Source organism: Sminthopsis crassicaudata, chromosome X (assembly GCF_048593235.1).
Source record: "Sminthopsis crassicaudata isolate SCR6 chromosome X, ASM4859323v1, whole genome shotgun sequence".
In the NCBI taxonomy this organism is placed as follows: Eukaryota; Metazoa; Chordata; class Mammalia; order Dasyuromorphia; family Dasyuridae; genus Sminthopsis; species Sminthopsis crassicaudata.
Genome location: NC_133623.1, coordinates 81136964 through 81278014, shown reverse-complemented (window position 1 = coordinate 81278014; position 141051 = coordinate 81136964). Strand labels below are relative to the sequence as shown.

Below are 141051 nucleotides of genomic sequence, written 5' to 3'. Positions count from 1 at the left end.
CGGGGGGGAGCCGCAGGCCGGGGCGGAGCCGCAGGCCGAGGAGGGGCCGCAGGCCGGGGCGGAGCCGCAGGCCGAGGGGGAGCCGCAGGCCGAGGGGGGGCCGCAGGCCGGGGCGGAGCCGCAGGCCGAGGCGGCGCCCAAGCCCCAGCCGCTGCTCCAGACCCCGCCCCCGCCCCAGCCTTGGCCGGCCTACGCCGCCCCGCACAGCACCGGCCTGGCCGCGGGACCCAGGTTCGAGCAGCCCTGGCCCTGGGCGCCTGAGCCCCCCGGCCAGAGGCCTCGGATCTGCGGCCCTCCGCCGGGCCCCTGGAAGAGGTCTGCGGGCTGGAGGAGGGGGTGCCAGGCTTGCGGCGCCTGGGGGCGGGCGGAGAGGAGAGGCGGGGCTTGGGATTGCCTCCAGTGCCGGGGCGCGCCCGCTCCCGAGCGGCTCATCCTTGCCCGGCGCGGAGGCTACTGCTCGGGCCGAGGCCGCCACGCCGCCGCGGCCTTCCCGATGAGAGCCCCGAGGGTGCTGGAGCCCGAGGGGATGTGGAGAGGCCTTCGGAGGCGTGGGCCCTACCGAGGCCAGCCCTGGAAGCGAAGCCACGGCTCCGGGCCCGCTCCCGGCTCCTGGCAGTGCCCCCAGTGCGGAGTCATCAACTACGCCCACAGGCTCGACTGCTACAGGTGCCACACCCCGAAGGGGGAGAGCGAGCCGGCCACCCGGCGGTAGGAGCCCAAAGGAGCCGCCAGAAAAAACGTGCCCATTCCCCCGCCCCTCCCCCGACACAGGCGTCCGCAGATTGCGCAGGGCTTTCTTTAGGTGCTTTAGTCTTTTAATCATTCCAATTTTCAAACTGTGTTGGGAAGGGTAGTGACGGGTTTTAGTTCTGTTTTGAAGTGTTTTTTTCTGGAGACCCCACTTGCAATACACAGTCCAGGAGAAAAGGGGATGCCGGGAATAGAATACGAGTGTGCTTCGGCAGGCAGCAACCCTCCAAATGAATCCTGGCCACTGCTGGGCATCTTTAACGACCAGGAGGCTATTCGGCCCCCCGGAATAACGGATTGGGCTGTGAACTGAAATTCTCCTTTTTTTTCCTCAGCAGATTGGATTCTGAGTTGCTGCTGCTGAAATCTTTTGGGAGAATTATCTCCCGACTTATGACTCACTTGTGGTTAAAGCCCACTTCTGAATAGAACACTTAATCCAGTTCTAGACTGATGCGTCCTAGGATGCTATTGTCTTCCGCGGACTTTCTCCCCATTTGAGGCTGATTTTTTTACTGGGGCCCCAAATCGTAGAAATCCGAAAGTATTGATGCTTGATTCCGACTAATTTACACGGTTTGCATCTTCTGAACAACTGAAAGTGGCAGCCCCAGTTTAATAGCACCTGTCAGCTTACACTGGAGCAAGACAGTTGCAAACGAATTGCAGTCCTGTGCCTCCTCTGTGTCGGGGCACCTGTTCTTGCCCCAAGGTGCACAGATCAGCCTCATTCCTGGGGGACTCTGGGCCTGTAGAGAGCGATCTAGCTCTTTTTCCTTTTGCACTTGGGATCTTTATTCCTGCCCAACTCCCAGCCTGAAGTGCTTAGGTGAAAAATGACCCAAAGCTTAGGGTTTGCCCGTGTCTGAATTCTTCCCAAAAGGGGAGACATTCCATAAATTTCCTTCTTTCCCACAAAATATATGCTGGCTACAAGATATTATACAAGATATACAAGACTGCGTATTATCAAAGGCTTAAGAAGCAGGAATAACATATAGCAATTCTTAGCCTCTCCTGAGAGGATAGTAAAATATTAACACATTGAGGGTTCTGTGGAACGAGTGAACTGACATTTCATCTTTAGCTCAGCTCTGTACTGTTCAACCAACTCCCTATATAGATAGGTCTCCTCAGGTGTTGTGGCAGCCCAGGCCAGAAAGCTGGGCCAATCCTCATGCCAGTGATCATCTTCTCTAAGAAGCATCCGTGTCATTGCCAGGGGACTCACAAGGTGGCCTCTAAGGCTGGAAATAAACTTCTCAGGATTTCCTCTTAACCATCGTAGCAGACAGGGTAGTGGGGCTTTGAGATCTAGTCTCAAACTTGCTTAAACTAACACATGAGCGTGCCTGAGAAACATTCTGGAAAGGAGGCCTCTCCCTATCCCTCATTGTCTTGAAGCAAGTGAGGAAGGAAGAAAGGATCACTGAGGGTTGTGTCGTCAGTCACAAGCACTGGAGAAACACAAGTGCCCTTAGGAGTGGCTACGGATGCTGCCACAGGACTACCCACCTGAATGCCCCGTGGGGTGCAACCCTTCTACATAAATGTAATGAGAATAAGTTTTAATACCTTAACAAGATAGTTTATCAACTTGGTTTATTACATTTTGCTTTAAACTTCCATTTTTGCGATTGAGCTGTTTTGAGCAAATAAATTTTTTTAGTAAGACAATCATTTATATAGATGTAGATATGACGTAGACAAATCTTGGATAATTTTTGAACAACTGATCAACATGTTGACCCTCCGATGAGTCAGAGCACCGATGAAAAAATCATAAACTTTTATCAGTTATTTTGAAATCAAATACCAAATCAAGTGGCAACTCAGGAACACCTAAAGTTGAAAGAATCTAAAAAATGTACCTGAGGCCCAGTCATCAGCCTGTTGCTAGGGTGTTCCTAGGGATGGTCTCCAGCTTGGACAGAGTCTGGCACGAAAGAATCAGAATCTCTAAGATGGGAGGCTGGTGTGCTTGGATGAATAAAGTTTGATTGCATGCACTGAAAACTGTAAGTCTTAGAGAGGACACCCCTGATGCAAGGATTTGTGGAGATGGGAGGGCCACCTAGGATGTATGTTTTCAGATTTTTTTCAATGTATTGATCAGCTGTGATTTTTTTCCCACTGGAAAAAATACCATGTGGTATATATTATTAGTATAACCTGGGAGGGGAAGGGATTAAGGGTATAGTAATGTAAGTGATTTAAGGACACATTAATAAAAATTGATTTAAAAAATACTCTGATGCAACAGTGACTCCCTTGATCTCCACTGCCTGAAAGTGAGGCCTATTACCTGTCATCTCCTGCTCAGAATTCTCATTAAGAGGGCTGAGGAGTATCTGATCTCTGCCATTTGGTTCAAGTCTTCACCAAATGTGTTCCCTCAATTTTTAAGTTTTCCCCAGTTGCATGTAAAACTTTTCTGGGGGTTATACACGCACATTCGTTCTTTACATATTTACATATGAATCATGTTGGGAGAGAAAAATCAGAACAAAAGGGGAAAACTACAAGAAAACAACCCAGAAGAAGTCGTGTTCCCCCAATTTTTAGGCTCTCATGCAGTCCTGTTCCATGTAATCATTTACCACCGAGATTAGATTTTGCAAAGGCATATTATCTACTTCAACACTCACTCTCACCACTTTTAAGATACAATCCCCTTCTCCCCCTTACACCATTAATCCCTGGGCAGAGCAGAGGGATCAGGCTCCCAGTTTCACTCAGTTCCTCCTTTGGATTTGGATACCTGCTGCCTCGTGGGTTAACAGCAACATCTGGCCAGGAATTCTACCTTCAAGAGCATCATGGCTCTGGCGTCCAGGTCCAGGGATTCCAATGCCTGCACCCAGAACTAAAATGGACACAGACCCAAACCCCAATCCAATTCTCAGGGGCATAGGGGCTAAAAGGGGAAAAGGTGAAGACAGCCCTTCTCTCACAGCCAGCTCAGTGAATGATGCTTCCGATTTAAGTGAACCCTTTATCCTCAGCACCCTCCCAGAAAAGAAGAGATTATTCCAACCTCATAGTTTTAAAGATGCAGCCTGTTTTAGCTATGCTGTCATTGGAGAAGCTGCTCCCACCTACATGGGAGAGGAATACAGAATGTTGTTTTCTTGTTTGTTTGTTTTCAGAAATAGGTTATCTGCTATATCCCCCAAAGCTACCTCTATCTTAGGTGATCTGGGCATGTGCAAAGTCCAGTTGCACCGATTATTGTATTTTGATGTTTTCCTTTATAGCCCTAAGAAAGGGTCCATAAGTTTTGTCAGACTGTCAGAGGGGTCCATGACACCAAAAAGACTAAGAACACATTTTCTAAAACCCCTAGCGGTCTAATTGCCAGATTGGATCATCTGATCACCTGGCAGCTAGGTGGGCCTGGAATCAGGAACACCTGAGTTCAAATCCAGCCTCAGTCAGCTATTAGCTGCGTAACCCTGGGCAAGCCACTTTTACCCCATCTACTGCAATTTCTTAATGTAAAATGGGGCTAATATAAACTCTCTCCAATGGCATTTGACACTTGCCTAATCTTTTCACTTGAATATTCTCTCTCAAATTTTCATACTTGTGCAAATTAAAGCTAATGACTAAAGAACCCTGAAGAGAGTGAATCTTTCCTCTCTCTCACACTTATTAACTCTCACTAGGTAGGCTCTCTCCTTGTGGGAAGAGTTCCTTCAATCTTTATTATTTGATACATAGAAAGACAGATATCCTGGTGTATTTATAGTTAATATAGTCTCATATACATATAGTCTGATATATATAGGCTATATATAAATCTGATATGTGTGTAGTCTGTGTACATATATAGTGTGTGGTATGTGTAAATATATGTAGTTATACACACAGAGGCTGATATGTAGTCTTATATGTATTGTTTGATATGTGTTTATGTGTGTGTATGTATATATATGGAGAGAGAGAATTATCTATGGTTAGGGTTATATATATATGTATATGTGTATGTGTGTGTGTCTACAGTCTCATATGTATATATAATCTGCTCTATGTTTTAGCCTGATATATATGGGCTGAGATCTATAGTCTAATACATAGTATAATGGGTGTATATATAGTCAGATAGATACTCTGATATATATGTAGTCTAATATATACTCTGATATGTACATATAATCTGATACATATATATAGTCTGATATATGTGAGCTGATATGTGTAGTCTAATGTAGTCTGATATACATATATAGTATGAATATATGTAGTCTGATATATATATGCCTATAGATACTTATAATCAAATATATATATAAACACATCTGCTATATATGTCGGCTGATATATATATATGCCTATAGATACTTATAATCAAATATATATATATACATATATATATAAACACATCTGCTATATATGTGGGCTGATAAATGTAGTCTAATATATATATACACACATATAAATATATATACCTATATATACTTATATCAGAGACTAAATATATTAACTATACACACACATACATATCAGACTATATTAGATACACATATTATCCTATATATGTAACCTAGTATATATCGTTTGAGATGTAATCTTATGTTTACATATATTATGTGTATATATGAGTATATATGATGTCATATATACACACATATGTGTGCACACATATATGTGTGTAGTCTGATATACATGGACTGATAAATGTAGTCTAATATGGATATGCAAACATGTATACATAAAGAGAGCATCTGATATGTATAGGCTGATATATATATATATGTATTCTAATTATAGTCTAAGATGCATTTTATACAGTATATATGACACATATGTATATTTTATATGTGTGTGGTTTAACATATAATCTGATATTTGGGTATATATGTATATATAGTCGAATATATATGTGTATATATAAGCTGACATGTATAGTCTGTTATATATGGGATGATAGGTGGTATAAACTATGTGTGTATATATAGTCTGATGTGTACAAATAGTCTGATGTATATAGTGTATGATATGTATAAATATTTATAGTCATATACATAAACACCTATACACACACACACACACATATATATATATATATATAATTTAATATATAAAGTTTGACACATGAAAGTCATCTATAGTTAGAAGTATATACACAGTTGTGTGTGTATACAGTCATATATACATATATATGTTGTGTGTATATATATATAATAGTCATATATAGGGACTAATATGCTAAATTGTAGTCTAATATAGAGTATGATATGTGTACGTATAATCAGATAGATATAGTCTGACATATATGTATTCTAATATATAATCTTATATGGATGTATATCAATAGCTATAGTCTGCTATGTATACATATATGTAGTCATAAATATACAAAGCTCATATATGTAATCTAATATGTTTGTGTATGTGTGTATATATATAAAGTCTCCTAGGGTTAGTCATATATATGTGTATAATCTCATATATAGTCTGATGTATGTATGTATGTAGTGATACATATGGGCTGATATATACAGTCGAATACATAGTCTGTGTGTATATATAATATATATGCAGTCAAATATATAATCTGATATGTGTATATCTATAGTCTGATATATATGTGTGTGTATACACACACACACACACACACATATATGTATAGCTTGGCATTTGTAGTGTAATACAGGCAGCCTGGTATGTGTGACATATACATACATATATAGACTGATATGTGTGTATGTATGTATAGAGAGAGAGATAAATATGGGCTGGTATATGTAGTCACACACACATATATATCTCTATATCCTGATATATGTAGTCTAACATATATGTACAGGGCGCTATATGATTATATAATCAGATGTTTTTGTGTGTATAGTCTAATATGTATGTATGTATGTGTCTATAATCTGATATCTATGGGCAGATATACATAGTCTAATAAAGACAGAATGATATGTAAATATACATAGGATGATAGAGATTGACATGTATATGCATACATGTATACATAGAGAATTTGCTATGTATGGGCTGATATATGTATTGTAATTATGTAGTACAACATGATTTTATATGTGATACATATAAGTATATATGTATTATATAGGTGGTTTACTATGTAATTTGATATTTGCATATATAGTCTAATATATACCTACATACATATATGTGTACACACACACAAACACATTAAAGAGAGAGAGACAGGCAGTGTGAGAGTATATATGGGCTGATACCCATATTGTAATATAGAGATGATATCTCTCTATATTGTCTGATGCGTTTGTGTGCATTGTGGCACACATTCGTCTGATTTCTTTTGCTATTGACTTGGCATATGGTGTCATATAAGTGCTTTAACTATTTGCTATGTATGTGCACTGTGTAACTGATATTTAGTGACTTTAAAACCTTGGCTATAAAACTTGTCTCCTCTTCACTTTCCCCGGAAGGAAACCACAATCAGAAGCTTAGCTTGGACTTTCAAATCCACCATCTCTCCCACAGGCCCAAGGCATGGATCTCCACCAGCCAGAAGTGAGTCCCGTGCCAATGGGCTTTGTTAAACCTCTCAAGGTCAGAGACAGAAGCTCCTGCCTATTATGCAGGTTCACAACTCTTTCATCCTGGATTACCTTGTTAACATTTGCCCTTCTAGGATACCTTCCCTCCTCTGACCTTCTGTCCTTCCCACCTCCACCCCAGTACTACTGGCTTTTGTCACCTCACACCCGGACCACTGCAATAGATGCCGATGAGCCAGTTGGCCCGCTTCAGGTCTCCCCCACCCCACTCTGGTTCCTCATTTACTTATTGCCAAAAGATCTTCCTAAAGCACTGACGTGACCACGTCTCTGTCTCCCACACCCCCTACATGATAAATTCCAATGCCTATGGACTTCAGGATCTAATATGCTGACATTCAAAGTCATTTGAAGCCACCACTTCTCCTACCTTCTTCAGTCGCTTCTATTTTCTACCCGTCATCCCAGTTCCATAGGCTGCTTAATGCTCTTCACACACAACCCTCTCTGACTGCAGACACTTTCAGGCCTGAAATTTTCTCATTTTTCATTTCTGCCCTTTGGCTGGATCATTTTCTACAGGAACCTTTTCCTGGGGTTCATTCTGGTCTCTTTCCTCGAGTTCTTACTGCCAGTTAATATGGTAGCTATTATTTGTACACAGTTGGTTGTGCATGTTGCCTCCTCCACTGGACCGTAAGGTCCTGGAGAGCAAGAAGGGTCATTTGCACTTCTGTGTATGCCCAGTGTCCAACACAGTGCCTGGGACATGGGCACTAATAGCACAGACTTAACAAATATTTGATTTGTGCCTTTTGTGTATCATTTTTCCACATTAAAAGTAAGCTCCTTCAGGAGAATATTTGCATCTTCAGTGCTCAGCAAAATGCACCCTTTGAAAATGTTCCTCCTACAGAGGATAGTCTACCTCTCAGACCTGTGGAGGAGGAAGGAATTTATGACCAGAGGAGAATTAGAGATCATTATTGATCACAAAATAGATTTTGATGACATCAAACTAAAATGTTTCTGTACAAACAATACTAATGCAAACAAGATTAGAAGGGAAGTAACAAATTGGGAAAATATTTTTAAAAGGAAAGGTTCTGACAAAGGTCTCATTTCCAAAATATATAGAGAACTGACCCTGATTTATAGGAAACCAAACCATTCTCCAATTGATAAATGGTCAAGGGATATGAACAGACAATTCTCAGATGATGAAATTGAAACTATTTCCACTCATATGAAAGAGTGTTCCAAATCACTACTGATTAGAGAAATGCAAATTAAGACAACTCTGAGATACCACTACACACCTGTCAGATTGGCTAAAATGACAGGAACAAATAATGATGAATGTTGGAGGGGCTGTGGGAAAACTGGGACACTGATACATTGTTGGTGGAGTTGTGAAAGAATCCAGCCATTCTGGAGAGCAATCTGGAATTATGCCCCAAAAGTTGTCAAACTGTGCATCCCCTTTGACCCAGCATTGCTGCTATTGGGCTTATATCCCAAAGAAATACTAAAGAGTGGAAAGGGACCTGTATGTGCCAAAATGTTTGTGGCAGCTCTTTTTGTTGTAGCTAGAAACTGGAAGATGAATGGATGTCCATCCATTGGAGAATGGTTGGGTAAATTGTGGTATATGAATGTTATGGAATATTATTGCTCTGTAAGAAATGACCAGCAGGAGGAATACAGAGAGGCCTGGAGAGACTTACATCAACTGATGCTGAGTGAAATGAGCAGAACCAGAAGATCACTGTACACTTCAATGCTGTATGAGGATGTATTCTGATGGAAGTGGAAATCTTCAACATAAAGAAGATCCAACTCACTTCCAGGATCAATGATGGACAGAAATAACTATACCCAGAGAAGGAACACTGGGAAGCGAATGTAAATTGTTAGCACTACTGTCTATCTACCCAGGTTACTTATACCTTTGGAAGCTAATAATTAATGTGCAACAAGAAAATGGTATTTACACACATATTGTATCTAGGTTATCCTGTAACACATGTAAAATGTATGGGGATTGCCTGCCATCGGGGGGAGGGAGTGGAGGGACGGAGGGGATAATTTGGAAAAATGAATAAAAAAAAAAGAAAATGTTCCTCTGCTCTGGGAAACAATAGCTACTAGAAAGTCCTCCCTTCTCTTCCCATTTCTTCTCAGCTGGTTCATCATCCAGATCGGTCCTCTAAAGTGTAGGTGTTCCCCAAGGCTGCATTCTGGGTCCTCTTCTCTCTCTCCAGACTTATTTGATGATGGCATCAGACCTCCATGGGCTGAATGAATGACCTCTATGCAGACCACTCCCAGATCTAGATCTGCCCCGACCTCTGCCCAGAGCATCAGTCTAATATTGCTAACTGCCCATTTAGTTATTTCCAATCGGATGTTCTAGAGGCATCTCACACTCAAGTCCCAAACAGAAGCCATTATCTTTCCCCACCAAAAAATAAAAAATAAAAACCCCAACCCCTCCACTGAACTTTCCTTTTCAAGTCTCCACTGTCTCTGGAAGGCTGTCCAAGCTCCTGGCTGTTGTTTTCCACCTAGTGTACTAACCAACCATCAGGAAAGGACCTCTACAAGCCTTTTCCAGGCTAAGAAGCATTAACAGCTGTGGTCTTCAGAGTCAGTAATGGGGTAACCTTTTAAAATAGATATAATATATAGTTAGTATATTGTTTGACTTTGCACTTTCTTGCATACACGAATGTCTAAATATTCCTTGGTGTTATCTGTGCCTACATATATGAATAAAATTGCTAAATTCGAAATAAAAAAAAAATAAAACAACCTGGGACCCGAAAGGGCTCATCTTATGACATCGTCTCTCTTATCCCCGCAACGCTGTGACAAGCGAGCATCATGACTTAGCCCTGCAAAACTGTGATGAGTGTAATCTCTTGTCCCTGCAATGTTGCCCTGAAGTGGTTGTGGCTCAATAATTGGAGTGGTTTCTCGTCCTCCTCTTCAATGGTCTTCTTCAAATGCTCTTCTTTAAATGATCCACTGCAGACCTTTTGTCTGCAGTCTTCACTATGACCTGTCTTGGTCACTGCAGTATTTAGTTTCAGTGAGCTATACCACCCTTTTCGCCACGTGATCTAGGAGCCACTCAGTTGCCAAATCTTGACATCGCTACCTCCAGGACATCTCTCAAGTTCAACTCCTTTCCTCTGCTCACATAGATACCTTCTTAGTTTGGGCCCGATCATTTCTATTAGATGTTTGCAATGGTGATCTTTGAACTCCTGGTTCTTTCTCACTACTCCTCATGTGCTCAGCAGTCAGGGATTCCCCTCAATGGGATCCAGTTGCTCCCTCTAGGATACCTGGTTTTTCAAGCCCCTCCCAATCTGATCCCAACCTAGTTTCCCCTCCCCATTACACACCACTTCCTTCCCAGCACTCTAATGCCCTTCCCTTCCATCCCTTCCAATTTCCATCCCACTGGTCTCTTCTGCCATTGCACTGGTGGGCCCCAGGCTAGAAGGCACTCCCTTCTTACCCAAATCTCCTTCAAGACACAGAACATACCTTCTCCTCCATAGGATGCCCTTCTTGAGCTACAGCTACTGTCTCTACTCGCCGACCTTATATTAAACAAACTTCATTTTTACTTCCTGCTGTCCTTTCCTTTGGTCAGGGAGCTCAGAAGGTGTCTCCTGCTGGGATTGTTGAGGGTCAAGGGCAGTTTAGTTACTTTTAGCCATACTGCTTCCCAGGATGTTTTGATCAAGGTACAGGTGCCCCAAATAATGCACTAGTGTGCCTGGCTTGCCCATGCCACCCTGGCGACATTGGCCTATCCTTTTCCATACCCTCTGCCCATTCACTTGGTATGGAAGGTGAAGCTTTGCCCAAGTTCCAAGGCTTCAAAGACAAAAGATGGAGAAAAGGGGAAGGAGGTGCTGGGTGGGCAGAAGTGCTGCTTGTGGGTGGAAGGTCAGTGAGGCCACCTGGAGACCAGAGGTGGGCTCACAGGGGCTGCCCGTGCCAGGTGGTGGTAAGGGATCAGAGGGGCCGCTGGACGGGGTCATACACATCAGCAGCATGGGGGGAGTAAGAGGAGTTGCTTTGGTGAGGAAAGCAGAAGCGTAGCTTGGCCAGATCAGACAGGCTGTCCAAGGTGGCGGGGGTAAGGGTCAGAAATGCAAATCCGAGGGACTTGGGTGAGATAACCAGCGTGGAGGCAGTGCGCTGTACAAATCGTGCCTGTGCACGTGAGGTAGGGCACCAGGGGGCCAGAGGAGGCAGTCCGCTGGGAGAAGGGCGGGGGTTAGGAATTAGAGGCGCCCCCTGGGGAGGTCAGAGGGACCTCCTGCTGTGAGATTGGGGTGAAGATAAGCCCACCCACTGGGAGGAGAGTGCAAGTTCTGCCTGTAGAAGGGAGATCCAGGAGGTCACCAATGGCCCAAAAGTGGGCCCACAGGGGACAGTCGATTTTGGAGGTGATGAGAAGTTACAGGGGCCGGCTTGGGGGGGTCAGAGAGACCTTGCACTGTGGGATTAGGGTGAAGATATGACCACCCACTGGGAGGAGAGTGCAAGTCGGGCCTGAGGGGACGATTGGGGAGAAGGCAGGGCTGGTGATTGGGGTTAGAGGGGCCCACTTGGGTAGGGTCAGAGTGACCTCCCACAGTGGGGTTGGGGTGAAGATAAGATCACCAACTGGGAGGGGAGTGCAAATCATGCTCATGGGTGGGAGAAAAGGGAGGACACCAATGACCCAAAAGTGGGAGCAGGGGCACAGTCCATTCCAGGGTTGGCAAGGGGTTACAGCGGCCCACTTGGGATGGGGGGGTCTAGAGACCTCCTGCTGGGGGGCCGCCTGAAGGGGTACAGAGACTCCTGTGGGGGGGCCGCCTGAAGGGGCACAGAGACCTCCTGCTGGGGGGGCCGCCTGAAGGGGTACAGAGACCTCCTGTGGGGGGGCCGCCTGAAGGGGTACAGAGACCTCCTGCGGGGGGGCTCCCTGAAGGGGTACAGAGACCTCCTGCTGGGGGTGCTGCCTGAAGGGGTACAGAGACCTCCTGCTGGGGGGGCCGCCTGAAGGGGTACAGAGACCTCCTGCGGGGGGGTCGCCTGAAGGGGTACAGAGACCTCCTGCTGGGGGGGCCGCCTGAAGGGGTACAGAGACCTCCTGCTGGGGGGGCCGCCTGAAGGGGTACAGAGACCTCCTGCGGGGGGGCCGCCTGAAGGGGTACAGAGACCTCCTGCGGGGAGGTTGGGGTGAGGCTAAGATCACCAACTGGGAGGGGAGTGCAAGTCATGCCTGTGAGTGGCAGATCAGGTAGGTCACCAGGCAGCCAGAGGGGGAGTCCACTGGGGTAACGGCAGGGGTTAGGGATTAGAGGACCCCCTGGGGGGTCAGAGGGACTTCCTGCCATGAAGTTAGGGTGAGGAAGACCACCAACTGGGAGGGGGGTGCAAGTCCTGTCTGTGGCTGGGAGGAAAGGGAGGTCACCGGTCCTCCAGGCACCAGGGGCCGCTCCATGGGAGAAGGGAGGAGTTAAGGAGTCCATCTGGGGAGGGCCAGAGACCGCCTGCTGCGACGTTGGGGCGAGTTTCCGACCCCCCTCACGGAAGTGCCCGTCTTATCTGTGGGTGACAGATTGGGGAGGTCACCAATGGCCCATAGGTGGGCTACAGGGGCTGGTCCAGAGGATTCAGAGACCTTGGGTGGTGGGGTTGGAGGAAGACAGTTAATGCTGGGGGTGGTGAGGGGGTAGAGGGGCCAGCCTGGGGTCAGCAGGACCTCCCACTGTGAAGCTCCCATGAGGATAAGAGCACTGACGGGGAGGGGACCTGCGGGGAGGGGGGGGGGGGAGATGAGGGAGGGCACCAGTGAGCCAGAGTCCACTGCGAGGAGGGCAGGGATGGTGGTCCAGGGTTAGAGGGGATGCCTTGTGGGGGTCAGAGTGACAGCCTGTGGGGTGGGGGTGAGGATAAGACAACCAATTGGGAGGAGACTGCAAGTCTTACCTGTGGGGGGGAGATCAAGGAGGTCACCAATGGCCCACAGGGGGGAGCAATAGGGACAGTTGATTCTGAGGGATTAGCATGGCTAGGGGGGTAGGGGAATCCATTGGGAGAAGTGGTGGTCAAGGGACAAGAGGGGCCTACCTGTGGGGTCAGTGACCTCCTGTTGAGGGGTTGAGGATAAGACCACCTGGGAGGGGAGTGAAGGTCCTGCCTGTGGGGGGGATCAGGGAGGTCACCATTGGGGGAAGGGGGTGGTAGTGAGGGGTTAGAGGGGGACAGCCTGGGGGGGTTCAGAGAACCCTCCTGCTGCGAAGTTGGGATAAGGATAAGAGCACTAACAGGGAGGGGAGGGCAAGTTCTGCCTGTGGGGGGGGGAATCAGGGGCGCCACCAGTGGGCCAGAGGGGGCAGTCCCTTGGGGGGAGGTCAGGGGTGATGATTAGGAGTTGGGGGGTCCACCTGTGGGGGTCAGAGAGATGTCCCATGGTAAGGCTGGGGTGAGGATAAGACCGCTACCTTGGCAGGGGAATGCAAGGCCTGCATGTGGGTGGGAGGTCACCGAGGCCCAATGGTGGGCTCAGAGGGGACAGTCCATGGGGGGGTGGCAGGGTTTAGAGGGGCCGGCCTGGGGGGGAGAGAGCCTTCCTGCTGTATTATTGGGCTGAGGATAAGACCAGCAACTGTGAGGGGAGCGCAAGTGGGAGATCAGGGAGGTTCCAATGGCCCAAAGCGGGGAGCTCAGACGCAGTGGATTCCCAGCACCCCCCAGAGTGCCCGAGAGATTGCCCATAGTGGGATGAGGGGCTCAGAAGAGATGCCTTGGGGGAGGGAAGCAGATTGCTTGCAGCTGCCAGAGACCCCATGGGGGGAGCAGAAGTAATTTGCTGTTGTGGGATGGGGGGGGCTAGAGAGTACCTGTGGGGGTGGGGAATGCAGACTGAGTGGGTGGGACACATAGTGTGCTGGGTACATGGGGGGTCAGACACAGTATGGTTGCCTGGGGGGTGGAGAGGTTCCTTCTCCCTGTGGAGTGGGGAACCTCTTTATGTTTGCCCGGTGCGAGAAAAGCGGCCCGAGACTGGGGGGGGGGTCACTGAGGTGGGGCCTGGGGGGGGTTATTGTGACCCGCAGCCCCCCTTTCCCCCCCAGCCTTTTGCGGCACAGAGGTCTCCTGGGCGACGGGCGGGGCCGCCCGCTCTGTGACGTCACCAGGCCCAGGCAGCTTCAGGGCTCCCGCCCCCCGTCTCGGTCTCTTTGCAGGCCGCACTGGGAATGGAACCATCTGTACCACGTGCAGGCAACCTCGCGTCGGCCTCTCGGCGCTCCACCTCCCATCGCTCCGAGCCCCAGCGCTCGTCCTCGCGAGATGAACTGGACGACATGGCCGCCTCGAACCAAGGTGGGCCCGGGGGGGGCACCGGCGGCCCCGAGCCGAATGGGGAGGCGGAGGGAGGCAGGGAGGGTGGGCGAGCCGCTGGCTCGCGCGGGAACCTTCGGGGGGGTGGACATCCGAGCTAGGGCGGAGTGGGGGGGGGAAGGGAAGGAGGAAGCGGAGCAGGGTGAGAGCCAGGCCGAGGCGGGGGAGGGAAGGGGAGGGGTGGGGAAAGGAGAGAAGGGGAGGGGTGGGGAAAGGAGAGAGGAGGAGCGGAATGAGACGCCGCTGTGAACACTGGGGCGGCAGTTCTCACGGCGCGTGCGCCAGCTCTCAGCACCTCCCCCCAGGTCGCTCACTTTTCTCCCTCACCTGTCCCCTCCTTCACTTTGCTTTTGGCTCCCGCTGCTTGGACGCCTGAAAAATTGTGGGGGGGGAAACCGAATCACGGCGGGAGGGAGGCGGGTATCTAAGCCGGCCTGTCCAGTAGGAGAGTTAGGAGGTCTTTTGGGCCTAGTTAGCCAAGGCCAGCCACCCTGGAGGGGAAGGCTTCCCGACCTGCCCTGCGCCCTCGAATTCCTTAGTACGGGCGGGGCGGGGCGTAGCAATCCCAAATTTGGGGGGGCGGTCACGTCTTTGATTTCTGACTCCAAGAGATGACCCCCCCCAAAACCCTTGCGTTTTCTAAAGCCTTGAATTGAATCCTGATTTGTCTCCTGAATACTGCACGTTGTCCCCTTTTCTGAGGCTTCCCAAAGCAGCAGACAGAATCCGGAGACTTGGATTCTAATCCTGCCGGTGGCCATTGGCACTGTGGGTCATGGGTAACTCCTTCGTCTCCAGAGTTAAAATGAGAATATCCTTGCCGCCTGCCTCACTGGCCCCCGGAACAAACCAGGGAACAGTAAAGCAGGCTATGGAAAGCAGTCCGCACAGATCATACCTGGGCTTAGACAAGAGTTGCCCGATGGTCCAAGAAAGCAAATCACTGACCCTGTGCCACATAGCCAGCGAAGGGCACAGCCAGAATTGGCTCTTCCTTAGGCCAGCATCCTGTTACCACCACATTACTACCATCTCATTCCAATTTAGACATAATACTCACTCTTTGGGGGTAAATCTATAACTCAGAAATTTATTCAAATCCTCTTAACTAGCGTTTCAGCTTGTGCCATATATTAGGATAAATTCCATAACTTTTAGGATACAGTGAATAATTGAATGGAATTACTTTATATTACCACTCAAAACTAACTCAGTTCAATTTTTTTTTTCCTTTTGGCAGAGCATGTTCCTGTCAGATGTGACATTGGTTATGACCCTGAGACAAATTCAACTTTTAGAAATAGTATTTTGGGGGCAGCTGGGTAGATATATAGTACCTGGCCAGGTGTCGGAAAAATGTGTTTAAATTTGGCTTCAGACACTTTACTTTGTTCTATAAAATAACCTGGAGAAGGTCCAGAAATAGTTTGTGATTTAATATTAATTTATTATGTACCCCCCAAATTTCACTTGTTCACTCTCCCTTTTTCTAGGCAAATTTGATGGGAATTTTGATTCCCTTGATCTTGCTGAATTTGCTAAGAAGCAACCATGGTGGCGGAAGCTGTTTGGGCAAGATTCAGGGCCCTCCGCTGAGAAGTACAGTGTGGCTACCCAGCTACTGATAGGTGGAGTCACTGGCTGGTGAGTGACATTGCCATCGACAAGGGCAATAGGAGTTGCACATGACCCTAGTGCTTCCATTTGGTTCAAGGCCTGGGCCACACACAGTGGGATGGCCTAGGGGAACCTGCCATTTTCTTCATAAAGCTTTCTTCCTCATCTCCCCACCTAGAAACAAGTCTCCTGGGCCTTTCAGGTCTAGTCTAATTTCTATCATGTGGATCAGGTGAAAGAGCTAGATATATTTAGGTTTAGAAGATTGAGTTTGTAATGTCTAGATCCGAGAAGGAACATCAAAGGCCATCTAATTGTGGAATTCCGTTGCTAGAATCTTAGCAATCAGCCAGGCCAAACAGCTTCCCACAGCAGGTTTTGTGAAGGAAGTTTCAGGGGGGGGGGGCCCTCACCCAATCTAGCCCTTTCCTCCCATCCTCTATAGCTCTCCTTTTGTGACTACATCTGAGTCAGTGCCTCTGCCTTCTAAACCCTCTGTAGTCACTGAAGCTGCCCCCTCCAAAGATCTCAGGGATCTCCTTTGTGGCCTAATCCCATGGCCATTTCTCAGTCGCCAGCTGCTTTAACCCCTATCAATCACCTTTGGGTCTGCCTCCCCAAGGAGTTTTCATTTTAATGGGGGAAGATAACACAAAAGAGAGCTGAAAAATTAGACCATGTTCTCTGTTCTCTGTTCTCTGATGTTCTATGGCCTGGATGTGAAATCAGTTAGAACAGTTAAAAGCACCATGAAAAGTAGTCACGTGTTTGAGTCATTGTTCTAGGCAACCCCCAACTTCAGCACAGGTTCATCTTTGTGTCACTTGTTGCGGAAAATATTTTCAGTACTGGGTTGTTAGGCTTCCAGGTCAGACCCACAGGCTTTCCTGTAAGTGAGCCCCCTTGGGTGTGGGGGAGGAGGGGTCAAAACTGACTTTTGTGTATGGACAGAAGGTCAGATGACAGATGTTTGACTCGGGCCTCCTTCTGTGCCAATATTCACTCATGGAAAGTTTCAAAACCCTGAACGTGAGTGATCCTGTGAAATATTCGGGGAACGCAGGAACTCTGCTCAAGAACCTTAAGCAAAGTAATTTTCAAAATCTGCAACAGTATAAAAGTAACATTAAAATACATTGACTTCTGGAAAAACCATATCTTTAGTTGAGGCCTGTTCAAAGCTGCAAACAGCCTCCAGGCCTTCTCTTCCACCCCAAGATCTCTCCCCACTGCTGCAGTCATGCTCCTTGTTTCCAGGAGTGCGTAGCTAGTTTTTCAGATGTTAGTTTGACCTCCATTTGATCAATTGTCATCCCTTTGTTTTATTTTGTAGGTGTACAGGATTCATCTTCCAAAAAGTCGGAAAACTAGCAGCAACAGCAGTCGGTGGTGGATTTTTCCTTCTCCAGGTCTGTATGGGGAACATGAAATGAATTGAGGTTTCATAGCTCCCAGGCTGGAAGGGAGTTCGGGGAGCCAAGCCTAAAGTGAGGAAATGGAGGCCTTGGCAGAGCAACTTACTTCAGGGTCACAAAAGTAGGGAGTGGTAGAGATGGGATGGAAATCTGGAAAGTGAGAGGGAGAGGCAGAATGATAACATTATGTGATAGGACTTCCAAGATCATGAACATTGTGGCCAATGGCAAAACCAAGGCTGTGATCTTCTCTGTGGGGGGCCAAGATGTGTTGTAGGAGCAGCCTAGTGAGTCAGTAGAGGAACTGGGAGGTCAAGAGTCTTTGAGAGTATCCCTATGTATGTGTGTTGAATCCTCGAGTATGAAATCGGGCCCACAGATCTTCTCATAGGTGAGCCCCCTTGGGGGTGCGGGAGCACTGAATTTATTGGGGAGAAGAAGGTCTATGTCCTGGAGATGTCAGAATCTTGATTGGGTGATGAATACGGATTGAATGAACCTCAAAGGAAAAGAGGTGACGAAATGGCAGGAGTGGGAGGAGAGCCCAGGGTAGGTAGCAGTGGGAAACAGGTGTAGTCCAGTTCCCTCACTATGACCACTGGATTAACAGGTGAGTGGGGCTGGGAAATGGAGTTTGAACAGTGGCAGGCAAGAGGTCAGAGTCCTTAGGATGGGTGGCTGTGATAGGATGGAAGTATGTCAGTCATTAGGGAATGGGTTCAGACAGGTGATCACTATCCACAGGGGTATGAGGCCCCTGCCTGCGGCAGTAAGGAGGAGGGCCCTCAGGATGGTACGGAGCAGGCTCCACAGAGCTTTAAGCGGTTAGCTGTACTCTCTGGGATTTGACATTGATCATTAATGACCACTGCTTGGGGCTAGCTCTTATAAAGCTGCTTTTTGGAACATTCAGAATCCAGCCCACATCTCTCTCTAGCTCATCAGCTGGGGGTGGCGGTGGCGTGAGAGACTTGGTTAGATGCTTTGTTGAATCAAGCTGTGTTATACAGTGATTCGAGACAAGCTGGCTGGCCTCTCTCATTTATAGAATCTGGTCTCTTACCTTTTTTCACAACTGAGACATTTGCCCTCGGCCTGGTCTTGTAGTAGTTCCTGCTCTCCACAGGTGGGCCACGGTCCCCTTCTTAAAATAACATTTTTAAAGACATGCAATAGGATACCTGGGGTCACAAAGGACCTGCTTATGATAATATTTATTTTACAAAACAAGTTTGGGGCCAGCTTAGGTGCTACAGTGGCTTGAACACTGGAGTCAGGAGGCCCTGAGTTCAAAGCCAACCTCAGACCCTTAACACTTCCCAGCTGTGTGATCCTGGGCAATCACTTAACCCTGATTGCCTCAAAAAATGAAAGTAAAAAATAGGTTAATGAATGCCAGGTTAAGAAGCCGTGCTGTAGAGGGCTGAATTTTACTTAGAATCCTAAAATGTTAGTGCTAGAAGGAAGTGGGGAGACTGTTCATTCCTTTCTCAAGTTTGGACAGGTGAGAATATTTCTTTACTGTCTCTCTTTTAATCATCCAAAATACAGATTGCAAACCACACTGGTTACATCAAGATAGACTGGCAGCGAGTTGAGAAAGATATGAAGAAAGCCAAAGAGCAACTGAAAATCCGGAGGAGCAACCAGCTCCCTACAGAGGTGAAGAGCAAAGCTGAAGAGGTAATAAGGGGGTTTTGTGAGGGTCCCCTTGGGCCCTTTCCCTGGGCTAAGCCCACCAAGAAGTCTCCTGGTAGTAGCCTGAGGCCAGAGTGCTGCAGAGCAGAGCTCCTAGTCAAGCTCACTTGGAGTTCACTTATCAAACTGTCTCTTCCCCATTTAATCAGTCTCAGCAGGGAGCTGGTTACATTTCTGAATCCTATCCATATATACCTTTTTCCTGGTCAAAACAATCTCCCAAAGTTATAGACATGCTGTGGCTCCGTGGCCGCCAAGCTTCTCTTGGCGTGGGTGTCACCTAATATTTGTCTTTTGCAAAACCATTACTGTGAAGTATCCAGAAGAAACAATTCCCTTTTGTGACCTTGTTTTGTTCATTTACGCTACAAAGATGAACTACCAAGTAATTTTGGACCAGAGTTGGGTTATGCCCTTCCCCAAAATATTGCTATGAGGTATCTGGAAGAGCAGTCATTTGTGAAGGTAATGGGCATGCTCTGTCCTTAGCAGGGGAATTAATGATTCTTTTTCTTTGTGACCAGGTTGTGTCATTTGTGAAGAAGAACGTTCTTGTGACCGGAGGCTTTTTTGGCGGCTTTCTTCTTGGCATGGCATCTTAAGGAAGAAGATGGTGATCATTGCACTTGGCATTTACTTGCCAATGCCCTCCCGCCAGCTTTACTGGGCCTTTCTTCTCATAATTAGAACCTGCAATGTGGGAGCAGCATAACCCATGTGGCCATAGTCCACACTCTAGGATGATGAAAGAAAATAGATGATCTCGCCTTGTTTGTCTCCTCCCTAGCCTCAGAGCTCTTTGAGGGCCTGCTTTAGAATGAATTAGTTCTTTTCTAGGCCATAAAATCAAGTTTTCTTTCCCTTCCTGTAAGCCAACTGATTGGGGAAAGATGCATTCTCGAACTCTCTAGTTGGCCTCAAAGCTGCCAGGGACTCTCCCTGCTGGTCGCTTTCTGCCATCAATGTGTTCTGCCTTGTGGAAATGAATACACCTATCCATGATAATAAAAAGCGCTGGCAGATTGGGTGTTCTGTTCTTTTCAGTTGGTCTCAGAATGTAGCAACTCAGTATAAACGTCACTGTTTGCTTCCAGGGTTCTACTTCCATTTGTAGGCATCACAGCTTAAGGCACTGGGTCATCCTTCATGTTTTGAAGGTAGATGACAGCCAACTGAATTTAAAACTTAAGACCCCTTACTTAGAAAATCTTAGATGATAAATAATTTGGGGGCATCTAACTGGATAGACTGCCAGGTCTGGAGTTGGGGAGACTCCTTCCTGAGGTCAAATGTAGCCTCGGACTCTTAATAGAGATGTGATCCTGGGCAAGTTTGTCTGCCTCAGTTTCCTCATTTATAAAATGAGTTGAAGGAAATGGCAAACCCTAATACCTTTGCCAAGAAAACCCACAATGGGGTCATTAGACAAGACTAGTCCACTGAAATAAGTAAACTTATTATTCAGTGGTCTCTTCATATCGTGCTAGACCAAACTCTAGACTTTTTCCTTTGCCATAACAAAACAAAAAAGCCACCTCAGTGAATAAATAGTTCAAAACCTGGTCTTTAAAAGACTCCCGTTGAACACGGGCTGGGCCCAGCAGATAAAGGAAGTTTAAAGTTTCTAAGAATGAATTGGGATGCCCAGTTTAGAACAAATGAAGTATTCCATCCACTTCTCCCCCTCCTCTTTTATGGGAGAGTTAGTGTTCCATAAGTTATCCAGAAGTCCTTTTTACTGGAGGTCAGTTTGACCGGGGCTGACCAGCCCCCTGGTGGCATTAGGAAACACTGCAAGGCCGCAGTGTTTACTTTTGAGAGATGGAGCCACTTTAGCATGGATTACACAAACATGTTCTGGACTCTATTGTAGGAATTACATCTATGGCGGGAACCCTGGAAGCACTTGACGAGCTACTGGTTTAAATATCAGATGTTCTGAAATCATATTGCTATGAACTACCACTCATTCTGCTAGACGGTTTTCTGCTTTTACAAAGGAATATTAATCACATTTAAATGATCACAAAAATTCCACACTAACACCAGTCAGTCTCATATAATTATGGAGGTGATAAAAGGGTGCCCTCAAGGACTGGGCTTTAAATCTTTAATTTTGTCCAAAGCTTTCAGGAAAGAGGACACTTAATCGTGACGATCCGTGATGTGTGGAAGCCAACTTGAATCAGCGTGCAAAAGATTGTTAAATCTGCCTTGTGGAGCCATCCCTCATACCAACGAGAAGAGTCCCAGACCCCAATTGAATAAAAGTGACCCCCCAATCCATGCTCCCAGCCCCTTCCCCGACCTTTGCAGAAAGGTGGTGCCAGAGTCAGTTTGAACCAGCTCCTGAGTCACTTGTTAAATTTTCAGTGTTAGCTTTTCTGTATGCTTCAGACATCTTCAAACTCTACAAATCAATCCTTAATTATTTCTTTGTTGACATCTAGACTTAAGATTCAGTGACAGAGAAAATGTTAACACAAATTAAGCTTGAAAGGATTGTGGTTAAGCATTTTCCAGCACACACCCCCATGACCCCTTATTTGAGCTCTCTATCCATAAACGGCGGCGATGAACATATGGAAGAACATGATAAGTCTCTTAACAGTAAAAGGTTATTAAAAGAGGGCACTGAGCTTTATAGTTGTGATACAATCAGCTTCAGAACTGGTTGGGTTGCTGGAGTTTGTGTCAGCACAGCAGGAGATTTCCAGTGGAGTGCCCCAGGAATCAAGGTGTAGTCCCTCTGTCCTCATGGTTATTTTCTCCAAATCCACCTGCCCTCCAAACCCCCCTATTTGTGTTCAATATACCACCATGCTTCTAATCAATTGAGTTCAAAACCTCATCATCCTTTCCCTTATTACCCAATTTGTTTTCTGCTTGAATAGATCCTCTTTACTTTCTCTTTCTCCTTACAAATTCACCCTTCTGTTTCAGGCCTTGTCTTTTCCAATCACCACCTAGAGGTCTCCCCCAACTCCAGCTACCTGGAGGCCCAGGCCTGAGTTTGCCAATCCTTCGCTCAGAAAGTTCCAATTATTTCTCATTGCTTTTAGGATCATATAAGGTCCTCTGGTAGACACTGGAACTCCCATATGATTTGACTCCTGACTTACCTTTCTAAACGTGTTCCATGTTATTCCCCATCACAGACTTTGCCTTCTTACCAAATGGGCCAACTTCCTGTCATGGCACAAGACCATACGTTTCCTGGATGCCTTTGCATCTAGGCTCCCCCTACTTCCATACTATGAATGTTCTCACTTCTTCCTCTGATCCATTCCCTCATTCCTTTCAAAGCTTAACTCAAGGGCCACCTCCTACATGAGACCTACCTTGATTCTCCCCAAGCTGATAGCACTTATCCCCCCAATCCCAAATGACTTGGTATGTATTTTTTTACCCCTATATGTACACGTTGCTGCTTCTAATAAAACATAAGCTCCTGGACGATAGGGATAGTCCCAGTGTGTAAATGATTGTTGACTTGGTCATTATCCTAGATCACACTAAGGGGTCAGAGCAAGGACCAGAGCTCAGATTTGATAAATCTATTGCTATTGTTACCTCCCATATCTGTTCCCTATGAGTCTGCTGTTCTTTGTCTTAGTGCTAACAGTGCTACCAATGGCAAAGACACAAAGGAAAACCAGAGGCAATAAGGATGGGCCTGAAGAGGCTGAACTAAATCTATTTGCCATTCATGTAACTTAGAACTGCAAGGGTTCAAGGGGGGAAAAAAGAGCTGGAATTCCAACAGACTTGTGATGGAAAGAGTCCATCCACATCCAGAGAGAGAACTATGGAGATTGAATGTGGATAGAAGCATCATCATTTCACGTTTTCTTGTTTGTTTGCTTGGGGGTTTTTTATGTTTTTCTCCATTTTGATTTGATTTTTCTTACACAGCATGACAAATAATGGAAATATGTTTAGAAATGAATGTTTTTTGAGTTTTACTAAAAAAAAATCCAGGAAAAAGAGGAATTTCACTCAAATTAACTAGAAAATCTGTAAGCCATCTCAGCACTAGCCTATAAAAACACATAAAGACTTGGATAAATATAATAAAACACACTTTAAAGAAATAAAGGAAACTGTAAAACAGTGAATCAACAAACATTTATTAAGCACTTACTATGGATGAGGCACTGTACTAAGCACTGGGGTTCCAAAGACAGACAAAAACAGGGCTCCTGCCCTCAAGAAGCTCACATTCTAATGGGGAAGACAACATACAAGATAGATACAAGGTAAATTGGAGGTCATCTCAGAGGGAAGGCACAAGCAGTGGGGGGTGAGGGGGGACAATTGTAGAGACATTCATTGTTCATGTTTGGAACTGTCCGATAGAATTCAAATGATATTACCTAAATCATTTCACAGATTTAGTGTTATATCAAACTACCAACAGGTATAAAGCGAGTTGTAGAACTGCAGTCCATCTCTAACATTCCTTTCTTTATCCTCGTCAAGACTTTCCAGTTACTTTTCCAATTTCTGCAAGAACTTTGATATTTGGCTTGTGGTCTTCCTCTCCAGTTAATTTGTGGCCAGCAACCTCAGGAACTTTGATATTTATGTTGATGGTCCCTGAAACAAAGCCTATTCTCCATTCTTTAATCTTTTTAACTCCAAAGAACTCCACAGTCAGGGATATGCTGGTAAATGTTTAACAATCAGCTCTCTGAAGAAGAAAAAGAAGAATGTACAACACATTATTATTAAATCTACATTATTAACACTTTTCTCCATTGCTCAATCAACAAGACAAGCGACCCAGCCCTGGTTTGTAGCATTACTCCAAAGAATTTCACAGTTAGGAATATGCTGGTAACTATTTAACAATCAGCTCTCTGAAGAAAAAAATAAGTATATACAACACATTATTATTAAATCTACATTATTAACACTTTTCTCCATTGCTTATTCAACAAAACAATCAATCCAGCCCTGATTTGTAGCATTTGCTGATTTCTAAGGTAGAAATGTTCACTCTAGTGAGTAGAACCAAGAGAACATTGGACACAGCAACAGCAAGATTATATGATGATCGACTCTGATGGAAGTGGCTCTTTTCAACAATGAGCTGATTTGGGGCAGCTAGGTGGTGCAGTGGATAGAGCACCAGCCCTGAAGTCAGGGGGACCCGAGTTCAAATCTGACCTCTGACACTTAACACTTCCTAGCTGTGTGACCCTGGGTAAGTCACTTAAGCCCAATTGCCTCAAGAAAAACAACAGCAACAATAAGGTGATTCAAGGCAATTCCAATAAACTTGGGATGGAAAGAACCATCCATATGCAGAGAGGCCTGTGAGGAGTGAATGTGGATGAAAGCCTAGTATTTTCACCTTTTTTTTTTTTTTTTTCCTCTTTTCCCTTTTTGATCTGATTTTTTTCTTGCACAGCAAGATGAATATGGAAATATGTTTAGAAGAATTGCACACGTTTAACCTATAACAGATTGCTTGCTGTAAAGGGTTGGGGTGGGGTGGAGGGAGGGAGGGAGATTTGGAAAACAAGGTTTTGCAAAGGTGAATGTTGAAAGCTATCTTTGCGTGTATTTAGAAAAATAAAAAGCTAGTACAGCTTTCAAGTTTATAAATGCAAAAAAGAGAAATAGAAAATATTTACACTGACAGGTGAGTAGTTTAGGCTGGCTCCAGCCCACCCTGGATCCATCCACGCTTAAGACCTCATCAGCTCTCAGAATTCCATTTATCTCTAGCATTTGGAGCTTTTTTCCTATTCTTTTCCTGGACTTACCTGGAAGGAGTTAGGAGCTATTGGAATCTTCTCAGAAGGACATGTACTGAGATGTAATGCTGGAGAATGATGAGAATTGTTTTTCTTGGAGCACTTCCAGTTTCCATTCCAAATGTGATCTGGAAAGGAGAGAAGCACCATGGATGGTGGGAGGAGAAATCCTGATAAACACTTTCCTCAATTTCCTTGGTCAGAAAACCATATGGGAAACTAAGGAGTCAACTCAAAAACAGGGTATTTCAGTAAGAAAACCATTCAAAGAGAGACTCGCTAAGAATGGCTCCTGGAATTTCACTTTGGGAAAAAAACGCAAGCTCATGATCACAGGCATGTTATTCTGTCCACACTCCCTCCTCCCCCAGCCACTTTAGTCTTTGATATTTCTTCCTTTGAGCTTCCTGGACACCTCTCCATTTATACTATGGGCGGTGTGCCCCTCCACTCCTTTCTGTATTGTTTTCCACCATTATGAGCTCGTTGGAGGCAGGAATTAGAATGTTTTCTTGGTACTCCCTGGCATGTAGTAGGCACTCATCAACGTTTTATAATTTATCTTTCTTTTTGACTACAGCCTTTAACCTTTCAATTGTTTTACTGTTTGTGCTCCTCCTATTTCTTATTCTTTATCATGGTCCCTATCCTTTGACAAGGTCACCCCTAGTGTGTGCAGAAGGGTGGGAGGTGGACAGATTTGGGGGGGAACCTCTGTTTACATAAACAATTTGATTTCAAATGCATTACAAAATCCATAAGCCCCTCTGAAAGGTACTAATTTAGTGATGGAGATTTGGAATAATTAGTTCACAACATTCACCTTTACATAAGAAATATTGCAATTTAAAACTCAGAACTATACAGTACCAAAATAACTGTCTACATATGACTCGGTTTTGTGCTCCATAAGACCATTCCCTTTTCTACGTAGCTGCTCAATTGATTCCTAAAATACAGGCTTGATCAGGTCATTCCTTTCCTCAAGAAACTTCCATGACTCTCTGCTGCTTTTAAGTCCTCTGTTTGGCATTCAAAGCCCTTCCCAACTGGGTTCCAGTCGAGCTTTCCAGGTTGATTACACTAAACACTCCAGCTAGATTAAGGTATCTAGGTGACACCACAGTGCAGAAAGCACCACACCTGGAGTCAGGAAGACTCATTTTATTGAGTTCAAATTTAGCCTCAGACACTTACTAGCTGTGTGACTCTGGATAAGTCACTCAACCCTGTTTGTCTCAGTTTTCCCATCTGTAAAATGGCAAACCGCTCTTGTATCATTGCCAAGAAAATCCCAAATGGGGTCACAAAGAGTTGGACGTAATTTAAAATGACTGAACCATAGCAAAACACTTCAGGCATGTTTGCTGTTTCCCATACATGACAGCCTATCTCCTTCCTTTGGGTCTGCTTTACTTGGCCTCATGGTTGAATTAAAGCAACAACCTGGGTTTGGGAACTTCTAGGAAATGGATACTCAAAAGCTGATACAAACAACAATTTTATTATTATTCTAAGCAGTCATCAGATCAAAAAAGGCACATGCATACACACACAGACAGACACTACGTGGCAATAGAAACAGACTCCCCCCACCGTGGATGCAAGAAACTCACCAATGTGAGAGGGTGGGAGACATATCAGGGGAGACAACACACTCAGAGTTGGCATTCAGTTGATGAAATGATATGCCCTTAAGAATTGATAACAGGGAATTGCTGTAGAAGGGGGTGTTCAGACAATTACGGGAGAGAAGTTTTTAGGATCCTTCATGGCTACTAGGCTTGGATGGGGCTTGGGGGAGAGGGGAGAATCTTTATTGGGACCATGAAGTTAGTTCACCCCCTTCTAGAGGCCTTTGCTGATTTCTCCAGTTGTTGGTCCTACTCCAGAACATTGTGTATTTATTTTGTACAACCAGTATTTCCTCATTTGAGAATAAGTAGCTTCCCTTTGGTAAAATGTAGGCCTCTTGAGGTCAATCAGGAACTGTAACATTTTTCTATTAGTATCCACAGCACCTAGCACAGTAACTGACATGGCAGGGTCTCCAAACCTGCTTGTTGATTGGAGACTGATGTGTACATCATAAATTGTAAGCTCCATGAGACTAGGGATTATATCAGTTTGTCAAATAGGAATACAGGTGAGGAAATTGACGCAAGCAGAGGTAAATGACCTGGCCGGGGTCACCCAGCTAGTGTCTGAGATTGAGTTTGGACTCGGGTCTTCCCGATTCCAGGCCAGGTGCTCTTTCTACTACAGTACCACCTAGCTGCCCCTGCAATGAGCTCAAGAAAAATTGAGGTAGGAGAGAACTTTCAATCGGGGAATCCTGAATGGGGCAGCACCAAAGCTGGTGGAATCCATCACACCAGGATTAGAAACTGAGGCAGCTGATGGCTGTGTCTGTGCCTATCACAAGGAGAGACTCTACTCCCAGATTCGTTAGGACAAGTGGTGGATGTTGTTGGGGTGGGGTTCTCCAAAGCAGAGAGAAGCCTCATGTGGTAGACTAAAGCGGGACTGGTTCTTGGGACCACCCCTCTAAGAAGAGGCTACCACCAGCTTCACTTGCATCAATAGCCAATCAACGGTCAGCTACATTGCAGTGTCACTATCCACTGCCCTAGAATCCCTTTCTTCCCTTCCTCTCTTTCCCTCCCACCTTGTTTCTCATCTGCAGATAACCTCACCATCTGATTTCTCGCCTCCTTATTCTTACTCCAAGGCTGTGGAGCATCTGGGGGAAAATTCCCAAACAAATATTGACTGGAGGTAGAAAACCAAGATGGCAGAGTGAGAGGAATCATTCAAATCTAGTTCTGCTCCCACATTTCCACAACAAATGGCTAGCTAATATGTTCACTTTTTTTCTTTTTCTTGTGTTTTTTTCCCCTTTGTTCTGATTTTTCTGTCCCAACATGATTCATAAGGAAATACATTAAAAAATGAATGTACGTGTATAACAACAACAACAACAACAAACAAACAAAAAAAAAAAACAAAAAACATTGTTTTTTACATATAACTGGGGAAAATAAAAATTAAAAAAACTATTATTAAAACTTTAAATTTTTTCTTTAAAAATGATTTCAAAAGCCAAGTGGGAGCAATAGAAGAAAGTATGGGAAAAGAGGCAAGAGGTAGGCAAGAAAGATAAGAAAAGAGAATTAGCAGTTTGGAAGAAAACAAATGAAAATTAGAAACTGGCCAAATGGAAGCTAATGCCTCTTGAGCCATTGATACAAAGTCAAAGACTGGAAAAATAGAAGGAAATACAAACTATGTCATTGGAAAAAATTCTGCCTTAGAAAAGAAACAGGAGAAGAATAATTTAAGAATCACTGGATTATCTCAAAGCCATGATCACAAATCAAGCCTGCACAACATATTTCAAAGAAATCTTTTTTAAAAATGCCCAGCTCTCAAAAAAACAGAGCAGAAAGTGGAAATGGCCTTATTTCATGTTACCTCCTTGCCCTTCCCCTCCTCCTCATGTAGCCAAAGTGAGCCCTGAATACACTTTGTATTCTTCACCATCATGCTTTTCTCATGCCACATGCCTGAACTGCCTTCATCTCTGCCTGTATTCTCTATGATCTTTGAAGTCAACTCCAATGCTTACCTCCTCCAGGAAGCCTTCCCTGATCCAGAACTTTCTGTTAGACCTCACAATGTATTTTATTTTATGCTTGGAGTCATCATGGTGGAGTGGAAAGTTACGTTTTCTGTGTAATGTGACACCAGACTCTGAAGTCATGTTTTTAAATACATAAAAGAAAACACAGGATTACAAAGAAAACCAACTATATTACAATTTGGGGGAAAAATACATTCACAGACTGCAGGCTAAGAACCCTTGTGTAGTGTACTTAGAGTCAAGAAGCCACAGGTTCAAATTCTGCCTTAGATACTTACTGTGTGATTTTGGACAACCCATGTAGCCTCTCTGTGGCTCAGTTTCCTCATCTGTAAAATGACTTCTGGCCTTGCAGGGTCTCTTCTCAGCCTAAAGCTGGGTCATGATCACTGCAATACACTTAGCATGGAATGCTATGGATTATAGTTATATGTTGGTATCTTAGCTTATTGCTCAATTACGAGCTCTAGGAGGGCAGAGGAGGTATATTGTCTATGATCATCCCTAGCTGGTGCTGAACAAAATGTCTTCAGCCTTAGGGATGAGTCCTTCAATTGTGTGCTTCTGTCCAAATGACTAACAATGGAACAGCCCTTCCTATATTTCCATTTTTTTTTTTTTTTTTGTTGCAAATGTCCAGCATTTGAGAAAGATTATCTGTTGTACAGGCTAGCTTGAGGACTGAGCATTCTCATGTAATCATGTTTCCATGGAAACACATCTTCCGCAAATCCAAACAGCCTCTCAGGCTGAGGAATCCTGTAAGACATGGCAGAGAACTGAAGCAATTCTTTTCACACACACACACACCACTCTCCAGGATGCTAGTTGGGAGAAAAATATCTAAAAGGAGGGATGGATCCCTCAATTTGGATCAAAATGAGCTAATTATTATAATAGCATTTTTACAAAAGCAAAGTTGAACTGTCAATGACTAGCATTGCTTTACCGAGACATAGGTATAGTCCCTATCACGGTTCTTTTTCCCTTTTGTGCCTTTTTGGGGATTTGGGAGTTCTAGCTTTAGTCTGGGGCTTGTTCAGGTATTCCCATACACCCAGTATAAAGCCCTAGCAGAGATGGAGAGAAGCTTCGAAGCTCATTGAGACTGCCACTGCCCCTACGCCCCCTTTAACAGATAAGGACACTCAGGCACAGGGGGGGGGGCAGCCAGGAAGCCAGGGAGAACTGAAGCCTAAGACTTCCTGCCTGCCTTACACTGGCAATGTGAAGGACAACTCAATGAGCACCCCTAAATATTGAATGCATTGTGGTCTTCCCAGTTTGCCTCCTTCCAGTTCTAAGTGCCCTATCACTCCCTTCTTGTGGTGTCATAGCTGTGAACAGCATTTCTGAGCAAGCGTGAGTTTACAGGCTTTTATTGGTGATCACCAAAACCCAACTGGCAATTGATCAGCTGGGTTTATAGAGAGATGGAATAGTCCCACGGCATGTGACATGTGACAACTTTGGCTGATAGCTATACAGGAGGTGAGGTTTAAGATTGCTCTGAAGGCTCTCCTTTTGATCTAGAATAGAGAATTCACGTATTGATGCCATACTTGTAGCTTCCTCATAATCATGCTGGGCTTTCTGACTTGGCTCCCTACTTCAGAAGGCATTACCTGCATAGTGTGTGTGTGTGTGTGTGTGTGTGTGTGTGAGAGAGAGAGAGAGAGAGAGAGAGAGAGAGAGAGAGAGAGAGAGAGAGAGAGAGAGAGAGAGAGAGAGAGAGAGAGAGAGGAGAGAGAGGGGGGAAGGAGGAAAGGGCAAGGAGAAACAGAGATAGAAGGGGAGAGAGAAAGTGGGGGGGTAAGAGATGGAAAAAGAGGGAGAGGGTGTGGGGAAGTGTACGGGGTGTTTGCAAGCACATGTGCTCCTCAAATTTGAAAGCAGAGTTATCTAAAATATACCACTTCTTATAAAATTTTAGAATCAAATAACATTTTCAATCTGGAAGGAATTTTAGATCTCTAAATCCAACTCCATCAGATGAGGAAAAGATCTCAGAAAACAAGAGAATGGCAAAGACTAAGACTTTGCTAAGAACACTTCTCCAGGACAGGATTTCAGGGTATAATTTCCCATCCTGCTCCACCTTCTCACCAGCCTTAGGAGGCCAAAACTACCACTGCTGTTGGTTGTCTCCAATCCTACTCATGTGCTGTTCAATCAAGCTAGGGAAAATCACGAAACTCTGTTGACTAGTTCACTTCTAATTTGTTTTCCATAATCCCAACTGGGCTCTCACTGCAGCCAAGCAATCCTTTTCCACCTCCCTGATTCACTATCCTAATCACTACAGAGCCTCTTCTATCCTTTTCATCTCTTCTCAAACCTATTGCAACTTCCCTCTACCTCATCACACCACTCAGACCTGCCCCCCGCCTCATATGAAGAGACAGTCCTTCTTGTACCTGCACAATCCCATCCCATCTCATCTCCTTTAGCAGACTGGTACCTCCACTACCCTCCCTCATCTTCAATCTTTCCCTATTGGTTCATTCCCTACTGCCTACAAAGATGGTTGTCTCTTACATTCTCAAAAACCTTCATTCAATCTATGCCCTCTATCCAATTTCCTCCTTTTCATGGCTTACCTCTACGAATGCTTCCATTTTCCCTCTTCTCTCTCACTCTCTTCTCTCAGTAGTGTGGCTTAAGACCTCATCATTTACCTGAAACTGCTCTCTTCCAAGTTTCTAGTAGTCTCTTCACTGCCAAATCAAATAATCTTTTCTTAATCAACCCTTGCTGATCTCTCTGAAGCTTTGAATACTACAGAGCACCCTCCGTTCCTTGCTGCTCCCTTCTCTCCAGATTTTCAGGACACTTTTCTCAGTTCTCCCCGATTGCTCCTTCTGTCTCCTTTGCTAGAGCTTCATCTGCTCACCACAGGGGGTCCCCCAAGCCTGTGTCCTGGGGCTTTCTTCTCTACTCTGTCATCAGCTCCTAGGGATTCCGTTACTATTTCTATGTTGATAATTTTCATATCCTGTTTATCCAGCCAAAGTCTTCCTCCTGATCTCTAGTCTCACATCTTCAACTACCTAGTGGACATCTTGAACTGGATGTCTCATAGACATGGTAAACACGGAACATGATCAAAACTGAACCCATCTTTCCCCCTAAACTTCCCTCTATCTCCAAGCTTCCTTATTACTGTCCAAGCCACCCCCACCCTCTCAGTCTAAGGGTCCTCCTCAATTCCTCACTCCCCCCCCCATATTCCATCTATTGCCAAGATCTGGGGATCCTAACTGCTACTCCACACTCTAGTACAGGCCCTCGTCACGTCACACTGGTCTCCCCACGTCAGTCCATCCTCTGCTAACTTAGTAAAGTGACTTTGCTAAAGGGCTGATCTAACCATGTCATTTCCTCACCCCCTTTCATAGCTAGCATTTTATATCAGTTTGCAAAGCATTTTCAAATCTCGCTTCATCCTCACAATCACCCTGGAAGGTGGGAGCTATTGTGATCCTAAAGATAAAGTGACTTCTCCAGAATCACACAGCTAGTGTCAGAGGCCACGCTTGAATTTGGACTTTCCTGACCGCAGAGTTAGCACTCACTCCACCATGATCTGACCCTGTCACCTCCCCACACAGTCAGCTGCAGTGGCCCCATACTGTTCACAGGATTGATTGGTTTTTAGTCTTTGTAACCCACTCTCTTCCTCCCTTTCCATATGCTCTCAGTGACACTGGTCTCATCGATGTCCCTGAGCCAGGACGCTCCCACTTTCACCAGCTGTACCTCATGCCTGCTTGGAGCTCTCTCCTCATCTCCATCTCCTGGCCTCTTTCAGGCATCAGCTAAAATCCCAGCCCCTACAGGCAGCTTTTTCCTGCCTCCCAGACTGCCAGTGCCTTCCCTAGGAAAGCACCACCAATGCACTCCGTAGATAGACTGTACATAGTGGCTGCCTGTAGTCTCCCTTCTTAGACTGGGAGTTGCTTGGGGACAGGCCCTGCATTTTTAGTTTTCTTTGTAATTGCAGTGATGGCCCACAGCACTCTCAATGCTAATCATTGGGAGACCTTTAGCAGATCCTCGAGTTCCCTCCGCCTCCCCATCTCATGTAAAGAGATGGTCCTTCTCCTTCTACCTGCGGCAGACTGGCCCCCTCCACCATTCTCATTCTTCAGTGTCTCCCTATTGGCTCATTTCCTACTGCCTGCAAAGATGCTCATGTCTCCTCCATACTCAAAAAAACCTTTGTTTGATTTTTCCATCCTTTCTCTCTCCCTCCTCAGAAGACAAAAGGTTGAAATCCAGCTTTTCATTTCCTAGCTGTGTGGCCATGGCCTTAGCCGCATCTCTGAATCCTTCACTTCACCTGAGCCTGAGATAATATTTATGAAGTCCTTTATTGCTATAGAAAGAAAAGTGAACTCTCACTATATCCTGAGTTCACCTTGGTGAATGGAGTCAAAGCTGTACCTTTTGAGAAGATAAAAAAGACTAAAAAAATGAAACCCAAATGGTTAAAGCATTGGTAAATCATCATTCAGTGCTGAAACCTGTTTTTAAAGCTCAGATCCTTTGACTCCCACTTATAGGCATACCCCTGATACCATGGTACCTCCTGGTAATTCAGCAGGGACAAAGATGGCAGAATTTTGGATAGGCTTGGAGAACACAGGAGTACTTAATTCTTTTGTTATTTGTTTCTTATTACTGCTGGAGGCAGTAAAGCAAGATTTTTGTCCCTTATTTTATACATTTAATTGATTATATACTTAATCATTAATAAACAACAAATTTTAAATTGTGCTTTAAAGTCGTAAGCACAGATAGTTCAAATTTATACCTTACAGTTCTACAACCAATAATGAATTTTTTAAAAATCCAACTTCAGGGGTGCAGCTACAGGAATATGTAAAGTATGCCATGCCACCAGTTCTACAACCATTCCATCTTTTGATTCTTTTGACTTTTACATCACTCATTCCCAAATATATACTCCCCTCAGGAATCAAGATTTCTCTTAACAAATACTAAAAAAATAAAAAGAATATTTAGAGTAAAACCATCACATAGACTAAATCTGATACGAAGTCCAATACTCCACCCCCATAGGTCCTCACCTCTGCAATGAAGGGAAGATGTATTCTCTCAAGTCTTCTCTGGGGCAAAGCTTCATCATAATGTTGTTTCTTTTTATTTATATTGTTGGAGTCACTGAGCATAGTTTTGCTTGTTACTCTGATTTCCCCAGTTTTTTCTCAATCCCTTCTATTCATATCTCATGATTCAATTATCCCATTTGTGCGATTTTTTTTTTTAGCCTTTCCCCAGTCACTAAGTGCCTACTTTATTTCTAATGTTGAGATATTATAAAAACTACTGCTCTGAACATTTTGGTAGACATGAGCCTTTTCCTTTGTGCCTTACCTCACTGGAAAGACATGCCTTGCATGAGCTCTCTGAGTCAAAGGATATGGACATTTTAATTAATTTTAGGGCGAAATTACAAAGTTTTTAGAATGGTCAGACAATCCTAGCACCATCAGTAATGTATTTGTGTGCTTGTTTGAAATCTTGGCTGTTTTGATTCACGTTCCTCTGAATAGAAGTGATTTGGTGAATTCTTTAATATGGTACACTATTAAATCTTGGATGTGTTGTAGTAGATATTCCTTTTTTTGGGTAGGGGAGAAGATTAGATTTCTCACAAGAAGCCTTCTGATGGCAATTCTGTGATCTTAGCACCTTAAAGTTGAAATAATTTCTTTTTTTAGAGATCTTTAGAGATTACTCACCTGGTTCCCTAGAATATATTCCATAGTTTCCTTTCAACCTTTGCTCACGTGGTTCCCTATGCCTGGAATACTCTTGACCTCCTGACCCTCCAAATGAGTATTCTGACCACTGAAATCCATGAAACTGATACATACCAAATGACTCTTGAGCCTCATACTTCCTTCTAGTCCATAGTGACAATGGCAGAAAAAGGGGCAGATGTTAAAAAGAGGTAACAAGTATTGTTGGTACTTGAAAGGTGAAATCTTTCATCCAGTGACCAACAAATACGCTAGAAAAACTGATCTATATCCGTAGACATAACTCCTCTATGTCATGCCAGAAAAACACATATAAGGTGCAACTAAGTGAAACAATGGTTTACACATTTTTAGCTCCTTTATTTGAAAGGAGTTCAAATTTGAGGGGGAGGAGGCACAAATAAAGAAGTTGGGAGAATTTGTTTCTTTGTGTGCCCAAAGGCAAAAAATTTTTCATGGGATTTACACTGTACCATATTGCCTCCCAAAAAGCTGGGACAGTACTAGAAGTAGAGAGGACTGATTTTTTTTTTTAATGAAATTGTTATTTTAGTAGGAAACGGCTTATTTATGGAGGAGTAATTTCAGAATATGCTGTCTGTCAGATTATAGACCAGTTAGAGCAAAAGTCAAAACCAATGCAAAATTAGGATACAGATAAGACACTGTGTGCAGTTACCTGAAAAACGGGAAACTGATAAATGTAAAGCCTTTGATACCAATCACAATTCCTTATAAGAATTTTAACCATTTTAACAGTTAACACAAACTTGATTTCCATAACAAGAAAATGAGAACCACGGCAGTAAAGGTCTACAAGAGTAGAGGTTCATTTGCAAAACATTCAAGGGGAAGATAGTTGAACATTACAGCTTATGTAATATAGTGAAGGAGAAAATAATTTTGCAGAAGTCTTGGTTTGAGAGTCAACTAAATCAAAGAATTTCACAATGAAAACTGAAAGAATGATAAATAGGTATGAAATGGTAGAGGTTTTCGATAGTTTCTGAGGGCAATATATTCTCATCATTGATGACCATGGACCATTTGAACTCTTCACTACAGTAACAATGTGTTGTGGAAGGAAGTGGAAATGGTACTTACAATTAAATTGAACATTCTAAAAGAATGTAAAAAAAGATCATGGACATAAGTACTACCAAAAATGGATCACTGAGAATAAGTTAACTCGTGTCTAATTTTTTTATTCTCTATAAAATAACCTGTGTATTGGGATGAAAACAGGAGAAACAGCTTTTGTAGTTTTCTATAGTAGACTTATAATCACAAGTGACTGTGATACATAAAGAATTTTTTAAAAACCTGGGTTTATTGTCTGATCAAGAAAAAAAATGCATTTGCTTTGGTTAAACAAAATATAGCCTTAAAATTTAGGTTTTCCTGCAACAAAGTGACTCTCGGGTACATGTTGATATTTTTATGAAATTCCAAAAAGAATTTAAATGCTCAGAGTATCATTATGAGGCAAGATATAAAAAAGGCGACATACTTGCCAAAGATTCATTTGACAGTGTCATGGAGGATGTCCTGCTTACAGTACAATTAAAAATGTGTAAGAAATAGCTAGATGATGAGGAAGCTCTGGTCAACTATAGAACTAGAAATAGGGGCTGTATATTGATTTAAATTTGAAGATGTTACATTATCTATGTTCCATTGTATTTTTATTTTGTTAACTTTCCCAATTACATTTTTAACTGGCTCAACTACATTTGAGGAGTGTTGTTCCCTGAGACACCTCTGCTGTGCTGTACCTGGTCCCAGAACATAACACGACTTCCTCCAATAATATCTACAGCTACACAAAGGGATGATGGACTAGGAAACCATAAAGAAAAAAAATTTTAAAGTGACTGAAAAATGTATAATGTTTAGGTTATGAAATGCATTTGGATGGAGTCCACTGAGTTACTATAAACAGGTGCTGCAGTTGACCAACAATCTTATTCCAGATGTGAATAGAATGAGCAAGTTTTCAGTTGGGAAAATGAGCAACATTTTTCAAAAATCCTAAACTGCAAAATTCCATAATAATAATAGGTAGCACTTATATAGCGCTTTAAGGTTTGCAAATCACTTTATGTTATCTCAATACTCACAATGATCCTTTGAGATAGGTGCTAGTATCCTGTTTGAAAAAGATGAAGAAACTGAGGCCGAGGTGTCAAGTGATTTTAAGTGAGTGAGGCAGGATTTAAATTCAAAGTCTCTTAAATTCAGCACTCCATATGTCACCTACCTGTCACCAACAATTTTCTCAGTGCTACAACATGACTACAAATCCCATAACACAACATCTCAAAATAATCAAAATCACAGATGCTTCAAAAAAGTAATGGAAAGATGTATGGCAGGTGGAAGGAGACTGGGTTTTTTCCAGATGACTGGTGCATAAATAAATGGCATCAAAGACATATATGATTGGAAGAGGTGGGCCAGTCATGTGATGAAAATGAATTAACTCAAGTGTTATACTGGTATCCATTATTAAAATAATTTCTAGCACATCGTGCAGATCATCCATAAAGGACTTCTTGGGGGAAAAAAAGGACGAAAATTAGAGATTGAAAAAGCATGGCTAGGTTGATGGAAGAGCCATATTGAAGAGATTAAAAAAATTCATCACAGCATTGTTGCATCTCACAAACATTCATAAAGATTAATGTTTGTGAGATACTGCTGAAAGAATCACAGATTTAGAGCCAGAAGGGACGGGAGAGATCAACTAGTCTAGCAGTTCTCAAACTTTTTATTCTCAGGATTCCTCTGTAATCTTACTGAGGACGACTAAAGGGCTTTGGATTATGTGGATTATATCTATCGGCATTATACTGTATTAGAAATTATTTCAGGATTCTGAAAATAGTCTTAACCTCTAGGACCCTCTAAAACGGTCTCAGGGTACCCCAGGGGTCCCTGGACCACATTTGAAAGAATCACTGATCTACTCCAATTCTCTCATTTCAGCCTCACTATCTGGGCCAAAGCCATACAGTGAGTAAAAAAGCTGGAATCTCTACCCAGATCCTGTGACTTCAAACCCAATGCTTTCCCCACTGTGACACTGCCTCCCTGGAAGGTACTCTCTTATTGCAGTATATTGCTGAAATCAAGGAAATCCTTATGAAGAGACCATTCAGTACCAGACCAAAATATCTGCATTGAAAACATGTTTATTTTAAACAGGCCATTTTTTTAAAGTTAACATTGAAACAAAGACATTTTTTCTCTTTTAATAAATTGTTTCAAGCTAGATTTTCTATTCTTTCTATTCTTTTGCCTATTCATAAGTAAACCTATAGGTAAATTTCCATTTGGCTTTTGTTGACTACCTGAGATATAACCTGTTTAGGAGACCAAATAAAATCTCCTGGATGAAAAACATGGAGCAGAAATTCACTGTGATGCAGATTTAAGCTTCTGCCTTTCTTCATCTTCCTTCTCAAATCCTGAACAGACAACAGATCTCCCTTTGGGGTACTGAGCACAGCACCTACGCAACTCTTGGATGACAGCCTCACACTTAGACTCCATGTAGTTGTTGGCTGAAAAACAAAGACTAATTCTATGAGAGAAAGTAAACTGATCAAGTTTTTTTTTTTCTTAAAGATTAGTGATTTGAAAACTTCCCCTTTTGTAAACTTAGAGAGCTAGCATAACCCATTAGAAATAGTAAAGGGAAAGGGAGGTTTTTTCCCCATGCCCACTGACTAAAATTAGTAGGGGAGAGTTTGGGCCCTTTAAAATATGAAGCAGGAGGAATGGAAGAGGAAATGAGGGAGGAATCTAATCTAGGGGAAGGTTCTAAGCTAGACTAGTTATTTCTATAGCCTATATCAGATTTAGCTCATAAATAATTGAAACTAAAATCTGTAAGAAAAAGAGGCAAAATTTTCACCGCCTACTAGTATTGAGCTACCTAGATAGTCATTTATTAACTCTTCAAGGTACCTTGGACAATATAAATTAATCCTCCTCCATTTACTGTTTTGTTATTTAATTTATCTATATATCTGGGGGAGGGGGTGGGGCAGTAAAATCTCAAGTTTTTTCTTTTTCAGGAAATACTGTATTTATTGACAGGCTTGAATTTCAGTTTTCTTGAACATGAGATTCTCACCTCTATTTACTAAAAACCCGCAACTTATTCAGAACTTCACAAAAATTAAATGTATTATTAAATGGGACTGCCTAACATTTATCCCTTCAGCATTTTTACAGTCCTTGGTAAGTGAATTAAAAAGGAGAAAATATGACTTACAAAATGACTGAAAGACAGTATTTTGGTATTAGTAAAATACCACTTAGTATTACTTCCTTTCAAGTCTTAGATCTAAGTCTTGAATTAAGTATACCTTTGTTCTAGAGAAGGGGTTCTTAATCTAGGGAACCCCTTGGAGTTATGTAGATTTCAAGGGGCCCATGAAATTCAATGAGAAAAAAAATTACATCTTTATCTTCACCAACCTCTAACTGAAAGTTAACTCCCCCCCCCCAATTATTATGGAAGTGACCAGAACATTCTTCTGCTCTAGAGAAAGGATTAGAAGCTGCTGCAGCTCTACTGGCTCTTTCTAGCTCCCTTATATATTAAAGGGCAGTAAAGGGTAGGTAGCTACAGGGATGATGACTAGCTCTCCATTTTTCTTCTCCCCCACTTCCCTGCCCTTCACCCCAGCCAGGAATAGGAGTCAATACTGCTTTAATTCTTGGTCTACCTGTCCTGGTCATGTGATTATTATTTCAAAGTGTGTATATTTATACATTAAACACACACACACTTTCATGTGTATGCACACATGGACATGCATATATCATATGTACATGTATACAGATACATTCATGTTAGAGAGTTTTAAAATGTGGGGAAAACCATTTTCTTACCTTCTCAAAATTGAGGGGCAAGGGGGTAAGTAAATAAATAAGGGCTTAAAATTTGTCCTAAAGGGTTAATAAAATGAATTCTTTTAAAAGTCTTACACACTTCATGTCAGATTTCAGAAAAATAGCTTAAGACTTAAATAATTTAACAAAAATAAAACTTCTATACCGATTCTCATCTGCTTTGTACTTGTGATGGGATTCCAATATCATAAGTAGTTTCCCACATAAGAAAAGGCAGTTTGAGTTCAGAGGGGATGAGAATCAGGCCCAAGAAGGCAAGCAAACTCTTTAAAGGGCCTTCTTTCAGTTCAGCTTCATGGCTAGAATTCCCTGCTATGAACATTCTTTAGCAGTTGGACAGTGATATTATTACCTTTCCGCAGCAGCTGAGGTAGGTATCTAGAACTCTAAGCTTTCTACAGGAACCCCTTCCACCTACATTCAAGTGATTTATCAAGCACAGTCTGTGACCCATTTAAAATCAACTCTCCCCCTTTAACACCAAAGGGTAAAAGCTAAACTGGATGGGACCTTAGGGCTCATCTAATAAAAGCCTTTGTTTTACTGTTGCCAGCGGTAGTTAGGCATCTTGTCTAATGCCTTTTAGTTAGGAAGCCGTAGGGCCAGAATTTGAACTCGGGCCCTCTGACTCTAAATCCAGTGCTTTTCCCACTAACATCATGCTTTATAAAATGTAGTTGAAAAAAAGTACAACTTGTCACTATTTTTTGAGCCATAAAGAGAATCATCCTTAGTTTACACTGGTAATAAAGCCAGCGAAAGAAAAAGTGCAGAGACTAGATATTACTATGAGACAAGTTAAATGTTAACTTGCAGATGGATGGTCTGACTCTTGAAGCTCATACACAAAATGGAAAAAAAAAATCACTAGAATAAAGCACCATATGTTAAGTACCTTGCAAGCATTTCTGTATTTCACAGGCTTGTTTCTGGCAGGGATCCTTCTGGGACATATCCATTAAAACTAAAACAAGAAAAAAAATATGATTATAGAGTGTTTATTTTGCTTTCTCATAAAAAAACTTTTTTTCTGGCTCATAGGCTCTACTTTTGCTCTAATTTCTACTCTTAACCATACTGAGACTTAGGGATTTTTATCTAAGGTTATTACTTGGTACCCCTTCATCACTGGAAAGTAGTCACACTAGAGTAATTACAAAACCCTCTGGCCATTTTACAAGATCAGCAGACTGTATTTATAGTACCAACCTCACTCAATTAGGGAAAACATTAGTTTATATTTACTTTCAGAACTGTTAACAATAGTAGTATTGAAAGGCTTTCCAAAAAGCAAGAAGATCCTTCATCCCCCAGGCTTTCCCTTCATTTCGAAGGTAATTGAACTATCCCCACTATTTAGGCTTTATCTCAGGAAGCTCTTTACCAGGGCAATCAAATGCATCCCTGGGAAATGACAACAATTGAAGTGCTATTACCTGGGCAAAAGTACCTATGAACACCTAAAGAATATCTTTGGAATTTTCCAAGAAAGTAGGTTCATTATTTAAAGATAAAATATGATAAACAGATTGAATTTTAAAACTCCCTGAGACTTTGAAGACATGTGGCATTTCTGAAAGGGGAAAGGTCCTTGAAGACTGCAGCCAACCTGGGTGGTGCCCTTTCTCAGAACTCCTAAATTTTCAGTAGATCCAAGTATATCAGTGCTGGAATGGAAGACATGCAAGCAAAAACTAGGATGTTTTTATGAAGGGAGAAAGAGGAATGCAAAGTTCGGGGAAGGGTGAGAGGGGAAAAAAACAAAACAAAACAAAACATGTTGACTGCTGAAGGCTCCCTTCTAAGTCAGTACCAAGTCCTTGGTGATCAGGGCATCTTTTCTGGAGGTGCTGCTTTTTGTGTGAGGATGTCAAACGGAGGTTCTGACCGACGATGTCCATTAAAGATTCCATGGCACTTTCCAAGAGTCAGAGGTTTTAAGCTAGGTGTCCTGACTCAGTGACCACCTCTGGACTTGCCTTGTATCTACCTAACATTCCCCCTGCGGTTTTACAGTATTCTTCACTTTCCTTCCTAAACTGTTGTGCTGTGTTCTTGAACAGTTTTCACTTTTCCCCCCAAAGGTAGATGCACTTCAGTGCTGGGTGAAGTGATTCCCATATAATGTACACAACAAATGGACATATCTTCCTAGAATCCCAGCACCTGGAAAACAAATGTTGTCATTAAAACTCCATAACCAAGTGTAAGCATAAAAAGTAAAGAAAGGCTAAAGAGAGAATATCAGTATTTACCAGATTAATCGTCAGGCAAGAGCTTAAGCAACAGCTCCTCAACTCCCCTGACCTGTTAAACAAAGAGAAAAAAGAATAGAGCGCTCTCTCTCTCCCCCTCTCTCCTGGAGGGGGCTAAATCAAATTGGGAACAATTAGCCATAATACATACCATTAAGTGGTGCTCTATCTCCCATATCCTAGAGCTGTTATCCAGGTAGTGCTCTTCGGGGTACAGCTGCCACATTAGTGGTAGCTGTGAGGGAGGGAGATGACTGGGCCTGACTGCATCACTTAGGGGTACCTGTACCTGCTGCACTCGAGCCCTAATGAAACTGGTCTCCTATGGGGAAATAATTGTAAACACTGAAACCATACCCTCCCCAAAGACTGAAAATGGATAGAAACCAAGTTAATAGAAAATCAAGCGTTACCTCTTCCACAAATGCAATCCATGTTCGCTGGTATTCATCCCGGTAGACACCTTCCTGGTGTACCCAGAGGTGATCAGGTGGGGCTCCCACAACGTCCCCTTCTGCCATTCTGGGCTTTGGGTTCCAATTCTAAGATTGCTTTTGGCCACCTAAGTCTGCAGCACCCATGCCCAGGACACAAGTGTGATTTCTGGGGTCTGAATGAATTTATGAGTGAGCTATTAGACCTGAAAACCAACACCTGGCGCTAGAGATCACCTAGGGCAGGGGTTCTTAACCAAGAATCTGAACTTGGCCTTCTTTTATTATTAATTATTATTATTTTGATAACTGGATTTCAATATAATTGAATTCCTTGGTAATCCTTATATTATGCATTCCAAAAACAAGATGCTGGGGAGGGATCTAGAAGATTTCACCAGAATGCCCAAGAGGTCCATGATAAAGGTTAAGAACCCCTCACCTAGGAGCCGGCTAAAGTCATACCTGTTTGCGAAGCCTAAAATTCAACAATGAAAACTAGAAGCCCACTGAAAACCAACTGTTCTAGCAGACCAACCACTCCCATTCTCAGGTAATGGCGGCGACGGCGCAGCTTGGGAAATGTGCAAGGGAAGGTGGGCTGTGGCCAAATCGGTTCTCTGACAAACAGCTCTGGGGATTAGAGTCTGCCCCTAAATACCTCCCACTTGTGACCAATACTTGTAGTTACTGGAGGTGGGGGAGGAGAGGACCATTCTATAACCGCCAAGTCTGGCATTCTAAAGGACAGATGATAAGCTTGTTTTCCTGACTTTCTTAGAAAAGCAGCACAGTACAATGGCGCAAGCTCTAGACATGAAATTAGGAAACCTGGGTTTCAGAACTAGAGAATTTCCATCTCCTAACCCTCACAACCTGGAGCACACTAGCAGGCTTCTCTGATGCTGTTTCCTCATTCAGGGGCACACACACACACACACACAAAAAAAATCCCACTTCGTAAATCCTAAAGTGCTACTATTCTGACAGGCCGACAGTGTGAATGGCCTTTCTATTTTTCTTTTTTAAGAGCAAAAGACACCTTACACTGAAATCCCCAAAACCATACAAGCAGAACTCCATCAAGCTCTGACAGATCTCAAGCTAGAAAGACTCCAATAGAGTAACAGCTAATGTTTATACAGCACTTTACCTACATTATCTCACCTGATATCTACAACTATTACTTCTATTTCAAGGTAAATCCAATGGGTATAAAGATTCCCATTTTACAAGGAGATGATGGCTTATGGTCACAAAGTGAGATTTTAATGGAGCCTTTCTTAAGCACAGCACTCTTCACCACAGCAAACAGCTTCTCACTCCATGACTGGATCCTGTGACTGAGCAGGCTCAATTAGTTCCACAGGTATGTAATCTGCTATCAAAAGTCATGCCAAGCTGTTCAACAAGTTGAGTTTGAGGGTCTGATGGGGTATCCAGTGTGTTAAAAGAGAACTGGAGACAAGATACTGGAAGTCAGAAAAGCTATGAACTGGAGCTAGAGATTTGGGAATTGTGCACAGTGAGATGATGCTTGTGGCCCTAAGAATGAAAATAAAGGAAGAAAAGGGCCAGAACAGTGTGGAACAGTGTTCCACAGCCAGAGAAGGAAGCAGAGAGGAAGGAATGCTATCTGGAGAAATAGAATCAGAAAATGTTCAAACTGGAAGAGACCTCAGAGCCGCCCTCTTGTCCTACTCTATCACATTTGATGGATGAGGAAACTGGGGTCTATGAGATAACATGACTTGCCTAAGGTTCAATATCTAGTGACAGGACTAGAGGGCCAGGCCTCCTGATTGCCAGACAACTGCTATTCCGTCATGTTATGCTGCTTCTCCAAGTAGAGGATTAAGACAAAGAGATTCAAGAAGAAGTTAGATAAATTCAAGGATATTTCATATTCATAATGAATCACTAAAACAAAGTGGGGATGTATAGGGAAATCCCTAACTGCTTGAGGGGACATCAAAGAAGGTGTTAGATAAGACACACTGCTCTTCTGTCTGACATCTAGTATTTGTTTCAAATCTTGTGTTAGTTAAACTTAAATGACTTAGGTAAAGGCTTCCTTTCCTCTCTACAATTCATTTGATTTTTTTTTTTTTTTTGGTTGTTGTTGTTTTACAATTAAAAAGCTACTTTAAATTTGCAAAATTTTAGCTACAATTACTAATGTTTAACAGTCAAATATACTTATTTTCTTTGAAGAATAAATAATTAAAATACTTTTATTGAATCGAATCATTATTAAATTGGTCCAACTGAATTGATTATTGAATCTTAACCACCAGACAATTTTATGATTGTACAATACATAAATAATTCAAGTTGAGAAAAACCACATTATATACATGCATTGAAAGTTACTGAATATAATTTTGGAATAAAAATGGACTGTAGTAGACTATTTATATATATATATATATATAAAACCTATTAATTATATGCTAATATATTAATTATAGTTATAAACTAATTAATAATTATATTCTCATCCTGAATATATCTAAACATTTTACAAAGTAAAATTATCCACGACCCAAAAGTAGTCACCTCTTACATTCATAGAAGAGTTGGCACAGTTGTTTTAGATGGGGAACCTGAGAGGAAATTTAGGTGGCCCCCTGCAGAGACACACTTTGGGGGTTCAACTGCTGTTACCACTGATGTCCTCAAATCCTGAACAAAGTGCCATGGGATCTTTAATAAGCTCGTGTGCCAAGAATCTTGATCTTTTCAGAAAACCAAAAGGACGTTTCTTGCCCCAAGTCCAAAGGGAGAATAGAAATCTGATTTGAAACCGACTTGGAGAAAAGAAGAAAGACTACCAGCAAACTGGGAAGCTCTTCCTTTATCTCATCCTTCCCAATACTGTAGAACCTACCTGACCTCCAAGATCTAAGAAGAAAATGAGATGAATCGGGGCGTTGTGCTAAAATCCTCACCTGTCCCTAGACTCTAGACCCCAAGGGCCCATTTCCAAAGCTACACTCAGATTCAGAAGCACCTTCCAGACTTCTTGAATCAAGAGGGGAGGGGTGGTGGGGACCCCTCAAGCCAAACATCCTGAGGAAAAGGTCCCCAAGTTCGATGTGATCCCTCACACCCCGGGCCACTCCCTTTTCCTCCTCTTCCCCTCCCCAAGACACAACAAGGAGATTCTTTAATAAATGCCACCTGTTTCTCGGTTAACCGGGCCAAAAGAAACCTGATAGAATGGCTCCTCTCTCCCCTCATAACTCGAAGTGACAATCTTGGGGGGAGGGGACAAGCCTTGAACCCCGAGCCTGACTAATCTCTTAGAAAAGAAAGGGGTCCGCGCCCCTCAGCAAGGGGGGGGTGGGAATGGGGAGGTGGGGGCCGGGGGCTCGCGCGCACGCGCGCCTGGGGGCCGGGAACGGGGCCGCGCGCAACATTCCAGGCCTGAGGGAGGGGGAGGGGCGGAGGCCCGCGAGGCCGCACGAGGCCGAACGTAAAAGCGCGGGAAGGGCTTCCGAGGGGGAGGGAACGTCAGCGGGTGCTGAGGAGAAAGGAAAGTTCTAGAACCCACCTCGCCTAGTCTGAGTCTAGGCAACCAGGGCGGCCTGGCGCCAGGCGCCCGGCCGCCTCCCTTTCTAAAATGCCCAGCTCCGCTGGAGCCTCAAAGTTCACCAAGCACACCTTAGGGCCTCCTACCCCGCCCGCCCACCTCGGGCCTCGTCTGTCCCCGGGCCTCGCCTCCGCCTCAAGTCCCCACCCCGCGGCCCGCCTCCCACCAGGCCGCCGGCCGCCGGCCGCCGCCCCCCCTCCGCGTCCTCCCCCCTGACCCCGCCGCCGCTGGCTGCCGCCCCCCCCCCACTTTCGTCCCCCTGCTCCCACCGCCCGCCCGGCCCCACGGTCCGCCTCCGCCAACCCTCTCTCCTCCCCCGGGCCCGCCTCCGAGGCGTCCCCGAACCCCCCCCCACCACCACCACCCCGGACATCCCGACTGCCTCCCCCCCCGGGGCTCGCACGGACCCGTTGGGTGGCTGGCTGCGCCGCCGATCCGGGCCGACACACGGGAAGAAGAGAGGGAAGCCGAAGCGGGTCGCTAAGGGCCGACACAGCCGCACGGTCACGCTCGCAGCGCTGCCGCTCTGCCGAGAGAGAGAGAGCTCTGCGGGTCACGACCGGCTGCTCTGGCACTCGGGGGCGAGTGGCGGGTTGGGCACGCGAGCGCCTCAGTAATAAAGGGGGCGGGCTACCGGCGCGCGCCGGGGCCAATCCAAGATGGCCGTGCTGGCGGTGCACCTCCATTCGGACGCCTTCTTGGTGGCCCTCAACCATGCCCTCAGCACTGAAAAGGAGGAGGTCATGGGGCTCTGCCTCGGCGAGGTGAGGGGTTCGGAACTTGGGGCGGCGCCGGGGGGCTATATGGCTAACTCTTAGTTCCTCCGGCTGCTTGTGGCCACCCCCCCCATACCGGGGTGGGGCGGCCCGACCGAACGGGGGGAGGGGTAGAGAAGGTGAAGGGGGGCTGCCGATGGGGGTGGGGTGGAGTGGGGGGGGGTCTCCGACGGGGGCGGGGCTGGGGTAGCCGAAGACGCGTCCAGTGGGGGCGGGGGGGACGGTGTGGGCCGGTGGAACCTTCGGCCGCCCCACCCTCCCCTGCGGCTGAGGCGCAGTAGGGTAACCTGCAGAGGCCCAGACGGGGCGGGGGGCGCGTGGCGCGTGTAGGTCCGTCCGGAGGGAGTGGGGCCGGGTGGGGGCGGCGAAGCTTGGGTCGGCTGACTCCGACCCCCCCGCCGGACCGGGCCGTTTCTCCCCGCCCCCACCTTCCACGGGGTGGGGCGCCCGGACCTGGGAGCCAGGGCGACCTTAGATCAGGCCGCCTTAGGGTGGGGGCGGCCCCGGGCCCTTGGGCCCCCCTGCCCTCATCCGGCTGAGCCGGGGAGGTCCGGCCGGAGGGGGGGCGGTGCCGCTTCTGGATGGGACGCGGGGGGGGGCCGAGCCCTTTTTTGCTGCAGGGAGCGGGGGGCAGCACCCCCATACTCACAGCTCTCACTGAGCCCCAGACCTAGGCCAGCCTTGCGTGGTGCGGTGGGAGCTGCCGGCCTCCGAGCCCCCTCCTCCCGCTCTCTCTGCTCTTCCCCTCCCCTCGCCTCGCGCTCTCCCCCTCCCCTCTCTGGTCCTCCACATTCTGCTCGTGCTCTGCATCTTCCCCCCCACACCGCTTCCCACCCCAATTCTCTCTCCCCTCGCATTCACTCATTCCCCCTCCCCCGCATCCCCCCCCCATCTTCCCCCCTCCCCCCTCCCCCCCAGCGATGGCTGCTCAGGAGGTCTAGCTAAGCTTTTGTGGTTCGATTAAATCTTCCCAAGTACGCGCATGAGGAAAATAAAGAAGACGAACAATAAATAATATATGGTTTTTCCTTTTTTAAAACGTTTATTGATGTTATTTAAAAAACATTTTTGGTTCTCTTTAGCAATCACTCAGTAAGTTTCTACTTTGAATACGAAATGCCGAAGTGAGACCTACAGACCTTAAAGCCCTGGTCGGTCAGAGCCCCGCCCCCGTCGGAGTGTGCTTATCCATACCTGTAGAATGGAGATTAGAGTGCTGGATACCACTATCAGCCCTTCATTTAAAAACCCCGATCTTCGGCTTCGTCCCTTTCCTTAGCTTGATATTTGAGGCCCTCGCCGTCTGGCCTTCACCACCACCTTTAACCCATTTCCCCTGATTTCCCTAATTCAATGCTTTACCACTCCCCAGACGCGTTCTTTGGCCCCCCACTGAATTTCGCCCCAGGCTTCTTCCTGGGCGGCCCACCCCCGCGCCACTCTCCCGCTCCTTGGGGCTCAGCCCTCGCCCTAAGGTTCTGTGCCTTCCGAATTCTCCACAATGTTTATTCTGTGGCAGGGATTCTTAACCACCATCAGGGAACTTGTTTTCAGAAAAGAAAAAAAAAAAAAAAATGGTTGGATGTAAGAAAAAATTGCACGATTATTTCAGTAGAATTGATTTTTCCTAATCCGAAGTGTTTAAAAAGCGGGGAAGGGCTGCCCCAGGCCCCAGGCCATTTCACCACTCCGAGGTGCAAGCCCCCGCCCCTTCCAATTGCCTCCACGTGTTTTTCCCGTCGGTGACCCGCCTAGACTCGGGCATTTTAAGTTCCCTTAAGCAAAGCCCTCTTCTTCCTCCCGAAGCGCTCCGAGGCTCAGATTTGTTAAACGTTGGTAAATGTTTCCAAAGAGCTTGATTCTCTATCTGAATGGGCTCGATATTTGTTTTTCTTCTGAGAGCAAAAGACGGAATTTTGGCTTTGGAAGTAAGGGGACTCATGGCTTTTGGGGGCTTTTCTCTAGGTGGAAGCCAGCAAGATTGTCTACATCTATTCTGTCATCGTGCTGAGACGTTCAGATAAGAGGAAGGATCGAGTGGAGATTTCTCCTGAGCAGCTTTCTGCTGCTTCTCTGGAAGCAGAAATATCCTTTGGGGGGCAGCTAGAGCCCGGGGGGCAGGGGGCAGCATGTTTTGCAAAGTCTGAAAATCCCAGGGTCATGGCGAGGAAGCTCAGCTAATCTCCTCCCTCCCCCTCCCCACGCTGTTTGAGCGGGGCCGGGGAGGGAGCCCGCCGGCGCTCTCCGGGAAACTTGGAGGGGGCACCTGGGTACATTCCCCGAGCGAGCCCGCCGGCTGGGGCAGCTGGGAGCCTTGAAGTGGGCTTGGGCATTTCTAAAGAATCCATGGCAACAAGCAGCGGGCCCGGCTCCAGCCCCAGCTTCTTACTTTTTAAACGATTTTACTCCCGATCCTTTTTCACCTGACCGATCCTGGTGACCTGGGGTGTGTTGGGAGATAAAACAGGCAAAGAACTCAAACATTTACTGATGCTAAGTCAGAATTTGGCGACACCTCCCCCCCCCCTCAGTTATTCAGTCCCAATTTAAGAAATCGGACTCCAGAGGAAGAGGCAAAGGGGAAGGGCGAAAATGAGGGGAAAAGGGACCACAATATTGCCAATTACAACTAGAAATGGCTGGCGAGCTGGAAGGGAAAATTCGTTTTTTAATGGAAAAACGACAATTTGGGGGACACATTAAAATATTAAGTACTTTTAAAATACACATCTGAGGTTAATTTAAGAGCATAAAAATGGATTATTATGTGTATTATCTCCGTACACAACGTAACGTATACATACCTATATCTGAAAATTCCCTCTCTGCTCAGATTGTCCTAGATTACTCTATTGGATTCTCCCCTTTGAGTTTTAGGAAAAAGCAAAAAAAATTATGTTGCCATAAGAGTAAAATAGGCAATGCCTTTGATAGGGGCTCCATGCTGCCCATATTGATAGAGGGCCTCCTAGGGAGCTTCCTGACCAAGTGAAATCCCAAGTCTAGTTAAAAGCCAAAAAAGTGAAAGAGAGAAATGGGTAGAAGTGCTATTTTTTTTTTAAACCAAAAAAGTGAAAGAGAGGAATGGGTAGAAGTGCTATTTTTTTTTTTTTTAAAGCCCAAAAAGTGAAAGAGAGGAATGGGTAGAAGTGCTATTTTTTTTTAAACCAAAAAAGTGAAAGAGAGGAATGGGTAGAAGTGCTATTTTTTTTTTTTTAAAGCCCAAAAAGTGAAAGAGAGGAATGGGTAGAAGTGCTATTTTTTTTTAAACCAAAAAAGTGAAAGAGGAATGGGTAGAAGTGCTATTTTTTTTTTAAACCAAAAAAGTGAAAGAGAGGAATGGGTAGAAGTGCTATTTTTTTTTAAACCAAAAAAGTGAAAGAGGAATGGGTAGAAGTGCTATTTTTTTTTTTTAAAGCCAAAAAAGTGAAAGAGAGGAATGGGTAGAAGTGCTATTTTTTTTTTTAAACCAAAAAAGTGAAAGAGAGGAATGGATAGAAGTGCTATTTTTTTTTAAACCAAAAAAGTGAAAGAGAGGAATGGGTAGAAGTGCTATTTTTTTTTTTAAAGCCCAAAAAGTGAAAGAGAGGAATGGGTAGAAGTGCTATTTTTTTTTTTAAAGCCCAAAAAGTGAAAGAGAGGAATGGGTAGAAGTGCTATTTTTTTTTAAACCAAAAAAGTGAAAGAGAGGAATGGGTAGAAGTGCTATTTTTTTTTTATTTTTGCAAGGCAGTTGAGGTTAAGTGACTTTCCCAGAGTCCAGTGCAGCTAAGAAGCGTCCAGCGTCTGAGGCTGGATTTGATGTCAGGTCCTCCTGACTCCAGATCCGGTACTCTATGGATGGATGGCCCAGTGGCCATCCTGCTACCCCTTGTTACTTGATCTTGTTTTTTCCTCTCTCTCTAGCTGACGCAATTAGGATTAAGTGACTTGCCCAGGGTCGCACAGCTAGGAAGTATTAAGTGTCTGAAGTTGAAGGTGGGAAGAGAAGGGCTCACGGAACGGTCTCAGGTTTTTGTGAACCGGAAGGCAGGATTCAGTTCTCAGGGGGGGAAGAGGGGGCAGGAGAGCCTGGCAGGTATGAGGAGGGCTGAGAAGGTTTGGAGAGAGTCTTGTGTAGGAGGGGGGGGCGGGGAGAAGTGAGGTTGGGTAAGTTCATTTGTAGCGGACCCGTCCGAACAGCTGCATGGTTTTCTCTACCTTTGTTCCCGGAGGCTAGACTGGAGGAGAGAATGGGAGGAATGGTGGGGGAGTGACCCAAGGCTGAAGCTTGGCTGGGAGTAATCAGGGGTGTATGATAAAGGCTGGAAGGACTCAGGGGGAGGCCTGGCTAGACTTGACCTTGTTTAGGAAGGAGACAATGGGCAGAAGAGGAGAGGGCGGGCTCTCCCTAAGCTAATGAAGGGTCACAGTTCAGACCAAAATTAGGGTTTGCTAAAGGAAGGCAGGAGAGGTGAAAAGCTAATAGATTGTGGGCACATAAGGGACTCTCCGAATTCCTGAACAGGCTGCGGGGTGAAGGAGGAACTCACCCCTTCTGGAACTGGTCATTCTTTGGGGTTTTGTTAACTTTGCCAGTCTGCTGGATGTGAGGGAGATCCTCAGAGTTACTTTCATTTGTATTTCCCCACTTATTAGGGATTTGGGCCATTTTTTTTTTCTTCTGTCATTCCCAGTAGCTTAGTTTTCTTCCTTTGCAGACTACCTATTCCTATTCTTTGCCCATTTATTACTTGGGCTAAGAATGGCTTTTATTCTTATAAATTTGAGTCAGATTCTTTTATATCTTGAAAATGAGACCTTTGTTCAAAGTTCTTCCCCCTACACACAAATATTTCCATTCCGATTGAGGTTACCTTATTTGTTTGTGCCAAAACTTAATTTTACTGAATCAAAATAATCCATTTTGCCTTCTGCAATCACCCCTCTCCTTTATTTGGTTCTGAAGTCTTCTCCTGTCCCTATACCTGAAAGGGGTTTTTTTGGGGTTCTTGTTCTTGGAAATAACTTTTCTTTCCAGATACCTTTTCTATCTTGTATCCATTCAGAGCTTCTCTCATCATATGGCCTGGGATATTGATCCAAGCTAGACTGCTCTCTATTTCAGAGGCCCTCGTAGTCAGTCCTAAACTACCAGCTTTCTTTTTTTCTAGCTAATTTCTTCTACTTAGGGACCCTTCCGTCATTCTTTAATTATTCAATTATTTTAATGATTACTGCTTTGTAATGTAAGACTGCTGCTCCTAGGCCCCCTTCCTTCCCACTTTTTGGGTCATGATTTCTTTTGAAATACTTTACTTTTTGTCCCTCCAAATGAATTTCCTTTTTATTTTTTTTTCTTCAGTTTTATTTGCAAAGCAGTGAACAAGTTCATTTAGATAGTAGTCGCATTATTTTATTCGTTTGCTCTCTTGTTGTGCAGTTGTTTGTCATGACTGACTCTTCCTAGACCCCATTTGGGGTTTTCTAAGCAGAAGTACTAGAGTGCTTTGCCATTTTCTTCTCCAGCTCATTTTATAGATGAAGAAACTGAGGCAAACAGGATGAAGTGCCTGACCCAGGGTCACACAGCTAGGAAGTATCTGAAGCCAAACTTGAACTCATCTTCCTGACTCCAGACCTGGTGCTCTGCTCACTGCACCACCTAGCTGCACTCTCTTGGCCTTTCCAATACTTAAGTCTGTCATTATTTCTCTAAACAGTTTTATATTCTAATAGTTCCTGGGTATGTGTCATTCTGACTTAGGTCCCAATTATTCATTTGATAATTATTTTAAATGAAAGTTCTCTTTCTGTCTCTTCTGACTGGATATTTTTTGGTAACAGAAATGCTGATAATTTATGTGGATTTATTTTATAGCCTTCACATTTGCTAAATTTATCATCTTGATTAAGTTTTAGTGGATTGTGGGATACTCTTAAGTATAGTCATATATAGACATATAGTCATATGATGACTATATGTACCAGAAGTGATCATTTAGTTTCTTTTTCTGTGTGTCTGCTTATTCTCATTATTCATTTTGCTGATATTTTATTTAAAATGTTTACACCATTGTTCATTTGGGATATCACTCTGTCACGATTTTATGTCACAGTTTGCCTGCTTCTCTATATTCAGCATATTTATTTCTCCTATAGCAAGACTATCCCGTGGTATTCATGTCCCACAGTTTGTGGAGTCGGTGCCCATTTGAGCGATCCATTTACTTCCCAGTTCTTCGATAGTACAAAAATTGCTGCTGTACAGATTTGGCAGTATGTGAAGACATTCTTTTTGTTGGTGACCTCTTTGGGATAGAAGCCTAGTCATGGGCTTTCCAAATCCAAGGGTATGGACATTTTAATCCCTTTGTTTGCATCATTCCAAATTGTTTTCCATCAGTAAGCACTTATTAAAGCAGCTATCCCATGCCGGGCACTTTGCTAAGCTCTAAGGATACCAAGACAAAGATAAAACAATTCCTGGACTCAACGAGCTCATCTTCCTTTGGGAAGGGAATAGAACATTTGCCCAGACAATGAAATGCAAGATTTGGGGGTCAGGTGGGCAGCCAGGACCAGTTGACAGGATTGGGAAGAGTTGAACTTGGTAGGAAATTTCAATTGGAACCAGCAGAGGTGAGGAAGGAATGCATTCCAGGCATAGCTAACAGCTTTTGTAAAAGGATGTATGTAGATAGGAAATAATATCTTTAAAATTTTGTTATTTGTTATTTGTGTTTATTATGAGGTTTTTGTTATGCATTATAAATTTATAGTTAATAGTGTATCATAACAAAAACCTCATAATACTATATTATTATATAATAACTATGTATAATAATATTATGCTATAATTTTTGATTTTTAATTGGCTAATATATGACTTCCTTTTTTTCCCCTTGCCCTACCAAAAGTTTTAGCCCAGTCATGCCCTTCATTGACCAGTCCAAAAAGTGGTCTTGATGTGCACTCTTTTGGGGGGGGGGTCATTTGTCTTCTGAATTCTGCTTGGTCATTCTACAGTTAAGCACTCAGCACAACATCCATTTTCTACCCTCATTGGTTCATCTATTCTCCAATTTATATGGGCACCCCCTCAGATTGCTTTATCTGCTACTTTAGAAAGAGCTACAGATATTTTTGTTTATCCTTAGGGTTTATTTTATTTCTGACTTAGGACTTGTTTAGGACTCCCTGAGTCTTCCCTACCTCTAAATCATCCTCTTTACTTCTTTTTTCCTGTATATTCCTGTTTTCCTCACAATTATTATCAAAGCATAACCTGGACCTGGTCTCATTGAGTTCTTTCTCTAATAATTCCTAATAATAATAATTTCTAATAATAATTCCTAATAATAATAATTCCTAATAATGACAGGATTCTAGAAAATCCCAAATGGATCATCTCATTCTTGAATGTAAGCAGCTCTATCCTTGTTCAGCCCTTTAGCATTATTCATTCATAGTTACCTTTATATATTCTTCTTTTGAGTTCTGTGTTTAGATTTCAAAATTTCTCCTCAGTTCTGGTCTTTTCATCAAGAATGCTTGGAAGTTCTCTACTTCATTAAAGATCCATTCCACCCCATCCTTATGCCCCTTTGCCAGAACATTACACTTAGTTTGTTTAAGTAAATGATCCTTGGCTGTAAGCCCCTATTCTTGGCTTTTTGGAATAGCATATTCCAAGTTCTCTGCTCCTTTAGAGCTAAATCGTGGCTGATCCTAACTGTGGCTGTTTAGTACATGCACTCATTCTTTCTGGGTGCTTGCTGTAATTTTTTCTTTGACCTGGAAGCTCTAGCTATAATTCCTATGGGTTTTATTTTGGGGTTTCGTTCAGGAGCTGACTGGTGGATTCTTTTTTCATTTCATCTTCTGATTCTAAGAGATCTTAGCAGTTTTTATTTGTATTTTCTTGACATAATTTTCTTTTTTTTTTAAAAAAATTAATTTAATTTAACATTTTCTCCAGTTACAATTTTTAAAAAGATTTTTGTTTTTAAAATTTTTGAGTTCTAGGTTCTTTCCCTTGTCCTCATCTACAATTAAGAAACCCACATGTGAGGTTATGGAAAACATTTCCACACAAGCTAAGTTGGGAAAGAAAACATAGATCTCCCACCCTAATGATAATAAACATTTTCAAGAAAAGTTAATTTAGAGGGAGAGGGAGAATGCTTCAATCTGTAGGCAGGCTCAAATCAGTTCCTTCTCTGCATATGGATAAGATTTTTCATCATAGATCCTTCAGAACAGTTGTGGATGTCAGTCTATTTTTCAAGTCAGCTATTTTTGTTATAAGATACCTTATATTGTCTTTTTTCCTGTTTTTTGCTTTTGTTTTCATTGTTCTTGTTGCCTCATAGTATCATTGTTGCCTGGGCAAGTTTTATACTCTTAGATCAAAAGCTCTTAATTCCCTTTCCAATTCTTCCATAGCTCTCACTTTTTCCCCACTTTTTCCTCTAGTGCTGACATTTCATTTATAAAAACTTTTTAAAAATTCTTTTCTTTTAAACTCTTCCAGGAATAGTTGGGTTTTTTTCTGGGCCTTTGCTTGTAGATGTTTTGAAGCCCTTTAAGCTCTCTTGCCACCATAATATCTGTTAAGGTGGGCTTCTTTTTATTTTCCATTTCTGCAGCCTACTTTCTGGCTGAACACTTCTGGAGGGAAGATCTAGGCAGGCCCTCTCGCTGCTCTTTTGGGCTATTGAGTCAGGATTTCAGGACCAGCTCAGACTAGGGGCCTGCAGGCTTGTAGTGATCCCCAAAAGGCCTGATTCCGGACAAAGTCTGACTGCTCTCCCCCTGGTCTGAGGCCTTCAAGTTCCTGACCTAGTTCTGACCAATGGGAGACTTCCCGGCAGGCTTAGCAGGTAGAAAGCACTGTTGGTTTGGAGTGACAGAATTGTAGGCTTTCCTTTGCTTTAGAATTCCCACTGGTTATTTGTCTGCAGGCTGCATGCTAGAAGGCCGATTCTGAAGCCTGAGTTACCTCACTGTTGCTGCTGCCTTCTGGATTTCCTCCTTTCTCCATATATGCCTGTGGCCTCCCTTCCCAGTGATTCCTCTCTACAGATTCCTGGATCTGTGAGTCAGGCTTGGGTAATGGGGGTCAAAGCTGCCATTTGGCAACTATCTCCACTGCAGTGCCCTGCTACAGGTTTGAAATTCCCTCCCTCTCTGGGCATTGGAGTTCTTTCCCAGGGTGCTCCTGGCCTACTCCTGACCCAAGTGTCTGAAGCCCTCTCTGCCTGTCTCCCTAAGCTGAGCTGGGTTAGATAAGGGACTTACTGTGCCTTTTTTTTGTATTTTGCCAAGATTGGGCTTCAGTCTGGTGCGTGTTTTAGATCTATGTATAGAGGAGTGTGGAAGGGCCCTCGCCCCTTTGCTTCCTACTAGTCTGCCTTCTTGGCTCTGCACTGTCCAAATGTTGGCATTTGTAAGGAATGACAAGACATGGGCAGCTAGGTAATGCAGTGGGTAGAGCACCACCCCTGAAGTCAGGAGGACCTGAGTTCAAATCTGGCCTCAGACTTAACACGTCTTAGCTGTGTGACCTTGGGCAAGTCGCTTAACCCCAATTGCCTCAGGAAAAAAAAATGACAGGACAGTTAGCTGAACCATAGAGTGTGTGAAGGGGAGTAATATGTAATAAATTTAGAAAGAGCTTTAAATGCCAAACCGCCCGGCCTGTGTTTTATTCTGTATGTGAAACTGGAGCTCTCTAAGCAGGGCAGGGTGACAGGGGCAGGCCTGTGCTTTGGGAATATCACTTTAGCAGCTGTGAGGAAAAGCATAGATTGTAGGGGAGGGAGGGGGCGTGCTGGAGCCAGGGAAAGCAGTGTCCTCACTGCTGGTAGAGTAGTTTGGACCAGAGTTCTTGGGCACCTGAACCTAGATGGGGGCCACATGTGAGCAGAGCCAGGGAAACGGGAATGTGACTAGAATACAAGGGAGAAGGAAGAGGTGAGGATGATGTTGTGAACCTCAGTGTCTAGAATTGGGATGAGAACAGATAGAAATGAAGAACTGAGGAGATGGATGAGTTTGAGGGGGTAAGATAATGCATTTGATTATACAGATGGTGGGCTGGAGAAAGAAGATGCCCTGCAGGGCACAGGATCCTTAAGGAGTCATTGATGCCTTAGGTATGAACTTGGGCTGTCCAGTGGAATCCCAGAGTTGCTTGAATTTCCATTTCTCTAACCACTAGTGATTTTGAACTTTTTTTTTTCACATGGCCATTGATAACTTTGATTTCTTCCATAAAAAACTGCCACTGAAGCTAAGCTTCTGGCTGCTCAGCTGGCTAGGGTGTTAGGGTCTTTCCCGGATTTGCCACGTGGTATCTGGGTGACACTAGATAAGCCACTTTACCTTGGAACCTTTGTTTCTTGGAAATTTGGAAAATGGTCCTCTTGCTCTTGGTACCAGCTACCTGAGGCTTCGGGGCTCAGCTGACATATTAAACTCTGATAGAGCCAGGAGAATGTCAGCCATCGGTAACTGAACAGACTTGGAAGGAAGCTCCAGGAGCGGGCCTTGGAGGACACATCGTAAGTGTCCCTGGACCTCATCCAGGCTAATTTCCCCGTTTCACAGCCAGGGAAACACAGATGGAGTGGCACATGCTATGACCCCCTGCTGGTACCAGGGATTGAGTGACCCATCTTCTTTTTCCATTTGCATCACAAACAAGTATGTCCTCTGTGTACCGTGGCTTGGTGGGCACAGAGAAGAGCTTTGGATTTGAACTCTGAGCTTGTGGCCTCCTTTTACTTAGGTCATTTTGGGAAGGGGAATCTCTGGGCCTCAGTTTCTGTGTATGGACGACATATACTTTGGACTACAGGATCTCTCTGAGTATATCCTGTCTCAAAAGCTGAGTTTTTGTTCTAAATTAACCTAGTGTGGCCAATGGAAAAGCTGGAGGAAATGAGGGACGGATCTTTGAAAGCGGAGCCATGAGTTCTGGTGTTTTCAGCATGGTGAGCTTTTTATTTTGATCCTCAGAATATAAAATATCAATAGAATCTGACCTTGAATTCTAATCCAGCCTCAGATATTTATTGGCTATGTGACTGTGGGCAAGTTATTGAAATGCTTCCTGCCTTAGTTTCCCCACCTGTAAAATGGACATAGGAATAGCCCCTGCTTCCCAAAGATGTTAAGAAGATAAAGTGGGATATAATATCTATAAAGTGCTATTTAAATACTAATATAATAGGAGAAATTACGTGGTGGGGTTAGAGGTGAAAACTAGGTTGGAAGTTTAAGAAAATTTGAAGGAGATAAGATGAAGTAAATCTCCATACGATAAATGGAGCGCCATTTGTGAAAGGTAGACATGGAAAGTACATTCTGGGCATAGTGGTTCCAAGCATACACAAAGGTGAGAAATGTTGATTGAATTCAGAGAACTTCTAGCCATCCAATTTGGGGAGAAAGGGGGAGGAAGCAATATGAAATGAGACCAGGAAGTCCGCGCTTTACAAAACCGAGAACAACATGAAATGGATTACAACAGAATAAAAGAAAAGACCACAGTGGCAACTTGCGAGGGATAACGACCTCCACTGCTCTAGACCTAACTTTCAAACGGCCCTCTTGCACACAGAGCATTGTTGACGTGGAATCGCTATGTGATTTCATAGTAAATTAAGTAGGAATTGATATAATTCCTCCTTGGCTTTTATCTTTTTAAAGTTAAGATTTAGGGACAATGCATAGCCTCTACATTTCCAACGTAGCATTTTAAGAAATGACATTAAAGAGAATAAAATTAATAAAGACATGCAGACATTTCTCATCTTATGTCAGAGAGATGATGCCCAGCTTCTTAAACTGGGTTTTCTTCCTAAACTTGATTCATTGCAATTTTATTTTAAAGCTCACAAGAGATAAAGGGGAAGAGGCTCGCAGGTCCAAATTCAAACTTTCCAGCTCAATGAGCTCTGCTTAGGGTTAGCTAGGGGGCACAGTGGATAGAGCACCAGCCTTGAATTCAGGAGGACCTGAATTCAAATGTGGCCTCAGACACTTCCTAGCTGTGTGACCCTGGGCAAGTCACTTAACCCCAGCCTCAGGGGGGAAAAAAAAGAGCTCCTCTTAGATGTTAGCATTTGGTCCCTCCTCTCCCCCAGAGACCTTGTGTGGCCTGATGCACCCAGCACACACTGGGGTACCCGGCTTGCCAGGTTTTCCCAGGGTAGCCTCACCTTTTGTAGCCAAAGTCATCTACTATGCTCCAGCTTGTAAATTTCCCCGGAGCCAGCTGCCTGTCCAGCTTCACCTCTTTAGCGCAGTCTCTGTTATGTACAATCCTTGTTCTAATTTTCAGGCAACCTGGTGTCTTAGAAGCAGATGCTGTTGAAGCCTAAGAGGCAGATTAGAAAGCTGGGCCCTTTGCCTTTGCTTCTCAAGCCTCCTCTATTCAAAAATGAGAATTTAATTCTTGGCACACATGTTCCTGAACAGCCTTAGGATACCAAAATATTTGGGGTAGCAAAGAACTGAAAACAGACTCAGTGCCCATCAGTTGCAGAATGGTTGAACAGATTGTCCGAGAAATTTGGGGACACTTGTATAAGTGAGTGGAAGCAAGAAAATAATATATGCAGGGACTCCAATGATGCACTTCCTAAAAGAACACTAGAATTCAGCGGATGGCGACGTAATCCTAGTGACCTGCCAGGGGCCTGAGGAGGCCTGAGGAAATGCGCCACCTTCCTTCCCTTGGAGAGGTGGTTTGATGATGGGCGGGAAGGGAGTAGGGCTAGTTTCCCCTGAAAACGCTTCTGATTTGTCAGTGTTTTTTCTCTCCCTGCTGGATCGAACTTAAGTGAATTGGATTCAGCTTTGTACAGATCCATGTTCGGTGATTCCGTTTGAAATAATGGCGTGTGTCTTTCATATATTGTCATGCTACCTACTCTTCTCACTCTAAAAGCCAGTGCTAAATTCCCATCCCGGGTTGTGGGAAGCGACCATGTTATCAGAGATATAGGGAGCAAGGTTGCTGGCTCCATCCTCTTACTAGCTCTTATTTCTGTAGGACTTTAAGTCTTTGAAACCTTACAAACATTCTCATTTGAGCCTCCTTGAGGCCATGTGAAGGAAGTTCTACCGGTATCAGCCTCTTTTACAAAGAAGGAAACTGCGATTCAGCTGGTAAATGTCTGAGACCCGGCTCGGACTCCGGCTGTGCAATGCCCACTGGAGAAGGCAAGAGAAGGGGATGCCTTTGAGCTGGGAGCCTGAGTCTGAGAGGGAAAGTCAGGTGCCAGACCCCCACGGGCAGCAGGGGGCCTTGGGAACTGGGCTTCAGGATGAGTCAGATAACTGACCTGAAACTGGGCCAGAGCCTGTTCATCTTCAAACTGCCACTGACACAACCCCGCCCAAATGCTGCTTTTAAAGAGTCCTTAACAGAGTCCTTTACAGATTGACTGAACTGACTGGCCATCCCATGAGAGTTGTGGGGTGGTATCATTCTCATCCCCATATCACTGTGTGGCCATCTCATGTTGGTAAGTATTGCTTAGCCCAGTGCCCTGCATGTAGTAGGTGCTTAATCAATGTTCATTGACTGATTGATTGCAGTAGTGGCTTGTGGCAGCTGATGTCACCAGTTGCCATGGCAAAGCCTCTGCTGATTCATGTTGAATGACAGATAAAGGAATAGTGAGGATGGTTTTCCTGGAGCTGCTGAAAAGCAATTGGATTTGGATGAAGCCAAAATATAGCTATCTTGTCCTGGCGGGGGGGGGGGGGGGGGGGTTTGCAGTGGCAGGGCAGGGTCAGGGGGAGGAGTAGTGACAGAGAAGGAGAGAGAGAGGGAGAAGGGGGGATGAGAGAGATTGAGAGGAGGAGAGGGAGATTAAGAGGGAGGGCGAGCCGGAGGAGAGATTGAGAAATGGCCTCCTGAGCCCCAAGCTGGCCTGCCCAAAGGACTGCTCTGCAGGGGGGCATCTCATCTTTGCCTGCTTTTGTATTTGCAACACAGACCACCCGAAAATGCCCCTCCAGTTTTTATTTTTACTTAGAGGTGGGGTTTCAGCAGCCAGAGCTACATCCACTATGGAGATATTTCTCCTCCTGCCCCTGAGTATCTCCCCAAAGGCCAGCTCTCCATCAGAGGTTCATGGAAGCTTCTGTAGAGACCATGGAGGCCTGATGGGTCACATGGTAGTGGCAGATTTGAACCCGGGCCTTTTGTCACCAGAACCAGTGGTTTTGGAGGTGTTGGTACATACTGCTGTTCACTTAGGGTGAAAGCCTGTGCAGCGGCCTCTCTTTGAGGAAGAAGGGAAATCACTTCTCGCTTCGAACTATAGACCTTAGGGATGGATAGATTGGGGAGGGGGAAAGGAGGGAAGGGAAGGGACAAAGACACAGAAAAGCTGGGTCAAGGAAAAAGAGGAGGGAGGAGAGAGACAGAAAGAGGAGAAATGGAGGATGGGGGGGTAGAGACGGAGAGAGGGACAGAGACAAAGAGGAGAGAGGTGGGGGTGAGAGAGGGAGATGGGGGGTGGGAGAGATGGGGGGTTGAGAGAGAGGGAGACACACAGAGTGAGAACCCTTTTTTAAACTAAAATCTGCCTACCTTTAAATAGCAGTTTCTGAATTATTTGGGATTTTCATTCATTCTTTTTAAAGTACTGATTTATATTTAGGTTACTTGGAAGGACAGAGGATAAAGTTTCCTCGTTGCATTTTGGCAATATTTTAAGTAATCCAAATGAAAAACGATTGTGTGAGAGCCTTCCGTTGAGCATGTATCGTAGCCTGGCAGTGCTGTATCCTCTTAGGGAGCCTCTCCGATAACTTTCTGAGAGATCGTGGCTGGACAGTGATGTCTTATTTGTGTGTCTGCTGTTCGTGTAGATATTCGCACCCAGGCCATGTATCAGATGATGGATCAGAGCTTTGTGGGACTTATCTTCTCCTGTTTCATTGAGGACAAAAATGCCAAGGTATGTAGTGGATACAAACAGAGGAAAAAATCCCCAGTAGAGTTGGAAGGAGGAGAAGGGAGGGATAGTTCAGATTTCTCCTCCCCCCTTCCAGGACCCTGGGCACCCTGCTGTGTGCAGGCCATGAAGCTGGCCATAATGTGACATGCCAGCATCCCACCCAAAAGCTCAGGCACCCCCCATCTAGACCGTACGGGGCCCTCGGAGGCCCCCATGTCCAACCCTGAACCCCGAGGAGGTTACCTAGGCGGAAACCAGGATACCCAGGATTTGAAGTCAAGTCCTTTGGCTCTAGATTTGCTGATCTCTACTCTGTTGTACTGGGTCCCGTGACATATGGTGTGTTTTAGTTCTGAGCGTCTTCATTATTTCCTTGCTGCCTGTTTTCCTTCTTCCTCTCCTCACCCTCTCTTTTTACAGGCTTTGTTTCTACTTGGGTCTGGATTTCAGAAGGCAGTGTGGCGTGGTGGGCGGAGACCCTGGCTCAGTGACTCCCTGCCCATGTGACCTTGTGTGTGTCACTTGTCCATAAAAATGAAGGCTTGGACCTCTTGACCTCTGAGAGCCTTTGTTGGCTGTAGGTGACTGGAGGTAGATCACTAGCTCAGTGCCCTCAGGCTGGCCGGCCAGCCTGCTCGTTCCTTCCCCTGCCAGCTCAGACTCTGTGAAGTCTTACTGATCTCCTTGGGGTTCTCAGGGCGTCTAGGCTAGGTGACATTGGGGTAGCTTTTCCCCTCCTTGTTTTGATTCCACTTTGTCCGTATTGATTTCTACAGACTGGCCGCATTCTCTACACTTGCTTTCAGTCCATTCAGGCTCAGAAGGGCTCTGAGTAAGTATCCCCGGGGGTGTGTGTGTGTTTAGTATGCATGCGTGTGGGGAGGGGCTGTGGGGGGAGTGTGGTTTCTATTCTATTTTTTCCTCAAATTTTATAGGATTTTCACAGAGGTATAAATCAAGCTAAGCCTCTCAAGGAATGCTTTAGACTACCTTTCTCCATAAGCATCCCTTTGCGGCATGAATGAATTAGCTGTTTCTGCTGATGGGAGGCACAGGGAAGCTTGGGATCCCATAATCAGCCTGAGAATAGAACTTTGGATTTCTCATTTTTAACTCTTAACATTTAACTCGAGAGGCATTTTGGCGGAGTGGCTAAGCACGGCCTTTGGAATCTTAGATCTGTGTATCAACAGGGGCATGTAGATCGTGGGACCCTGGACTACATGTGAACCTGGTTTTTATAGCTCATGTGCTAACAGGTATCGGGGAGGAAATTTCTACTCTGAAAGTTTCCTGTACCAATGGTATCACAAGTCCAAACCCCAAACCTCCCCATAATATTAACCTTGCTCTTTCCCTTAATTACTTCAGCCTTTCTGGCTCCTGGCCCAGCTGTGGTGTAAACTTGATTTCAGAATCCTAGTATTAAAACCCCAATTTCTTTCAGTCAGCTTATTGATGAATAGACACTTGCTATTGAGAATGGCCTGCCTTCTTCACATGATTGTTGGCTGACCCAGTCTGTCAGGGAGTGCCTGTCTTTCCAGAAACTCCATTTCTTTATACATCTTTAGAATAGGGGATAGAGTCTCCTTTGTCATTTGGCAAGATTGCTACAAAGGCCCGGCTAGTTGTTAGCTCTGGCAGTCAGAGAGTACCTGAGTGGCTTACAACTATAGACCTTAAGGACTGGATAAATGGGGGGATGAGGAGGGGGAAGAGAGACCGAGAGACAGCAGTGAGAGAGACCCAAAGGGGGAGACAGATTGAGAGAAGGGAAGAAGAGAGGGAAAGGAGAGGGGAAAGAGAGGAGGGAGAGAGAGAAGAGACAGAGAAGGGGAAGGGAGACGGGAAGAGGGAGAGAAGAAAGAAAGAAAGGAGCAAGGGGAAAGGAAGAGACAGCAGTGGGGAGGAAAGCCAGACACACAGAGAGAGATGGCCAGTGGGTAAGAGAGAGGAGATAGAGACCCAGAGAATGAGAACCTTCTCTTTGTTGCTTGAGAAATACCAAGTTACTGTGGTTTTCAAAGCTAAACTTCAAGTTTTTCGATAGTAAGAATGTCAGATGTACCATTTCTGAGCAGTATCTGAGTAAGCAACATAACCTGCCTGTGCGGCCGGGCCTTTTTCATTTGTGCTTCCTTGTGCTGATTTTTTTTTTAGCTTCCTCTCATTAACAGTCCAGCCAGCCTGAACATGTGTGGATTCCTTTGTCACTGCTGGTGACCTTAGTACAGGAACGAACAAGGAGGGCCTTCAGTGTGCTGTTCAGCTCCTCTCTGGGGAACCCTGGGTAAAACCCGGATAAGAAGCCTTCCTTCACCTTGGGCTCAGAAAGCCTGCAGGAAACATTGGCACCAGTGAAATCTGGTTTGGAATATGGAATCTGGAAAGGACCAGCTTTTTAAAGCATTTTTGGAATTCCTCATTTTCTCTGGTCCTATGTTTAATTTGGTAGATATTAGGTGCCTACTGTGTGCTGAGCAGACAGCATAACTAATAGACGCCCACCGCTTGGGCAGCAAAAGTCTTGGGCTCAGCCCACTCCTGCCACTAGAGGCCACACGTCACTAGGCTTGCACTGTGGAGGAAGTTAGGGAGGTTTGTGAGGAATCTGGTGAGTACCAAGCGCTGCTCGGTGGGGAAAAGTCAAAGGTAGATAATCCACAGTCCTCTAGGAGCTTATAGTCCGGGAAGAGAACTGGACCCACACAAATAATAGTCATGCAAAATAGTTAAAGAAGGAAGCCTGAACACAGCAGAAGGAGAGGCTCCGGGCAGCTTTTTCAGTCCATCATGTACTCTTTGTTTTAGGGACAAGTGTGCCCAAACCAATTTTGTATTAACTTAGCATTATTCTAAATTCAAGTATTTCTAGCCTGTAGAGAGAAACATCTAAACTTGTTCATGGTCTGGTCCTTGTCTCCCACCGTGCCCTCTCACGTGTCTCTGCTGAAATGATTCGAGGTAACGTTTGTAGAAACCTTAAACAAGGAAAGTACCAGAATATGTTCCAGTACAGTGTGAGGTAAATGCTCCGAATGAGTCTCTTCCTCTTCCCTGGCCAGCCCTCAGATGCCATTGCCCCTACGTGGGCCACAGGGCATGAGAAAGAAAAGGCTCAAAACGGGCACAGGGAGGTTGGGCAACCACTCTTAATCCATTCCGAAGAGGACGAGGAAAGGTAAAGGTTGGAGAACAGATCGTTTCCCAATATTTCCAGGAGGTTTTAAATAGGCCTCCCCAGTGAGCAGGACAGTCGAGCTTTGGGGAGAAAGCACAACACCCAGAATGCTTTGAGTGGCTAGGGCGGCAGAGGGTCCTGTGCACTCCGATACCTGGTTGGATTGAATTTCTTTGCTGTATCCCAGCTCAAGGTGGAATCCGGAGTAATATAGGAAGTTGGTGGAAGATGACAGTCAGCAAGCTGTTATTAAGCACCTGCTGTGTGCCAGGCACTGCTAAGCTGCCCATTGAAAGGCAAAACCCAGTGTCTGCACTCAAGAAGATGAACATTTTTGTATCTGAATATCTCCGGGTATACAAGCTATGGGCAGAATCCATTGGAAATACTCAGCAGGGGAAGTTACTAGCATTCAGGGAGATTACGAAGGACTTCCTGTAGAAGGTAGGACTTCCTGTAGAAGGTAGGACTTTGAGCTGAGTCCCAAAGGAAGCCAAGAGGCCGAGGTGAGGAGGGGATCGTTCTAGGCGTGGAGTATGGGCTGCAGTTGGAAGATAGAATTTCTTGTCAGAGGAACGACGAGGAGGCCAGGGGCGCGGGCTCGTGGAAAGGTAGGAAGGGGCCTGGGATGGACTCCCCTAGAATTTGGCACTTAATTCCTGGAGGTGTTAGGAGCTTATAGAAACTTTTAGGGGGGGGGGACCGACTGTTGAGTGGTCTGTGTTTTTAGGCAGATCGCTGACACCAGAGGGAAGGATGGGCTGCAGTGAGGACAGGGGACTGGCCAGGCCGCTCTTTGGCAGGCAGGGAACCAGACGGATGGTGGAAGGGCTGGGGCAGGGGGGATGAGCCCAGCCTTGTCCGTGGTGAATGTGATGAGAGATACATGCTGGAAAAATGAAATTGGAGGTCCGCAGAGAGAGTGGGGCAGGAGAAGAGAAGCCTTACCTCTAGACATGCTTATTCTATCTATGGGGGCTGATGGGAGTGAAATAGGACCACGGAGCGAGGTCTGAGGACCACCACCTAGAATAGAGGAGATGATCTGGGAGCAGATAGGTGGGAGCAAGGCCCAGAGAACTGGAGGCAGAACCCGCTAAGGAGCCCAGGTGGAGAGGTGTGAGGGGAGCATCAGGGGAAGAGGCCCTGCCAGGAAGGAGATCCAGGCTCTGGTAGATGGAGGCAAGGCTGGGGAACAAGCCATTCCTTCCCTGTGTTCTCTAGTCTTGTCTTTTCTGGGGGAATTATGCAAGGTGTTTGATAAATTGAGCTTTTAATTTGAGGAAAGTGTATTGGGCCATTCAACTGGGAAATGTAAAATGGGAGGCAATTCAGACCCATTAGTATTTCCTGAGGACTTTAATGGGGATCAAAGAGCTTGCTTAAGCGCGCAATTAGCAATTAAAAGAGAGGTTCTTAGAAGTTTAGATCTGGCTGCACCATCGCTACCCCCTCTTTTTGTGGCCTGGGAGGTGTGGCAGGCCAAGCTAGTTAGGCTAGGCAAGTGGCTGGTCCGCCTATAGAATGGGCTCTTCTCTCTTTGGAAGGCAGCTTGCTGACTGCCTTTGTGCAATTGTAGGATGAGGCATAAGCTACCAGAAAGAGCGCGCCCGTTCTGGAGATGGCCACACTCCGCGGGTTTGGTGGTGGTACCGCTGAGTCCCAGTCCCCACTTAAGGTTTGGTTAAAGCCACATATAAGCCCTCAGACCGAGCTAGGGGAAATGAATAGTTGGAGAAATCCTTGATTAACTTCAGCCTCAGCTTTTGGAGTGACCATGAAAGGCCTGCTGGCTTTTGTCAGCTAGTTCAAAGCAACCCGGCCATAGCACGCCTGGCAGGCTCCCGTCGGCTTCCCCTGCTGGACTTTTTCTTTGCTAAGTATCCATGTGAATACGTGGGAGTGGGCCCTGTGGCAGGCCCAGTGCCTGACTGGGAGACTTGGGGGACCCAGGCCCCATGCTACCCCTCCAAGTTTGTCATCTTGTGGACCTTGGGCACTTGGCCCGCTCTTCCCAGCCAGCTCTCTTCAGACTGCTGAGTTACAGAGCAGTGGCTTATCTGTCTCAGTGGAGAGCGTTTGCACACTGACTAAATCTGTGATCTCATCTGACCTCAGACTTCTTTTCTGATTCTTGGCCCTGCCTGCCTCCTGCTGTGAGGCTCCGTGCCCTCCCGCCACAAGGAGGTGAAACAGGCCCTTCACGTAAGTGTCAGCAGGCCAGAAGGCTGTTCCTGGATCTCTAGCTGAGGCTGCCTCAATTGCCTTTTACAGGTACGAGAGAGTTGATATTCCACTCCACGTCCTGCCTCAAGACACCATGGGGAAAGCATCCCTCGAGGCAGCCATTGAATTGCCCAGGATTCTGTGCCAGGAAGAGCAAGATGCCTACAGAAAAATCCACAGGTACTACTGGCGTCATCGCCATCCGTGGGACCCTGGGAATATCTGTAGTGTGGCTCGGCATCCCCTCTTGAGGAGTAGAAGAGCAGCTCGCTGTTCTGTTGGGTCAGAGGCAGGCATTGTGGTCTTGAGGCTCCATATTAGAAAATGAGATACAGGGACAGGAAAGGCTCTAGCCCTGCTCACCCCGACTGCAAGGCATCTCGAATCCCTTCTCTCCATCAGATTTCTCCCCTTTACTTGTAAACGTGCTGCATTCTGGGGGCGCAAGTTGTGCACGTGCTCTGCCTGCTATCCTCCCTCGAGAGCTACGTAGTCCGGCCAATTGGAATCTCACACTTCTACTTTCTAGCCTTGTCTTGAGTACTTGCTGTCCACTTAGGGTAAAGAGAGGTCGGGAGTGAGATGACAAGGCTGTGCTGGCCTCCGGAGCTGAGATTGGGGTTCTCTCCCGCGTGGTATCCTCAGCCCCGGGGAAGGCTCAGGGCGGCTGCTGCGTTAGCGGGAGGACTGGCCTTGGCTTTGCTCTCTCCCCCAGTCAGTGTGGCCGGAAGCTTAATGGAAGCTTTGCTCTTAGGAGGCCAGGCAGGAATAAACAAGCGTTTGGATGGAAGAGCCATTGCTAGCCCCCGGTTATAAGGAGCACATGGTTTCACTGGGGCAAACAGCGCACATAGTGAGATGTCTCTGGAAGGCAGGTGGCCGGACCCTGGCATCCTGAGGGTGTCCTGGCGGGCGAGACGGGCATCTGGAGGGCAGGTGGAAAGGCCAAGTCAGCCTGAAGCCTGTAGTTCCCTCTTGTGGGATTGGGGGTGGGGTATTCATTAATGGACTCTTGGGCACCCACACATGTTCCACTGAGACCTCTGCTGAAGTCAAACATTTGTTGTTTGAAACTTAACATGGAGAAACTGTCATACAGATCCTAGTCCTGACCCCACAGGATTCAGTAGATGATGATGTCTTCCCAAGGAGCCAGGCCTGCAAGTTCCCCACTGTCTGACTGAGCTCATTAGGAATCCTACTTAGTGAAGCTGGCCCCAGAATGCCCTGGGGCCTTTCCTCTAGACCACTGCTTGGTGAGCCCAGGGGCACCTTCAGCATGAGTGTGATGGGAGACGCCACTCTCCAGATCGGGAGTGGACAGTGTGCAAGGAAACAATTGTTCTCGCCGTTTGTTTCTAAACATCAGAAGCCTTGGTCTGATAAATGCCAAAGGCCCTACAGCATCTTTAGGCAAGGGCTGTGCCAAAGGCCGCAGAAACACCGGCTCGGCCCCCCGGGGGGAGAAACCTTCAGGGTCGCCAGAGCCGGAAAGGAAAACAGAAATCTGCAAGGTGGAGGGCGGGCTCTGGCGTGCCGAGCGCTGGCCGGTTGCCCCCGAAGGTGGGAAATGTTGGGGACGGGCCTTGGCTGGGTTGCCTGGAGGACGGGCCTCCTCAGCACTCATTCAGATGAATAGACAGCCCCAGCAGCCCAGGGAAAACATGGTGGGTCTGGGCAAACTCTTTCTCAGCTGCTTTGCCTGCTTAATCCCACCCAGGGCAAGGCAGCGGGCGCTCTGGGAACGTCACCCACGGTACGGACGTGCTCGCTGTGTGTGCGTGCCGGGACTGTTCTGGGCCGGTGCAAACGGCCCCCGCTGCAGAGAACTTGAGCGAGTTCTGCCCGAAGACGGCTCCGGGGAAAGGGAACAGCTTGGGTGCGGGCTCTGTGGTTGCCTGCCAGGCTGCCCCCCCCCCCCAGATCTCTGCTCTACTGGCCTGTGTGTCCACCTAGAATCCCTTGATTAGATACTCATTGCTTTGGCTTTCTCCTGTAGCCTCTTCATATCCAAACACCCATGAGGAGGAAGACATTAAGCCTAATAAGCCTTTATGGTGAGTGGGATTAGAAAGTGGCTCGCTACCTGACGTCTACCCGAATATAATTGAGTTCACCAGTTCGTCAGGGGCCTACCAGGTCCACGGTACTCTGTGTCACTAGCTGTGGGACTTCTTGGCAAGCCTTCACCTTTGCCTTAGTTTACCCATTTGTAAATGGGGATAGTAATAGCACCTGCCTCCTAGAGTTGTTGGGAAGCGCAAGGGAGGCCTGTTAACCTGAACTCTGCTTTCCTTCAGCCTTACCCACCTGGATGCTGTGACAAAGATCCACAATGGCTCAGGTAAGGGACTGGGGAAAGCAAGGGGCTGGGCCCAAGGATTCGGACTTCTTGGGGCTCTTTTGGCAGAATGGTCACTGGCCCCAACGGTGGATTCCTCACCTGCCACCTGTGGTGACCTTGGAGGGCCCCACAGCTCAGGCTAAGGAGCCTGTGACCGGGAGACCCTTAACTGGCAGGCGGTGCTTGTAGGGAATGGCAACGGAATCGGGCATGCAGAGCTTTTGAATTCAGCCTTTGAAATCAGATTTAAAAATTGAGGCTGGAAAGAGTTACAATTAGTACTTCGAGAAGACCCCGTAAAGACAAGTCCCCTGATGGCAGAGGGCAGAAGTACCCCGAGCACAGAGAAAGCCTGCCAGGCAGTCCCAAGAGGGAGGGCCCAGAAAGCTGGTGGGGGCGCATGAGCATGCTCTTCAGGTGGGCAACACCAAGTGCATGGAGGCTAGAAATGAAAAGGTGAGGGCTGGGGACACCCTAGAATGCAGAGTGTGCTAGGGGGAGGAAGAATAGGGGCTGAAAGGTCCTGGGAGGGTCCCCCCTCCTTGAAGGACCTCAAACATAGAAGGGGCTTTCTCTTCTGCTACAGGCAGTGGGGAGACACTGCAGGCTTGCGAGCAGGGACGTGTGCCTCGAGAAGATGCTTTTGGGGACTGTGGGGAAGAGGAGAGTGATCCCGGGGTCAGGGAGGCCCCTCAGACAGAGTGTCTCTCCCCTTTCTTCTGTGTCTCTGTCTCTTCCCTTTCTGTGTCTCTGTCTCCTCCCTCTCTGTGTCCCTATAGTTCTCCAGTATCTTTACGTTCAAATCCTCCTTCCTCTGTTTGGCCTTTAAAAGTCTTGCCAGCCTCCCTGCCTGTGCTCTGCAGCCCCACTGGCTTGCTTGCTGTCCCTCAGACATCGACAGCATTGCCCCTTGACTCCTGGCTTTGGCAGAGGGGCCAAAAAAGAGGGTCTTAGATTTGTGTGGACTGCTGTATGGGTGTGGATGGGGATGTGTGCATGGATGGGGAAATTAGGGAGTCGGAGGGTTGGGGCTACGTGGGGGATTGCGTGTGTGGAAGTACGGATGGTGGGGTGTGTGTGAGGTGTATGTGGATGGGAGAGGGGCGGTGTACATGTACGGATGGTAGGGGCGTTAACAGTGTGTGTGGATGGGTGGCCCAACTTGACAAGGGCCACCAGGCCCCAGAGAAGCAAGGAAAGCGGGAAGTTACTCTCTTCTAGGGGAGCGGCTTTTGCCCTCTGAAACATTGCCGGAGATAGGTGCATTTTGAAAGAATTACTTTTAAATCTAAATGAATTGGGTTAAAAAAAAAATCCTGGGCCTATCACCGGAGAGAAAACGGGCAATTTCAGTTAAGTGAAACGGAAAAGTTTCTGCATAAACTCGAGGTGGTAGATTCCAGTCCAGCCTCCGACCTTTAGGAGCTCTGTGACCCCCAGCGAGTTGATTAACCTCTGCCTCAGCTTCCTCCTCTGAAAGGGGGGATAAATGACCAGGGTTCTGTGAGGCTCGATAAATGAGAGAAAAGGCTTAAGATGCCTTTATCAGGAGGTAGCTAGATTGTTTCCTCAGCAGCCTTTGCTGACCGCTAAGTCTTTGCAAAGCGTTGACAGAGTAGATAAATTGTTCTCCTGGTCACACCGATTCTGCCTCGGTTCCCTAATCGCTAGATTATATTCCATCATTCATCAGTGAAGAGAGCTGCCACGGAGATCTGTGCATGTGGCTTTCCCCGCCTTCCCTGCTGTCTTTGAGCTGTAAGCCGAATAGTAGTATTGCCAAGTCAAAGGTTATGGTTTAGTGACTTTGGGCCATGGTTCTAAGTTGCTCTTCAGAAAGCTAGAGCGGTACAGGCATAATCTCTATAAACGGAGGGACCTCCCCCAGCCCCTATATATACCTATGTACCTCCCTGCCCCCAGAGATCCCCCCACTCATATCTGCCCCCATACACATACCCTCACACGGCGGTGATCAAGCATCCATTGATGTGTCTACATTAAGGTAAAGTCCTTGGGGTTGGGATGGATGTGGTTTTGGTCAGAAAACGTTCCTAGTTCCGTAGAGTAAAGCAGACACTGGGAGTGGGTTAGGAAAGGGACGATGTGTGCTGCCCCTTCTCTGCCCCTGTTACCCCCCTCATGGACAGGGACTGGGTCTGTGTTGTCCCTGAGCCTTTAGAATTCACACAGCCACGGGGCAACTTTCCTTACAGAACTCAAGCGTTTTCTCTGCTCCCGTTCCCCAAATTCCAGGCCCAGCATTTTAGAACGGAGGAGGGTGGCTGCTGGGCTGTGGGTGCTGCTTGCCGGAGAGCCTAAAGGCTGGGCTTCCTGAGGATCCGTGGATGCCGAGTGCCGGGGGCCTGAGAGGATCCCCTTCCCCACCCCCTCATGCTCCCCTATGCCCTTGCTCATTGGTAGCACTTTGCTTCTCAGCAGGCTTGGCCCCATCTCATTTTGGGGCCCCAAAATGAGATGGAATTTGGCGAGGGGCTGCTCCTTGGTGGTAGCGAGCTATCTTCTCTCTCTTTCCTCTTGAAGTGTTCACCAAGAACCTCTGCAATCAGATGTCGGCCATCAGCGGCCCCCTCATGCAGTGGCTGGAGGACAGACGAGATTACAATCGTAAGCTGCTGCTCCAGTTAGAGCGGGAGAAGATGGCCTTGCAGGAGGAGCTCGACAGCCTGGATTAAAGGCAGTTGTCTATTCTCAAATAAACAGTGCATTTACTTCATGACAATGGTGTGAGGAGAGATTGCCTCTGAGCCCTGGCCATAGGCCGGCCCTATTGGGCTGGAGCCCTAGCTTCTCTAGTTCAGGCAATGGTGGGAGGTCAGCTTGGAGAGGGGAGGAAAGGTGCACGCAGGCAAGTCCTGCACCCAGATGGTGAGAGTCCTGAGCATCATCCACAGGCCCCTGGCCTATGCCCTGCCTCAACCAGAATAGGAGGAAACGGCCATGGCTGTAGTTCGGAACGTTGGCTTTTAGTGTGTGCTGTCAGCTGGGTGGCATTTATCTTAATTGAGAAGTAATGTTTCAACAGTTCTTGGTTCCTGAAATCCCCACTGTTCTGACCCAGGGGTCACCTGCTGTCTGTGGCAGTCTTTTAACAGATGAGTTCTAACAAAGTTTGGCCATGCTAAGCAAATCCCGTGTTCAGTCGGGGCAGCCAGGGGTGAAGTGGAGAGTGCAGGGTGCTGGGTCTACGGCCTGAAATACTCACATTCCTGCCTTAGACCCTTCCAAGCTACGGGACCCTGGGCAAGTCACGTTAGCCTTGTTTGCCTCCGTTTCCTCACCCCTCAGACGAGGGTGTTCCACCTCCCAGAGATGTGAGGATTATCAGCTAACGATTGGAGAGTGCTTAGCACAGTACCTGGCACCTAGGCCTTGCTATAGAACTGTTAGCCATCCCCCGGTTGCATTGAGTTCTGACTTCAAATCCAGAGCTTTTCTTCCAGCACCAGCCTCTGGTGACCGTCTCTTCCGACTCCACTGGTCCCGTGAAGACTTGTCCTGTCCAGACAGATCTGGGAGGTCCTGGGCGAGTGATATTAATGGGGATCCAAGACTAGGAAAGGACAGCTGAGTTGTAACCCACATCTCCACGGAGGTCTCTAAAACACAGCCTAGAACAAGTTGCGCTCAGGAAATCCGAGGAAAGCAATCCCAGCTGTTTTCCCAGTCCAGGTCATCATAGGGAGACAGAAGCTTGATGCCCCCTGGGGATGGGAGCATGGGCTTGAAAGGGTGCCTAGACCCCACGAAGGGGCTGTTTGATACTCAGACGGCAGAGATCCAGGCTCAGTGGAGGAGGTATATGTTTGTATCCGTGTGTCTGTGTGTGTTCCTGAAGGATGAGGAGTGGCCCCGAGACCTACTGTGTGTTGAGTAAGGAGCTCCCATCTTGGGTTTGCAGCAGAATAATGGAGGCCAGAGGCCCCAACCAAAGGGAGCCTGGAGTTCTGTGCCTCTGAACCAGCCGAGCTTTCTGGCTGACGGTAACTGGCCCCAGCAGTTCTATTAGGATTCCAAGCAGGAGCAGGCCCCCAGCTGTGCTGTTCACATCCAAACTCGGGACGGGAACATACCGAGCTCAGCCCTGAATCCAACTGCTTTGGGAGCACCGAGGCCTTGTGAGTGCCCGGGCCAAGCTGTCCCTGGGGCCCTGGAGTAACCCAAAAGGAGGACGGCCTATCATGCCAAGCCTGGAACTCCAGGGCCAAGCATAAAGGGAATTAAGAGAATAGGATACAGGGAAATACACAGCAGTTCTCCCTGAGTGTCTGTGGGATGAACTGGGAAAAGATAGCATTAGAAAGCAGAAGTCAATTGATTTTATTTATTTATTTATTTTTGGCAAAGTGACTTGCCCGGGATCACACAGCTAGGCAGTGTGAAGGGTCTGAGGCCAGATTTGGACTCCAGGGCCGGCGCTCTATCCACTGCACCATCCAGCTGCTGTTCCCCCCCCCCCCCCAACATTTTGTTTCCAAGAATCATGAAGTGAAGAGTTGAACAGAATTCAAATGAGGGGCAGCCACTAGGCTTCAGCTGAGGCAAACCCTGACGTAGGAGCTCCGAATTCCGACGTGACCTACCCCTGACCAACATCAAACGCTTCAGAAGGGGCAAGAAGGTGGACGGGAGGTCTGGCGATATAAAGCAGTGGGCCTGGGGATGTTGGGCAACCTTGGAGAAGGCAGTCTTGGCTAAGTGCTAGAGATAAAGACCGAGCGATTAGGCAGTTACAGATTGGTGAGGCAGTTTGGAAGTCAGAAGAGGCTGGGGGCAATAGCTTGGAGGGGTAGCAGGATCCCAGGCACCCTAGACGCTTCCTCACATCACCCAAATGTTTGAAGCCAGAAGGGAGGCGGTCGATGGAGAAAATTGGGTGGGGGGACATAGCAATGGCAGGGAGGGCTACCGCTCCTGATAACGAACAGAAGGAAGAAGACAAGGGAACACTGCTGGAGAAAGAGGGGACACCTGGGAAACGTGTTGGATTTGGGGGATTCAGGAAGTGGGTGAAGGACAGGGTCTCTGCATAATGGAGATGGGCCTGGGATGTCCCCTGTCGGATGTGCTAAGTGGGCACATCAGTCTGGTCTCTGCTCTCAAGTCAGGCCACCTACTCCTAAGGACCCTCCTCTCTCACTGATTGAACGCCCGCAAGAACCAAGGAGATCGGGCCCATTTCTCCCCATGTGTTTTTTCCCGGAGGGGATGGGAGGGGGTGGGGCCGGCTTAGGAAACGACACTTCCCCATCCTAAGCTGGCCAGGCCTGGCAGGATCGGGCCTGGATGCTCCGGGGGAAGTTCCAAAGGTAATTTGGGGAAGGGGGTGAGGAGAGAGCCGGCCGCACCCCCCTTCTGGTCCGGATCCATGGATCATTCCGAACCCTCCACAGCCGAGACCTCCAAATTGGTCCAGTCGGGGACCACATAAAGAGGCCCGAGCCCTTCAATTTGTTTCTCTTTGTGGCTTCTTGTTGGCCCTGGGCTGCAAATGCTGGCCTCCACACCCCGCCCCTCCCTGGGCATCTGGCTGGCACCTTGTTGCAGTTGGCCTTCACCGGCCTTCTGCTCTTGTCGGCAAAGCCCCCCGGGGAATCCCCGGTGGGCTCGGAGTCGGGAAAAGCAAGGTTCAAAGCCAGCCTCAGACACTTCCTAGCTGTGGCAGCCTGGGCCACTTACTTTCCCTGCCTCAGTTTTCTCACTTGCGAAATGGGGTTAATGACACCACCTCCCTCCCAGGGTAGGTATAAAACTCCAATAAGATGTTTGGCACCCTTTGTTTTCGGACTTTATCTCAGGCTTCTCTTTCCTAGGAACTATCCCTCGGAACAATGAAAAAAAAAAGGGGGGGGGGAGCCAGGAAAGCACTTGGGCAAAAGTAACCCACGCGTGTCTGGCAGGAGCGGCAATATTCCGCCCCCCTGCCCCCACCCCCAGTTCCAGCGGCGGAAAAGGCTGGGAGCGCGCCAGCCGCTTCTTCACGTCAGGGTCTGCAATTCCACCTCGGAAACTGAGCCACACTGCGGGCCGGGCCCGGCAGGCGGAGGGGTCGGCCCCGAGAAAGTGCTCCTCAAAACGGCCTTCCCTTCTCGGCCGGGCCCGCCCCCTGCGCCCCACCCCTCGGGATCGCTAACCCTTTAAGAGCGGCAGCGCGTCCCCCCGCACACACACCCCCTCCCCGCCTCGCTCCGAACGTTGAGGGCCGTCGAGGCGCGTTCGGGCTCCTGGGACCGCTTGAGGCCCTCGACCAACCAGCGGCCGCGCCTCGACGGCCCCCAACGGCGGCCCCCGGCGTTCCAGGACGCGCAGCCAGCTGCTCGGCGGAGGCGGTGGTCGCCATCTTAGGGAGGTGGGCGCGCTCTAACCAGCCGGGCGATCGATCGGCCCCCAGGCGGCTCCCGGGCGCGAGACCATCCGGCAGACCATCAGTCCATCTGTCCGTCCGCGCGAGCGTCCGGCAGGGGCCAGTGGCGAGAGGGGGCGGGGCCTGGCGGGCAGTGGCAGCGACGGCAGCGGCGGCTTCCCGGCCCCGCCCCCGGCCTTGGTTCCCGGCTCCGCCCCTGGTCCCGCCCCCAACCCCGGCCCCGGCCCGCCGCCCAGCGGGGGACACCCCGGGCGGGCGCCGGGCAGCAAGGCACCATGTCGGGCCAGTCTTTCACCGACCGGATCACGGCCGCGCAGCACAGCGTCACGGGGTCGGCCGTGGCCAAAGCCGTCTGCAAGGCGAGCACCCACGAAATGATGGGGCCCAAGCAGAAACACCTGGACTGTGAGTAGGGTCCCCTCCCCCTCTCCCGCAGCCCCTCCTCCCGCCCCGCACCCCCATCCCCCACTCGCCCCACCTCCCGCCGCGACCCCCCTCGGGCGCCGTTCCGAGGTGCCGGGAGCGGCTCTCGCCCCCCCAGGGCCGGCCTCGCCTGTGCCAGCAGCATCGTGGGAGCAGCCGGGCTGCGGGCTGGGTGCGCGGGCCGGGTTCGGGCCGCTGCGCTCAGCCGGGCGCGAGGTGCCCCGTTCGCGGGCAGAGCTGGCCAAGCCCCACCGGACCAGTGCGCCACTTGTTTGAATGTTCGGTGGGCTGGGCAGCTGGCGCCCGTGGACCGAGCTGGGCACGAGCTAGGCCCCCCTCCCCACTTAGGTGACACAGGAGGAAACTGAGGTCCAGGGATGGGCGCACGGAGAGACCTCGAGGTGCCACCCTAGCTCCTCCCCAGTGAGCCTCGATAGCTTGGCCCCCGGTGACCTTGGCCGAGCCCCTCTCCCGCCCTGGGCTTAAGTGTCTCCTCTTTGGCACGAACGATGCCCCGCGGCCCCTGCCAGCCCCACCTTCCATGCCCTGAAGTCTTGGCAAGCTTCCTTGGGAGTGGCTGGCAGACCCCCCCCCCCCCCTCGACTTTTTTTAGTCAGTGTTTTCCCTTGTGCTCTCAGACTAATCCTAACTAGCAGCCGTGGGCTATTAAGGGGAGAACTACCTTAGGGGTCGTGGGGGTCCAGCCCCCCCATTTTACCAGCGGCCTCTAGCTAGAGTGGGAGGCCAGCTTGACCCCAGTCTTGGGGAGGGGGAGTTTCCTCCCCCGGGTCCTGCTGCCTCTTCAGGAGATTTCTGAGTAGAGAATGAGTGAGTCAATGAAATCCACATGAGTTTAGTGTTGGGGAATTGACCTGGGAAACTCTCCGCTCGTGCCCCGCCCCCAGCCCATTGTCCCACCGGGAAGTACGGCCTGAGGGAGCAAGTTGAGCTTCCCGGGCCAGATTTCCCTCTCTCCATGGGGGGGAGGGGGGCAGAGGAGCTAGTCATGGGCCCGAGTCAGGGCTGTCCACGTTTTCAGGTGACATTGCTCCTTGCACGCTTCCAAGCTCTCCCCAGACTTCTTGATCCCAGCGGCCCCTCCTTCCACCCGGGGCCCTCAGCTTGGGACTAGCTGCTGTGGCCTGGATTGGGGGTGGGGTGGCGCCGGACCTCCAACAATGAACTTCCAGGCTCTGGACTCTTAGCCAAACTAAGTGTTCTCTGTGCTTCTGAAAGCAGCCCTGGCCCCCTCCCCTCCCCCCAGGCATCAGGAGGTAGACACTCTGTGCCAAAATATAGCGGGGACCTTTTGCCTCAGTGACTTAAAAGGCGCTTGGGTCCGAGCCCCTGGGTGGGGAGGCTGGATTTGAGTTCTTGTAGTGGGTTTGCTAAGCCGGCCTATCCTGGGACTCCCAGACTTGGAGGTTCTGAGGCTGTGAGACCCAGCCCGACTCGCAGTGAGGGCCCCATTCCTCTGAGTCGCCCTTGACCCATGAGTCCTTTGGGGTGCTCTGGGGCTCCGGGGTGGTATATGGCACCTCCTTCTCCCCGTCACTGCTTCCCGGGAGCGCTTCCGGGCCCACTCAGAGATAGCAGGCCTGGGCTGGGGGCGGGCAGTGAGAGCCAGGGGGCCATGGGATGCGATGGGTGGGTGCAGAGTACAGGTGACCCCGTTTGGGACGGGGCGGGGACTCTCTGGGGGGGACAACATGGAACCGGCACCCTCGGCTTTAAGGATTGGCTCCATAGGATTTGGTTAAGACAGTCCCTTTGGCTCTGGGCCTGAGACTTGATCTGTCCCGTGGCTTCTTTTGAACTTAGACCTGATCCATTGCACTAACGAGCTGAACATGAGCATACCGCAGCTGGCCGACACACTTCTGGAACGCACCGTCAACAGCAGCTGGATAGTTGTTTTCAAGGCTCTGATCACAACCCACCATCTCATGATGTACGGCAATGAGGTAAGAGGCAGACTGCTGTCCCCCCTCCCCAGGGTTCCGTCTGGAACTCATCCTGGGGGCACCAGCCCACGGCCCCCTGCTGTGACTCTCAGGAGGGGGTCTCTGGGAGCGCTAGGTAGGTAGGTAGGTAGGTGGCCGCTCCGGGCCCTTTGGGCAGCATGGGTCCCACCGGTCGCTGAGGTGGGGAGGCAAGGGAGGGTGCCAGACTGGCGCTCTCCTTGAGTTTGAGAACTCCAGCGAAGAAACTTCTCCTAATCCCGGTCAGGCCGAGCTCGGAATCTGGGGGCTGAGAAGCTGGCCTGAGGGTTCCCAGGAAGGAAGAGGCTTCTCCCGGGTGCCAAAAGCAGATCCTCCCGACTCCCAGGGGAGCCCTCTGTCCTTCAGGGAGGATGTGCTGGAATTGTTTGGAAATTCAGCTCTCTCAGCCAGCTGTAACGTATGGTGCGCCTCAGGTGGAACGAGTCGCTTTCCCTACCTCCGGCTGTCCATAGCACAGGCCAGGATTGCTCTCCCTTCTCCTTTTTCTCCTCCTTCTGCCTCCTGACTCAGATCTGGCTAGAGTTTTCACTGGTTACAGTTGGAGCTCCTCCTCTTCCTCCTGTGATTTTCCATCTGACATGAGCAGACCTTTTTCTTCTCCCCAAATTTACAGGAACAGAATGAGTGAGTGGGCAGGCCAGGGGACAGCCTGGAGGGAGAGTTGGGGCAGCCTCAGGGCCCACGGCCACTGCCCAGCATCCAAGGGGAAGTTGCGGAATATCTGGGCCTGTGGATTGGTTCTTTCTTGAACCAGATTGAAGGAAGAGTTGGGGGGGGGGACACCTTGGCATCTCCAAAGACTCTATCCTAAATCCATTCTGTTTGCAAGAAACAAAACCTAACCTTCCTGACCTTTTGACCCACAGCGTTTCATGCAGTACCTTGCATCGAGAAACAGTCTGTTCAATTTAAGCAACTTCCTGGATAAAAGCGTCATACAGGGTAAGACCGACGCTCTCGTGGGGATGAGAGACAGACAGTCGAGGCAAAGTCTGGCCCAGCAGAGTGAGAGAGCGGGGAGGGGTGGGCTGCTGATCTTGGATGCTTACATTCCCCAAATGGGGAAAGAAGGTTCAGCTTTAAAGATGACAATTTGTGGGCTGGGACGGGGGGGGGGGGCGGGAGACGGGATATGGTATCGTGGTATCTGAAGGACTAGCACGTGGCTGAGGACACAGGGAGGACGAGTAACTGGATGGGAGGGGAGGCCGCCTGGAAGAGGAAGGGCTGGGCCACCAAGGGAGATGGGGAACCCTCCCCTCCCACAGAAGGGCTGCCAGCACAGGCTGGCCTACCACTGCACAGCCATGTTGGAGAAGGGATGGTATAATGTGGACAAAGTCCTTTCCAACTCATTCTGGGATTCCCTGACTAATGAGCTTTTTAAATAAGGCCTCTGATTGATAAGAACTTTTCCCCTCTTGGAGATTAGAGACTAGAGGAGTTTTGGTTAAAAACAGTAACAGCCAAAAATGATATTGAGACCTTGACTCCTCCCAGCCCGAGGGAAGCCCCACACAGAAGATACTGGCAGGAGATTGCTTGCAAGGGCCCAGACGGTGGCCATTCGTGCCTTTAGCAGCCCTGTGCTGAGCACCTGTCCCACGTGAGGCAGCTTTTTGCAGAGCGCACATCCACAGGCGTGTGGGCCTGCAACCCTCAAGTCTGGTGTCTGAAGCTTGTTTTTCTTTCTTTAAAAAAAGTAGCTAAATATTTTAAATAATTATTAAATTATCATGTGCATATAAAATATTATATATATCATATACTTTAGTAGTCTTTAAACAGTTTTAAAAGGTTAAATTATTGTATATTATATATGTAATATATAATTAATTTTTTTAAAAAAACAGCTAAATATTAGCTAAATAATAGCTTTTTCTTTTCTTTGTTTTATTATTATAGCTTCTTATTTAGAAAACATATGCATGGGTAATTTTGCAAGACCTTCTGTTCCAAGTGTCCCTCTCTTTCCCCCCATCCCCTCCCCTAGATGGCAAATCCAGCTAAGAGATGAGATCCGCCAGTGGAATACGGAGAAATGACCTGGGCTCCCCAGGAAGGCTAAGGCCTCATGGCAGCTCAGCCACAGGGCCGCAACAGTTCCCTTCTCTGTAAAACAAGCAGGCAAATCAGGAGTCTCTCACCCGGCCTAATCACTTGCTAGTTCGCTAAGACTTAGCTCAGCTATCAGCCTGCGTGCTCTACCTATTCCAAGTTGACCGGGCTTTCTCTAGGCCCACATAACCTTTGACCCAGTTCATGACTCCATGGCTATCACTGCCTCCCAGCTCCCTTAACCTCAGAAGGCTCTCAAGGCTGTGTAGAGCTTCAAACGTGGTTCTTTCTTAATGAAAAAGCGACCAAGATGCTGAAAGAGATGGCATTGAAGGCACCCAGCCCTTCTTGATCAGCAGGGCATTCCTTGAGGAGCGGGGGACCTCAGGCTGTGACATGGGACACAGTCTTGGAGAGACCTTGTCTTTAGTATGTAGAATAAATGTGAGCAATTGGAAATAACCCAGATGTCTTCATTTTTAGGTTACGATATGTCTACCTTCATCAGGCGATATAGCAGATACTTGAATGAAAAAGCGCTTTCCTACAGACTGGTAGCAGTTGACTTCACCAAAATGAAGAGAGGGTTAGTAAGCGTTTTCAGGTTGTCAAAAGAAGATGCAGTTCTGTGGAAGGTTCTTGCTGAATTGCAGTTTTTCCGAACGGAGCGGTTGCCACCTGGATGCACGGATTTCCCTCTGTCATTCTGGTTTCTGGGAGTCTTCCTGTTGTCTGTTCCACAGGAGAGACTCCATCTGGAGAGAGCCTTGTGTGTGCTCTGGTGGCACTGCTAAAAGTCCAGCCCCTAGGCGTGGCACGCAGGGATCCCCGGCTGTAGCATGGCCACCGTCACCTCAGGGGGTCATATGTGTTCCCTGTAGGCTTAGCCTCACCTCAGGGGGGCGGAACCACTAGGGCCCTCTGCCTGGCATGTAGGGGCCCCTGAATATAGGATAGCCACTTTCACCTCTGGGGGCCATATGTGTTCTCTTGGGGGGCCAGAGCCATCAGGACCCTCTGCCTGTCATGCAGGGACCTGGGGCTTTAAGGTGGCTGTCCTTACCCTGGAGAGTCATATGCATGTTCCTTTGTAGCTCTGCTAAAATCTGGGCCCTTTGGCACGACATGCAAGAATCTTTGACTTTAGGGTGGCCACCCTCATCCCAGGGAGTTACAATTGTGTTTCCTGGTAGCTCTGCTAAAATCTGGGCCCTTTGGCGTGACGTGCAGGGATCTCTGGCTTCAAAGCAGCCGTCCTCACCCCAGAGGGGCCGTGTTTGTGCCCTAATGGTTTTGCTACAGATTGCGGCCCCTCAGCATGGCATGCAGGGACTCCTGTTTTCAGGTTGGCTGCCCTTACCCCAGAGGGACGCATTTGTGTCCCCTGGTGGTTCTTCCAAAGGTCCAGACCCCCCCTCATGGCATGAAGGGACCTCTGGCTTCAGGCTGGCTGCCCTCACCCCTGGAGGGCAGAGCCTTCCTGCTGACGAGTACTGGCCTGGTACCCCACCAGAGGTCTGGTTCTGCTCAGTTTGTGGAGGCTCCTCACCACCTGGACTGCAGGGTGATGGCTTTGGCCCAGTCCTGTGGCAGACGTCATGTCATTTACCACAGTCAGGCGGCTCCTGTGGCATCTGCCGAACCGCATAGACCTTGCAGCCTGTGTAGGGGAGAGGTCATACATCAGTGAAATGTCCACCCTTTGACGTAGTGAGTAGACATTTGTAATTCGCTCACGAGCACTCACAACGCAAGCGCATACTTAAGTGTGTATTGTGTGTGTTCACATATGCCATGCGTGTGTGTGTGCATGCTAGCACATATCCATATTAGCTGCTCATACACCTGTGATTTGTCTTTCCAGGCCTGATGGAGTCATGAGGACCATGGGTACTGACAAGCTCCTGAAAACCCTCCCAGTTATTCAGAACCAGCTGGATGTTCTGCTTGATTTTGATGTAAGAATTTTCTTTTTAAAAATACATTTGAATTGCTCTGTTTTCACCTTTCCTCAGTTTCCCCCTCTGCCCCTACTCTTCCCCCTGAGCCATCCCAAAAATCCAAACCTTTTTTGTTTTTTAAAGAAAAAGAAGAAAAAAGTCACAGTGAACAGAATTGGGCAAAATGGGCCCAGTCCCCCATCTGGACTGTGGAGGGGGCATCTTCTTTAAGGCAGTTTCCCAAAATTCATGTGTGATTGTTCTCTGGTTTGTGTGCCAAGTGTAGTTTCTACTTCCGTAGTTGTAGTCACCGTATAGAGTGTCGTCCTTGACTCTGTGGACTTCCCTTTGCATCGATTCCCCTAGGTCTTTCTAGCCTTCTTCGGAGTCATCCCACGCATCATTTCTTACTGCCCAGTAGTCTCCTATTGCATTTCATGGACCACATCATGTTGAGCCATTGCTGGGTACTGGCCTTGTCTTCAGTTTTTTGCTACCACAAAAGGACTGCCCCAATTTAGTGGGTGTAAAGGAGGTCTTGTTTTTTCTCGGTGGCCTCATCTGAGCCCGGTAATGGACTCTGGGTCACAGAGGAGATGTTTTTGCCTCTAATTTGCCCAATTCCCAGTCGCTTTCCTGAATGATTGTACCGATTCACAGCTCGGCCACCACCACACTGGAGGACCTGTCTCTCCTGCCCGTCCTTTGTCATGTGGGCCAGTTGGCAACCGTGGAGTGGTTGGGATTTCTTTCTTTTGGTATTAGCAATGTGGGCCGTCCTTTCAGATGGCTGTAAATAGTTTACAATTCTGCTCTTGGCAGCTGTTTGTTCCTCGTCTTTGATGTAGTGGAGCACAACTTTTGTTTGGGGTATTTCTCTTGTCTTTATATCTTGGATACCAAACCCTCCTCTGAGCAATTCAATAGAACCTTTTTTCTCCTTATTTACTCCTTCTCTCCTCAGCCTGCTTGTTTGTCCAGAAGTTTTATGTCACATAATTAAGAGCTGCCGTGTTACCTTTGATAATTGCCTGTGTCTCTTGGTGGCTTAAGAATTCCTTACCTACCCGAGGCAGATGATCCCACGGGACCATTTTCCAGGCCATCTTTCTATTTGTTTGCTTCGATGAAGATGACGGGAGGTTTGGTCCCTGCCTCCTCATGGATTCTCTTGTCCTCCACAGGCGCATCCCAATGAACTCACAAATGGTGTCATCAGTTCGGCCTTCATGCACCTATTTAAGGATTCCATTAGGCTGTTTGCAGCCTACAATGAAGGGATTATTAACCTGCTTGGTATGTTGCTACTTTCCTCAGGTCATGGAGGGAGGGAGAAGAGAGGGAGGCAGTTTGCTTTCTGAATTCATTTGAGCTCCCATTGGATCCCCTTTGTTGAGAGCCATTCCCTTTTCCTTGGCGTAAGCCAAGCTTTCTGGTGGCTGCCAAGGCCATTGCTTATAGACAAACATGGCCCTTGCCAAATCCTGAGGCGTCGCTTCTTTGGTCCCATTGACCCCCTCATGCCCATTCTCCAGAGCTCTGTAGCAAGGCCTTAAGACTGGCTTCTGACATCACATTCAGGTGACAGCACACTGCTGAAATGGTTTGCTTTTTTTCTCAGGGACCCCAAGAAGTTGCTTTTCTCCCTGAGATGGCCAAGCATTTCAGTTCTGGGGTGGGATGCTCTGGATTTACTCTTGGCCGTGCGAGCCAGTTTTTATTTGTAGAGAAGAGAGACAGAATGGCTGGAGGACCAGATTTGGAGGCTGGAAGAAATGGCTTCCAGCCTTGTCCCCAATGCCCACTGGCTAAGTTAATGTCAACTCAGGCCTCTGATACAGTCTACACTGTACTAGACCTGCAAGCATTTGGGTTCAAAAGAATATAAATCTGCCCTTCTTTTCTTGGCCACTGGCCTACTTGGGGATATTTCTTTTTGAAAACCCATTTGCTTAAATAACTATAAATATGTATACATATATTGTATCTAAGATATACCTTAACATATTTAACATGAATGGGACTACCTGCCAGCTAGGGGAGGGGGTGGGGGGAAGGAGGGGAAAATTCGGAACAGAAGCTTTTGCAAGGGTCAATGCTGAAAAATTACCCATGCATATGTTTTGTATATAAAAAGCTATAAAAAAAAAACTAAAAAAGAAAAGAAAATCCATTTGCTCCCATAAACTTATGTCCAGGGTAGAGCATGGATGACAGCAGGGCAGGGATGGGTGGTTTCCTTGCTCCTCTTCCCTTAAAAATGATCATTGCAAGGGAAAAACACTTCCACGCAGCCCCTCTCACCAGCAGCCCCCTTGGAACTCATTTGAGGTCTTCCCAGGTGTTTGAAATCTTTGTCTTTATTTTAGAAAAGTACTTTGACATGAAGAAGAACCAATGCAAAGAAGGGCTAGAGAGTTACAAGAAGTTCCTGGCAAGAATGGCCAAATTATCTGAGTTCCTGAAAGTTGCCGAGGTAACATGGTGGGAGCCAGTCACCATTCTCCCTGTGCCTGTTCCCACGGCTGGCTGCCCCGCTCAAAGTGCCGAGCCCTGTGTTGGCCAGAGTTGGATTCAAATCCTGCCCTGCCTCTTACCGACTAAGTCCTTCCCTCTCTAGCCTCAGTTACTTTGTCTCTAGAATGGGAGGAATAGCTTTCATAGTGCCTGCCTCCCCTGGAGTGGTTGTGGGGAGAGAATGAGATTTTCTCTGCTTTGCAATCTAGGTGTCATGGTTGGTATTATATCTCCCTAGTTAGTTGTTGAATTACTTTCTTTTAGAAAAACGTTCTTACTCTTGGCTTTTTACCTCCCCTTCACTTCCCAATCTGGTCCTTCCCCTGCCCAACCCAGAGAGTCATCCCTAGTTACAAAGAGCAAAAAAAGAAAGAAAGCATGGTGACTGTCCTCATACAGATCAGACAACTTGTATTGAGGGTCAGCAGGTCAGAGGTCACATGGGATAGTTTTGTGCTGCATCCATGGGGTCCGGAGGGGCTTTTCCCTAATCAGAACGGTATCCTGTGGTTGCAGAAAAGCGGTAAGATTCTCTCCTGCTCCATAAGCTTCATTCTCATGTTCCCTGCGGGAGCCGAGCCTTCTGGGGTTTGACTGAAATGCATATGTGAATTCTAGCCATGTGTAGTTATTTCAGGCCAGAAATGAAGAATTTTCTTAGCATTTTTAGCGGAATATAAAGAAACAACCATTGCTAGGGGTCTGAGGTGACTTCTGTCCCTTCAGTCAGTCACCAAATATGACTTAAGGGCTGTGCTAGAACCTAGAACACAAATACAAGAGCTCACAGTCTACCCAGAGTTCTTACAAAATGCATGGTGGCTGGGGAGACAGGAAAGGACTCTCGGAGGGAGCTGCAAAGGGCAGAGTCAAAGAGTAAGGGTGACGGCCTGTACCTCTGAGGGGGAAAGCACCGAGGAGGAGTACAAGAGAGCAGATAATACGATCCTTTTGGGGGCAACAAGCAGGCCTGCTTGGCTGACTTGGCCTGCAAAGCTGAGGGGTTCCAGCCCTGCTCCTCACACACACTGGCTGACTATCTTTGGTCAAATGATGCTACCTCTTAGAGTATCCTGAGAGAGAGGCTAGAGCCAGGTTGGAGGGGCTCAGAAACCCAAACAAAAGAGATTCTATTTTAACAGCAGCCAGTGAGAAAGCATGGGGGCTGCTTGAGCAGAGGAGTGGCAACCCTGTGCATTCGAAATCCTCTCTTGGTTGCTTAGGGAGGGCTGGATACAGGGAGGGGGTGAAAGGGCAGAGACGAGGAGGACAGTCTGTGGACTTCGATGCTGATTGTCTTAACTGCTTTTTTTTCTGTCTCTCAGCAAGTTGGAATTGACCAGGCTGATATTCCTGATCTTACTCAGGTCAGTGTCCTCTTGGGCTTGCTTTGGCCGGTTTACCCCCAGCTACCCTTCATAGATCACTCCATCTCATCACTTCCATTTGGAGGATCCATTTGCTTCTGTAGACTTGTGTCCGTATCACTGTCCCCGAATGATCAATTCCATTTGTGTGCTGGAAAAGTGGCATGTAGGGTGGGGGAGGGATGAAGGCGGGGCAGGAGCAGAGCAGCATGGGATGGGATGAGATGGCTTCCAGTGATTTCTTAAGGACCAAAGTTAGGAGGTGAGTGGCTTCTTATATATGTGTGTGTGTGCGTGCGTGCGTGTGTGTGTGTGTGCGTGTGAGAGAGAGAGAGAGAGAACACCACCTGTTTTCAGTCTCTCCTTGGTATGTGGAATTTCCTGTGTATGGTATGTGAAAGTCCCTCTGATGCCGTAACTTGCCATCAGCCTGGCCACGGGAACATGGGATAGCATTGCCCAGGACATTCAGATGTTGCCCCCCAGCTGCCGGGGTCAGAAGACTTCCTCATTCTTATGCTGCTAAAGCTGCTTTTTGGTTAGCTAGCATTCAGAGGGGCAGTACTTCAGCAGGCACTACAGGATCCAGAGTGCCAGACCTAGACTAGGAAGCCCTGAATTCAAATTTGGCCTCAGACATTCCCCCCCTCACTACACACACACACGCACACGCACACACACTTAATAGTGGGGTTTTTTATTGTATTAAGTTTATTTTTAAATACACACTGCTTTGTGAATCATGTTGGGAGAGAAAAATCAGAGCAAAATGGAAAAAAACAATGAGAGAGAAACAAAACAAAACAAAAATCAGAAAAAAGAAATGAACTTAGCATGTGTTGATTTCCATTCAGTCTCCTTAGATCTTTTTCTGAATGCAGATGCCATTTTTTGTCCAGAGTTTATTAGGATTGCTTTGGATCACTGAATCACTGAGAAAGAACCAAGCTTTTCATCGTTGATGATCACACGTTCTTGTCATTATGTCTAATGGATTCCTGGTTCTGCTTGTTTCGTTCATTATCAGTTCATGTAAATCTTTTCAGGCCTTCTTTCTATAATCAGATTGTTCATCATTTATTTTTGTACACTAATATTCCCTGACCTTCATGTACCACGGCTTGTTCAGCCATTTCCCAGTTGATGGGCATCCACTCATTTCCCACTTCTTTGCTACCCCAAAAAGAGCTGCTACAAACATTTGTGCTCATGTGGGTCCTTTTCTTTCCTTTATGATTTCTTTGGGATACAGAGCCAGTAATGGCACTTCTGGGTCAAATGGTTGGAGATGTGTTTTACTTTTTCCAATTACAAGTGAAGATAATTTTCTGCATTCCCTTTTGGAAGATTTTGAGTTCCAAATTTTTCTTCCTTCCCTCCCCCTCCCCAGAATAGCAAACAATCTGATACAGGCTGTCCATGTGCAATCATGTTAAACATATTTCTACATTAGTCACATTGTGAAAGAAAAATCCGAACTACAGGGAAGCAGCAGGAGAAAGAAAAAAATCACCTGCATTGATCCTCTTTCCGAGTCCATCGTTTTCTCTAGGTGTGGACTGGCATTTTCCATTATAAGCCTTTTACAATTGCTCAGACTCTTTTTGATGTATGATCCTGATCTGGTCACTTCCCACCCTTTGCTCTGTGACCCCCTGCCTGCCTCCATTTCCTCATCTGTAAGATGGGGAGAGGGTTGTTGTGCAGCTCAGATGAGATCATAATTGGAAGATAATTTTGTAAACCTTCAATCGCTCTGTAAATGCTGGCACTCATTATTAGTCAACAGATTGAACCTTTGTTCTTGACATTTAATGTCTGTGGGGACCCGAATCGAGTCCTTGCCATTCTCACGGGCTCAGGTGGACTCGATGATCTCTAGGCTTCCAACCTTGATTGGCACATTCTCCTGAGTGCCAGAAATGGGCATGTACAGAGCAGACTGGTGGCTGGGCAGTGGCAGAGGGCCTCGGGGGCACCCCTTTGGGTGAACTTGTGAGGAATTGTCAGGGTGAAGGAGGAGAAGACCGTGTTAGATCTCCCCCCCCCCAATCGTTCATGCTCTCCCTTAGGCCCCAAGTAGCCTGTTTGAAGCACTGGAACAACATGTGGCTTCTTTGGAAGGCCGCAAGACCAAGGAACTTTTGGCAGCTTACAGGTAAGTGGCCACACATCTGCTTCCCCCCACATGCCTGCTCTCTTGCCCTTCTCGCTGACTACCTTAGGCCCAGAAGGGGGTGCAAAAAGCTGCCCTGGAACCCCTCCAACCCTTAAATCTATGACCTTGTGAAATCACGTTATAGCACCTGGGAGCCAAGTCAAAGCTAAGATAAGCATTTTGCCCTTCTCACTGGGGATGGGGACCTGAGGGCTGACTGATGCTTCATTTTTCCCTTGGAGTACTGGCTATTGCACCAAGTACTGTGGACTCCCCTGTTGGGGGTGAAGGCACAACTGGCAAGGAGCCTGGATGGCACAGGAAGCATTTCTAGAGATTTCAGAGATTAAAAGCATCCTCTTTACCCAAATATATATCTCTCTCTCCCTCTCTCTCTCTCTCTCTCTCTCTCTCTTTCTCTCTCTCTCTCTCTCTCTCTGTCTCTCTCTCTCTCTCTGTCTCTCTCTCTCTCTCTCTCTGTCTCTGTCTCTGTCTCTCTCTGTCTCTCTCTCTCTCTCTCTCTCTCTCTCTCTCTTTCTCTCTCTCTCTCTCTCTCTCACACACACACACACACACACACACACACACAAGTTCATTCTCTGTCTCTCCTTTTTGCCTCCATTTCTGTCTGTGTCTGTTTCTCCAGCCCCCAGTGTCCGAGGGTTCAGAGGGACTCCAGGTTGGGATGCTCTGGGACAGAACAACTTGGGAATAGTGTACCTCCCAGAGCCCTTTTTCATTTCAGAGCAAGAAGGTGCTCAGGTCTGTGTATCAGCACAGAAGCCATGGAAACACTGAATAAGAGAGGGGAGAACCTAAGAGAAAGGAAGATGGGTTGGTAGCTCTGGGCAGGATCAGGGCCAAGGCCAGGTCTGTGTTTGGGGTTTTACTCTCCCTTCCCTTTTGAATCTGGCTCTTCCCTAGCCTTGGCAGGTTGAATAGGGAACGTGCTCTTGGTGGCACCCCTGCCATGCCCCCTTCCCCCACCCCCAGCCCGGCTGGTGACAGGTACTGGGAGTTTTATTTTTTGTTCCTCAAATTGTACTGCCCATCCGCTGTCCTGTCAGAGCCTGGTCACTGGTGCCCGTTTCCACTGGACACCATCTTACGAAGCTGAGAGCTATCTTTTGTTTGGGGAAACACATTTCTCGTGATGACTTGTCTTACAGAGCAAACAACCTGTCGAATGCTGTATCCACACTTAGCAACACCGAGAAGGCTCATAGCGGAGTGGTTGAGAAGCAGAAGAAACAGACTTTGGATGAGGAGCCAGTGGAAGTGCAATGTTTGAAGGTAGGCTAGGCTGCCCCACCCCCTTTGGTTCTGGACCCTGGCCTTGGGGACCCCTCGGGGTAGAGACCCAGCTTCACTGCCAGGGAGCTTGGCACCCCAGTGAAAGCGTAGCTCTAATTCTTTCCAATTGCAAGTGGCCTTCGCTTTGCTCTTCGGAGGCCAGGAAGGGCGTTTCTAGGACCCTCCCCGTTCCAGCCAGATCGCCCTGTCTGAGCTTGGAAGTTTTGATAAGATGAGATTCTGGTGTGTCCCAGCGTCACAACAGAATAACACTTTTTTCCTCCTGTGACTGGAGAGGACTTAATCTATTTTCTTTCTTTGTATCCTCCTGATGTACAGAGGGTGAGCTGTGGGAAGAACCCATTCATTGTATTCCCCACGTTAACCAATTGGGAAACAATATAAGAACAGTAATTCAAAGTACAGAGAGCAGTGGGCAGCTTTCAGTGCAACAGTAAGCGAAGTGGCCTGGAAAGCCGTGGGAGTGCTAGCTCTGCTGCCAGTCTCTCGCCACGGGGGAGCACTGAGGTGGTCGTTCCCCCTCGGCCAGTATACTTGTGAGCAAGTGTGAGCAGGGATGGCCAGGAAGGGGGGGGTGGGGAGGTGGGACGGCGGCTACGGAATTCTCAGCAAAGAATTCTTCCAAGATGGAAGAGGTGAACTTTGCAGCAAAACCTTAAGGGGCTGCCGGGAGTTAGCTGCTTAATGGTGACATCAAGTCTGGTACTGAAAACACTTTTTTATAATAACTTTTTATGTTTTAAAAAATATAAGCAAACATAGTTTGCAGCATTGACCCTTGCAAGACCTTGTGTTCCAAATTTTTCTCCCTCCCCTAGACAGCAAGCAATCCAGTATAGGTTAAACATGGCCAATTCTCCTAAACGTATTTCCACATTTATCATGCTACCCAAGAAAACTCAGACCAGAAAGAGAGAAGGAAGAAAAAACAAGCAAGCAAACAATAATCATGAAGATAGAAATACTACGTTATGATCCACATCGAGTCTCATGGTCCTCTCTGTGGATGCCCAGGTCTATTGGAATTGGCCTGAATCACGTTAGCCAGGCCTAATTTTATAGAAGAAAAATTTCAGTCAGGAAGCAGTGTTTTGTCCAACGGCGCACATATAATGTGTGGTAGAAGAATCACTTCCCATGTAAAAGCTTGCATTTTTCACAACCACTGAGAGGAAATAAAATTGTTTATTTCAGTTTTACACATGAGGAAGCTGAAATCCACAAAGGTAAAATTACATCTTTGTTCTCGAGTTAGCAGTGCAACTTGAAATATGGAAAGATTGTATATCTGCATATACATATTTGTAGCTCTGTCTAGCTTCATCTATCTATATAGCTATAGATTTTCTAAGCTACCAATGACATTATTACCCCCATTTTCATATAAAGAAACCAAAATTGTGAGAAATTATAACTTGCCTATTTGATCTTTTTGAAAACCCTTTTAAAAAATGGAATATTCTAAATGAATTTCTGTGGATCTTGTGAAAGTACAGCGTCTCTTCTTCAAACTCAAGATTTGCTGCAGCCATTGCAGGCCTGCGTCCCATCTTGGTCCCTTTAGGTTCAGCTGGACAATCTGTCATTTTCTTTTAGGAAAGATGTTTAAAAGAAATTCCATCCGTGACTAATTCTGCATCTGCATCTGCATCTGAGTCTCCCGGGATGATCGGGAAAAACACCGCTGCTTCTCCCTCTGCTGATACGTTTGCCCCCATCTTGCCTCCATCCGCCAGGTGAGACAAGCTTGGCGTTTTCTCCCAGTGGTGCTCTGCACAGTGCACAGGTGTCTGAATTTTAACCACTCCTTCCTCTGGCCCTGACGAGGTTGCCCCTCTAGCCCCATCTGCCACAGTAATCTGTCAAACTCAAAGCCTCTTTTATTTCTCCTTTTCACTCATGCATCTAAGTTTCTGAAAGAGCAGCCCGCTGGAGTCTTTGCTGGCTCACCCTTTCCTAATTGCCTTTTCATTATTTTATTCTGTGGGTCTGTTGGCCAAGTGCTGGCTTCAGTGTGGACAGGAGAGACGTTGCCCGTCTTGCTGTCCTCACACTTCCACTTCAGCAGCTCAACAGTCCACGCTCATATCCATCCGATAGTTCGACCATGGATCTGGGGACAGCCAGGGAGCCGTAAGAGGTAGAAGACCAGCTTCTGAGTCAGGAATACCTGGGGCAGTCAACTAGCATTGTTTAAGCACTTCCTGTGTGCCCAGCCCAGCACTAAGCCATAAAAAGTCAGCCCTTTTCTCCAGAAGCTCCCGGTCCAATGGCTTCAGGTCCAGCCTTTCTGGGTGACCCATACCCAGTCAATTCTTAGAGCATGAGTGGCAGAACTGGCACCAATTGAGATTTTAAGAGGAAGTTTTCATATTAGAAAATGACAGGGTCAGTACTACCCCCCCCCCCAAAAAAAAAAGAAAGAAAAAGGACAATTGGCATCAAGGATAATCATAAGTGCATGGAGATGGCGTGGAAGAACCTTACTTAACCAGAGAGCAGAAATATTCCCAATAATTAATTGCATTCTTATAAAATCCAGGGGTCAGCAGACCTACAACCCTCCGGTCAAACCCAGGGCCCTTTTACAGGCCAGCCTCTGGGAAACTTTGGTACATTTTGAAACAAGGTTTGATCATATTTAAAAATGTGGAGCCACTTTTTTTTTCAATAAAATTGTTATTGCTTTTCAATTATTATATTTACAAACAACATGGAAATTCGTGGCCTTATGATACAAAGCAAAGTACAACAATGTAGTGTAGCAGTATAGCCATCATCATGGGAACCAGGAAAAGCCTAAGCCTTAGGCCCAAGTCAGTACTTTCCAGTGGAAAATACTACTTTATACTTACAGAAAACTTACAAAATGCACTTGCATGTAAATGTAAAATATAATGTCAATAAGAAATGGCACTTGGCATTTTAAATTCTATACTTAAAAAGCTCTTGATACTTCCAAAAACAAAAGAAATTTCCAATTGATACTAATAGGGTATTTTAATTCTGTTAACTTTAATGTGACCACATCCTCCCTGAAATTCTTCAAATTGTTAATTGGGACTTCATTTAAACTAAAAACAGCTGTTCTGAGAGCAAGCAAAAAATTAATATTTAATGTGGTACAATTTTGCCATTTTACAGATGTTCTAAAAATACAGAATCTTAAAGCATTTTTTGATACAGATTATCCTCCTGATTAAGTGGTGTTACATTTGATATAAAATAAGTGAATGAAGATTTCTGTAAAAACAGAAAAGTTCTTGGTGTAATCGTTTGTGAAGTCTATAGCTGGAATAAGCTGCCAATTTATTACCAATTTATTTTTATTTTTGCCGAGGCGGTTGGGATTAAGTGACTTGCCCAGGATCACATAATAAGTGTTGAGTATCTGAGGCTGTTTTTGAACTCAGTTCTTCCTGCTCTATGCACTGCACCATATGGTTACCCACCCACCAAGCTGCCAGTTAATGATGCCAGTCCACCTGGGATACTTTTCTGCTAAGTCCCTGGCCTTCTACAGTAGCCACAGGTTTATCAATGTGAGTGCCATGGACAATCCATTGCAATTCAAAGTCAGTTGGCCTGTTACAGGAACCAAATTCAGTTGTCTTTTATTTATAATTTGGTCTTATCCTTAATAAAACTGTACTTGTCAAACGTCCACTAATTCCAAAAGATGTATTTATAAGGAGAACACAGTTTGATGTGTTCAAGGGCTGAATTTCTCTGTATTATATGCTACCTCTAAACCTATACATTGGATGAAAAATGAACCTAATCCAACATCAGGTGGTTTGGAGTCATTCACACCCTCTCTTTTTCTGTCCCCCACCCCAGTCTGACCAAGGTTTCTGGAGATCTATTTAATCTTCAGCCTGCTTTTGTTTTCAACTCACGGAACACTGCCACTACTTCGAAGACGTCCCCAAGCCAAACCTGGGAAAATGGTGAGTTTGTACTCCAGCCTAAGACACTGGGGCTAAATCTTCAGGAACTGGCGTTATGCTAAGAAATCGTCCCTTTTCAGCCCTTTATGTGGCAATGTTCATTTTTAGTTTTTTTAAAAGGGTAATTTTTTTTTTGGCCTTTTGAAATCAAATATATACAAAGTGAAATTTAGCCTTTGTTGTTAAGGAATGATACTTGAGGACCATTGATATAAATAATAATTATTTGACGTAGCACTGTCTTTCAGGGTCTCCTGTGGAATTAGAAAACCAGATTACTAAGTTTGTTAGAACTGTTTGTAAAATAAGAGTAAATGAGTTTCCGGTGAGGGACATGCCTGGGACTAAAGTGCATGGATATTGGGAAGCTGATTTGCTTCCTTTCCTTTTCTTGATCATATTCTGTGTAAGAAAGGCTGCCATCTGGGTGGAGATTATTATATCCCTAATTGTGTATCCATGGCTGTGTGTCCCATGATTGCTGAGGATTGTTTCTTGGTGGAAACTTTGAGCTTATTTTTGTACTATCACCCTGTAACAGTGCCTTTATGTGTCTGTCTTCTCAGAGCTCCCTCTGCCAGCTGTTCCAGTCTCTGCTCCTTCAGAAGTTCTTATGGATTTCGACTCTGTGTTTGGAACAAAATCACTGGATTTAGAGAGTCAAGTGGCAGATGGTAACAGTCTTATCTTCTTGCTGGTATCTCCAGAATGTTCTCTCCCTATCCTTTGGCCACCAGGCAGGTCTCTGACTTGATATCAACAATTGTTAGCAGACACTGACACTGAGAACATTCAGTACTTACGACCCACGGTTTGTGGTGGAGGCCCCACATGTGACCGAGGTGCCGGTATCACTTAGGGACTGACCTTATTGGTGCTGCTGGCGGCCTTCAGCACACATGGGGCCAGCCCATTGAGACAGGTTTTGATTTGCTTCCTCTAAGACCTTCCCAAAGTTCTTTATGATCTGGGGGCGAGTGAGATCTTGAACAATGCCAGTGGAGTGCCAACCAGGGCAGGCCTTGCTGAATTGGCAAGCTTTCCAGAGCGATCTAGATTTGGAGGCTCGGCTTCGAGTCCCAAGAAGCTCATCATCAGGTATTCAGCCACCAGGCCATGGGTAATTTTGGTCTCAGTGGCTGGTGGCAGTCTGTCCGCTGAGTGGTAGAGGAAAAGCAATCTACACCAGTGGAGGGAGTGCTTGGGATCATGAAATCATGGCTTTGAGGAAGCAGGAAGTCAAGATTTTAGCCACAGCATGTGGTAATCCAAGGGACAAGTAGCTTAGTTCACATGGGGCTCAGTTAGTATGAAAGTGATAAGACTTTGTCTTAATGACAGATACTGGAGGGACTGTGGAAAAACAGGTACACCAAAGCATTGTTGGTAGAGCTGTGAGCTGGTCCAGACTCTCTGTAAAGCATTTTGAAATTATGCCCCAAAATGCTAACTCTCCAACCCAGCAACACTAACACTGGGGCTGTACCCCGAAGAGATCAAAGAGGAAAAGGACTGTGGGTAGAAAAATACTCAGAGTGGCTCTTTTTGTGTTGGCAAAGAATGGGAAATAAGATGCCCATGAACTGGGGAATAGCTGAACAACTTAGGATACATGAAGGTTATGGAATAGTAGCTTTTAATACAGTGCTTGGAGCATAATAAATAATGATTAAAAATAGAAATAAAGGCACTTAATAAATGTTTATTTGCCGATTAGTATTGTGCTGTGAGAAATGATAGAGGGGATGGTTTCGGAGAAAGCTGGGCAGACTTATATGAACTGATGCAAAGTGAAGTAAGCAGAACCAAGAGAATGATTTGTATACCAACAACAATAATGTAACTGATCAATTTGGGAGGACTTAGAGACTCTGAGCGACACAGTGAGCCACCACAGCTTCAAAGGGCTCCTGATGAAACATGCCTCCTACCTCCATACCAGAGAGGAGATGGACTCAAGGGCAAATCCACTTTCCCCTCTTCCCTCATTTCTTTTTTTTTTTCTTTCTTCTTTCCCTCCCCTTCCTTCCCTTCCCTTCCCCTTTCCTCTCACCTCCATCCCCTGCCATTTGGCTTGGACTTTGTTTTTTTCCAATGGCTATGAGTGTGGAAGGGAAAGAATTTGCAACCTAAAATGAAATTGAATTCAAAACTGTTTTCCCTGCATTCTGTATAATGACTGAAAATAAGATTCTTTGTTGACCTTGTGGTTTTCTTTGTTTTCTCTTGCACGTTCTTTGAATGGATCACACCTGTCACCTTGGGCTAGGTGAGTTTGAGCCAAAGCCTCTTCAGGATGATGCCTCCAGTCTACCCGGGAAAACCCAGTGCCCAAGAGAGACGCTGCCTGCGTCCTGGTGGGAGGGCGAGGAGACAGAGGCTGAACTTCACAAGCGATTGCACGGCGTGATCTTCTCGGCTCCAGGTATGGTGGGTGCCTCACCCAGGCTCTGTGCACTCACGAATATCACGGTGTAGGACGAGTCGCTATTTGATTAGGCGGACAGACTGGCCTCTCGTTTCCTTCTCCAGTGGTGTGCCCCCCCAAGCCCGTGAGGCCTGCCCTGCTCTTGCCCTAGAGCACAGAGGAAAAGTGACTTGCCCATGCTTGATAGTGGCTCTTTTGCTACTGGACCCTGCTGTCTCCTGCTCTTGTTAGAAAGAATTAAGCTGCACCATCTCCAAGTATTTGCCATTTTTCCTTTGCTGAGCCATCGAACTGCTCCCACAGACTGCTCGGGAGCTAAACTTTCAATCAGTCCATCGATACACTGTTAGTAGACACCTGCTCTGTGCCAGGCATTGGCCTAAAATCTGGGGATAGAAAAGAGACAAAAAGACAGGCCCTGCCCTCAAAGAGCTTACAGTCTAACAGGGGTGGGGTGGGAGGAAGAAGCACGCTAACCAATTCTTCATAGGGCAAGACTTGGCACGGTCTGTCGGCTGTAGGTCAGATTGTGGCATTGAAGTACAGAGCAGGGGATAATGAGGCCTGTGGCCTCCTCCACAGCTTCCACGCCAGCCTGTAAGATGCTTGACTGTAGATTTCCCAAAGGCAATGGTGGAGAATAGCTGTGGGAAAGCCCCCTGCAGCCAAGAGTTGCCAGTAACAGCTCTGTTCTTTCTGGTGAGCTCTTATTCCATGGTCTTTTTGGTTTTGGTTTTTAAATCATCTTGCTGCTCTTGTGTTAGACCGGCATCTTTATTGCCCAGTATATCTCACCCCTGAGCTGTTGTCCCTCGTAGCAAAGAATGAAAAAGGGGGCAGGGGAAGCTTTCCACTAAACCGAGGTACCGATGTAATCTTGACTGTGTATTTGGCGTCCCACCTCCACAGTAAGTTATCAGAACCAGGTCTTGAACCCCAAACCCACATTTTTCTTATGTCTCCAAATATAACATATTTTTAAAAATAATTTGAAAATATATCATAAATAAAACACTATAGGAGCAAAATCTCCCCATTTGGGGTCCCTTCTGATTTTTTCATATTTCTTTTTTCTGAGGCTGGGGTTAAGTGACTTGCCCAGGGTCACACAGCTAGGAAGTGTTAAGTGTCTGAGACTAGATTTGAACTCGGGTCCTCCTGAATTCAGGGCTGGTGCTCTATCCACTGCGCCACCTAGCTGCCCCTCCTTCTGATTTTTTTTTGTGTGTGTGTGTGTGTGTATATATGGACTTTTACAGCTTCATTAATGATAGAGGTAACATCATATAGGAGACAGAAAGCTGGGCTGGAGGCCAGGAAGACCTCCTCTAATACACACACATACACACATACGACCACACGCACATGTATACATGAACACACTGTGGGGTGACACACAATGAACACCCATGTGTGGGGTGACAATCACTCTAAGCATGGACTTTTGAACTTCTTTTACTTATGACCTCTTTTTGCCCAAGAAATGCTTATATAATCCCAGGTATATAGGTATATAAACGAGGCTTATAAATCAAACGTTTACTGATAACGAATCAGAATTTTGTGACCGCCACATTCAGCTGTACAACCCCGTATGGGGTTGTGACCCCTAGTTTAAGAAGCTGGGCTGAGGCAGCCCTAATTCAGACTAGAAATTGCACCTTCATTGGAAGGAGGGATTTCCCCCTCTAGAAGTTCTTAAACCAATAAGATCACAGGCCCCATCCCTATCACGATGGCTGATAACCTGCTATTCTTAAAGGCGAGAGTTTTCTGTATGTTTCCTGTTGTTTCAGGCCATAAGAAATGAGATGAGACCCCTGCCTCCCACGCTGGGCTCTCAGTCTTGTGGGCAATTGAATGTATGAAGTGGGTGGGCCTATCAAGTTGAGCTTTAAAGGATGGGTGGGAATTCAACAGGCGAAGAGGAAGGAGGTTGGAGGGGCTGTTGGCAGGCACATGCCAGGGCCAGGGAGTCCATGAAACAGAGGTGTAGGAAAATGAGCTGGAAAGGAGACCAGGGATGGAACCCATGAGCGGCAGCTTTCAAAGCCAGGCCTGGGAGTCTGGGAGTCCTTACTTAAGCAGACTGCACTTTGGAAACAGACAGGCAGTGACCTTTGCTGAGAAGGATTTCTGACAGCGAAATAAAAGGATGAGGAGAGATAGGAAGCTCTGCTAGAAAGACCTTGCAAAACACAGGCTCTAAGCCCTAGGGCTTATAGGATGGCAGTGGTAGAAGTGAGGAGAGAGAGCATTTCCAGCATGGGGGATCCGGCCATTGCAAAGGCCTGCAAGTGGTAGATGGGGAATATATATCGAAATAGCAGTCAGGCCGTTCTGATTGGAGTAGGAAATGGCCATGGGCACCATGAGGAGGAGTACTGTGAAATCAGGGTGGGAATTGAGGCTAGATTGTGAAGGGCTTTAGACGCTAAGGAGAGGAATTTGATTTTCAAGACATTAGGGAGCCACGGAGGCTTCCTGGGAAGGAGTGACCTGGTGACGGACTGTAAGAACATCACTTTGGCAGCTCCATGGAGTATGTGTTGGAGAAGGGTCAGATTAGAAGCAAAAAGAGATGCTCATGGAAGCAGACAGACGAAGGATGAGAGGAGAGATTGGAAGTGAAATCAACAAGACGTGACATTTTATTGGGTCTGAGGTGATGACCAGAATCCCAATCTCAGAGGCCTTTGTGCCATCCAGGGGGTATCCTGACAGAGGCCCATGTGCTATCCCGGGGGTATCTTGGGAGGACGGTGGTACCCTGTGCAGCAAGGCATTTTGGGTGTTCTTACACTCGAGATGCTCAGCTCAGGTGGCAGCCCAATGTTGTCTGAGGCATCTGTGGTCCCCCTTCCTTTCTTTGTGGTTTCTGGACATGAGCAATAAAGAGCAGGGATGGGGGAAGGGGGTGGAATATGATCTCGACGCTTGCTCACAAGGTATATTTAGACTCTAGTGTCTGGATGCAGCCAATTATCTAATCCTTGTCGGGAGAGCTGCTTTAGGGCCAATAATTCATAAACATAGAAAAATATGGACACCAACATAAATACCTCAGGACCTTAAATTCCTTCCCAGTATGCTTTGAGACAGCTCCCAGACTATTTATTAGTAGTAGACTTTTGCAATCATGGAGTGATTTCTATATTGCTTAGTTATAGGACCCTAGTCAGGTCACTTCAGCTGTTTGCCTCAGTTTCCTCATCTGCTTCCTCCCAGAGTTGTTGTGAAGCTCAAGTGACATCATCCATTTAGGATTATAAAAATATTAGCTTGAAAAATAAAAAAAACCCTTAAGACAGAAACCCAGAAAGTCTTTGGCTTACCAACTAGTAACAAATGGCTGTTCATGGACCTGTTTTTAAAGGGTTGGAAATCATGTCTGCCAGGCAAGTCTGTACCCCGCCCCCCAACGAGCCAAGAAGATGAGGCTCCCCCAGCCAGAGCAGAGAGCTGAGTCCAGCTCCACTGTCTTAAGACAAACTCTGCCAGGTCTGCTTCTGATTCTTGTCTGCTTTCAGGTCTGGACTTAGATAGTGCTGCCACCCCGTCATCATCAACTGCTCCAGAACAGAGGGAGGCTACCCTCAGTCAGCAGAGTGGCTCGATCCTTGGGAACGACTTGGACACCTCCCTTGCCAACCTTATGGGAAGTAAGTGCTCAGTTCACCATTTAAATTTAAACCTATTTTCATAACCCCCAGGAGGCGTCAGGCACTATCTTAAGCACTTATAAATCTCATTTGGTTCTCACAACAACCCAGGGAAGGAGGTGCTATTATGATTTTCCTTTTATAGATGAGGAAACTGAGGCAGACAGAAGTGAAGTGACTTGGCCAGGGTCACATAGCTAGAAAGTTTCTGAGGCTGGACTTGAACTCAGGTTTTCCTTCTCCACGCCTAATGCTCGGTGGCTGCCCATTGTGGCACCTTCTTGCACTTTAAAGAAAAGTGATATATTTTCTTTTGTTTTGTTAAAACAGATCTCGACTTTGGAACAAGCCCCAAAAAGTAAGTTGTTGTTGTTTTTTTAAAGGGTTGCTACTAGTCCAGTGTTGGAGAAGAGGCCCAAATGAAAGAACTTAAAGCTTGTTACAAGTTTAGTCCCAGAAAATCACTTATTAAAAGTCTTCAGCTTAGTTCTAAGACATTACCATGAGCAGGGCTGCCTGCCCAGGAGTTAAAATGGAGTGATGTAGGCAGTTGGGATTGTGGGACGGCATCTGAAAGGTTCAAACTTATCACAGGTGAAGAGCGCTTAATGATCCAATAACCATCAATCTACAGTTTAAAGGGCCTCATAGGGGAGGGCTTCATGTAAGACCCATAAAGGCCAAGAGGTGGATCCCAGCTGGAACTTGAACCCAGTGCTGCCACCTCCCAAACCAGTGTTCTTCCAGTGAAGCTTTTCCAAACATCCACCCACCATCCACCCACCCACCCACCCATCATCCACCTACCCATCCAGTCACCATCCACCCACCCACCATCCATCCACCCACCCACTATCCATTCACCATCCACCCACCCACCCACCATCCAGTCACCATCACCCACCCACCATCCAGTCACCATCACCCACCCACCCACCATCCAGTCACCACCAATCTATCCACCATTCATTTACCCATATCCTATATACCATTGCTCCCAAACAACATCATTTCACAATAATCTTGCAGGGTTCTTGTGATTTTGTAGCCAAACTCCCTTGAGCCTCATTCTTGGCTCGGTTGGCCAGGAGTCTGTGATTTGTCCCAGCCTGACCGCCCCTATCATCGCATGGGCTTTGGGCAACCCAGCTTTCCCCCTTCCATCATCCACCTACACAGTCCCTCCCCCATTGTCCTCTCTCTGAGCTCCCTATGCTCCCATGCTAAGTCCATGAATGAGCTAGCCCGGAGGAGGGGGACAGTCTCCCCTCTCCCGAGGGACCTAGACACTGGTATGGCATACCTGACACGGGCTTCACAAACATGTGATGTTAAGTAAAACCCCAATACAAGGAGCACTTTGGTCCCAGAGATGATGCTGGGGGGTTGAGGAGGGTGCTTCCCAGGCCTTGGCTAGGCTGGGCTGGACCGGGGTTCAATCAAGCAGAGTGGCCAAATTATGGGACCTTGGGCTGTGAATGAGTGATAGAGATCACAAAATTTGATGCCACTGATGGCATAGAGTCTTCACTTAATGAAACTATCAAGAAATGATATTTCAGAGTCAGGTCAAGGTCACATAGCTCCTCAGGTGTTCTAGCTCTAGCGATATTTGTGGAAATGACTGCTGGGAGGCTGTTGTGAAGCAGGTTCTCTCCCTGGAAAAAGGAAGGGGCTGATGGTACCCTGGTTGCAAGCTCAGGGGCTGCTGTCATGGCAGGACATCTTTCTTTGGAAGCAGGCTTTGGGTGAGTGGTGATAGGTATAGGCAGAGCAGTTCCCAGAGACTATCTCCTGGGTTAGAGAGACACTGGACCAGTTCAAGAACGCAAGCATTTAAGTACCAACTCTGGGAAAGGGACTGTGTTAAGGATCCAGCAGCCCCTGGCCTTGAGGAACTAGTACCATTTTTTTGGTTGGAATATAGGATACGCAAACTGGTAAGTAAATAAATGGTGGGGGGATGACGGGGCCAAAGAGAGATCTGGCCTGAGGGTTCTAGGACCCCTTGAGGGAAGGGCCAGAACACTGTCCAACAAGGTAGATCAGAGAGACTTGCCGAGAGTGATACCTGAGCTGAGGCTTGGGAGATGAGGAGGATTCCGATAGGCAGAGGCTAGTGCCATGCTGAATAAGCAGCAAATTCTGATGCGCTGAGCTGGGCCAGCAGGTGAGAAATGATTTTAAAGGACCTGACAGATGAGGAGAAATTTCAACAGAGGGGTGTGTGTGTGTGTGTGTGTGTGTGTGTGTGTGTGTGTGTGTGTGTACACACATATATAGTCTTTGTTAACTATATGTGGCATCTTACTTAGGGCCTAGCATGCCCAAATGCTTCATATAGCTAACTGCTTGGCTTCTCAGTTCATCTTCTCATTGTGATGAGGGCCACTATGTGAAAAGGCTCACTTATGTGTCTCATTTTAGATCTGACATCCAGTGGAATCAGCCTCCTGAAAAGAAAATGACGGGTGGAACAAACTGGCAGGTGAAGACAAGCACATCGACCACGTGGAATCCTGCCTCCATCTCTTCTGTTCCACAAGTGGTAATAGCTGCTCCCCACACATACACATGCTTGTTTTGGTTTTCAGTTGTTTGATTTTACTTGTTCCTCCCATGCATTAGGATACAGGGGAAAGAAACTATGTAGATCATGAAAGACAATTTTTCACATTTTTATTTCAAGTTTTGAATTGCAAGTTCTATGCCTTTCTCCCTTCCTCCTCCTCGAGATGGTAAGCAATCAGATATAAATTATATGTGTAAATTATGTAAAGCATTTCCATAGCAGTCCTTTTGTACAAGAAGACACAAAAGAAAAAAGAAAAATAGCCTGTTTAGATCTGTATTCAAAGAATAGCAGTTGTTTCTCTGAAGGTGGATAGTCTGCTTGTCATTAGTCCTTTGGGATTGTCTTGGATCATTGGATTGCTGAGAAGGTCTGTCATTCAAAGTTCTTCATGACGCAGTCTTGCTGTTACTGTGTATATTATTCTCCTGGTTCTTTTCACTTCTCTCTCTTTTTCCCCCTCTCCCAACCATCAGAACAGAACCGATTGCTCCCACATGCACTGTTTTTCTTATTTAACTTCCTCAAATGTGTCTGAAGACATTAAGGTTCGAAACACTTCTTTTCACATTTCACCCCATAATCCCCTCCACCACCAATAGAGCATTAACGCTACTTCATCATACAGCCCCTTCCAATCACTCAAATAAATTTACTTTTCTAGATTTCTCTGGATTTGTTTGGTTTGTATTTCAAAGTTTCTACTCAATTCTAGTTTTTTCATAAAAAAATTATTTAAAGTCCTCTGTTCTATTAAAGATTCATTTTCCCCTGTCAATATCAACACATCAGATTCAGTTTTATAGATAAATCACTCTTTGCTGTAAGTCCGTATCTTTTGTCTGAGATCTCCTCTTGTTTATAGTAGAACCTGCCAGGTCTTGTGTGATCTAGCTTGTTGCTCCTAAGTATTTGAACTGCTTCTTTCTTGGTGTTTACAGTATTTTTTTCTTTGACTTGGGAGCTTTGAATTTGGGCCATGTCATTTTTTTTGAGGACTTTTCTTTGTGTGTTTTCTTTCAGGAGAGGGTCAGTGGATTCTTTCCAGCTTCGCTTTGCTTTCTGTTCTAATAGATCTGGACCGTTTCCATTTTTTATTTCTTAGAATTCAGCATCCAGGAGGTTTGTTTTTAATCATGGTTTTCAAGAAGTCCAAAGATTCTTAAGTGATCTCTCCTTGACCTGTGTTCCAGATCAGGTGCATTTTTATATCAGCTTAGCTTTTGATTTTGTTTTACTTTGTCTTGCTATCCCCATGGAACCGTTAGTTTCTATTGATTTAGTATGGATTTGGGGAAGTCCGTTACTTGTGTGAAGTCGATTACTTTCTCTTCTAAGCTACTTATTCTCCAGAACTTTTATTTCATTTTTAATCTCTTGCTTCATTTCTTCTAGGTATTCATGTAGTCCTTGTGGAAAAAATGTTTTTTCCACTTTGAGTCTGCTTATAGCTGGAATAGCCTTATTATCTCCTTTGGGGGATGGCTGTAGATTTGGGCGATTTCTTCTTTAGTTCACTCCTATAAGCCCTGAACTGGTACCTCATGCCAGAGTCAGGTTTTAGCATCCCCTGCTATGCTTTTATTTGGGATGCTCAGCTCATCTCTTGGGCCTCTTAGGTCCCATTAGATCTTTGAGATTTGCAGCATTGAGTCTTCAGGGGTCTTTTCCTGTGGCTTCTCAGGACAGAAGGGGCCTTGGCTCCCGGGTGTCTGGCCTGTGTGGGGTTGAACCACCTCATTCTGGCGGCTGTTGTTGCTTCTTGAGGACCTTACTGTGAATTCCCACTTGAGGGATACCATATGCATGTGAGATATATATACACACACATATATATATATACACATACATATCTTTTATATTATATATGTTATGTATACTAATATATGTATCTTAAGTGAAACAGGAAGCTATATCTCTACCACTAGTGTTATGGAGGATCTTTTGCAAAGTCCAGATGAAAGAGGTTTCCCTGTAAAAAGAGGTAGGAGCTTTTTCTCCCCTCCCCCATGTCCCCTGATATATTCCTGACACACAAGACCTGTAGCCTTTGACACGGTTTGGCCTTTTTCAGGTCACTGGAGGGCTGCTCATGCACTTGTCTGCATTGGGGCTGGTTTTGTTGGTAGTTCTTTCTATTGCCTGTGGAGTTTTTTGATTAGTTTCAGGGTGGAAGAAGTCACGTAGAATGATTTCTCAATGGATTTCTTGATCGTTATTCAGTCTGCTATAAAGTTCAGATTTTTAAGGAGTTTAGGCCCAAACAATAGAACTGGAAACAGTGGGAGCAGACCACAGACAGAGCCAGCTCTGCCTTATCAGCTAGAATGAGTCCAGAACGGAGCGAGCAGTTCTCAGAAGTGATGACGGTTGACATAGAAGAAAGTGTTTTGGGCCTGGTTTTCTTAAACAGAATTGAAACAAGGAGTGGAATTGTGGCAGAATATCTTGATTCCTATGAACCCGGATGTTTAAGTCTTCTTAGAAATGTGATCTAACTGTATAAATATGGATACATATATTAGATTTAACATATATTTTAACATATTTAACATGTATTGGACGACCTGCCATCTACGGGAGGGGGGTGGGAGGAAGGAGGGGAAAAGTTGGAACAGAAGGTTTTACAAGGGTCAGTGCTGAAAAATTGCCCACGCATATGATTTGTCAATAAAAAGCTATAAGAAAAAAAAAAAAAAGAAATGTGATCTCTAACTTACATGAACTGGTGCTAAGTGAAATGAGGAGAACCAGGAGATCACTGTACACAGCCACAAAAGATCCATATGAAGACCAATTCTTATGGATATGGCTCTTTTTGACAGTGAGATGATCCAGGCCAGTTCCAATGATCTTGCGATGAAGAGAGCCATCTACACCCCAGATAAAGGACAGTGGGAACTGAGGGTGAATCACAATGCGGCATTTTCACTCTTTTTTGTTGTTGTTTGCTTGCATTTTGTTTTGTTTCTCATTTTTTCCCTTTTGATCTGATTTTTCTTGTGCTGTACCATAATTATAAATATGTATACATATATTGGATTTAACACATTTTTAACATGTTTAACATTAAAAAAAAGATATAATTAGACATTTAAGATGCTATGGCATCAATTAATTCATTGGTAACCAAAATCAATAAATATTTAGTACCTTAAAAGAAAAAGAAATGTGATCTCTATTGGTAGGCACCCAGATAGTTGAGAGAACCAAGAAGGTCTGCGCTCGAGTCCTTCTATTCCTAACTCTGGCCACAGGCATCTGATCAGGCCTCTAAGTCTAGAAGTTGCATATGAGGTATCACACTGCAACAGTAGAGATCATTTTCCTACTGGAAGTTCTGTCCACTAATGAAATCACAGTTCTAGGCTTCCCCCTCCCCTGAAAAAAGAAATATTCTAGAAAAATTTTTCATTTCCTTTAACTTCATTAGTGCTAATCGAGTGAATTGTATATAATGCTATAATCTTTTTTTATTGTTATTATTTCAGATGCCTGTCCCCATGTCCTATCCAATGCCCACCCATCAGCTGCCTGTATATGGCATGGTAAGAAGCCCTGTAGCCTGAGTATGAGAGAAGTAGAACTGAGATCCATTATTGACATTATGGGAGTCACGACAACACTGGAAAATCAAGGGGCCTGGGACGTCCCTTCCCCTGAGTCCTAATGGTGGTGAATACTGTGTCGGGAAGGCCTTGGTAGAGGTTTCGGCCTCTGAGATAGGAGGAATTTAAACACTCCTTGACCTTTCCTCTAAATAATCCCTTTCCATTTTCTCACTTCATGCCAAAATGACTGTGTACAATCTGTTCATTTAATAAACCTTTCTTTTTATCATGCAAAAAGAGAGAGGAGGGTTAGCATATCTAGGCTGATTGTTTTTGTGGCCTGTGCTCTCAGCTGGATACTTGGAAAAGCAGGCTCTGTTCGGTGTCAGGGCCTCAGAGGCAAAGGACAAACCTTGGTTCCCTGCTGCCTCTCAAGGGCCACAACTGGAAGTGGAGACTGGTTTTTTCATCTTTAGTAATGAGCTAAATCAGTAAGTAGCATTAGTAAAGAAACTATGGCCCACCAAGAAAAAAGTAGACAAAGTAGATGGATGTCAGAGAAAGCCAGCCATGAGAGAAGACCCTTAGGCAGAGCGGCCTGGGGGCCTTTGCTTAGGAATAGCTACTATGAAGACAAGCCATGTGCAGATAAGAGAAAAATGACTTGGCCAGTCTGGTGCATCTTTTACAAAGATTTCTGATCTACTATGGTGCTTTGTTTCTCCTTACCTGCTTTTTCACTCTTGGTTGTTTGTGACTTTGGGGATCTTGTACTCCGAACTGCATTGGGGGGGTACCCGGAGGATTGCTTAGTTAGAGGAGCCAAAAGGGAGGAATTCAAGATGGCAGCCCAGAAGTACTGGATGCTTGTGAGAGCAAGAGAACCATGACTTGCTCCTGTTTCTTTAGCTGGGGCTTCACAGTTACAGCAACCCCAGGACATTGGGGTTCGATTTAATCAGCATTTAGTAAACAGCCATTCTGGGCTGGGCTGTATGCCACCTATTGAGGATGCAAAGACAATACTAATGATAGCCAGCCTTTATTAAGCATTTGAAGATTTGCAAAGTGCTTTATGAGTATCGTCTCATTTGATCGTTACAAACGAGCTGGTGGTGCCTTCTTTTTTGTTGTTTCTTCTTAAGTTTCGAATATGGGCTATTTGGCTTGCTTCGTATGTCTTCCAGCTTGGTCTACAGCATGTGGTTTGTGGGAGATGTGCTGTTGCTTTTCTTGACATTGTATATTTTATTGGGAGAACTGTTCACCTCACCTTTCTCCCCCCTACTGTTTCACGTTTTCTTTTTGTCCTTTTCAACTCACAGGTACAGACGCCCCTGGGAGCCGTCCCCCTCGTGACTTCCCAGCCCTTAATTTATGCACAGCCAGGCCTAAGGACCACTAACCCTTTTGCTCCTGTCTCTGGATCCCAGGTATGTAGGAGTTTGGAGAAGGGGCATCTGAGTCAAGGTTGTGAAGTCAATTGTGTGCCAGCATCAACAGAGTACCTGGGGAGAATAGATATAGTAAAAGATACTTAACTTTGGAAAAGGAAAGGGCTTCCTTTCTTCATTGGATTTCTCAGTGTTCATGGTTTGGGTGCTTCTGGGATGTACTCCTGTTTGGACAAGAAGGAACACTCATTCTGCTATCTTCATTAGTATATTTAATTAGTCCATTGGTATCAATTACACCATTGTGCAAAACTGAGCTGCTCTCATCACATCAGGGACCTTCAGGTGGGCATTTTTTCTTAAGTCATAAAGTATTTCTCTTCCTCCTCCCCACCTCCCTCTGTTCACTAAAATGGAAAGCCGTATAGAATCTTGTATCCTAGAAGCAGAGTCAAGAAAAAACAAATCCCCACCTTAGCCACACCCACAAATGGCTGTTCTTGTCTGTTCTTTGAGCCCTTCATTTCTTTGGGAGAAGGTGAGCTGTTGCCCACCATTAGTGCTCTGGAAGTCATCATGTTGATCAGTCTTTAATAATCGTTTGTTTTGACAGTATTTTAAGTACTCTAGAAGTTATTCTTTTGTTTCTGCTCACTTCTTTCTATATTAGTTTGGAATTGTGCTTAGTCATTGTATTGATCAGAGTCCTTAAGTCTTTTAAGGTTGATTCTCTTTACAGTATTATTGCTGTGGTGGAAATTGTTCTCTTGGTTCTTCCCACTTTATTTTGCATAAATTCATACACATCTTCCCAAGCTTTTCTGAAACCTTCTCTTTACCATAGCCCGATAATATTCCATCACAGCCATGTACCTCAACTTGTTTAGCCTAATTGATGGGCATTCTCCTCAATTTCTCGCTTTTTGCCACCACAGAAAGAGCTGCCATAAATAATTTTTGGTACAAATAGATCCTTTTCCTTATTTTTTTTAAAAAACTTCTTTGGGCTTTAGAAATGGAAGTGATATTACTGAGTCAAAAAGTATTCACAATTTAGTAATTGGGAAGGCACAGCAGCAAATTATTTTGCTGGAGTAGTTCATAGTCCATCTGATATGGACACAGCCCCTCCAACATTTGTTATTCTTTTTTACTAATCTTTACTAATTTTTATTTTTTATCTTTACTAATTTGATGGGTATGAAATAGGCCTCAGAGTTGTGTTGATTTGTAGTTCTCTAGTTATTAGTGAGTTGGAACATGTTTTCATATAGCTCTAGAGGTAGCAGATTTTGTCAGGTAGTGAGACCTCTCCCCCTCCCAGGAGCCAAGGTCTTTAAGTTTATTTTATGTTCTGCATCATCCATCATTCTCTCTGTTTCCTTCTAAATTTTTTTTAACAGTTAGAGCTTTCTAGCGTGGTTTGAGATCTGATTCTGCTAAATTCCCTTCCTTTTCATTTTTTTTTCATTATTTCATCTGATATTCTTGACCTTTTGTTCCTCCTGAGGAATTCTATTACTGCTTTGTTGTCAAACTCAAGCAGAAATGGGGGCCATATATTGGCTTAGTTTTAAAATGTAATGTTACATAGGTTTTATTGTATTTTATTTCCCTGGTGAAATATTTCCCAGCTAAATTTTAATCTGTATGGTTCCATGTTGGATGCCTCTGTCAAGTAATTCTTTGATAATTTAATTGTCATGGCATGGAATGAGGAAACTTATTTAAGAAGTGCTGTCATTTTGATGATGCTGGCTCAGCCTAAGCCTGGCCTTTATTTTCACCTGTTGGTGATTCCCTCCCCTGCTTTTTGCAATGGTGTCAACCATCCATCATTTGCCTGGAAGCCCTCATCCTGTCTATTTTTCCCTGTTGACGTAGACATAGAGCTGCCCTTTATACTATTCCCTTTCTTCTTGACAACAGTGAGACTTGCCTTGTAACAAAGAAAAACAATTAAACAGACAACAGATAGGGCAATTATGAATCATGGGGAATGATAAGGACTCATAGTCCCACATCCTCCACAGTTCTTCCAGCTAAAGTATCTTCTTTCCAAAACTGACCATCAATTAATATAATTATCTTGCTGGCTGACATGGCTCTCTGTGAGCTTGCATGTCTAAATAATTTTTTAAAAGTACATATTCAGTACCTTTTATGTTTCTGAATTAATGGATATTCCTGGGCGGTAAGAAATGAAGAAAGGGATGGATTCAGAAAAACCTTGGAAGACGTATGAATTGAGGCAGAATAAAGTGAACAGAATCCCAAGAACCATTGATCCACAGACAATGACATCAAAAAGACAAACAGTTCTGATCAAAGCAAGGCCAGAACTGTGTGCAGAGGAACCAGAGTGAAGCCTATGAGACTCAGAAGCAGAGTGAACATGTGCACTTTGTGACATGGCCAGTTAGGGGAGGAAGAAGTTGAAGGGAAGAGGTGGGAAGGCTAATGATAGTGATAGAAAATCAGAAAGAACAAAGAAATGCCTGGAAGACAATGAACAGAAGGAAGAAGTGTGGTTGCCCCTTCCCTCCATTGGTGACGACCTTCTTCTCTACCCTTGGCAGATATCGCAGAACATTTTGTTCTGTACTTTTTAAATGATTTCTCTTGACTTTTGTTATTTTAGAGGAAACTTTTGTGTCCTGCTTTCTAGAGCCCCCACACTGGGATGATTAAATATACAGTCCTAGTGGAGAAGTGATAAGACGGAACTCCTGAGGATGGTGGGAAAATGGAGTCTGTTTATTCCAAGAACTTTCCCTTTTTTATACCCTCATACCCTTATGTAACAAAACAATGGGCATGCGCCCAATATATACTGCACAAGTTGGACCACATGAGCAACTTGCTATTGTATGTAGTTTGCCACCTGGTATCACTATCCCTCTGCTTCAGTCTCAACACAGGTTGTCATTGCCCCCTGACTTCTCAGGAAGGCCGAGATCCCTCAGGGGAGATGGGAAGCCCAACCAGACATTGTCAGCAGGTTCCATTCGGGCTGAAGGGTCTTATACCTCACCCAGAGTTTCCCCACTGACTGTGACCCCCTACAAACTTTACATTATTTTCCCTTATTCTGTTATGTAACCTCATCTCATCTTTGGGGCCAAACTTATTCTTTGATTTCCTGACGTTCATTTTTGATCATTCTGTAGTTTATTTCTGGATTGTTCTTTGAATTGACATTGTCGTAGTCATTGTGTAGCTTGTCTTCTTGATTCTGCTGGCTTCCCTCTGCATCAGTTCATGTAGCTCTTTCTAGGCTTTTCAGTATCTATCACAGACATCATTTCTTACAGCATAGTTACAGTCTATTACATTCATGGACCACAGTCTATTGAGCCATTCCCCATTCTATGGGCATATGCTTTGTTTCCAATTCATTGACATCACCAAAAGTGCTGCTCTAACATTGTAGATATACATAAAGACTTTCTTTTTATTCATGGCCTCCTTGAGGGATATGATTAATAATTGAATCTCTGGGTCAAACGATATAGACAATTCTACTATTTTTTTTGCACATGGTTTTATCACATCATAGCTCTACCAATAATGTATTAGTGTGCTGTATTTCTGCCATGCCTCCCAGATGAACTATTGCCATACTGCTGACCAGTTTGCTGGCCATGAATGAAAACTTTCAAGTGGTTTGGATTTACATTGCTCTTCTTTTTAGGGATTTGGAACAACATACATACTCATATATGTGTATGTTATACATATTTGTGTGGGTAGATGCATACATATGCATACTGTGCCAAGAAAAGCCTAAATGGGGTCATGAAGAGTCCAACATGACTGAAAAATTATTGAATAACAGCATATATGCACACATATAACACACGGGTTATGTACTTATATGTGTGTATGTATCATATATGTATAGATGTTAGCATGTGCATGTGAGTTGTCAATATCTTGGATAACAAACCCTTATCTGAGAAATTTGATACAAACTCTTTTCCTTTTTGGCTACTCCTCTCCCTGTCCTAGATGCATTCATTTTGCTTGTTTCTAATTCTTGAGTCTCATGTAATTGGAATTATCTTCATTCTTTTGTTTTGCCTTTGTCCTTTTTTGGTGACCCAATCTCTCTCTTGGCCATGGTTGTGGCAGGCATATGGTCTGCTTCTCATCATCTTTGTTGTCACTCTTGAGCGTTCAGATCAATACTTAGTGTGAATTGAGTAGGAAACATGCTATTTGCTCTAAAGTTGGTCTAAGGCTCATTTTGGCCAACCTGCTTTGCAGTTTTCCCAGTAGTTTTAGCCGACAGGGAGTTCTTTCCAAATTTGCTTCATCTAACTCAGTTCCAATTGATCGATGACGGACAGAATCAGCTACACCCAGAGAAGGAACACCGGGAAAGGAATGTGGACTACTTGCATTTTTGTTTTTCTTCCCAGGTTATTTTTACCTTCTGAATCTAATTCTTTGCAACAACAACAACAACAACAACAAAAATTCGGTTCTGCACACATAGATTGTATCTAGGATATACTATAACATATTTAACATGTATAAGACTGCCTGCCATCTAGGGGAGGGGGTGGAGGGAGGGAAGGGAAAAGTCAGAACAGAAGAGAGTGCAAAGGATAATGTTGTAAACAATTACCCATGCATATGTACTGTCAAAACAAAAGTTATTATTATAAAATGAATTTTAGAAACCCAACAAAGTAATTTGCTTCCAAGCTTATCAAATTCAGGCTTTTTCTGATTCTCCCTTGTCTATCTAGTCTTTGATAATTACTGATTTATAATATAGTTTAAGATCTGAAAGTGCTATTTCCTCTTTTTATTCTTTTTTTTTTCATTATTTTCCTTAATATTCTAGATCTTTAGATTTCCCAATGAATCTTCTTATTTTATCGAGTTTTATAAAGTATTCCTTAAATCTGTTTGGCATAGCATTAAAATAGTAAATTAACTTTAGTAATTCCTTTATTCATATTTTTTCAGATAAAGAGTTCTTGTATTTTGTCAAAAGCTTCTATTAATAGTATCATGACTTGTATTGTTTTTATTAACATGATCTAGTAGTTTTCCTAATAATGAAGCAGCCCTGCATTTCTGGTGTAAATCCAATGTGGTTATAATGTATAGTCTTTTTAATATGTTTTAGCCTCTTTACTAGTATTTTATTCAATATTTTTATATTGATATTCATTGGCAATAATGGTCTATAGGTTTCCTTCCATATTAATTTAGGTACCAGGACTATATATGTGTCAAAGAAGTCGGAGTTTAGATTTCCTATTTTGGCAAACAAATTAATAATATGAAATGCTTGATAGAATTTGTTTGTAAATCTATTTTTCCTCTTTATGGCTTGTTTAGGTTTTTTTCTGAGATTGAGTTATTTAAATTCTCTATTTTTGTTTATTTAATGTAGATGATTTATATTTTTAAAATATTCACATTTCATTTGTTATCAATTTTATTGATGTATAATTGAGCAAAATAATTTTTAATAATTTATTTCTACATAAGTTACTTGACCTTTTAGTGCTTTGTGTACTTTCTAAGAGGGAGTTTCCTCATCTTGAGGTTACCCATATTTAAAAAAACTTTAAGTTCAGTCTCTGTCTCTATACCTAGTTTTTTATTAATAGCTTTTTATTTTTTTTATTTTTTATTATGGCTTTTTATTTACCAGATATATGCATGGGTAATTTTACAGCATTGACAATTGCCAAGCCTTCTGTTCCAAATTTTCCCCTCCTTCCCCTCACCCATTCCCCCAAATTGCAGGTTGACCCATACATGTTACATATGTTAAAGTATAAATTAAATACATTATATGCATACATGTTCAAAGTTATTTTGCTGTACAAAAGGAATCGGACTTTGAAACAGTGTACAATTAGCCTGGGAAGGAAATCCAAAATGCAGGTGGACAAAAATAGAGGGATTGGGAATTCTAGGTAGTGGTTCATAGTTAATTCCCAGAGTTCTTTCGTTGGGTGTAGCTGGTTCAGTTCATTACTGCTCTATTGGAGCTGATTTGGTTCATCTCATTGTTGAAGAGGGCCACATCCATCAGAATACATACAGTATTGTTGTTGAAGTGTATAATGATCTCCTGGTCCTGCTCACTTCACTCAGCATTGGTTCATGTAGGTCTTTCCAGGCCTTTCTGAAATCATCCTGCTGGTCATTTCTAACAGAACAATAATATTCCATAACATTCATATGCCATACTTTACCCAACCATTCTCCAGTGGATGGGCATCCACTCAGTTTCCAGTTTCTAGCCACTACAGAAAAGGCTGCCACAAACATTCTTGCACATACAGGTCCCTTTCCCTTCTTTAAAATCTCTTTGGGATATATTTTTATTTTTTTTTAATTTTTTATTTTCAAAATACATACCAAGATAGTTTTCAACATTCACCCCTGCAAAACCCTGTGTTCCCTCTCCCTCCCCTCACCCCACTTTCTCCCCCCAGACAGCAAGCAATCTAACATTCGTTAAACACATGTAGTTCTTCTCGTCTAACTAATGCCAATTGGTTCTTATTCCTAGGCCTATCAGAGAGAAACTGGTAAATATGATCTGGTAAGATTATTATCTGCTTTGAGGTCCCCAGAATCCTCTGGCTGCTATCTCATAGGGAAGTAGTTTTGTTTTGTTTTTTGTTTTTTTTATGCTTCAGTTGCAGTTTATTTTTTTTAATTTTTTTAAATTTTATTTATTTATAATTTTTTGACAGTATATATGCATGAGTAATTTTGTTTAAACATTATCCCTTGTATTCATTTTTCCAAATTATCCCCTCCCTCCCTCCACTCCCTCCCCACGTGACAGGCAATCCCATACATTTTACATGTGTTACAGTATAACCTAGATACAATATATGTGTGTAAATCCAATTTTCTTATTAGACGTTAAGTATTGGATTCCGAAGGTATAAGTAACCTGGGTAGATAGACAGTAGTGCTAACAATTTACATTCACTTCCCAGTGTTCCTTCTCTGGGCGTAGTTATTTCTGTCCATCATTGATCCACTGGAAGTGAGTTGGATCTTCTTTATGTTGAAGATTTCCACTTCCATCAGGATACATCCTCATACAGCATTGACGTGTACAGCGATCTTCTGGTTCTATTCATTTCACTCAGCATCAGTTGATTTAAGTCTCTCCAAGCCTCTCTGTATTCCTCCTGCTGGTCATTTCTTACAGAGCAATAATATTCCATAACCTTCATATACCATAATTTACCCAACCATTCTCCAACTGATGGACATCCATTCATCTTACAGTTTCCAGCCACTACGAAAAGAGCTGCCACAAACATTTTGGCACATACAGGCCCCTTTCCATAGGGAAGCAGTTTTAAAGCACAACAGAGCACCTGAGAGTTTTGGGGAACAAGCTTAGACTTTATTTACATGGTTCACAGCTACTCTATGACCTCCTGCACCTATCTCAGTACTTGCTCCTCCAGGCCAAGCTCTAGATGGTAAGAGAGAAAGTGTTCTTCCTGCCCAGAGTTTATATAGGGTCTATGAGGTCACAGACAAGCTAATCGATGATGGTTACATCCTGAACTTGACTAAGATTTCCAACCGAGATCTAGGTTCCCGCCATGTCTGGAGGTCCCACCCATGAAGGAAGTCCCTAAGTACTCAACTCCAATCACATCCGGGGACCTCAGAGACCATTGCCCCACTTACATCTCAGTTGCGCTTGTCTGAGCTTTCTAGGACCCTTACAGTTCTTCTATACATATTCCCACACTTGTGCTGCACAAGAAAAACCAGATCCAAAAGGGGAAAAAGCAAACATACACAAAAGGTGGCTTCACTCATATGTGTATTTCTTTATGTTCCCATTCACCAATCTTCAGAAGTTTCTCATATCTACTTATTCAGGTCCTTGACTTCTTTCTTGTTTGTTGCTGTGTTTTGTTTTGATTTTTTTTTAGATTGTTGTTATTGAGTGTGTGTATGTGTGTGTGTGTGTCTGAAAGGAGACATTTAAGTCTCCAACTGTCTTTTTGCTATTTATTTCTTCTTGTAATTTGATTAAATTTTCCTTTAAATATAGTGATGATATACCATTTGGGGTGTGTGTGTGTGTGTGTGTGTGTGTGTGTGTGTGTGTGTGTGTGTGTGTGTAAGATATTGATGTATTTTTTTATCTATGGTGCCTTTAATTAATGTCTTTTAATGTCTATTTTTTCTACTGCTTTGTCTAAGATCATGATTGCTGCTCTCCAAATTAAAATTTTGCCTGAGGCACACGAAATTCTTCTCTAGCCCCTTATTTTAATTCTCTGTGAATCTTTTTGTTTCAAGTGGGTTTCTAGTAAACGATCCATTCTGCTTTCTAATTCACTCTGTTCCCTTCCTCCACTTTATAAGAGAGCTCATCCTCTTCATGTTTATTGTTATGATTGTTAATTTTTAATATTTTCCCATCATCTCCTCTTTAACTTACTTTTGTCTTTCTCTTAATCCCCCATTTATAAAGAAGATAGAGGTGAAATTGAAAATAGTCTGTTCCGTCTCCTCTATTCTTCCTCTTTCCTGCACCTACTGGACCCTTTGATTGCTTCTTTCATTTTCATCCTCTTTATTAGAAATCCTCCAAAAGGGAAATATTTAAGATCCCTCTGCAGACATATATCTGGTCTTGTCCATAGGTTTTCTAAAAGAGGAGCTTTGGGGAAAAACTGCCTAATTTCTTAATTCCCTGGAATAATACACCTACTAAGTGACTAGAGCAGGAAAGGATCTGAGAGCTTTGTTCAGTTTATTAATGATAATGTTAATAGTAATAATAATTATCACTGGTATTTAGGCTAGGTGCTATTATCCCACAGGGAATAGATTGCATGGTCTGAAGTAAGATGAACCCGAGTTCAGATCCAGCCGTAGGCACTTTGTAGTTGTAGGCTGTGTTCAAGTCTCTTCACCTCCTTCTACTTCACCTGCCATTTGGGGGCAATAATAACCTCCCTCCCAGATTTGTTGTGGGGATTGAATGAATTAATATAAATGTAAAATGAATGAATGTAATATAAATTACAAATGTAAAATGAAGTTTGTAAAGCCCAGTACCTGGTACCAAGTAAATGCTTATTCCCTTCCTCTCTTTCCATTTTGCAGATGAAAAAACTAAGGCTGAGAGAGGTTAAATCACTTGTCCAGGGTCACCCAGCTAGTAATTATCTGACACAGATACTGAGTCCAGTACTATATGTACTCAGCTGCCTGGTTAAAGCTGTTCTCTGTTTTGTTTAATAATTTTATTATTGGCACGATTTTGCTTCAGTGTTATGTCTATAGTGATGTTGATAAGGTTTAGATTTAGGGAACCAAAATGAAACTAGGGTTTCTGGTGATCAGGGAGTTAAATAAGCTCTAGTGGAAGGTTCGGGGTTCAGGGAACCAAAGGGAGAGGTTTGGCTCCCCTGCAACCCCTTGGGATTCGATACAAGGATAGGGAGTTTGGGGACTCCCTTCTGGTGGCGCAGAGGTTCTCTGTAAAGGAATTTACAGACCTGAAAACCTAGATTGATAAGAGGTTTACTAGGGGGATTGGAAATAAGGTTAGAAATCCTGACTGAGAGACAAAGTTTGGGTAAAAAATAGGTGAGGGTAAAGAGAAGGTGGCACTGGAAAGAGTATTCCAGTGGACAGAGGCTCCTTGGCATAGCATGGCATGGCCTAGCATGGCATGTTTGGAACCTCTGCAAAGAGAGGGTTTTAGTTTGGCTCTTTTATAATAGGGGGCTTTGGCTACAAGCTGAAGGGGGTGGAATCCCAAGTTGGCTCCTCGATGGGTTTCAGCTTGAGCTGGAATTTGAATTTAATTCAATGGATTTCGGGACAGAGTCGACCCCACCCAGATAACTAAGATGAAATTGTTTGTCCTTTGGGGCGGGGTCCCTCACTGAGGCACAGTTGAAGGAGATTTTCTCCTTCAAGGATTTTCAGAGTTTCGGGGTCCCCTCTTTAATGTAAAGTTTCCCTTTCTTTCAGTCATAGATTTGGAACTGGAAGGGTTCTTGAAACCATCTAATCCGATGCTTTCATTTTCCCAATGAGGAAATTGAGGTCCCAAGAAAATGACCTAGACTTGCTTAAGGTCACATTTTAAGTATCAGAGCCCAACCAAGAGACCAGATTTTCTCAGTCCAGATCCAAGTTCAATCTGATCTATCTTAAGGCTTCATTTTTAAGAGCTGTTGAGACTTGGGGAGCCAACAAACAGCACATATTTGGAGTTGGTGAAAAGAAAAAAATGGTAGTGATAGGTTAACTTCAAACTAGAAGAAATGGGTCAAAATGATTTACTTTTTGTATTTTTCTCTCTCCTTTCTGTCTCTCCCTCCCTCCCCCTTCTCCCTTCCTCTCCTTTTCCTCCTTTCTTCCTTCTTCCTGTTTTTCTCCTCTCCTTGTTCCTTTTCTCTCCTTTACTTCATCCACCCTCTCCCTATTTCTCTCCCCCTTCACCCTCATCTCTCTTTTCTCTCTCTTCTTTTGGCCTTTTTCTCTCTCCCCCATCTCTTTCTTTCTTTGTGTCCTTCTTTTCTCTTACCTCCCTTTCCTTCCTCTCCTCTCTCTGTCTCTCCTCCTGCCTTTCTTTCTGTCCCCTTATGTCTCCTCTCCCTTTGTCTTTCTCTCCTTCTACCGATGTCTGTCCCCTCTCTCCCCACTTCCTCTCCTCCCATCACTTTCTCTTTCTGTCTTCCTATTTCCCTTTCTCTTTCTCTCCTGCTCTCTCTCCCTTTCTCCCCTCCTTCTTTCCCCGCTTTTTTTCCACAGAGCCACTTCATGTAGAGCTCCAAGGACAGGAGATATGCTAACAACTCACCATGGGCACAAAGAAGAGGAAATGAACAATCGCCTTTTGGGTAGCATAGGGTTAGAACCAGGGCAGTCTTTTCCAGTGTAATAAAAACCGAATAACCATTCCAGTGATCTTGAGATTCTTATTGATCATCATAATGGTGTGAAATACAGTTTTTGAACTCAAGAAACCTTTCAATGGCAAGTAAAGTCTTCAAGCTGGAAAGGGAAGGAGGAAGAAGTGGGTAAGGGGAGAAGGGGGAAGGAAAATGGACATTATCCATTTGCAGATGAACTGAGCAGAGATTGGGAATAGAATATTGCATCTGATTTCCACTGCTCCCACGTTTTCTCTAGAAGGCACAACCACATAACACTGATTGATCACAACTCCCTGAAGTATACACACGTTTATGAAGAACTGATTCCAAACATTTAAGGAGTTGCAGAAACTGTTTTCTTAGGACATTTCTTTACAACAAACCCTTAAGATTGTGCAGATTCTTTTATTACTTTACAATTTTATTAACCAGACATCTTCAATTCCTGGACTTGGGGCCAGGGCCTTTGCTATACAGAGATTTCCCCATTTATTTGTTGCAGTAAGTTTGGCTGATTTGAACAGTTGGGTAGTTTTTAAAATACAGTATTAATGAGCTTAAAACATGGGGAAATTAGGGTTTCCATGCCATTCAGCCTTAAAATATCATTTTGCATGCCACATTAAAGTAAGAAATTATTTTTAAAAAACTAAATAATGTAAATATAACCTTTGAAACACATTATCTCTGTAATGCTAGTCTTAAAAATAGTCTATTAAGGAGTTCACACACCTTTTACACTGGACAGCGCCTTTAAATAAGAGTTTACTAAATGTTAATGCCACTACCTATCTAGCCAGTTATATACAAATGATTTAGAAAGTTAAATAAAATTTAATATTAATTAAAATGGCTAATTAATCATGATGTGGGCTACTTAGATAATAAAAAGTTTAACTGCATTAATAGAACTTTGTGTGCAAACTTTCTCGTTTTCATAGCCTGCTTTTGGACCCCTAAAAGAACAACAAAATGAAACTATCTGTTTGATGAATGGATAAATATTCCTTTTTCATTATTCACACTCTCCAAGTTGGCAGAGAAGCCACTAGCATTATTGTGGCTTTGAGTAATGCTCTGTATGTATCCAACTGGGCCCATTGTCCTACTTCAAAATGTTTAGAAACTTTTCTCACCAATGTTGCTCTTTGAAATGTACTACACATTCATTGTGGTGCCAGGAATAAAATGCCCATACCTAGAAGTAGATGCTCAAACTTAAACATTTAAAAATCATTTTATAGCCATATGAATTTGCCATTTTTAACTACTAACTTGTAAAAGTAAAACTGAATGAGACCAATCCACTGGCTCCCTGCTTTTTAAAAAATGACATGAAGTTTCAAGATCTGCTGAAGTTTGGGCTCAACATATCAAGCTTTAATGGAAATTCCTAGACTTTTCATGTGGCTTTAGGCAGACTGACCTCCCAGGTAACCGCCATCCCCTCAGTCTCCTTTGCATTTGCACCAGCTTTCCCTCTTTCCTGAATGCACTCCCTTTTCACCTGCATTTCAAGGTCTCATTAGCTTCCTTCCAAGTTGAGCTCAAATGCTCCTCTCCTGTTCTCGCTGTCCTCACTGTTCCAGCCGGCAGAGATCCTTTGGCATGCCAGGCATAAGGCCGCCATGTTTGGAACCTCTGCAAAGAGAGGGCTCCAGTCTGGCTCTTTTATAAAGAGAGATTTAGCTAAAGGGGCCCGTGGGTGGAGTCCCAGGTTGGCTCAGGTCCTATGGGAGAACCCAGATCTCCTATTGGAATTCAAAGGGCTGCCTCGGACCAGGATGATTTGTGGATCAAAGGTCCTAGCTTCCTGAATTGTTGATGCATCAGCTCGGAGGGGCTGGGAATCACAAAGGAATAAATCCATGTGAAAGGAAGTTTCTTAAAGGGACCACAGCCCTCTTCCAGCTCACTGACTGCATGCCCATCACTCTCTGCTGATACCTAGCTAACCCCTAGGGGCCTCATAAATACTTGCTGAATATTGAAAATCAACTATTTTGCCAAGTTTCGCCCCCTCATATACACCTTAGCCTTAGTTTTGGCATCTATAAAATTAGAAATACTAACATTCATGGGGGTTTAGTAGACAGCTGTAAAGCATCTTTGTCAATAGATTATTTGAAGCTACCTGGATGGGCTACAGCTTCTCATCAGAAAAATTATTGTAAGCTATTTTCTAAACCCACTTCATTCCCATCTTCGGTTCGAGCAGACATGTGTCCCCAAACAAAAGAGATTGTGCCAGTGGAAGGGCTGTTTGCCCCAGAAGGGGCTCAGCCTTGACACGGCTTCATCCTGGCATGGGGCACGAATGGACCCACGGAGCCCAGCTGGGGAGCCCATCGCCAGGGATGGCAAAGAGGCATCTCTTCTTGCCCCGCCCCGCAGAAATAGGCCCAGGCCGCCTTTTCTCCCTCCTCTCTTACAGCTGGGGGCACCCTTGGGGATTGGGGTAGGAACGGGAGAGGGTGCTTGGTTACGGTACAGTTTCGGGCTTTCCCGGGGCGCAGGGCAGGCTCACGGGTCACGGGTGGGATTCTAACTCAGGCTTTCCCGGACCTATCCAGGAGGCCTCGCGGGCAAAATAGGAATTATCGGGAAAATGTTTTTGGGCTTGGGTGCCGGAGGCCATTTTGAAGACTGAGAACATTTGGATTGGCTTGAATTGGCCCGGATTTTCCGGCCAGAGCCCCGCCTTTTCCTGTTACGTCACTGGCGGCTTTTGTCTCTCCGTTCCTTTCGCTTTCAGGCCCCTCCTGACGCTTAATCGCCCAGCAGCCAATCAGTAGCCACCATTTAGAAGCCGGGCCAAAGCAAGTAGGCTCAGTCATTGGCCTGATCTAAGGAACGCTTCTGATTGGAGCAGGTCATGTGAAGAATCCCGGAAGAGGCGGTGAACGGCCGCTGGCGCCGGAAGGTAGGGGGTTCCTCGGCTTCCTTCCAAGATGGAGGCCACGAAGGAGTCCTTGAGTGGTAGCGACTCAGCGGGCCCAAGCACACGCCGAGGACACTTGGGCATCCCCGAGGCTGTGTTCGTGGTAAGGGGCGCCGCGGACCGCTGCTCTGTAGCGGGCAGGTCGCGCTCCGGGACCTCGGAGCTAGGGGAGGCGCGATGGGCGGGCCAGGCCAGGCCTGGGGGCGTTGCTAGGAAAGATTGGGGGGGAGGGGCAAGGAAAGGAATAGGTCTCCTTATTTCCCCTCCCTTCCCCTCCTTTCATTTGCCGCCTTCCCTTTTCCTCCCCCTCTCCTCATTCTCTCTTCGTCCCCCTTTATCCTCCACTCCTCTCTTTCACCTTCACATTTCTCCAACTGTCCCTTGATTTCAAATTGGAGATCCTGAAGAGAATTTCAGATTTGGCTGTATCGAAAATCTTTTCCCCCAAACCCTTTCTGAACTTCTTTCTGCCAAGGACCCCATTTTTCAGTCTCCTCATTATGCCGGACTCCATACTCTTCCCGAACCTCTCGGGTCCCCTTTTTGGTCCTTGCTACCTCCACATGCCTTCGATTTCTTCCTTTCTCGGAATTCCCCCTCCCCCCACCTAGATCCTCATCTTCTCTCACCTGGCCTATTTACAAGGCTTCTAACTCGTTTCCATCCCTCCAACTCTCATTATGTCCTTCCACCTTCCACAGTCACAGATACTGCGGTTCCCTTCCTAAAGTTCAGGCAGTGTGATCTGCTGAATTCCTTAGATCTGACTAGGTTTGCCTTAATCTCCCTCTCTGACCTTAAAAACAGGATTTGCCATCATCTGCTGTCTGGGCTGGCCATGTGGCCTTTCTGCTGTTCCTCACAGATTTCCATCTCTCACTGGACTGCTTTTGCACTTCCTGTTTCCTTGCCTACCATGCACTCTCTTCTCCCCTCTGCCTTTTACGAGCCCTTTCTTTACGTCTTCTCAAGTTCTACTTGTTGCATGAATTCTTTCCTGTACTTTCCACCTACCCCAGTTTTTAACCTGTGCAGATTTTGTATGTCCTCTCCTTTTCTCGGAATGTAAACCCTTTGGGGCAGGCCTGTTTCATTTTTGTGTTTGTATCTCTAGTACCTAGCACAGTGTCTGGCATATGGTAGGTGTTTAATAAATGCTTATTAGTTTGTTGATTGAAGCCTAGAGAGATGAAATTATTTACCTGAAAGGGCGCAGCTAGTGCTAGAGCTTGACTGCAACCCTAAGTCTCTTCCCTTCACAGAATGCGGTCTCAGTAGGGGATGAGTAAATAGAAAAGGAAGGTAACTTGCAGTTTATTAGCAACCTTTGACAGCTTGAGAAAGGGCCAGAAAAAGAGGCTGAGCCTCGGTTGCCTAGAGGGCTGGAGCCAACCTGGTGCAAAGCAACTTGGACAATGTGCAGGTGAGGATAAGAGGAGCCAGAAGGGGGAAGCTCACTTTCTTTTCTTTATGAACTATTTATTATGAATTATTATTATCAACAAGGGTAGACAAAGAAAAATAAGGATTGTGCATGAAAATCTGATCTGTTAATTCAGAGTTGGTTTAAAAATGTATAGTAAATGGAACATAGAAGTGACAAAATTGCCCTGTCCCCTCCTAAATTTGGTTTTGCCATGTGTACTTTTTAATGTTTTCTTTTTTGGAGGAGCCTTTATTACTGTCCACTAATTCCACCTTCTGCCCCTCCCTCCCCCCAGCTCTCAGAATCAGCTCATTGGCCACATCTGAAAATGTTTCTTCTGAACACCCTGCCAAGATGTGCATGGCATGCTTTAACACCAGCCTTGTAACTAACTGGTCCTTTCGTTGATTACAGTCCTAAAATTTGAAAAAAAACTTTGTTTTTTGCTTGTTCTTCAGTTTTTACATCACCTGTATATCCCACTGTGAGAGAGCTTTCCCTCTTGATAATTTTTTTTTTTTTTTTTTTTTAAAGAGGGGGAAAAAAGCTCTGTAAAATGAATCAATGACTTAGGAAAAGGTGTGCTGTTCATATCTGTTCATGGGTAGTATTCTCCACATCTGTGGAGGCGAGAAGCCTTTCAGACTTGGGAGCCTTTCCATTGTGGAAGTCTATAAATTGGCTGCCTGGTTCACCTTATTTCAGTCTGAATCATGCACACAAGTTCATCCCAAGGTTCCCAGAAATTCTTAGGAATGTATTTTAATTGCATTTTTAGATCACATTTTATTCAACTATTCCTCAATCGATTTGTTTCCAATCTTTTGCTAAGAAAAGGTGTTTTAAATAGCTTGTGCAAAAATACATTTGGGTTCTTTTTTTCTTTGACATTTTCGGATTATCTGCCTAGCTGGGTCACAGTAGAGTGGCTTTTTGCCTATGATTCTAAAATGCTTTATAAAAGTAGTTGCATCAAAAAATTATACAGAGTATTTGAAGGTCTTAGTATTTGCCTTGTGAATTGTTGTATAAGCTTGTTGTTCTTGTTTCATGTCTTAGTCTCTTTCTAGTGAGGATGGCTCCTTACCCGACCATGATCAAAACAATCAATGTGAGTGATTATTAATCTAATGGAGAGGGTTCTAAACCTTAGGTTTGGGAATGATTTTTTTTTTAAACTTTTGAAAACTACTACAAATATAATTGGTTTCTTTTGTAATCTTGTGTATTTTAATTTTTGCATTTGAAGTATGAAATTTAGGAAAATTGCTGTCTTTTGATTAGTTGATTTCAGGTGTGCCTGTTACCTCCTAATCAAGGGAATTTAGAGTTGGATTGTACTGTGCAACTTTGGTTTTGAATTTGTGTGACTGCTTAGCTTGGGGCTGAGTTAAAATTTTCTTTCTTTCTTTCTTTCTTTCTTCTTTTTTTTTTTTTTTCTTTTCTTTTTCTTTTCCCATTTCAAAAGGAAAAACTGCCTAAGATTTCCTTAGGAAATGTTTGACCCCAAGTACCTAGCATGCAAATGCTTTTGCTACAGCTGAAGGATCTAAAGTGCTTTTGGTCCTCCTGACACCTAAAATCTCGGGTTGTATTCTCTGGCCATTCACAGACTTAGTCTGTGGGGCAGTCTCGGGAATCCAGCTTGATGAGGCCCTCAGGGGAGTTTTGTGGTGGAGCAGGGGCTCTAAAGTAATTACCAAATCATCCTAATCCTATTGAACTCTTGCTTAATCTTAAAGTCAACACCAATGTGTGGGAATGGGGAGCCTAGAATAGATGGAAGAGGTATTGTGAAGGCAAAGAGGCTACCAGGCCTTTAATGAAGCTTGAGCCTAGATTTTACAGTAATGAAATCAGAAGGGAGGGGGATTTCGGGGAGCGGGGAGAAAATGATTCATTTTGTTGAAGGTGAGGTGCTGCAAAGACTTTGGAGTAAAAATGTCCCGAGATGTTGGACTGGAACTCTGGGGGGAAATCAAGGCTATAAAATCTAGACTTGGGCAGTCTATCTAGTTGAGACAGAAGACGACCAAAGAAAGCACCTCGGCTGAGGAGGAGTGTAAAAGTCAGGAAAGAAGAGGTTAAAGAATTGCGGCTCTCTGTTGAGGCAGTTTGCTGTGGGGTGTGATCCAGCAGTGTTAACTAAGGAGAAGATAAGGCCACTGGATTTGGTAGAAATCATTGGTGAGGACTTTCTTGTCCATTCATTATCTTGAGGGAAATAAGTTCACCACTTTGCTTCTTCTGACCATTCTCACTCTTTGGGGCCCATCCTCCTTTGAGGAGTACCAAAGCTATACCATGATCACAACTGATGAACTTGAGTAATGCTAATGATATCTTATAACAAGGAAAAGAAATGCTTTCTTATTCAATCTTATTACTTGTTTTGGTAACATTTATTTCTTCCTATTTTGTTGAAACAAATATATCATTGCTTTCTTTATATTATGTATTATTAATTATATATTGTAATTGTATTATGTTTATATGGAGTATAACACTAGTATACAGGAGATGCATTATCTATGATTTTGGACTCATGTAGTCATGAAACCTTTTTGGAAATGTTTTTAGAAGTAATTCGTTTTTTTTTTTTGTTTTTGTTTTTGTTTTTTAAGAAGTAATTCATAAGTGTATAAGTAAATTTATAAAAGATCGTTTAAACTCATTTTGTTATTCTTATTCTCACTAGTCAGTACTGAGTTTACCTCTTCTAGTCTGAGAATTGAAAAGGCAGGGATGGAATAAAAAGAGGGCAATTTGAAACCAGAGCTGTAAAACTTCATTTCATTTCCTCATATTGACCGGACAAGTATCATCTTCACACAGCATCTCAGCAGGGAGTGTCCTCAGACTGCTCAATCCAGCCCCTGCTATAGAGGGGAACAAGAATCCTCCCCATAAGGCCCAACAGATGGTCACCCTGCTTTTATTTCAAGAATTCTATTGAGTGAGGAACTATTTACTTCCTGAATTTTTTCTTCTCTGAAAACTGAGTAGGCCTCTTTGAAGCTTTGCTTGGTCATTCTGTGAGGACAGGGCAAGTCTAACGCCTCTTAGCTGTGATACATCTTTGAATACTTGCAGACCCACCCAAAGGAAACCAGGTGGGTGAGATCCCCAAAGAAGGATGCCCTTTTGCTCAGGTGTTATTTTGAGGTAGCAATAGCCTGTACAGATGATCTAGTGGTCCAGCCCCCTCCTCTTACCAGTGGGGCCCAAAGACAAGAAATTTCTATATCAAGGTCATACATATAGTCATGATAACAATAACAACAACGAGAATGATTGTTAGGATTTTTAGAGTGCTTTAAAGTTTGTGGAGCACTTTGCAAATATCTCATATGATGCTTACTACATCCTTTGGAATAGGGGTGGAATAGCTGCTATTCCTAGTGTACAAAAAAAGAAAACTGAGGCAGATAGGTTAAGCAACTTGCTTAGGGTGACACTGCTCAAAAGTGTCTGGGACTGGATTTGAACTCGTGTCTTCTTTACTTCAGACTCCAAACACTAGACAGTATGCCACCTAGCTGCCTACTAAGTAGTAGCTGCAGCATTTGAGAGTCACTCAGAACATGATTTCGAGGCCTGGATGCTCCGATCTTAATGTTCTTAAAATACGATGCCCAGAACTGAACACAGGAGTCTGGATGGGATGTGACTGGGACAAACTAGAAAGCTACTATCGTCTCCCAAGGCCTTGCTGCTGCTGCTCTCCCTCGGACCAGCAGCTTTCTTGGCCCCTAATCAGGCTGTTGATTCTAAAGGAAGGTCACTAAAAGCCCAGGTTTTTTCTTTCTTTGCCTTTTTTAGGAAATTACTCTTCTAGTTCTGCCTGTCCTGAATTTCAGAAGAAGCTTTCCCAAGTGCAAGGCTTTTTATACTTCATTTGTTTGTGTAGCCTTCTCAAGTGGAAGGTTTTATCCACTTTGCCCCTATTAATGATAGAATCTTTTGGGTTCAGAACTCAGTCATCCTGTGTGCTAACTCTTCCTTCTAGCTTAATGGCATCATAAGTGCCATTTCTGCCCTCATATCAACTAAGTAATTGATGAAAATGCCCAGCAGCACGCTTTATTTTATGAAGTTTCAGCTTTAAAAAATCCTCAGATTGTTTCTATTAAGGTAACAGCATTTTTGTCAAAGAGAACTTCCTCAAAATAAAAGTCTGGTGTTTCCCACTAAAAGAATTTAAATGTCTGATTCTTGTTCTCAAATTTCATTGTAATAAAAGTATCCCCAGCATGCTTGCTTGGAGATAGTTTTTCACCCAGTTATAAATATCCCAAAGATCATCAAGTGATCTAATTAATTCAAGTGAACGGGATTTTATTGTCCTTGGTACAGAATAAGTAGCTTATATATCCTAGTCTTCCTTGCTATGACCTTTGTTAGCATAATATTTGAAATTTATAATCCATAACTTTTTCTCCCCTTCATTAAAGGAAGATGTAGATGCTTTTATGAAACAGCCTGGAAATGAGTCTGTAGATAATGTACTCAAGAAATTGGATGAGCAGTATCAGAAGTATAAGTTTATGGAACTTAACCTTACTCAGAAGAAAAAAAGGTATGTTTTGAGAGCTCTGAAGGTGATTTTGAAAATTAAAGATAGGAATATCAAAGATATTCACCCACATATCTATACAATGAAGGAAGGAAGGTTGGCCACCAATTTATGATCCATGACTCTAAGACTGGAAGAATAATAAAACAGATGACAGGAAATCCCAACAACCTCCTTTAAGGTGTTATTTCTCTTCTGTGGGCATTTCTTCCACTGGTATAAATTGCAACCCCTTGTCTTCCTGGGAGATTTTTCCATAGCCTCCTTTGTGGATAATGTGCCTTCTACTTGGAAGGCTCATTCTTTTCTTGCTTCATAGATATTAGTACAACTGTCATTCCTCATTCTTGCCTGGAGAATGTCATGGATCCTTAACTCTAGCATATGGACAATTATACCTGAAAACCTCTCCCCTGGAGCCCCAGCAGGGAACATCTGGGGATCTGTGGACTGGCTCACCACAAATCCAGAGTAAGCCCCATGGATCCACTTGACCCAGAAAGAAGACATAGCATTGACCTTACTAGGCACTGTGGGCTAGTTGAGCTTGAAATTTGCAGTAATTGATCTATTTGAGGCCCCTAATTTGTTATCCCCCTGAATTCTCCCCCTGTGTGACCCTCTTTCTTTGTTCTTCCTACTTATCTGTACAGAAGTATCTCAGATTCTATTTTTATTATTATTTTTTTAATTGAAGTATTTTCAATATTGACCCTTGGAAAAACTGGTATTCCAATTTTTCTCCCCCTTCCCCTAAATGGCAAGTAATCCAATATATGTTAAACATGGTAAAAATATATGTTAAATCCAGTATATGCATACATATTTATACAGTTATCTTACTGCATGAGAAAAATCAGATCAAAAAGGAAGAAAAATGAGAGAAAATAAAATGCAAGTCAACAACAAAAAGAAGTGAAAATGCTTTGTTGTGAACCACACACAGTTCCCACAGTCCTCTCTCTTCTCTGGGTGTAGATGGTTCTCACTGGCCTCAATTATCTCATTGTTGAAAAGAGCCATGTCTATCAGAATTGATCATCTTATAATCTTGTTGCCTGTACAATGATCAGATACTACTTTTTAAAAAGGGAGGAAGAAAATCAGAAATTTCTGAAGACTGGGGGTGGGATGGGGGAGAAGGGTCATTTGTGGGACAAACTTTGCTTCCAGGGCCCTCATGCAATGGGCTGCTTCCTTCTGCTTGACAAAAATTTGAGACCAAAGCACATAAAAATGCTGACTGATCTTATAGATTTTATTTGTAAATGTTGGTCAAGTTGGGCCTTCAAAACCATGGTTTGGATGGGAGAGGGGTTTGTGTGTATGGAAAATACTAAATTGTTATTCTTTTAAATTTACAGGCTAAAAAACCAAATTCCTGAAATCAGACAAACATTACACATTTTAAAATATATGCAGAAGAAAAAAGTAAGTGAATTTTGGACTTTTTTGATGATGTGTGAGGCTGCCTTGGTGGCACTTGGGCCCTCTGAAGTGGATGCATGGCAGCATAGCTCTTTGCTCTTCTTTATACCACGGTTTTCTTTTAGCCAACACCAATCTGTTGAAATGATTGAATGTTGGCATTAGATGGGAATTTGCCCCTTGCCTCTCTTTCCACACTTCTTGATAGCTCAATTCATGTTTCCTGAGGTAGTGCTTCTTCCTTAATCAGGTGTTGAAGGGGACCTTGCTGCTGCTCTATCTCCCTTCAGAACTCCAAGCGTCCAACCCTTTCTTCCCTGTGATTTCCCTTCAGATGCTTAAAAATGGCTGTCCTGTTCTTTCCCTCAAACCTTTTCTTCTCCAGGCTACACATCTCCTTCACCAGATCCTCATGTGAAGTAGACCCTAGGTCCTTCTTTGAAGACTCTCCAGTTTATCCATGTTTCTGTCTTTAACTGTGGGTTCCAGAACTGAACACAGTATGGATGAGTTTTGACCCATGGCAAAGTACGCAAGAACCATCACTTCTGGTTTCTAGGAAGTCTTGCCTCTCTCAGTGGCAGCCCAAGAGCTCCTTTTGGCTGTTCTGATCCACTGCTGACTCGTGGAATTTGACCTCTAAAGTCCTAGGCCTCTTTTTAGGCTACTGAGTAACCATGCCTTTCCTGTCTTGCACTTATGAGGTCAGGTTTTGTTTTATTCTTTTTTTAACCAAGTATAAGACTTGCCATGTGTCCTTATTGGATTCCATCTCATCAGATTCACCTCAAGGTTCTAGTCTTTTGTTAGTTCTTTGTAGTTCCTAACTCTGTCACCCAATGGGTTAGCCTGGACTTTTTCCTTGCCTGATGGCATCGCCAGCCTGATGAGCGTGATCTCTGAGGAATGGGAAATAGCACAGCCTTCAGGGGGCCTTCTGGGAGGCATCAGATTTTGAATGTGACTGCTCATCCCTTCCTAAATGCATTTTAACTGAGCTACTGTTTAGCCTGTATTTCTCCTTGTTTTCTACAAGACAGCATGCAATACTTAAAGGGACATACATTCGATAGCATTCCTCTGAGTGTCCCATCCAAAAAGACAGCTCTGGCCCAGTAAGTCCTTAGGAACATCACCTTGATTCTCTCATCTCTCCTCCTTTTCCTGACTAGCTCTTTCATGATCCATTCTAGAATTTGTCCAGAAATTGAGGTCAGTCTTCTTATAAATTTGCCATTTCTCTATATGTTTAAGAAATGAGGCAGAGCCTCAATCTTAATAAGTTAGCATTTATATAGAGCTATAAAGTTTGCAAACCACTGTACATCAATTATTGGCCCCATCCCCATGAGGTAGGTGGGATTATAATCCCTATTTTACAGATGAAGAAACCGAGATAGACAGGTTTCGTGCCTTGCCCAGGATCAAACAACCGATCGGTGTCTAAATGGAATTTGTACTCAAATCTTCATGACTTTTGAGTTTAGCACTTCCTTGCTGCCCCTTAAAAGTAGATCTGCAATAAAATTTCTTTCTCCTTTGGGCTTCCCCCATTTTTTGAAGGCTTAAGTTTTATTTAGACAAGGCAAGTAAGCTGTTCTGCTTTTGGCAGCGAGGGCAAGCTCCTGCAGATGTCTGGATGATTAAAGCTAGTATCACTACTATGATCATGGTTTTACCAACATTGGGATAGCTTTTTCAAGCTTCTACAGATGTTCTTTCTGTCAAAGTAGTCTCTAATGGCAATGCTGCTTTTCTTTCATTCTGTCAATTTTCATCCTAATGTCCTATAGCACCATAACTCTCTCTTTCTGCTTTTCCTCATATTATCTTGCTTCAATATTACCTCTACTTCCTCTTTGTTTTAATAACCTATTGCACCTATCCACGGCCATCTGACACTGCTGGTTTTCATCCCACCAAGTATCACTGTTAACCTCCGAGGTTTGGTGAGCCTCCTTGCATTAGTTTTTAAAGTTCTTGCTCTTCTTTTCTAAACTTTCAAAAGTAGAAATGAGATGTTTTAGTGCTGGCTTCATTTTTCAATTTTCTTCCTTTTTTGTCATTTGGTGCCGAGTGTGTATCGTAGTGTGTCTCCGTAGTATTTACTTGGTGGGGATGTGTGGCCACTGTTCTTTAGCCCCTCTCTTTCTTAAAGGAATTTGGATTCTATTTACAAGATGCCAAGCTATGGCTGCAGTCCAGAAAGTAGCATCCAGCCCACCCTCTGACACCACCTCCTTTGAGAAACTTCTCTCCTGTCAGTGACAGATACTTTTGGCATATCTAACCAATCTTTTGGTTTCTCTGATTTTCCCCAAGGAGACCACAGAGCCCCTAGAGACTAGATTCTTACTGGCTGATAACCTCTACTGCAAAGCTTCAGTTCCTCCAACGGATAAAGTCTGCCTGTGGTTAGGGGTAAGTACATGGAAAGTATAGAACTTTCTCACCCCCTCCCCCCTTTTTTTCTTTCTTTCTTTCTTTTCATTTTTTTTTTTTTTTTTGGCTGAGGCACTTGGGATTAAGTGACTTGCCCAGGGTCACATAGTCAGGAAGTGTTAAGTGTCTGAGGCCAAATTTGAACTCAGGTCCTCCTGACTTTAGGCCTGTTGCTCTATCCACTGCACCACCTAACTGCTTCCCTCTCCCTCCCCCCCCCCCCATTTTGTTTTGTTTTTTTAATTAAAGCTTTTTATTTTCGAAACATAGGCCTGGATAATTTTCAACATTCACCCTTGCAAAACATTGTGTTCCAAATTTGTTCCCTGCCCTAGACAGCAAGGAATTTCGATATATGTTAAACATGTGCAATTTTTCTGTACATGTTTCTACAATCATAGCATCACCTTTTTGCAGGTAACAATGGAGGTAGAGAATAAGTAGCTTTCCTGAAATCTGAGGTGGCACCATAGTGTAGAGCCTGTGGCCTGGAGGTAGTGAGACCTGACTTTAAATCCTGCTGCAGACATTTTCCTGCCTGGGTGATACTGGGCCAGTCACTTTACCTGTCTGCCTCAGGTTCCTCATCTATAAAATGGGGAGAGTAACAGCACCTATGTGCCTCAGGGCCTGGAACTTAATAAATGTTATAGAAATATTAGCTATTGACTCTGAGTAAGTCAATAAACTGCCTCAGTTTCCTCATCTCTAAAATACTATCTCTAAGATAGTAACAGTATCTCCCTCTCAGGGTTCCGAGGATCAAATGAGAGAACATTTGTGAGGTGCTTCAAAGGCACAGTGCCTGATTTGGTAGGCGCTATAAAAATGTTAGCTGTCGGTATTATTACCCATTAGCCCAGAGGTTAGCACCCTATGGAACATGGAGACAAAACCATTTCCAAAGTTGGCATTGGTTGAGTAAATGGCATGCCGTGGCATTTCATTTCCCTTTTGTGGAGCATGCCCCTCACATTGCCATACTTTGACCTTGCCTCAAAGCTTCCAAGACTCAGTCTATTCATCTGCAAGTTCACAAGAAGAACTTGAATACTAATCTGGGGCCCAGCATCAGACCAGTCTGGACTAACCCCCTCCAGCCTTTGCTTGAAGCCTTCCAGTGAGAGGTTCCTCCTATCTCTCACTGCTCCCAGCCACTCTTTCCATCTCAGACAGCTCTGGACACGGAACCAACCAACCTTGGGTCCTGTGCTGTTTTGTTTTCTGGGGCCAAGGAGAACAAATCTAGACCCTCCTTCCCTTAGCAGCCTTTTAAATAATGTTATCTTATGTTACATGTTATGTTAATATATTGCTGAGTCTTCTCCAGGCCAGATATCCCCTGTTCCTTCAGGCGGACCTCATAATCTCAAGGCACTTCCCCATCTTGGTGACCTTGTCTGCCCACTGACTGTATGCGTCTTTCTAAAATGGAATAAGCATTTATTAAGCACATATTATGTACCAGGCACTGTGCTAAGCGCTTTACAAATGTGCTCTCATTTTATTCCACAACAGTCCTGGGAAGGAGATGTTATTTATATTCTCATTTTACAGTGGAGGAACCAGGCCAACTGAGTGGCTTGTCTGATGCTGGACCATGAATTTAGGACTTCCTGACTCCAGGCCTAGCACTCTGTACACTGTATCACCAGCTGCTTTAAATAGTGCCCCTAACTTGATTTATTTTGTTAAAGCTTTTGATTTTGAAAACATGTGATAGATCATTTTCAGCATTCACCCTTGCAGAACCTTATGTTCCAGACTTGTTCCCTCCCCCCCTCCCCTAGATGGCAAGTCATCCAATATCCCATAACTTTAAAAAAGAAGAACGAAAGGTCATTTAGTAAATGCTTCCTCTGCTCAGAGCTTGGATGCCAGGCCAGGGAGATGAGCTATGAGGCTAGACTGCTCCCCCATGTCCCTGGGGCCTTGTGGGGGTTACTGAGATGTCACAAAGGAATCCGGACACCAATGAGGTGAAAGTGAGCGCACGTCAGAGTTCAGAATCTCTTCCTCTCACCAGGCCAACGTGATGCTTGAGTATGACATTGATGAAGCTCAGGCCCTTTTGGAGAAAAACCATTACACTGCCACCAGCAATCTGGAATCACTCGAGGAAGACCTGGACTTTCTTCGGGATCAGTTTACCACCACAGAAGTCAGTATCCTTTGTCATTTCAAAAAGAAGAAAGCTCAAAGATGAGTTCTTTCCCAGAGCTTTGTGTCCTATCTGAGGGAGTTTGGTTTTTAATTAATGAGCTCCTTCCTGTAATTTTATAAAGGTCTTAATGTGATATTGAAACATTAGTTAGTCTTGTACTCTACTTGGTCTTAATTGAAATGCCTCCATGTGAGATATCCCAAACAGATAGGAGACATTGCAGGGCAATTGACTGTGAAGGCACAAATTGGTGAAAGGGGCTTGTGTGAAATTGGGAAACCTAAATGATGTTAAGCATTCTTCTAAGAGTTACGTAATGGGTACAAGAGGGGGCTTATTGGACTCATTAAAGTTTATTTAATATAGGGGTCTTCCTTTGTTTCTAAACCCTGCAAACTCACGGCAGTACAATTGTGACACTAGGTAACACTTTTCTCCAAGTTGGAGATCTGTTCTTGTCTCTAAGCTGAAGATCCTTACCCCCTCAGCATCCTCTGGGTGGACTTTAGTTCTTTACTTTTCCTTCTAAAACAGCATGCTGCCCAGAAAGTAGAATGGCCTGCCTATGCAGAGGCTGGCCAACCAGTTCCCAAGCATGTTAGGTCGAATGCAAAGGTCAAACCGCTGTGGGTTTGCTGTATGCATTTGGGTGACCTGTGCCTCCTGGAGCCGATAAGAAAGCTGGGAGGTAGCCCTGGAGGTATACATTGGGGTGCATCTCAGGTAAGAAGAATGGTTGGAGAGGAGAGCAGTCAGGTGTTCCCTGCTCTCAAATTTCTTGGTTGGAGCAAAGAGGACCTACCTTATTAGGGAGGGATTGAAATAAGGTTAGCTGGCTGGGTAGGCTCAGTAAATGGGGAGACACTAGAGGCAAAGGGCCCTCTTGCAATCAGAGTGGGGTATCGGGCCTAAACTGCAGTGACTGGGAAAAATGGGCAGGATGTGAGGTTGAGAGACCGTGTAAAGGGGAGGATTTTGGGGAATTTCATCTGGGGGCCATAAGAATCCTGCAAGCGCAGAAAACTATTTGTATCAGAAATAGAGAAGGGATGTGTCTTTGTTGGTGAAGGAGGGAATGGTTTTGATTTTTGACATGCTGGCATCGGTGATGGTGGCCCATCTCTGTGTGATATCCCATTGGCACCTAAAGAGAAAGCATTGGGAAGATGGGTGGGATTTGGTGTCAGCTAATGACCAGCTTTAGCTAATCTAAAAACCAGCCTAGAATGAGTGTCTTAAAGCCAGGCTTGTGATGTTGTGTTGTGTGACTTCATTCCACGAGTCAGATCAGTCAGTGACTCTTCTGCTTTGTAAATTCTGTAACGTTGCAAGACAGGGTTAGAGACCCATTCTGTTGGACTTCATGCTGGGTCTTTGACTCCCGAGTCTGGCTCTTTCTTATTAATAATCCTCTTAGGCACAAGATGGCTTGTCTTTTTTATAATGAGGATGTGAATACAAGTTGTGAAATAAGATCCTAAACGATTTTGAAGTCTTATGAACTAGTAATTTTATTGAAGAAGAAAAAAAGCACCTCATAAAACCAGTATCTGCAGAATCCATTAGTAGTCACAAGAGAATAAACACAGTACATTTATGTTCTGGGTTTGTCTGTAGGTAGTCCCTCCTTTCTGGGAATATGGCAGGACTTGCGCAGTTTGGAAGTGTTCTCAGAATACATTTTCTTTAACAACTTTCCCAGATATGGCCCGGGTTTACAACTGGGATGTCAAGAGAAGAAACCGAGATGAGCCTGGCCCATCTAATGTGTGATGTCCCCACCCTTGATCATGGGGCTTGGTGATCCAAATGTTTGACTTGGGAATAAATGCTTTTCAAACAAAAAAGACATTCTAGAGTAAAACATAAGGCAATGATAAGCACGTCTTTCATTTGTAAAATGAAAATCTGGTCTCCTTTAGATTTTATGAAATTGGTTGTTTCAAGGTCACGCTGGGGTTGGACTTGGTTATCTCTAAGGTTAGTTAGCTTTGCCACTCTGGATTTGGGGGGCATGCATGAAATGCATTGTTTGGACATTTGCAGGGTGGTGGAAATGGGGGATTGCTTTTTTGTCATTTATTGGAAGTTTCCCTTGAAGTAACAGTTCAGTGATTGGGGGAAATTCTCAGGGGGTAAACCAATTGCTGTCAGTTTGGTACTTCCCAAATTGATTTTCTTTTCCTGTCACTTTAATTAGTTACTGGTCAACTTACTGAATGTTCTGTCTTTTTTTATTAATTGTTTTCTCTCTCTTTAGAAATGAGATATAAGATATATATATCTATATCTATCTATCTATCATATATATATATATATAGAGAGAGAGAGAGAGAGAGAGAGAGAGAGAGAGAGAGAGAGAGAGAGCGCGCGCGCAATAGGGTTGGTGAGATGGCCCATTCACCCCCTACCTGCTAAATGCCCCACTGCTCATGCCCTTCACGTGTCTTGGGTAAAGCTCAGTTGAACATCCTGATATCTCTTTCTGATGGCCCCTTAACAAGGGAAACAAAATGAGATGGTGATTTCTTTCAAAGGAAGGAAATCTCTGCAAGCTTTTCTGACTTAAAAAGTCAACACGATACCAGCTTATAAAGGAGCTGTTGCCGTGCTGTGGAATTAAATCTCAATGTCTTCTACTTTCAAGTAGGGAGAAATACATTTAGAATGGTTTTATATTTTTGTTTGTAATATTAAAACAGTGAAATCATGGCAAAGTATCTCTTGAAATGTCCCCATCTCTGTTGCCTGCTCTGCTGATTGATTTCAAATCTCAAGAGGAGTCGGTTAAAGAGGGGAAAAAAAAATCAAGGCACACCAGCTTTGATTTCTGCTGTTGTCGCCACAGAGCTCTCAGTGCACTGGCAGCAAATGGTTTCTTAGTTTCTAACTTCACAATAATTTCATATTGTTGATCTTTACCTTCAGTACTTACCAGCTTGAATTCCATAAAATTTCTAGTCTAGTTTCTCTAGAGTAAAATGAGGACTACAAGGGAAATTAAGAAGTGGAAGCACAGCCTTTAAAGAGGGCACCCTTGCCCACGTAGTTCCCATTAGCTGGTCTTGCCCACTGGGGCCAAGTCAAGTCCATTGAACCACGGAGCCACCTGCTAGCTCTTGGGGGTTTTTGCAGGCAGATAGCTCAAATGTCATCCTGATTGCTGGAAAACTGACTTTCCTGCACTGACTCAGTGTGGTTTGAAACCCCCTTGAAATTCATTGCTGTGAAGTCCGGGTTAGCACCCTGGATGCCTTAGAATCAGCCAGAGTCAGGATCAACAAAAGTCCTTGGTCTTTAGGGGGAGAAGTGGAGATGGACGAAACCCCACGAGCTTTCCACAACCTCCCTTCTCCTCATTCTCCTCCAAAGTGACTTTTGGCTTGTCTTACTCCACCCCCAATCCCACCTACAATTGTCTGTATACACCAAAAGATTGAGCCAGCACAGAATAGTGAGAAGGGCCATTTTCCAAGCATATTGCTAATAGAGTATTGTCCAATTGGTAATTAGCCTTAAGTTGTCTGATTCCAGTGCACCTATTCAGAGTTTCAGCCCTTTATACATTCCTCCTCAGACATGGCATCCAGATCTGAAGACCAACCATGAGGGCTCATTGAGCTTGGCGTGTGTGCCCTCCAACCCTAGGCCCTCCATATGAACTGTGCTTTTTAGGGTAGCACCGCGGTGCATACAGACCTGAAGTCACAAATCCACCTCTGGCGAGCCATTTTACCTCCGCCTGATTCACTTTCCTTCTCTAATACTAGCTCTGCGACCCAGGCTGTGCTTAGCACAGTGCCTGGCACATAGAAAGCACTACATAAATGTTAGCTCTCATTATTGGCCTTCTCGCTCCTATCCGGTTGGATGGGTAGATTGTTTTTAAAAAGTTTATTGATAATGTACATTCTTACATCACCTGGATTTTTCTCTCTCAGACAACATTCCATATGACACAATTATTTTAATATAAAGAAAAAAAAATAAAGCAAAATTGGCACATGGAAAAAAAATTGATATCATGCAGTGTTCCACAACTGTGGATCCCTTGCCTCTACAGGGGAGTAGGGGTAGGGTGTGAATTTTCTTTGAACTAAGCTTATTCTGGATATGTTACAATTTCACATATCCCTAACATTCATTTTTGGTTGTTTTGTAGTACGGGTTCTTTTAATTGACATTCTTGTAGTCCTGGTTTCGAAGGAGGGCAGGACAACAGTTTGGTGTAGAAATATACTCAACAGGAAAACAAGGAAATGGGAAAAGAATGAAGCTTTGGGGTTGGAGGTGTTGGTCATATCCGGAATACACTAAGGTCAGAGGAGATTATGAAGGGCTCAAAAGGAAAGAAAGGGATAAGAATAGCAGAATGGATTGAAAAATTTCCAACAATACATTCTTTTCAAGAGACACTTGAAACCTCCCTGCACAGTGAGCATAAGGGATTAAAGCAAACTTTGTGCCTCAGCTGAACTTAAAAAAAGACAAAACAGGTGAAATAATAATACATGGGCAATAGCAAAAATTCACAAGAGAAAACAGGAAAAATACATCTTGCTGAAAGGTATCATAGGCAGTTTATATGCTTAATATGTATATCATAGTGTAGCGTGTCAGTACCAGTGGGGAAACAATATAAAACTGGGAGGGTTATTTTTTTTTTTTGGGGGGGGGGGAGTATAGGTGAGCTTTTAGATAATTTTATTCAGAAAAAGATAAAAATAGCAAAATTTTTAAACATTAACACACAAAAATCAGGGTTAGATACAAAAAAGGCTTAGAAAAATGCAGTTCCCTTTTCGGCTAAAGAAAAAACTAGAAAATGGGAATAAATGGACTTTTATATATGATGGGAATAAACTTTGATCCTTGCCAGCAAGAACAGGAGTGCCATCAAACTGCCCATTGTCTTCACTTCTACTTGATAGATTGCTAGAAATTTTAACTAGCAGTTAAGACCAAAACAAAATAATTGAGAGAATTAAGCATCGGCAAAGAAGAAACAATTCGTTACTTTTATCAGTGATATGTGAGGTACTTGGAGAACCCTTGGGAGGTATAAAGTACCCATGAAGATACAGGAATTATGTGAATACAACGGAAAAATTCTAGAAACGGACATCAATAATTGGAAGATAACCAATTGCTCATGGATAGACCCAGTCAGTATATAATAATGACCCCTAAATAAATTTGTTTAGTACCACACCGACCAAACTATCAGTTGGCACAGTGCCTGGCAAAGAGTAGTGTTGTTTTTGTAGTATTAGAAGAAAATCGTGAAATTCATTTGGAGGAATGAAACATCAAGAATTTCAAGAGAGAATGAAAAAAGCGGAAAGGAATAATTGTGCAAACAATTTGGTTTAAGGGAATAAGTTACCAGTCAGTTGAGCAGATGAGAGGTACACAATATACAGAAGTGAACAAATTTAGTAGCTCACTGATCATTAAATCCAAAGACCTCAGCTACTGGCATAAAGACAAAAACACGGAGATGGACAGCAGTCTGGCAGAGATCAGGTTCAGATCAACACCTTACACCATACGCCAAGGTAAGCTCCTAATGGATATTATACCAAGTACATATAAAAGATAAGTCAAACAAATTGGAGGAACAAGGAAGAAATTATCTTTGAGATTTATGGGCATGGTATTGTTAGTGGAGTTGTAAAATGATCCAACCATTCTAGAGCACAATTTGGAAAAGACTTAAATTGGGCATACCCTTTGATCCAGCAATACCACTATTGGGTCTCTATCTCAAATCATAAAAGAGGGAAGAGGATCCACATGTGAAAAATGTTTGCAAACAGCCCTTTTTGTGGTGGCAAATAATTGGAAAATGAGAGGTCTATTGATTAGGAAATAGCTGATTAAGTTATGGTATGTGGAAGTCATGGAATATTATTCTATAAAAATTGATGAACAGGCTGATTTTAGAAAGGCCTGAAAAGATTTATATGAATTGATGCTGAGTAAAATGAGCAGAACCAGGAAAGCATTGTACACAATAACAGCAAGATTGTGGGATGATGAACTGGGACGGACTTGGATGGAAAACATCATCTGCATCCACAGAGAATTATGGACTCTGAATTTAAACCAACACATGCTTTGTTCACTTTTTTTGTTTTTTTTTTTTTGTTTTTTCCTACATGGTTTTTCCCTTCTGATTTTTCTCTCAACATGATTCATAATCCAATATGTACAAAAATAAATGCACATATATAACCAAGTTTTTATATGTAACTGAGGAAAAATAAAAATTAAAAAAAGATTTATGGGCATGGGAAGAGTTCATGACCAAGGACTTTAGATCATATAAAACTTAAAAAATTATTTTTGCGCAACAAATTCCAATATAGTTAAATTTATTTTTATTTTGTTTTGTTTTATTTTTCCAATTATATATATAGTTTTCAACATTCATTTTTGTAAGACTGTTCCAAAATTTTTCCCCTTCCCCTCCATCTCCCACCCCCAAGACAGTAAACATTCTGATAGAGGTTATGGTAGGGGGAACCCTGAAATTGTCTTGACTTTGGGCAGGGAGAAACTCTCCTCTGGGAGAGGCCTGCCTCAGAGAATCAAGATAAAGTGGTTTCATTCTGTTATCTTGGTGGGACTAGCTGCACCCTCTATTGAGCTGAAAATTGGCTCTGGATCATTCCCAGTAAGTGGTCTTCTTCAACTGGAAATCTAGGCCTCGGAGCAGTGACAACATTGAAGGAATCTCATTCAATTGAAACCTCAGATTCCTTATAAAAACGCAATTTTAAACTCATAACTTGCAGGGGCCTGAAGTAGAAGGCATGCCCTGCCAAGAAACCTCTCTCCCCTTGGCACAGCTGCCTCCCAGGACCCCTGCCTGCCGTGAAGAGACATTCTCTTGTCAGTGATAAACCTTCTGTTATTTCTCTGCCAGGACTTTGTCAGTCAGAAGTCACTCTTCCTAGTAAAAACTGGCTTCTGCAGTGCCAACAATAAACTTTTTGCGGTTCTAATATTTCGGGTTTGTGAACCCGAAATATTGGACCTGTGTGCTGACCAGAGGGGGGTTCTCACTCCTCAACGCTGCACTGCCACTAAGCGCATCAGTCGTACATGTACAATCGTTTTTAACATTTTCATCTAAGTTATGTTGTGAAAGAAAAAGTTTAAAATTATGTTTTGTACCTCAGCTGCCTATGTGTTATGGGAATATAGCGGTCCTTGAAAAGTAGTAAACTAGAATAAATTTAAGGCCACAAACCTGGAGAATGCTATTTCTGACCCCTAGAGCATATATATCCCAAGCAACATGGATTAAAGGAGACTAGTACAGGGCAATACTATCCAGCCTCCTCTGAGTAGCCAAGGTTTAACCAGTGCTTGGCAGATTGCTTGTCTATTGACATCACTTATGTTTGGGACAGAGAGGCTTCCTGATTAGCATGATGCATTTTCCAGTGACTGGGGCGCCTACATGGATCAGTGGACATTGTCCTGTCCCTGGAGTCAAAAGGACTTGAGTTCCTGTGTGACCTTGGGCGTCACTTCATCCTGTTTGCCTTAGTTTCCTTTTCTGTAAAATGATCTGGAGAAGGAAATGGCAAAGCACTCCCTGCCAGGAAAACCCCAAAAGTGATGATGGCAGATTTGGATATGATTAAAGGACAAAGTACAGACCCTGGGAGTTAGGATTCTGGGTTGAGAAAAGCTGGGCTGGAGTTGTACTTCCTTATCAGTAGCCAGCAGTGGTTGTTCTTACTTCGTGTTCTAAGAGGACCAATGATGTCATGGATGGTGTCTTGACTCACAAGCAAATTGGATTGGAGTGAGGACTCGTTCTTCCCAAGTTATCAAAGTCCAGTGGCAGAAGAAAGGTCAAGACAGCTGGTGATGGCCCAGGATTCAGTGGGTGACTTTGACATCTTTACACCTGTGTCATCTGCCTTCATGATGATTAGAACACATTGTTCTCACCTGCCCATTCCACCAGGGGAGGTCTTCATGTGCTTGGGGTAGAGGCCCCCCTCACTCCCCGACAGGTTTGAGGCCTGTCAGCCCCAAACTGGATTAGCCCATCTGCTGCCGGCTTTACCAGGCTGTGGCTGCTGTACGTGCTACAGCTCCT

General features: G+C 44.9%; 6 protein-coding genes across 13 annotated transcripts; 4 read left to right on the top strand and 2 right to left on the bottom strand.

Annotated features, from left to right (window-relative positions):
- The first annotated feature begins 14500 nt into the window (after positions 1 to 14500).
- Positions 14501 to 22866, top strand: FUNDC2 (FUN14 domain containing 2). Its single transcript, XM_074277472.1, has 5 exons — positions 14501 to 14657; positions 16169 to 16319; positions 17626 to 17701; positions 19259 to 19390; positions 19930 to 22866. Exons 1-5 carry the CDS (start codon positions 14531 to 14533, stop codon positions 20005 to 20007), a joined length of 564 nt encoding a protein of 187 aa, XP_074133573.1. The 5' UTR covers positions 14501 to 14530; the 3' UTR covers positions 20008 to 22866.
- Positions 22867 to 37780: 14914 nt separating this feature from the next.
- CMC4 (C-X9-C motif containing 4) lies at positions 37781 to 46356 on the bottom strand. 2 transcript variants are annotated; one of them, XM_074277475.1, is made up of 3 exons: positions 46220 to 46356; positions 40424 to 40492; positions 37781 to 38168 (listed from the first exon to the last, which is right to left on the bottom strand). In XM_074277475.1, exons 2-3 carry the CDS (start codon positions 40485 to 40487, stop codon positions 38020 to 38022), a joined length of 213 nt encoding a protein of 70 aa, XP_074133576.1. In that variant the 5' UTR covers positions 40488 to 40492; positions 46220 to 46356; the 3' UTR covers positions 37781 to 38019. The 2 variants fall into 2 exon arrangements, with proteins under 2 accessions (XP_074133576.1, XP_074133575.1); XM_074277474.1 differs by lacking the exon at positions 46220 to 46356 and adding an exon at positions 41342 to 41475.
- MTCP1 (mature T cell proliferation 1) lies at positions 41560 to 46356 on the bottom strand. Its single transcript, XM_074277473.1, has 5 exons — positions 46220 to 46356; positions 42197 to 42393; positions 41935 to 42105; positions 41784 to 41835; positions 41560 to 41694 (listed from the first exon to the last, which is right to left on the bottom strand). Exons 2-4 carry the CDS (start codon positions 42302 to 42304, stop codon positions 41788 to 41790), a joined length of 327 nt encoding a protein of 108 aa, XP_074133574.1. The 5' UTR covers positions 42305 to 42393; positions 46220 to 46356; the 3' UTR covers positions 41560 to 41694; positions 41784 to 41787.
- Positions 46357 to 46445: 89 nt separating this feature from the next.
- On the top strand, positions 46446 to 72045 carry BRCC3 (BRCA1/BRCA2-containing complex subunit 3). 2 transcript variants are annotated; one of them, XM_074277471.1, is made up of 8 exons: positions 46446 to 46576; positions 48554 to 48674; positions 60022 to 60108; positions 61466 to 61554; positions 62331 to 62386; positions 67013 to 67144; positions 69265 to 69308; positions 71853 to 72045. In XM_074277471.1, the coding sequence occupies exons 1-8, from the start codon at positions 46472 to 46474 to the stop codon at positions 72002 to 72004; spliced, it is 786 nt and encodes a 261-aa protein (XP_074133572.1). In that variant the 5' UTR covers positions 46446 to 46471; the 3' UTR covers positions 72005 to 72045. The 2 variants fall into 2 exon arrangements, with proteins under 2 accessions (XP_074133572.1, XP_074133571.1); XM_074277470.1 differs by lacking the exon at positions 71853 to 72045 and adding an exon at positions 69895 to 70300.
- Positions 72046 to 75599: 3554 nt separating this feature from the next.
- Positions 75600 to 117976, top strand: LOC141548519 (phosphatidylinositol-binding clathrin assembly protein-like). The gene is made up of 20 exons (XM_074277469.1): positions 75600 to 76098; positions 77938 to 78080; positions 78986 to 79061; positions 80661 to 80763; positions 82042 to 82135; positions 83302 to 83413; positions 84487 to 84593; positions 85960 to 86001; positions 88074 to 88159; positions 89329 to 89452; positions 91070 to 91209; positions 93314 to 93423; positions 93990 to 94097; positions 95693 to 95848; positions 99382 to 99513; positions 99844 to 99871; positions 101941 to 102061; positions 105577 to 105633; positions 106962 to 107069; positions 117828 to 117976. Exons 1-20 carry the CDS (start codon positions 75969 to 75971, stop codon positions 117840 to 117842), a joined length of 1992 nt encoding a protein of 663 aa, XP_074133570.1. The 5' UTR covers positions 75600 to 75968; the 3' UTR covers positions 117843 to 117976.
- A 2870-nt stretch (positions 117977 to 120846) lies between these two features.
- VBP1 (VHL binding protein 1) lies at positions 120847 to 134776 on the top strand. 6 transcript variants are annotated; one of them, XM_074278284.1, is made up of 8 exons: positions 120870 to 120996; positions 122156 to 122316; positions 123379 to 123430; positions 126774 to 126898; positions 128260 to 128326; positions 130646 to 130744; positions 132792 to 132930; positions 134632 to 134776. In XM_074278284.1, the coding sequence occupies exons 2-8, from the start codon at positions 122309 to 122311 to the stop codon at positions 134700 to 134702; spliced, it is 561 nt and encodes a 186-aa protein (XP_074134385.1). In that variant the 5' UTR covers positions 120870 to 120996; positions 122156 to 122308; the 3' UTR covers positions 134703 to 134776. The 6 variants fall into 6 exon arrangements, with proteins under 6 accessions (XP_074134383.1, XP_074134382.1, XP_074134388.1 ...); XM_074278281.1 differs by lacking the exon at positions 122156 to 122316 and having other exon boundaries at positions 120854 to 120996; positions 126778 to 126898; XM_074278285.1 differs by lacking the exon at positions 122156 to 122316 and having other exon boundaries at positions 120879 to 120996.
- The last annotated feature ends 6275 nt before the right edge of the window (positions 134777 to 141051 follow it).

Bases quoted from the DNA above. Each gene is read 5' to 3' on its own strand.
- FUNDC2 (XM_074277472.1), top strand. From the start codon at position 14,531: ATGGAACCATCTGTACCACGTGCAGGCAACCTCGCGTCGGCCTCTCGG. The intron at 16,320-17,625 runs GTGAGTGACATT...TTTATTTTGTAG, and splicing joins ATAGGTGGAGTCACTGGCTG to GTGTACAGGATTCATCTTCC. The intron at 19,391-19,929 runs GTAATAAGGGGG...CTTTGTGACCAG, and splicing joins TGAAGAGCAAAGCTGAAGAG to GTTGTGTCATTTGTGAAGAA.
- CMC4 (XM_074277474.1), bottom strand. From the start codon at position 41,441: ATGGAATCTTTAATGGACATCGTCGGTCAGAACCTCCGTTTGACATCC. The intron at 40,493-41,341 runs GTACTGACTTAG...TTCTTGTTTTAG, and splicing joins CCCTGATCACCAAGGACTTG to TTTTAATGGATATGTCCCAG. The intron at 38,169-40,423 runs GTACTTAACATA...TTTGTTTTTCAG, and splicing joins AATACAGAAATGCTTGCAAG to CCAACAACTACATGGAGTCT.
- MTCP1 (XM_074277473.1), bottom strand. From the start codon at position 42,304: ATGGCAGAAGGGGACGTTGTGGGAGCCCCACCTGATCACCTCTGGGTA. The intron at 42,106-42,196 runs GTAACGCTTGAT...ATTTCCCCATAG, and splicing joins GGATTGCATTTGTGGAAGAG to GAGACCAGTTTCATTAGGGC. The intron at 41,836-41,934 runs GTATGTATTATG...TTTGTTTAACAG, and splicing joins AGATAGAGCACCACTTAATG to GTCAGGGGAGTTGAGGAGCT.
- BRCC3 (XM_074277470.1), top strand. From the start codon at position 46,472: ATGGCCGTGCTGGCGGTGCACCTCCATTCGGACGCCTTCTTGGTGGCC. The intron at 60,109-61,465 runs GTAAGTATTGCT...CTGTTCGTGTAG, and splicing joins TGTGTGGCCATCTCATGTTG to ATATTCGCACCCAGGCCATG. The intron at 61,555-62,330 runs GTATGTAGTGGA...TGATTTCTACAG, and splicing joins TTGAGGACAAAAATGCCAAG to ACTGGCCGCATTCTCTACAC.
- LOC141548519 (XM_074277469.1), top strand. From the start codon at position 75,969: ATGTCGGGCCAGTCTTTCACCGACCGGATCACGGCCGCGCAGCACAGC. The intron at 80,764-82,041 runs GTTAGTAAGCGT...TTGTCTTTCCAG, and splicing joins TTCACCAAAATGAAGAGAGG to GCCTGATGGAGTCATGAGGA. The intron at 95,849-99,381 runs GTATGGTGGGTG...GTCTGCTTTCAG, and splicing joins CGTGATCTTCTCGGCTCCAG to GTCTGGACTTAGATAGTGCT.
- VBP1 (XM_074278281.1), top strand. From the start codon at position 120,904: ATGGAGGCCACGAAGGAGTCCTTGAGTGGTAGCGACTCAGCGGGCCCA. The intron at 123,431-126,777 runs GTGAGTGATTAT...CATTAAAGGAAG, and splicing joins CCATGATCAAAACAATCAAT to ATGTAGATGCTTTTATGAAA. The intron at 130,745-132,791 runs GTAAGTACATGG...TCCTCTCACCAG, and splicing joins AAGTCTGCCTGTGGTTAGGG to GCCAACGTGATGCTTGAGTA.